The 123,987-nt window shown below is 45.2% G+C and overlaps 1 protein-coding gene and 1 non-coding gene across 4 annotated transcripts; both read right to left on the bottom strand.

Annotated features, from left to right (window-relative positions):
* Positions 1–2,993: 2,993 nt before the first annotated feature.
* On the bottom strand, positions 2,994–116,011 carry LOC122694758 (protoheme IX farnesyltransferase, mitochondrial). 3 transcript variants are annotated; one of them, XM_043903897.1, is made up of 8 exons: positions 115,527–116,011; positions 107,593–107,726; positions 105,529–105,850; positions 89,372–89,496; positions 30,648–30,718; positions 16,863–17,095; positions 15,512–15,599; positions 2,994–4,845 (listed from the first exon to the last, which is right to left on the bottom strand). In XM_043903897.1, the coding sequence occupies exons 2-8, from the start codon at positions 107,593–107,595 to the stop codon at positions 4,311–4,313; spliced, it is 1,377 nt and encodes a 458-aa protein (XP_043759832.1). In that variant the 5' UTR covers positions 107,596–107,726; positions 115,527–116,011; the 3' UTR covers positions 2,994–4,310. The 3 variants fall into 3 exon arrangements, with proteins under 3 accessions (XP_043759832.1, XP_043759831.1, XP_043759833.1); XM_043903896.1 differs by lacking the exon at positions 115,527–116,011 and adding an exon at positions 112,443–112,633; XM_043903898.1 differs by lacking the exons at positions 15,512–15,599; positions 115,527–116,011 and adding an exon at positions 112,443–112,633.
* LOC122695776 lies at positions 89,182–89,288 on the bottom strand. Its single transcript, XR_006341530.1, has one exon. It is a non-coding gene; the product is annotated as a U6 spliceosomal RNA (small nuclear RNA).
* Positions 116,012–123,987: the final 7,976 nt, after the last annotated feature.

The raw sequence follows: 123,987 nt of genomic DNA, 5'->3' as shown, positions 1-123,987 counted from the left end.
CTGGGCCGAGAATCACTTGAGATACTGGAGAAAGTGCTGTGGAGATGACGGCCCTGCCTCCACAGGGCTTGTGCTCTACAGAGACAGATAATGAACTAGTCATGAGATAAATACAGAGATGGACACAGAGTGTCTTACAGCCATTTCAGTGAGGCTAGGGGGTGATCCAGAGGGAGGGGTGGGAGAGGAGTCCAGGAAGAGGGAACGAGAGGCTTCCAGCATTTGAGAATTGTGGAGAAATGGGCAGGATGGTGTGGGGGGTGTGGGGGTGGGGGTGGCAGGGGGGAGATGGTTCTAAGATCAGAGCGGGGAGCAGGGCTAGATCATGCAGGGCCTCATAGGCCCTATAGAGATTCTGCATTTTATTCATGGAGTGAAGAGAAGCCCTCGGGGGATGGAGAACAGGGGCCGTGTTGTGATCTGCCCGGAACCTTGGCAGGATCACAATGGCTGCTACGTGGACGACTCAGCAGTGGGGACAAGGGAGAGAGAAATTACAAGGCCATGAGGGGGGCAGTGGAGGAAGTGAGGGGAGGTCAGACATGAAGAATGTTTACAGGGGGCTCAAGCTGTGGCTGGACGCTGGGCCCCCTAGATGTCCTGTAATGCGCACAGTGGGGACCAGCAACAGTGACGGAACCTGAACTAGGAAGCAAGTGTCAGAGGTTCTTTGATCCAGAACACCTCTTTGCCTCTTACGTTTGGTTGGAAATTGTAATCTGTCCAGCATGAGGTCAATTATGCGTGGGTTTTTAACAAAAAAGAAGCAAGAAGGGCCTTCCCTCATGGTTCAGTGGTTAGAACTCTGCATTTCTACTGCAAAGGGGCGTGTGTTGGATCCCTGGTTGGGTAACTAAGATCCTGCGAGGAGCGAGGCCAAAAAAAAATAGAAGCAAAAGTATACTGCTCCCACTTAACTTTTCCTCTAGGCAGTTTATAAACTTATTTAAAATGTTTGACAGTTGATGGGAGAAGACCAAAAGCATGTGTGGCAAAGCTGAAGGCAATCGCTGGGCCCTGTTTGTCTTCCACTTGCTTTGCATTTAGCTGCCTGTTGGTTGTCACCATCGATCCTACAAGACGGATGGAGAAAGTGTGCCCTTGACAGATGAGGTGCATTGTGGGGGATCGCTAGCTGGCCAATCATGGCAGAGAAAAGACCAAGGCAGCAGCACTCTGACCTACTTCTTAAGTCAAGTGCATTCTCTTGGGCTCTGAGCATGTTGTTAGAAAGGTCAAGTGGGCGTTTCCCCAAACCCTTTCTCCCCTGAGTTCCTCCTGTGGGCAGTTACAAGGGTCCTACTGAGTGTGTCCAGAAGGGGTGGGTGGGTGTCAGAGGACAGAGTCTCCAGCTCTAACTAAACTCAGAGGTGTGAGTCTCCCATCACACTGGAGTCAGCAAGCAGAACAAGCTCTGCTCAGGTCCTGGCATTGCATGGGGCACAGGAGTGCTGTGTTTGTGTGCATGCTCAGTTATGCCTGACTCTTTGCGACCCCATGGACTGCAGCCCACCAGCTCCTCTGTCTATGGGATTTTCCAGGGAAGAATATTGGAGTGGGCTGACATTTCCTACCAGGGGATTTTCCCAACCCAGGGATGGAACCTGTATCTCTTATGACTCCTGCATTACAGGCAGATTTCTTACCACTGCGCTACCTGGGAAGCCCTGAGTCCCAAGCTATTTTCTTAGCAAAACAAACAGCAGATGAGGATGGATTGACAGAAAAATAAACTGTCAGAGGGAAATTCAACTCCATAGATCCTCAGAGCAAAGCAGTCTCCAACAGCCTTGTATTTTTCCTCCAGCATCAGGGCCTGGGGCACTCAAAATGTATTTAAAGTGCAGTGAAGATACTTGTATTGGGCAAGACGCATCCCATTTTTCTGTTTGAAAAGACAAACCAACTGTGGGAACAGGCAGCCTCACTGTGGGCCCACCGAGAGGGACCTTGGGTAAAATTAGGTTTCATTCATAATGGATACAGTATTTTTACTAAAAGGAAGCTGGTACAATTTTCCGAGTCAGAAGGAATATTGTGTTGAGTCGTGTTTTTTAAAAAGCTAAATAGGGAATTGGAACGACCCTTTTCCTTGTCATTAGTTTGCTGTATTATGAAATTACCCAAGTTCAAGTGCAATCCTGTGTGGAAGCTCAGGCTCCTGCTCCTGCCTGCGTGGCCCCTCTACCCTTGCAGCCCGGGGGCCTGATGGCCTTACGGCTGAGTGACACTCACGTCCAGACCGTGCGTCCCAGGCTGGGCTCCCGACATGGGCAGGGAAACGCTGGGGTGAGCAAACTCAGACCTTCCTGTCTTTAGCCTTGAGTCTCAGGAGACCCTCTGCATGTGGTTGTGCCGCCCCAGCATGGACGGCAGGCTTACCCAGAGACCTGCCGGGAGGATGCTCGGGTTCCAGGGCTTCATCTGCCTGGCAAGAGCTGGCGGTCAGCGGTCAGCGGTCAGGGCCAGTACCCCTGGCTCTGCAGGTGAAGCCCCAGGATGTCCAGAGGCCTGGATGAGCGAGCAGTGGTCTGGGCTCTTGGGAGCATGAATTCCACATTCCCGTGAGGACCAGGGGACAGGGTTTGGGAAGGTGGTCCTCGGAGGGTGGCCCTAGGGAGGTGTGAGAGTGACGAGGGCGGGGAGGTGAGGGGTTCGCGTGGAAGGTTCTCTCTCGTCCTGGGGTCTGAGCGCCCAGGGGCAGGGGCCCTGTTCGTTGTGCAGACCATGCAGCGGGAACTGTATATTCTGAGCAGGAGAACAACAGGTCAGGAGGTCAGGGAGGCCCCCAGGCCCACTTCCAGGGCAATGGAAGGGAGACTGGGTGACTCTGAGCAGAGAGTGGGGGGCAGGGGGCTTCCCTCAGGTACGCCGGCTGCTCCTTTCCACCCCTGCGCCTGCTGGTCCCATAGCCGCTCGTGACAGCCAGGCAAGTGTCACCCGTTCTGCCAGGAGCCGCAGACGGAGTGGAATGACGCCACACACACTGCGGCTCGCGGTGCAGGTTTATTGCAGCAGAGAGAACCCACTCGCCTCACAGATCTGCGGGCTGGGGACCGCCAGCCAGACGCGACTTTGTCAGTTTCCAAAGCGCGACCTGAACACAGCCGAGTAAGTGCAGTCGAAAATCAGATGCTACCTCCAATCGCTTTGGGCAGTTTTCAGAGAAGGGACATGTTGCCAGGGTTGTTTGAATGTGGCTTAAACTCCCAAATAAATTCCTCCCAGGGCAGCAGTGCCCCAGAGACAGAGTAACTAAAACATCCTGTTAAGCTTCAAGGTCTTAGGGCAAATGGGACATCAGGTAACTGGATAATGAGGCAGATTTGGGGGGCTGGGGGAACCGCTGGTGTCAGAGGCCACCCCTGCCTGAAGGGACCTATGCACCCCCTGGGAGGAGGGGACAGAAGCATCCCCACCAGAGGTCTGGCTCTTGCTTCTGGCTCTCCAAGCCGCTGGCTGTGTGGAGGCTAATTTCTGAGTCCTGAAGATAGCAGGGTGGAAATGTGTTTTTCACCGAAGGAACAAGGAAAGCTGTGAGGGCTGGCTGGCCCAGCTCAGCCCCTTGACTTCCCTTCTCACTGGGCCCTGGGCCCAGCTGATGCCTGCAGCAGTGGTTGAAGAAGGAGAGGTGGGTCAGAGCTGGAGGGGCTTCTGGCTTTAAGTCTAGTATGCCCCTTCTAGAAAGAACGGCTCTGACACCACCTGTGTGGTACAGTGGATGTCAAAGATGCCCTCGGTTCCCTGGAGTTTCTGAAATGCTGCTACCTAACAGGATGGGGACAAGGGCCAGTCTGAGATTCCCAGGCAACCGTTTGAATCCTCCCTGAGAAGGTGGGCAGCAGCCAGTACTTGGTGTTCTATTAGCATTTGAGGGGGCATGAGGCTGAGAATGTGTGGGGCAGAGGGAGCTGGGCCCGGCTCATTCACAGAAGTGGGGCTGCGGCCGGCAGCTGCATTTACTCTGACGCAGCCTGTGAGGGACCAGAGGCCACGGAACCACAGATATCAGCGTGCGAGTGAGTACCTTGTCTGGCCTCCCCAGCCGGCAGGTGGGGAGCTCCGAGAAGCAAGGTGAACCTGCACTTCGACCTGAGGGAGAAGACGAACCAAGTGATGGTCGGAGGAAGGCCTCTGTAACAACCCTTAAAGGAAAACAAGCAAACAAACAAAAAACCCATCCTCTCCTTGTGTCAATCTACAGAGCCACCCCGATTCTCATTTGGGGAACATTTTGGATATCACCATGAAAAAAGTTGTCCAGTGGTCACTAAGCACCAAATTATTTTACAGCCTCGTTTCAAACGCAGCTATTTTGCTCCTGGTGCTTTGGAATAACCAAAATATTTCTCGCCTAACAGCAGAGTGGAAAAAAAAAAAAAACCCGAAAACCCTGCGCGTCTCCCTGGACGTCTTCTGCTTTTCCCAGAGTGGGCGGCCGTCAGCTCCGCGGCGCCCCCGCGCCCTCCTCCCCGACCCGCCGCTTGCAGGTGAGCATCAGCAGTAGGAGCAGCGGCAGGTGCCAGAGGCTGCAGAAGAACAGCTTCCGGGAGCTCTTCCGGTCTGCGTCCCGGTAGAACCGGAAGCCGAGGTAGGAGATGTACAGGTTGATGGGCAGGGCGATGACTGGGAAGGTCCAGGTGGTGACGTCCAGGGCGGGCGCGGCAGCGCACATGGCGAGCAGTGCCAGGCAGTGGCGCAGGGCGACGCGCCGGCACAGGGCCGGGTGGGTGACGGACATCATGCAGTAGCCGCCCCGGGAGTAGTCCTCGCGGAGACCCCAGCTCAGCGCGTTGAAGTGAGGGAACTGCCAGGAGTAGAGGATTCCTCCCAGAAGACAGGCCCCTGCATGGAGGGGGAGGCGGGGGAGACGGGGAAGCAAGACAGGCTGTCGTCAGAGGTTTACACAAGCATCCCTTCCGCACCCCCGACGGCGGCGGCCCAGCCTGAGCGCTGCGCCCCCTCCCACCGCTTCCCCAGCCTCACCCAGGTCCTCTGCTCTGAGGCCGAGATGGAGATGGAGGAGACGGGCTGGGGCGCTGAATCCTCTCCTGCATCCCACGTCCTCACCGCTGGGGCGGGAGGCTGGGCACCTGGGTTCCCACGGGGCTGAGCACCTGCGGCTCCTGCCCGCACCCCCCCCCCCATCCCCCGCCCTCCACGTGCTCACACCACGACAAGGAAGGACACGTTTAAGGGCAGCACTGTCCCGGTGAGAACGCTGGGCTGTGCTCTGCTTCCCACAGCTGGCCTGCGAGTGAGGGGCTTGGGTGAGAGGCGGAAGGACCCTCCTGGCAGCTCCCTACTGGGCACCACCAACAGAACCGGAGTGCCGTGGGCAGCCCGGGAGATGCGGGGGTGGGCACCACAGACGGGGCGCAGGGGTACACGGTCCTCACTGCCGGGCAGTCACCTGCCTGTCATCTGCAGTTTTTTAGGACAGGTGAACACCTGAGCATCTCTTCTCTGGAGCTGGGTCTTCCCTAAAACACCCTGGGGTGAAGGCTACCAGTTACTGAGCACCCCCTACTAACAGACACTCTGTCACCTGACTTAATGTGACTGCAGGACTTTAGGTAGATTTTATAATACTCATGATGGCTCTCAGGTGGCTCAGAATCTGCCTGCAATGTGGGAGACCGGGGTTCAATCCCTGGGTTGGGAAGATCTCCTGGAGAAGGAAATGGCCACCCACTGCAGGATTCTTGACTGGGAAATCCCATGGACAGAAGTGCCTGGTGGACTACAGTGCACGGAGTCACACAAGTTGGACACTTGCTACTAAAATAACACATAATCCTCATGAAGCAAACAAATCAGACGATGCTAAGTTCCCTAACAAGAGGTGAAGGAGGAACTCAGCAGGAGCCTGTCTGATTTTCACCCTGGTTCCCCCGATACACTGGGACCGCGTCTCCCGAGGGGGCTGCAGCCACTCCTTGGAAGACAGTTCAGGTTCATTCCTCCTCTCCGCACACAGGACGTGTTCCCCGAGTGCCTACTAAGAGGCCAGCATGGTCTGGGCAGCCTGTCAAGTCCCCCCGTCCATTCTGACTCTATCTTAACTAGCACATACACATCTCAGTTCATGCGAACACTCTCCAATGTGAACAGTAAAAGCAGCAGCTTCTCTTTGCGGAATCTGCTGGCAAAGAAAGGATGGTGCCTGCCACCCACTGGGGACGACCCTGGATGCCAGAGAGGCAGCGGCCAGCAAGGAGTCCAGCGGGTGGGGAGCGCGCAATGCAGTGACCCTGACGGCTGCGACTCAGAGAATCAAACAGGGCGACCTGGGAGTGACTGCTCAGGGAAGAGATTCCCAAAGGTGACGGAGAGCCGCGGCCAGCTCCACTGTCCCGCGGAGTGGCCCAGTGTGTCTGGGGCGACGTGAAGGCTGCGGTCAGGCTGTGTGTGTGTGTGTGTGTGTGTGTGTGTAGACAGCGTGTGAGGGCAGAGCCCCCAGTGTGTGTGTGTAGACAGCGTGTGAGGGCAGAGCCCCCAGTGTCAGGGGTGTGTGTGTGTGTGTGTGTGTGTGTGCGTGCGCGCGCGGGCTGTGTGTGTGTGTGTGTGTGTGTGTGTAGACAGCGTGTGAGGGCAGAGCCCCCAGTGTGTGTGTGTAGACAGCGTGTGAGGGCAGAGCCCCCAGTGTGTGTGTGTAGACAGCGTGTGAGGGCAGAGCCCCCAGTGTCAGGGGTGTGTGTGTGTGTGTGTGCGCGCGCGACGTGAAGGCTGCGGTCAGGGTGTGTGTGTGTGTGTGTGTGTGTGTGTGTGTGTGTGTGTGTACAGGCCCGTGTGTGTGTGTGTGTGTGTGTGGCGAGGTGAAGGCTGCGGTCAGGCTGTGTGTGTGTGTGTGTGTGTACAGGCCCGTGTGTGTGTGTGTGTGTGTAGACAGCATGTGAGGGCAGAGCCCCCAGTGCAGGGGTCATCAGGGACAGGTGACGGGGGCAGACACTGATGCCTTTCCTGCAGGCGGGGAACACCCACAGTTCTTGGTGGAGACGTGGAGGTTCTCTTGGAGGCTGTCTTAAGTTTGCCCATCAGACATCTGTCCCGTGAAGACGTGGCAGCTTGTCCACAGGCCCCGTGGAGAGGAAACATCCGGGTTCTCATGCTCCTGGCACTTCCTATGGGCAGGGCTGCCCTCACCTCACAGATAAGAAGGATTAATCAACTTGCCTGAGGCTCTTCTGCACCCCTGGCACCTTCTCCTACAAAGTTGTTGCCAAACAGCGACTGACACTGGTGGCAGGGTACTCTGCCTGGTGGTCGGGCTTCCCAGGGGGCACTAGTGGTAAAGAACCCACCTGCCAATGCAGGAGACATAAGAGATGTGGGTTCAATCACCGGGTTGGGAAGATCCCCTGGAGGAGGGCAGGGCAACCCACTCCAGTATTCTTGCTTGGAGAATCTCATGGACAGAGGAGCCTGGTGGGTTACAGTCCCTGGGGTCGCAAAGAGTCAGACACGGCTAAAGAGACTTAGAACCCACGCGTGCCTGGTGGTCATCAGAATGTTGGCCACACTTGGGAGGAGAGGAAGGCTTGTTGGACAAGGAAGACTTGTCTGTTTATTAAGATAAGAGTGCTGGTGCCTTTAAAAAAAGTTTGTCCTCCTACAACCACACAGACGATATTCTTCTTGACAGTGAGCACCCTCAGGGAATTAGCCGAGACAGAAGGCAAGGGTGGACCACCCAGGTACAAGTGAAGTAGAAAACAGGGCGACAGAAGGCCCGCTTCTCCCTTGTGGTCTGATGACAAACTAGAGCCGTCTCCGGATGTCAGAGGGACCAGCACGGAGGAGGCAGTGTGACTGGTTCTTGGGGCACTGGCCACTGGGAGGCTCTGAGCACAGCGCCAGCCCAAGGGGACCAACAGGACCAAGTTGTGTCCCCTGGGGACCAGCATCGCGATCATGTAGAGGTGGGGGAGGGGACAGGTAAGCCAGGGCTCAGGAGCCGTGCTGCTCTTGAAATGGCCGAGAAAGAGCCAGTGCAGCTGGGAAACCAGGCTGGAAACGGTGGAAACATTAGGCTCCCACGTGGAGTCTCGCTTGTCTTTTTCGAAAGCCCTCTTTTTTCGTGTGCCAGCCGGAGTCTTCTGTTTTGCTCAATACACATTTTCAGTTATGCTTCTCCTTAAAATAACATAATTAAAAAAAAATCATTTTCCTAAGAGTAGCATGCTGCTTCCTCCGGGGGGAGGAAATTGGGGTAGGGGTGTTTGGCTCCTGTCACAAATGAAAAGAGCTTTAGAAATCACAGCTTAGCCTTAATGGATTGTAATCACACGTCCCCACCCCCGCACAGTTCTCCTCCACCGGCTGCAGCGGCCTCAGCTCCTATGAAAGATGTGAAACAAATGACTGTCTCCATCGAGATAAGGCGGGCGAGCACAGGAAGCCTGGAATTAGTCCGGGGGCCTTGGGGGAACCCACCTTCCTTGTGGGGGAAACATAAAGCCCTCAGTTTCCTGACTGGAAGGCCTCTGCTCACGCTTGCCCCCACAGAGCAGTCAGCTTGTATTGGGCCTGTGTTCTGTGACAACAGATGTTGACTGCACACCCACTATAGGGTAGGCTTGGTCTGCCCTCGAGGCCCTCTTTCTGCTAGAGTCTGCCCAAGGACAGAGACAACACACGAGGCACAGCCCGGGGGATGTCACCTTCAGTCAGGGCTTGAGGACAGCTCACAGGAGCAAGACCTCAGTCGGCTCTGGGGAGGTCAGGGAGGGCTTCCTGGAAGAGGTGATATGTGACCTGAGATCTGAAGATGGTCTCTTTGAGTTTCAGTCCGTTCATACAAGCCATGTGTGTCCTTCTTTTCGATGTATGTCCTCATTTTCCTGCCTCGCTGCAGAATCTTCATATCTACTGGGTTTAATCGCATCCAGGAGGCAAGCCTGCTTCTTTTGTTTTAATCAAATATCTGTGGGTCGATGAATATGCAGAACACGGCAGTCTGTGATGGTTGCCGCAACTGTGCCTATGACTTTCCAGAGGATAGGTGAGGATGGACGACTCCACGATCCTGTTTGCAGGCAATTCCGGAGAAGGTCCGGGGGTCGGGGGCCTTCCTTCCTTCCCTCATCACACACAGAGAACACGGGAGCTCGCCGACTATGCTGTGTGCACGGACGTGAGGAGAACTCCTAACTCCCGGCCCCTCCCTGATTAGGGGGGCACCTAGGTGAGCAAGGCCAGCCAGAGTCTTCCCAGCCACTCCTGGAAAGTACTCTCAAAGCCTCTCTCAGCCACCCCCACACCGCCCTGACGAGCGGAGAGCCCCACCCTGCGCTCGGGCCCGTAGCATGAGGCACTCCTGTCGTTTTGGGGAAACCGAGTCAAGGTGATCCCCGCCTAATTCCCGACACAGGGGAGATGAGACGCTCCAAGCTAGAGCTCCAGCTCTGTCGGAACTCTTCCAGAAACTAATCCCTTCGGAATGGACTTCAGTGGTTTCAGCTCGCTCGCTCTCTCTGCTGCCCTGTGGGCTCACATTCAGCCCTTCCCATTCCGACCCCAGCCACTCGCTGCCAGCCGCTGTCCACGCAGGGCCTTGAAAAGGAGGAAGAGACGCGGCCCCAGCCTGTGCTGGGCTCGGGGTCCTCCCTCCCCGGACAATGGGCTCCCTCCCCACGCAGCCCCCACCCCTTGGGAGCTTCGGGGTGATGAGCTCATGTAAACTGGGGGCTGGCTGAGGGGTGGGCTTGGCCAAGCCTGAAGCTTCACGGCCAGCGATTTCAAAGCCTTGTTTCCGAGGGTGAACACGAAGGCGCCTGGGGAGACCAATCAGCCTCTCCTGCGTGAAGAGCATCCAGGACGCGGCAGAAGGTGCACGGCGACACAGGGAAGGTGAAAAGTCCCCTGGAAATAGGAAACGGGGTCGGAATGGCCGCCTGCCCTTGAAGGTTCTCTGGAAGGGACGGAGCGGGATAGACAGGCAAGGCAAGGAGGGGGAGATGCTCACCCTTTCCCCCCACCCCGTCATGGTCCCCGCCCGCCATCCACGAGCAGCCCCTTGAAGTTTTGTTTGAAGCGAAGTCGAAAGCAGAGGCAGCACAGAGCCCTGAGTCCCAGGAAGTCAGGGCTTCCCTCCTCCCTTCCCGGTCCCTGGGGTTTCCTCACCTGCTCCCCACGCCTCAGCTCACACTCGAAGGTCTGTGCTTTTATCACACAAACACGAATCTGTTTGCTGAACAGAACTGACTCTGTACTCCGGGCCGGGCGGCATCCACCAAGGCCCAGCTCCTGTGATCCTGACCAGCTATGTGACCCAGGGGTGACAAGGCCAGACGCTGTGTACCCAACGGTCACCAGTTACACTGCTGACCTCCGGCTCGCGGTGGGTTTCTCATCCCTTCCTGCTTAGGAGTTTGTTCTTTCAGCTTTGAAGAGAACAGAGCTCTAAGTATTGTTTGGTTTGCTAATATTCCCGTAGTGTTCCCTGTTCACCCTGTCTTTAGAAATGTCATCTATCTTAATCAGTCTAGTGCTCTAAGGCCAGGTATGGAAAAATCTCACACGAAAGGAGCTTATTTGTTTTCTAGTCTGATTTCGAAGCGAGGCAGCATTTTAAAGAGAATCTTCAAAAGTGTTTGGGTTAAATGCCTGGTACTTATAAGCCCTCAATAAATATCTGTGGAATGAATGAGTGAATGAATTCTGTCCTACCTTCTCACCCTGGAATGAAGGAGGTAAATAAGGTGAGACAGTATCTAACATTTTGTAGTTTACCAGCAGAGGCTAAAAATCCTCATTCCTTTTTGTTTCTAGAACCATCCATCTGTCGACTGTCACTTCCTGATAAGAGCTTGTTCCTGAGTCCTCATTTGTACCTGCAAGTTGGCTGACATAATTAATGTCGACCACACAACATCGGAATTACAGACCAAAGGCGAGTCGCAAGCCTCTACGAGCCAGTCACCAGACCCATCCCATAAACTCCCAAGACCTGGGACTTACGCAGACTTAGGGAAATGACAAAACAGAATCTGAGCCTTTTAAGACATGGGGGGGGGCAATGGGAAGAGAGGTGGCTTTGGTGTGGAGGAGGCGGAGGGGAGGGCAGGGACTTTAGCCTGAAGCCCCTGAGATAAATAGACAGTCTCCGGAGGTAAACACTGTCGAGAGGCTAATGCGTGTGGCTCCAGAGCCAGAGTGTCTGCTGTCGGGCCCTTACCCACGGTCCCCACCCCCCGACCCTCCCTACGGCCCGCAGGTCACCACTCTCCTCGCTGGCCACTGCCGGCAGAGTCACACACCTCGGACAGCGAGCTGGCTGTGCTAGGGGCCGGTCCTCTTACTCAATCTTCCTGAGTTTTAGGTGGTAAGCATTTTTAATATTTTCTGCTAACAGCAGTGAAGCCAAAAAAAAAACAAAGCAGCAAAGTCATTGGGCAGGTGGGAAGAAGGGTCTCAGAGGGGAATGGACACAGGAAAAACCCCTTGTCATGGTCACCTTTATTGACACAAAAGAGTGTTTTCAGGCTGAGCCCTGGCCGGGGCTGGCCCCCTAAAACCAAAATTCCCCTGGGAGAGAAGAGCCACCTGTTTACCGTTCTTTGTGCAGCTGCAGAACAGCGGACACCAAGAACACCTACCGTTTGTTTAGCTTTTACAATATCCACCCATTAATCTGTTTGTCTTCACCCTCCACCTGGCCCCTCAGTCCTGCCTCACAATCACCGCTTCCTCCCTGGGCTGGATTCCCAAGGGGCGGGTCAGCACGGGCACCCTCACCACTGGGGCATCGAGGCCACCACCGGGAGAAGTTCTCTCTCACGTGTGATAAAACAAACCAGACAGCAATGATGCCATCGTGGGGAAAAGAAGCCAGAGCCCCGGGCTGTCCTCACGCTTATCTCATATCTTCACTGGAGGCCAGACAGAAGGCCCTTCAGCGCTTGGGGCCATGAGGTCTTGATCGCCCCATGGCCACCACAAAACCACAGAAAGATCCAGATGCTAAGAAGGGGGAAGGGTAATTCCAAACATGGGATTTCTTTACTCCGTCAGCCGTCTGCGAAGCACTCAGTTTTCTGCAGCTACTTAATCTGGTATCTTTCCTCCCAATGGGGTGGCCAGTTCCTTCGAGGCAGGACCTTCAAGGTGAGGCTTGGGGATCCTCATCGCACATGGCCCCCAGCTGTGGCCCCTCACTTGTGACCACTGTCCACCAAGCCCCAAGAAAGGGCTTTAGCATAGGTCTGCCTGGTCAGGGGCAGTGTCTATAGAGTGCCGGGGCTGGAGTGTGAAGCCCTAGCTGACCAGCTGGGGCAGGTGAGCCGGAGTGGGGAGGGCACGGATGACGTTCCCATGTAGGCACTCATGCCTCCCAGCCCCCGTGCACGCGCTCTCTCTTCTTCTTGGAAAGCACTTCCCCTCTTCAAGTAAATGGGCCGTGACTTATCTCAGAAGTCACTTGGCTCCAAAGTCTTCGTGGCAGCCTTGGGGGGCCAATTAAAGGGAACCCAGAGGCCCCGCTAACGCTCTCTGCTCAGTAATCGCCTGCCTGCCTGTCCCTCAAGATGCTGAGACAGGAGGAGTCCGTGGGAACTGGACTGGGTTTCGGTGACTGCATCTCTCAGGGCCCCGCATGGAGTCGGTTGAGGGGACAGTTCAGCAGGGGGTGAGCCCAGCAGAGGGTACTCTGTGACCACCTAGCCCCTCTCCGCAAATGCCGCCCCCACTCCCCACAACCCCCGGCAGCAAGTTCAGCAGAGATTTCTAAACACTTCTGTCCTCACGGCTGCTCCACGGTGATCAGTCTTCGGAGGTTTAAAGACAAGAAGGGTTGGAGATACCACAGAAGAATTTTTTTTCCCTTCAGAAGGGCTCCTTCAAACAAACACGACCCCTAAGATAAGAACCCAGAAGAGATATGACCACCTCGGTGGATAACAGAAATGACCCTGATACCGCATCAGTGACAGGACCATCTGCCATGCCCTCAGTCCAAATCTCTTAGTGTTTCCAGGGCATTCTAGCAGTGAGAATGCTCTCTGGTTCTGTCTGTTCAGACTGGCTGTTCTCAAATGTGGTCCCTGGATCAGGGGCATGAGCATCACGTGGGAACTTGTTAGAAATGCAGGTTCCCAGGCCCCATCCCAGACCTACTGAAGCAAAGCTCTGGGGGCAGGGCCCAGGAACCTGAGTTTTAATAAGCCCTCCATCCAGGGACACTGATATGCACTGAAGTTTGAGAACCATCATTTTGGACTCTAGCTGGTGACTTCCCTGTTAGAAAATGCAGTTCTAGAAGGTGACAAAACTATATAAAATGCTAGCCAACTTAGTCCCTGAAGTCCCAGGAATACAAATCTTTCGACTGTATTCTCTCAGATTCTGCCTTATTGTTTGTGTGTCATGTCCTCCTGTTCTCACAGCTGATGCTCAGAGATACTTGTCGATCGATATCTGGTGGCTGACTTCGGAATATGTTAATTTTTCCATCTCTAAAATGGAAGGTACTTATTCACTGATTATTTCATTTATCCAATTCATTCAAAGATTTATGGCTTAGCTTGAGTTGGCTCTGCCTATCAAATCAATATTTTGAAACTCTTGAAGCAATCTGCAGCATGACGTGAAGTAGTATTACTCTTTTTGTATAAATCTGATAAGGCTTTTTGTTTTAGTCACCAAGTTGTCTGACTCTTTGTGACCCCATGGACTGTAGCCCTCCAGGCTCCTCTGTTCATGGGCTTTCCCAGGCAAGAATACTGGAGTGGGTTGCCATTTCCTTCTCCAGGGGATCGTCCTGACCCAGGGGTCACACCCATGTCTTTTGCATTGGCAGGTGGGTTCTTTACCACTGAGCCATCTGGGAAAGCCCGACGGCACTTTAGGTGTATGATTTGATCTGTGGTGGATTAGGATTCTGGGGGCAGTAAACCATGCCACTGCTGTGTTCCCCTCAGTGCATTTTAGAGATCTACGGCGAAGGGATGTAACAGAAGTCAGTCTCAAAGGCCACAGAAGGACCTTGCGTGTGTGGTTACACAGCCTGTTAGGCTGCTCTGCGCTACACCAGGGTCAGTCCAGGCAGTCAAAGGCTTGTTGCTTAGGGTTGAACGTGCATTCTTGGGCTGTGGTCTAAACAAAGCACAGCCTGGCCTGAGCTGCTCTGTGTGAATGAGTCTGTACACAAATGATGAGATCTGGATTGCAGAAACAACTATAATTCAAATTCAAGGGAAAAAAAAATTATTTTAAATATGACTCTAGCCGTTTAGCCAGACCGAGACTGTGGCTGAACAAGGGCTCTGCCTGGACATGCGTCCTAAGTGAGAGGACCTGAACAGCGCTTGCTCTCTGGCCTCCAGGGACGCGGCTCAAGCCAACATGTCCCAGGGCCCAAGCTCCTCGCAGGAAACTGCTGGGACAATGACGGGGCCTCCAACCTTCAGCGGGAACCTGGGTCCTTGGATCCTGCACGGAGAGCTGGCCGAGTTCTTCACGGCCCAAGACTGACTGCTGTCGCATCCCTCCAGAGGTGACCTGACCCTAGGGCTGTCACACTTGGTCCTGACCCTGGCCCTGGCTGGGATTCCCTAGACAGAAAAGGCAGTTTGGGGTGCCTTGCTCCTTGTGCCAGGTTTGAGGAAACTGAATAGGACCCAGGGCCGTGTCCACCAGATGGGCGGTGGCCTGGTGTAGGCGTCCACGTGTTGGGGCAGCAGGACCCAGGTGGGAACGGAGTACGTGGGGGAGGCAGAGCCGGGGAGCCACTTGCTTGCTTTCAAATGTCTGAGCATCACTGGAAAGGCTTGGAGGGGAGGGGCGGGAGAGGCTAGTTCGGTCAAGGTTGGGGCTTCAGGCAGAGCCGAGCAGCAGGAATCTGACCAGGAGGTGCCCAGATGTGCACTTAAAAGTTTACAATTGAAGATGGGGGGAGAAGCTCACATGTCATCCAATCCAGGGATGCCAGACCTGTGCCCTCCCCTCCCTCTTCCCTCACCCAAGACAGAGGTCACTATTGGACCCTGTTAGTGACCTGGTTTTTTCAGTAGTCATGTACAGATGTGAGAGCTGGACCATAAAGAAGGCTGAGTGCTAAAGAATTGATGCTTTCGAACTGTGGCACTGGAGAAAACTCTTGAGACAGCAAGGAGATCAAACCAGTCAATCCTAAAGGAAATCAACCCTGAATAACCACTGGAAGGACTAATGCTGAAGCCGAAGCTTCCAATACTTTGGCCACTTGATGTGAAGAGACGACTCATTGGAAGAGACCCTGATGCTGGGAAAGATTGAGGGCAAAAGAAGAAGCGGGCAACAGGATGAGATGGTATGGGGTTGCAAAGAGTCGGACATGACTTAGCGACTGAACAACAACAATGGACCCCAATGCTCTTCCCTACTAAGCCAGTAGACATCTCCCTATCTGCAAAGCCACAGCCAAGTCACAACTAAGAATTGCTCAGAGTCTGCAGATGAATGAAATCTTATGACCTTCTTTCATCTGCACTAATACACCAACTTTATGAATGAGGAAGACTTAACAACTCACTGAGTCTTCACAACAGCTCCGGGAGAGACGGGCTGTGAAAGCCTCGTGTGGGAGGTGAGGAGATGGCCGCCTGAGGTGAGGTTCTGTTCTGAAGGGCAAAAGCTAAGCGGGGAAGGGGGCGCCTGGGTTCCAAACCCAGGCCCCCTCCCCCAGGGCCACTGTTGCCTCCCACTCGCAAGAGACTCTGGTTTCAGGTTCGTCACAGAACAGACCGGCAAGTACACGTTAGGATATTATATTTGCAGATTCGTGAGACTCCGCCATTACAGGATATTAAAGCCTCTCTAAGAGACCATCCAGTGAAGGTGTCCTGGCCTTTGTGAGCTCGCCAGGATGGAGTGTAAGGGCTTTTATGAAAGTCTCAGGGATGTGGCTTCTGGGGCAACGGTTTATGGTCACCAGCCTTCTGATCGCTCATTTGAAAAATATGTACTTACACAGACGGCAAGAAACCTCACCACTTCCTTCCTAAGTGTCGGTCAGGAACACTAATTACTTGACTAATTAGACTGTGAAACTTCCCTTACAGATGGTAAGAAGGACCTATTTTCACCCCACAAATTTAGCTGTGAGTGACATCCCAGCCAAAAACCTGGAGGAGCGTTTCAATGGTTTTATTGTAGACAGCATGAACAATTTAAGCAAATCATATAAAAATAAATTAGAAACTAATGAAAATAGTCTGTCCTCTCTGAAGAGGGGGAAATGACCTGGTTCTGGGGGAGGCAGGAACCTGCTGACGGGGCTGCGTCTGCTGAGCCAGGCAGGCGGGGGCCCAACCCCGACACCTCCTCGGGATGTGGGCCGACCCTCCGCAGACAGGCCTCACTTGGCTCCTGACTTTCAGGCACTTCCTTCTCTTTCTATGTGTCGTCCTGTTCCCTCCCAGCCGCTCCCTATGCAGAGAGCGTCTGCTCACCCAGCGGCCAGGCCGCACGGTCGCCCTGCAGTTCCACATTCAGTGTTTCCAACAGCCACATTCGTGCTCTTGCCAAAGGACCGCTGCTGTTGTTCAGCTGGTACGTCCTCTCCGACTCTTTGCGACCCCATGGACTGTAGCCCACCAGGATCCTCTGTCCATGGGATTCTCCAGGCAAAAATACTGGAGTGGGCTGCTATTTCCTCCTCCAGATTCAGGGAGCAAACCCATGTCTCCTGCATTGGCAGGTGGATTCTTTACCATTGAGCCACTGGGGAAGCCCCTGGCAAAGCACTAGCACAGAATAAAACGTCTACAAGTACCGCAGCCCAGGGAAGGAAGCGGGCTCTGACTCGCGGTGGCCGCCCCTGGAAGCTGGCGCGGGGGGCACCCACGCCCTGGGCCTGTGGAGAAAGAGGCTGAAATACTCACCAGCATCCAGGCTGCCCGTGGCCGCGGTCCAGCCCATGACGGGGGGGATGGCCCCCACGACCGCCCCCACCCACGTGTTGGTGATGCTGACCCTCTTGAGCGGGGTGTAGCAGCAGGTGTATAGGAAAATGTTGAAGAGGCCCAGGGCGCCCGTGAGCGGGTTCACGCCCCAGGTCAGCAGGGCGACTCCGGGAACCGCACAGCATGTGGCGAAGGACACGGCGAGCAGCGGGCTGGAAGAGAGAGCAGAGAACACAACGCTGTCAGGGGTCAGCTCCGGGCGGCCAGTGTGCAGGTCAGAGCCGAGCAGGGGCGATCGGGCCCGGGGCGGAGAGTGGGCTGGGGGCAGCGCTGGCCTGGCCTCAGCCTGGGCCCAGGACATCCTCTGGATGTCATTTAACACGAGGAGGGACTTGCCTGCCAGAGTGCGGCTGCTCCTCCTGTATTTGCCAATTGGGGCTCACAAAGTGAGGAGGGTGGAGGCCTGCGAACCCTGAGTTTGAAGGGAGGCCCTGCCCCACCCCTCCCTGGCCAGGATTGTCCCGACCCCGCCACGCTCATCTGGGCAGGAGCGATGACGGCCCCCTCCTCCCCGGACTGAGCAGAGGGCCGCCCGATACGTGCCTGTTCTGCACATGGTTAGGCTGCGCAGCTGGTGGGAAGCAAGTGGTTGCGACGGATGAACCCCTCGGAGCTCAGAATTTAAGATCTGGCCACAACCAGCATCTTACTTCTGGCAGAGTTCTCCCCATTTATTTACCCTTTGTTTAAAAACACCACCCAGTTAGCAATAATGGGTAAGACTAGCGTGTCTGAGTGCACCTCTGTGTAATAAATTACAGGCTTGACATGGCACCAGCTCCATGCAGCGAGGAGACTGTCTGCAGTGACAGCACTTCCTGGGCCGGAGCGCAGTTTATAGACACGGGACTTTCAAAAGAGGTGGCACAAGGCTGTACGTCAAATAAACATCTACAGCGTAAAGATGACCGCAAGCCTGGTCCTCATCAGAGCCTGCTTTCTGAAGTGGACTTTGTGTGGCATCTTGTGAAAGGCTTTGTGGGAGCCTGGATGAACTGGGTCCACCAGTACCTGCCTGTCCTCATTCTCCCTGAAGCAATCTAAGCAGGTGCTCGAGCCTGCTTCCCCGAGGAGAAGCCACAGTTCACTCCCGGCCCCAGCATGTGCCCACGGGGACCCGGGAGTCACCAGTGCGCAGCTCCGAGGGTCTCTGGTTTTGGCAAGGCCATCAGGGCGAGGGCGGCCGTCTGTCCCCTGCAGGCATGGCCTATGCCTGGGACACTGCCCGCCTGCCTCTCAAGGAACAAGACAAGCTGGGGGTGGGGCAGGAGGGCAGCAGAGCCCACCTGCCGGAGACCAGGGGTGCCGAGGTGCTGACATGTGAAGGGGGTAGGACCCTCGCAGAGTCCTGGCTCCCACGCCAACCTGGGGAGCAGCACTGACCCCTCTCTCCCAGGCTACGACTGCTTGGGCCTGCAGGTGGAACTCAATGAAATGGGAGTCTTGATGGAAAGAGAGAACACCCGAGGGGTATGCTGTTGTCCTGGCAACAGTGATGGAGACCCTCTAACCACACCCGAGACTTGGTGCGTGTTCAACCTGAGGGAATCGCCATCCCCTTCCCCCAACCTCCTTCGCATCTCGCATCTGTGATGCCCCCTAGGGGCCGCTCGAGCTGCCCTGTCCCCCCTCCATCCCTCCCACCCAAAGACCCAGAGCTGGGGCTCCTCCAGGGCTCATCCCTTCCTGACCCTCAGAGTGATGGTGGCAGCTCCTCTCCTGCCTTCTCAGACTCCGGCCCTTCAAGAGACAGCTTTCGCTCTCCTGTAAGAGTGACAGATGCCCTCATCTCAACTTCTTCCCCCCATTTTCTCTCTCACTTTTCAAGGTAGACTCTCCAGTTTTGCTCTTGTGTAATCCCCTCCCTGGTCCGGCTTTTCCCTTCTGCCTCCACGGCTACTGCGCGCCTGCATCCTCACCTCAGTGGCCTTGTTCACCTTCCCCCAAGGTTCCAGCCATCCTCTCCGAGCCCCAGCCTGCCCACAGAGCGACTGTGCCCGCTGTTGTACCTGCTGGTCCCTCCCTCTCCTGCTGCACACCCTCTGGTCCCGACACCATGGAGCTGGACTCCCGAGTGTTCCTGTTGGGCAGGAAACACAGTCTTCCAGAGGCAAGGGGAGGGGGCTGCCTGGGGTCACTTCTCACTCTGCTCTAGAAAGAAGACCCGAGATGGCTGAAAAGCAGGGCAAGCATTATATCTGCTCTTCTTTCAATCAGGTAGTTTATAGCTTATAAGAAAGATATTTTTTTCCTCTATGACACTCTAAAAAGCTAGTTTTATTTTGGGTGGGAGAAAAATGTGGCTCATAAACATTTTTATTTTTCCTGAGTTGGACCTTGTGTAAAAAAAAAACAAAAAACAAAAAAACTGTTCACTCCTTCTTCAAGGGCTCTGGAAGCCCATCAATTCAAAGGTATTAGTGTTATGAAAACCCACTCCAGTGTTCTTGCCTGGAGAATCCCAGGGATGGGGGAGCCTGGTGGGCTGCCGTCTATGGGGTCTCACAGAGTCGGACACGACTGAAGCGACTCAGCAGCAGCAGCAGCAGCAGTGTTATGAAAAGACCTTTCACAAAGGCACATTTGAATTTAATTGATTGGGATAGGTGATTTTACCCAGAAGTTTAGTTTCTGACCCTTGTCAGAATCACAGAGAATCATGAGGTTCAAGCTTGTGTTTAAATTTGTGCTCAGGGGCACAGATGAAAACCGGGGAGGCTGGCAAGACACGTAAACAAGAATGAGGATATTTACCCAGGAAGCCATGACCATTCTCGGCACCTGGATCCTTGGGGGACCCACTTCCTGCTGGTCCAAGGAGCCGGGGTTGGCTCATGTTGTGGGCCAAGGTGCTCCAGTGGCTAATTCTGTGAAGTTTATTTTCCTGTGGTTCACTTTTCATAAGCATATATGTTTATCAACAGAGAGGTGGATAAAGAAGATGCTTTATACACACACACACACACACAAACACAATGGAATATTACTCAGCCATAAAGGAGAATAAAAGAATACCACTTGCAGCAACATCGATGGACTTAGAGATTATTTTACTAAGTGAGGTAAGTCAGACAGAGAAAGATAAATACCACACAATACCACGTACACGTGGAATCTTAAAAAAAAAATGATACAGACAAACTTATTTACAAAACAGAAATAGAGTTACAGAGGTAGAAAACAAACTTAGGGTCACCAGGGGGTGGAGGGGGAGGGATAAACGGGGAGAACGGGACTGACATGTTCACACTACTGTATGTAAGCTGGGTAACCAATAAGAACCTACTGAGCAGCACAGGGAATTCTCCTCAGGGCTCTGTAACGGCCTCTATGGGAAGAGAACCTTAAAAAAGAGTGAGTATGTGTATATGCATAACTGATTCACTTTGCAGTAAACCTGACACTAACACAACATTACAGACCAACTATACTCCAATTAAAACTTTAAAAAAATCAAATAAAAAGTATGTATTCTCACCCTACATTTGAGAAGGGGGGGGGGCGGTAAAAACCATGTTATAAAAGTAACATACATTCACTTCAGAACATTTAGAACTAAACCTAGAAAATCACACAAAATATTCTAAATTAGCTATTCAAAGAAACATGTTGGTTTATATCTTTCTAGCTTTTTTCCCAATGATATGTCTACTTTAAAAACAACTGAGAACACAGTGAACTGTGGCTTTATTATTCTATTTTCAATATGTCTTAATAATTTCCCTATGCCATTAAGAATTACTGTATATCATTATTATTAATGGGGCTTCCCTGATAGCTCAGATGGTAAAGAATCCGCCTGCAGTGTAGGATACCTGCAATGTAGGGTCAGGAAGATCCACTGGAGAAGGGATAGGCTAACCACTCCAGTATTCTTGGGCTGCTCCTGTGGCTCAGCTGGTAAAGAATCCTCCTGCAATTATCCTTAATAGCTACATGGCCTATTTGGTGGGCAGGCCGTGATAAATTCAATCAGTATGTCCACTTAGTATTTTTCCATTGTTTTAATTAGAAATAATGTTGGGATTGGGATGAGTATGTTACAGACAGGTCAGTGTTTACAGCTCTGATTATGATAAATTCTGAGACTAGGTTCCCAGGTCACTGGGGCAGATGATGTGCTCATTTTTAGGGGTTTTGACTTGTACCCCAGCCTGTACTCGAGAGTTTATACTCTTTACCTCCCTCCCAGCGGTGTATGAGAAAGTCTATTCCCAGGATCCGTATCAACACTGGACGTGAGATTCAAAACAAAACAAAACAACACAACAAACTCAAACAAGTTCGCTGAGACAGTCTTATCCCCATTTTACAGATAAAAACAGATTCAGAACCAGGACCTGTAACTCACATTTCCTTATGGGCTCATTCATGTACCCTGGGGGTTCCCCTCTAACCAGTAAGTGGGGGACACTGGTCTAATGCCACTTACTGATCACTGCTGGGGTCTGCTGGGGTCTTTTGGCTGGTGGCCTTTGGCTCGGAGCAGCCTCCTGTGGACTCACAGTTCCTTTAGTTCACACCACTGCATACGTAGCCTAACTTCCTACTGCGTCCCCTGAGATGGAAATGACTGGGAGGCACAAATTATTTTCATAAAAAGGGACAGACTTGGGATGTAATACACTGTGCAAGACAGACATGGTCTTCATCCTAGGGGTGATTATCCTGGGGTGGGAGACAGTAAGATAGGCAGGACAACCGAGTGGGGAGCAAGCCGCCAGGGAGCAGGAACCCAGTTCTGGGGTAGCAGGGGTTTGGGGTGGACACAGGAGGTTCAGGGACTTTTAAGCTAAGCCTGGATGGACAGATGGGGGGCAGGGAAAGGGTGGGGAAGCGTGTTTCAGGGGTGGGAGGGGTCAGAGAGCATAGGTTGTGGAGGCCATGGGGAGGCCTCTGGGCAGAAGTCCTTTCTGCTGCTTAAATTGAGGAAGAAAAGGGTCTGACCTGCTTCTGAGAAGGAGCCCTCTGCCTGCCAGGGGGGACACCATTCACTTCCCTCTCAGAAGAAGTCCATGTTAGGTGCTTTTTTTGAGGAAAGTGACTTGCCATCACCCCACTATACAATTTTTATCACACGCTCACTTGAGAGAGGGCTTCCTATGGCTCAGATGGTAAAGAATCTGCCTAAAATGCAGGAGACTCGGGTTTGATTCCTGGGTCAGGAAGATCCCCTGGAGGAGGGCATGGCAACCCACTCTGGTATTCTTACCTGGAGAATCCATGGACAGAGAGCCTGGCGGGCTATGGGGTTGCAGAGTCGGACACAACTGATTGACTAAACAACAACAAACAACAGCCTGTAATCTACCCTCCAGTTCAGTTCAGTTCAGTTCAGTTCAGTCGCTTCCGACTCTTTGCGACCCCATGAATTGCAGCACGCCAGGCCTCCCTGTCCATCACCAACTCCCGGAGTTTACTCAAACTCATGTCCATCGAGTCGGTGATGCCATCCAGCCATCTCATCCCGTCGGCCCCTTCTCCTCCTGCCCCCAATCCCTCCCAGCATCAGGGTCTTTTCCAATGAATCAACTCTTTGCATGAGGTGGCTAAAGTACTGGAGTTTCAGCTTCAGCATCAGTCCTTCCAATGAACACCCAGACTGATCTCCTTTAGGATGGACTGGTTGGACGCCCCCAAACCCACGTGGAGAGAAGGAGGGTGGCAGGGAGTGGGCCCCGCTTCTGCCCAGTGGTCTTGGGTAGACTGACACCAGGGCTGTCTCTTTCAAGGCTTCTTTTTCTTTGACTTTTTTTTTTCCTGGACAATTTTGTTACGTTTTATATACCTTACAAGTTAAAGGAAGCCTTGTTTGAAATAAGGCAGAATAAAGGAGTTAAATAAAAGAAAAGTGAGAGTTTTGGTTAGAGTCTTTGTTTACAGTGAAAATACATTAGTGAAAGAAGCAAAGGGCCCTTTTTGAGACTGGAAACAGGAAGAGGAGGAGCAAGAATAGAGAAAATAAATCAAGTGGGGTGTCTGGGTTATTTTTTAAAAATTCTGATTTACCATGAAATCTTTAAATATCATGGTGATACTAAAGTTGCTTAAGTTTAGCTGTTTTAATAAAGACATCTGTTTTTGATATAGAGAAAGATTAAAAAAGTATGATCATGTCTCAACTTGGTTACACACAACTATGGTTTTCTGCCTTACTCTCATAAAATATGCTCAGAGCCAAATCTCAAAGACTTGAAGAGAAATTTTGTAAAACACCGATTTCTTGTTATTTTAGGTCAGTTATTTATCATACTCTTTCTCTTAATCATACTGCTCAGCCCTTGACCAAAAGACCCACCTCCTCTCCCCATTCCTATGGGTTCTGGTAAGTACCCTGAACCTGGAGAAGGACACCCTCTGCCCCGTTATTTCTCCTTTTATCACTTATTCTTCATTCAAAATTTTTGTTTACATTTTTATCACTCTTTTTTGCTCCACTCATCATTTAATTTCCTTAGCAGTTCATCTCCACTTCAAGTGCTACTCTGAGGCCTGATTTTGAGACCTAAGACTGGAAGGAAGGTTAATAAAGAAGCTTCCTTGGGTTTCCCTGGGCTGGGGGTGACCCCAGAGAAAGAGGGCCTAGAGAATGTCAATTCTTAATTATAAATTATAAAGGTATGATGGAGTGAAACATGTTTCTAAAGATAACAATTATAACCGAAGAATATTTCTATCTCCGATTATAACTTTAAATCAAGAATTTTATTTTATTATAGCAAATCACAAAAATATAAATCAAAGCCAGGAAAAACTAGGTTGATCACAAGCAAAACATTTTTTTAAAATGTGCTCTTACAAATCTACCACAGTAGCTGTAATGGCTTTCATTGAGAACCGAGGAATTAATATGTCTGTGAGTGGATACTGCTGAAACGAATTTATGAAGGAGAGATCGTAAAAGCAGGTGAATGGGCGTGATGACATTGCGAACATTTCTAATTGTCAATAAAACAGGAAAAACAAAAGTACAAGTAAGGAAAATAGCATTACTCGATGGATGGGGAACAGAGGTGGGAAAAGGACCAGCAATTTTCTTGAACTAAAAAAAAAAAATTCTTTCATATCCGTTTACTCATTCATGCAAATAGATTCACGGCTCATGCTGAGGGTGAAATGATGGTTCATTTCCAAACTCACATCCAAAACTGAATTACATTTTAAATGGAGAGACCTTTCTACTGAGCACCAGTGTGAGGTCTTTCTACTCGGGCGTTTCCTGCCCAAGGCCACCACGGAAAAGAAACTAATAGATCCGAGGGGGGGGGGGAAATTTGCTAACACGTTTCTATGAATTATTTATTCTTCCCATAAAATCTAGTACTTCTTTGTTTACTAAACACCAACCTTTAGTAGCTCTATCAAAGTCTAATTTTCTATAGAAATTAGGAACAAATGAGAATAGACAAGCTTTAATTTGATACCTACTTATTCCACTTAAACACAATTTAAATTGCCTGACTTTTAAATGAGTTACTGGAGAAATGTGGCCTTTCTGTTTAAGTAATGTGTCAGAGAGGTCTATGAAATGTTATATAAAATCAAGAAGGTGTTATATTCTAAGCAGTTCTGCAGATAATTGGTTTACACAAAAACTAATCTCATACTGCTTGGTCATTTTTCCAGAATAAATGATTTTTAAATTATAAAATAAAATTCCCTTTCTTCAAAAACAAAAGAAAACTCAAAAGTGTAATCAAACCAAGCCAATTTAACTTTAATTTCCTGAATAAATCCCACATTTGAGCTTTGACCTGAGTTTTTTTGGGGGAAGTCTCCACAAATAACTGTTTTGAAAAGAGGTGCTCTTACAAATCTACCACATTAGCTGTGATGGGTTTCATTGAGAACCGAGGAATTAATATCTCTGTAAGTGGATACTGCTGAATTGAATTTATGAAGGGAAAGATCATAAAGGCAGGTGAACGGGTGAGATAGGGATCCTGGATCTTCCAGGGATCTGGGAGTGACAGAGGAATTCAGAAGGTGGTCCCTCCTCTCACAGGTGTGAGATTGGACCACTACCCTGGAAACCTGGTTTTCATGGACAGAAATGAACAATAGGAATCTTCTCCTTAAGAATTCCAGAACCTTGGTGCAAACTGCACATTCTTTTTTAATTGGAGTGTACTTGCTTTACAATGCTATGTTAGCTTCTGCTGAACAACAGTGTAAATCAGCTGTATGTACACATATATCCCCTCCCTCTTACACCTCCTCCCCATCCCTCCCCCTGCCCCACCCCTCCAGGTCATCACAGAGCGCCAAGCTCAGCTCCCAGCACTATACGGTAGCTTCCAGCTAGCCATCTATTTCACACGTGGTACTGTATATATGTCAATGCTATTACCTCATTCGTACCCTCCCTCTCCTTCCCCCACTGTGTCCACAGCCCCTTCTCTATGCCCGTGTCTCTCTTCCTGCCCTGCAGATAGGTTCATCAGTACCATTTCCCTAGACTCTGTATAAATACATAGGTTAATGTATGATGCTTGTTTTTCTCTTTCTGACTCACTTTATTCTGTATGACAGACTCTAGGACCACCCACGTCTCTACAAACGGCCCAATTTCACTTCTTTTTATGGCCGAGTAGTATTCCATCGTATATACGTACCACACCTTTATCCATTCATCCATTGATGGACATTGTACCATTCATCTTTATATGCCCTGTGTCTAAGGCTGGGGCCCAAAATGTTGGCTGAAACAAACCCTTACAAATCAGGCAAGACAGAGAATGCGATCTTAAAATGACTGATCCCATAACATCAATCAAGGGGAGTAGCATTTGATGATGGCAAATTGTTTCACATTGTCTCATTTGAAAGGAAATGGCAACCGGCTCCAGTGTTCTTGCCTGGAGAATCCCATGGACAGAGAAGCCCGGCAGCTACAGTGCCTGGGGTTGCAAAGAGTTAGACACAACTGAAGTGACTTAACAGCACATTTGAAAAAAGAGGAAGTGAAGTGACAGGAGGTTAGACCAAATGACTCCAGGTCATTAATAAAGGTGTTTGCTCCTATGACGTATTTCTCACGTGACTGCAAGGGATTGGTTGTGTAACTGTGATGTGATAGTTAACCCTTTATATTCATGGTTCTTAGAATATTGTAGGTATTTTCTGGTTGTAAACAGGGGCCTGGGGGCCAAAGGGTCTCCCATGCCCAGGACTGCTGTCAACAAATATTCACAACTCACGATGCTTCCAAAAAGTCATGAATGCCTTCTTCCTTCTTATGACAATGAGTGAAAGAGAGAGAGAGGTTAACATTGAGGAGACACTCGTGTCTCTCTCATTCACCCACTGTGATGACTCTGAATGATATGAAAACAGACTTTCTTCTGCCTGTTCTTCCTACTATGGTTTGGCAAGATGGAATGATTTTATTTTAAGGACAAAGTTCTGGACATTAGCACCGCTGTTCTTAAAGTTGAGACCAAATCTGTTGTTTCTGCCACTTTTAATGACTGGTGAACACTAAAGAAAAAGAAATTTCTACACTTATAAAATGTTTATGCTCTTATTACATTTGCAGTATATACACACCGAGAGACTAATCATAACCACCCGGACCCTGCAGAGCTTCACCCGGGCCAGTACGTGTCTACTAGACCAGCGTGACAGGGGGATGAATAACATTCCCAGGTCCCCTGCAGCCTGCTAAATGTTTACATTTGCTTAAGTGCTTACTGGTAAAACCTTCAGTAAATGTGAAAAATGTCTCCTGTAAATCCCTATAATACTTTGGCTAAACCTCGTTCTTTAAGTTAATAATGCCAACTAAACAATCCATTCATTTCACTTCGAAAACTCAATCTTCATCACTCATTTCACAACCAGGTATGGGCTGCCCCTAATTCCGAGTGTTTTAATTTATCCCCTCGAAGAATAACCTTCCTCTCTGCTCTTATCACTCCATCTCTCTGCTCACAGCCCACACCTAAAGCTTACAAGTTCTGGATCACTCTCGTTGGATCCATTAAGTTGGGAAAAGTAACTCTGACATGTATTCTTTCCCTGTCAACGTGAGGGAGCTGGAAAATGGATAATTCAAAGGAGACGGAATGAAAATAACCGAGAAGGCCCAGCCCATGTCTGATTTCTTCAGGGAGCTTTCACTGCCCAGCTGGTCTTTATCTGAGTCTTCCCTTTCTGACCTCTCAGAGAACTTCTCGTTTGTACCAATTCATTCCATTTCCCTCGATCCATGTTTATGGGCTGCCCCATCTCATCTGCTAAGCATTTTATGCATTTGGCATAATTTCTCCACCCAGATTCGATGCCTTTTGAGCACGATTTAACAATAAAACTGACAGTGCCAGTTCCATTCTAGGTAATCAATACATTCTTATTGAATTGAATTAAACAAGGGAATTATTTAATTCTAAAATATAGAGAAACATTTGGTCTTGACATCCTTAAGATTAATTTTAGTTAGGAGAGACCAGGAAAAAAAGGTTATTACTTAGAAAAAAAAATACACAAGCTATATATATATCTTAGAAATATGAGTCTGCAGGACTTCAAGTAAGAGAAAGATGTATATCTCTGTTCTGCCTGAAAACTAACAGGAGAGTGAAGAGAAGACAGAAAACCCCAACTAGAACCAGGAGATGCACCTACAGAAGAGTGGCCAGGTCCAGGAGGCATGCACCTAACATCACCCCTCAGAACGTCTGCCCGAGGCTCTGACTATGAATCAGAGAAGGACTGGGACGTGCAGAGCATTTTCTGAGTTGGGGAGTGGACCCCAGTTGGAAGGCAATCAAGCAGAATCAGGGCCAAGGGCCCTGCTGGAAAAAGCAGGCTGCTGGAAAAAGCAGCCATGTAGGAGTGGCCTGGGTGCTACCCCCCAACAACCCCCCACCCATGCTTAACTGTCCCCCACACCTTGCCCTCAGCCCTGGGCACTGGACCAGGGCTTGGCCAGCAAACCTCTCACCGGGCCTTGGACCTGACACAGAGGACTTGGCCGGCAGGCCTGGGGGTCAAGGCCAAGGTTCCCAGTTTGATGATGAGTCAATTTAAGTGGAAACAGGGTTTGAAGGGGCTTCCCAGGTGGCACTAGTGGTAAGGAACCTGCCTGCCAATGCAGGAGACATAGAAGACGAGGGTTTGACCCCTGGGTCAGGAAGATCCCCTGGAGGAGGGCATGGCAACCCACTCCAGTATTCCTGCCAGGAGAATCCCATGGACAGAGGAGCCTGGTGGGCTACAGTCTATAGGGTCGCACAGAGTCGGACACAACTAAAGCGACTTAGCACACACGGTTGGGGTTTGAAGACCCAACACGCAGAGAGGAACGAGGTGGAAGTAAACAGTAGCCTGGACACGGGGGTGGAAGGGATGAGGGGACCACGCCTTCTAGAAGACCAGCAGTAAAAAGAGGAGAAGAGAAGAAAAACCAGATGGAGCAGCTGACTGAACAGGCTCTTCTCTGTGACAGAAGGACTGCTCATCCAGATATAAAGTCAGAGGGGAAGGAACCAGTGGGGCAGTGGGGCTGGCAGAGGCGCTTGGAGGCCCAGGGAGGCTGAGCCGAGGACCCTCACTCTGCAAGCTGCTCTTCAGACCCTGAGCTTGGGGATCAGAAGGCAGAAACGGGGTTGCCAGCTGCCAAAAACAGGTATCAGATTCTGGCAGTGATAACCTGCGGTGGACAACACCTGGTCCCATCCTCCCGGAAGAAACAAGGGCTGTCTGAGAAGGAGCATCCGAGGACATGTACTCTGGACCACGCCTCATCCTCCGACCCCTCGCCTCTGCCACTCAAAAACAACGGAGTCCACTTTATCCAGTTAGGAGAGCTTCATCACACGGAAGGTGTTCAGGGACACTGGACACGTGTGTGACAGGTAAGCAGCAGGAAGGAAGGATGATACTCGTGAGGATGTAAAACAGAAGGACAGGAGGCTTGGAGCGTCAAACTCCGTCTTGATTTTGCCCTGGACAAGTTCCGCTCCCCCCACATTATCCCCCTTCCCCCGGCGTCATCCAGGCTCCAGAGCCCTGGTCCCCTGGGCATAGCCTTGGCCATGCTGACGCTCAGCCTCAGGGGCACAGATGCGGGGGTGTGGGCCCCAGTTAACAGAGGTCAGGTCTGCGGGGAGGAGCTGATCCTGGGGGGATGAGCGCCATCCTGACCCTGGAGCTCCTCTCTCCAGATGTCCTCAGACGCAGACGCCAAGCTCTCTACCAAATGCACCGAGACTCCAGTCCAGCCTCGGGCCTCAGGAATGCTTCCTCAGTGATCTGGAGGACACTGTACTCAAGTTCATCAGGTGGCCCCCGAGCCATTAAAGACTCTGATAGATAATTCTGCCACAGAGGCCTGGAGCCAGAGTAAAAAGCAGAGGGCCTCGGGGTCAAGTGTTTCCACAGGAAACTGAACCAGTCACCTGCAATTACTGCTCTCCAGACGAGACCACCAGAGGAACTCACAACCGGCCCTGCGAGAGTGAGGAGGGATTCGTACATGTCATCTTAATATAAAAATGCCTCTTCCCTCTGCTAAAGACAGAAGAAGCAGTCTTTTCCCAAATAGTTAACGCTTTTTTTTTTTAACCTTAAAAATTTTAGACACTCAGAATTGGCATTTTATGTAGGTAACCGACAGATAGTTAAAAGAGCTGTCCTCTGTATTCTCCTTGGGAAAACGAAGCAAAGAATAATGCAATGTCATGGATGTTTATGGCCATGAAATGGCATTTTAGCTGTAAAGATTTTTTTTCCCTTTGATTCTCAAAAATGTTAGAGAAATTTTTTGTGGCCTAAGATGTAAAGGGTGTGCTTTTACTATAACTACTTCAAAACTAGCCAGTTACCTCAATGTGCCTTGTTTATCAAGTATGTATTCAGTGTCAGCTTTTCCAATATCTGAAGTGTCAGAGACAAACAGTAGCTCAGTAAAAAGCAAGGCGAGAGCACGAAGTCTGGCGAACAAAGCCCCAGGATGACTTTCTCAAGACGCTGCAAGCTGCAGAACACTCAGCCCATGCAGGTCAGCCCTAACGTGGAAGTGGATTCCGCTCAGAGTCATCCTTCATGATCCCCTGAAGTCACCATAAAGGACACGCAGGCTTATGTATGTACAGTTCTGGGAAACGATGACTAGGTCCACTGAAGTTTGAGGGTGGCTGAGTTAAATTAAGAGGGAACAAAAGAAAAGTCTGTATTTACAGGGCTGGGCCCTCAGAGCATCTGCCTCCAAGACAACTCTGCAGAGGTGAGAGGTGGAGATCTGAGAGGGTTCTATGTCGGGGGCGAGGGGGTGGACGCCCTTCAGTCTTCACGCTGATGACACAGGCGTGGACTCTGGCTGTGCTAATGAGACCAGGGGCGGGGGCGGGGGCGGGGGCGGGGGTGGGGAGCGGCAGTGCTCTTCTCTCTTCATTACTCAAGGCAAAATACAGCGGAAAGGGGACTTCCCTGGTGGTCCAGTGGTGAAGAATCTGCCTTGCAATGCAGGGGACCAGGCTCCATCCCTGGTTGGGGACCTAAGGTCCCACACGCTGTGCACTCACTAAGCCCACATGCCACCGTTAGAGTCAGACCACTGCAACGAAAGATCCCACAGGATACAACCAAGACCTGATGCAGCCACGTAAATACATACTTTTAAAAAATACAGGGAAATGATCTGGGACGGACGCTCAATGGAACGATTTGTAACATGGAAGAGACACACATTCAAGATTTTACCTGATCTGTCCACGAACCAGAGGTCTGTTCTTTGTCCTGTTCATGTTTGAATCAAACGGAACCTCAAAAAACTGCAAAAAGATTGAAAAAAAAATTAAATACAGCATGAAATAGTTATTTTCTTTCTGCTTTAGTTCTACAGTTTTTTTCCACAGCAAATTTTGTTTTAATTTTGATACTGCAAATACTCTTGGTACTCTTGAGAGAAAAATTCTCTGTCGGGAACATGCAATACTTTGAAAACCATAGGTTAGGTACATGGTTGCGTTCTTCAAAGCCTCTGTTTCAGGTTTAAAGCATTAGTGCCATACATGATTTCAGAATCTTTCACGCATCCTGAAGACTGAATCAACCAAGAATCAGCTGACCTGGGAAAACGGGCTGCTGGAGTCGAAGGCCAGGAAATATTAATAAGAAGTCAGACGGGGCTGTATACGAGCATTTAATCATCTCCCATTCTCCTACCACTGAATAAATGTCAATAGCATTTACTCTCACATTTCAGTATTGAAGTTACAAAGGCTAGGGAGACCATGACTCAGCTGTACATCCATTCATGTGCTGAATACTGGGGTTGTTTCCACGTTTTGCCTATTAATACTAGAGTCGGTTGCCACTCCCTTCTCCAGGGGATCTTCCCGACCCAGGGATCGAACCTGTGTCTCCTGCTTGGCAGGCGGATTCTTTACCACTGGGCCACCAGGGAAGCCCCCCATTTCCTACCACTGAATATATGTTAATAGTATTTACTCTTGTGCTATAGGATGACAGTGACAGAGAACCAAGGGATATTGTGACTCAGCTGGAAGAGAAATGAACATGCCCTAGAGATGAATAAAGGGGCTTTGCCTCCTCTTTCAAGGAGTCCGTCAGTGACTTGTTGGTTGTAAGGGGGAGAATTTCATCCTGTTCACTAACGTAATTTTTTGCCACCACCTTATCTGGAAACACGACTGAAGGGTGTGCCGAGCGCCAGGCCGACCAGCGCGAGCCCTGATGTTCAGTGCCGTGTCTGTTCAGCTCCCCGGGAGCGAGGCCGCCCAGACGCCCCCTCCTCCCAGCTCTGGCTCTGGGGCACCTGCACAAGCACCTGGAAGTTGGGGATGCAGAAGCGGCCATGTTTACACCTGCAAAATTGGCGTGAGGTCAGGCATGACTGTGGCTACACACAGTAGCTGGGACCCGTCGGCTTGCACTGCTGGCCCTGAGGGACACTGGGCCCGCAGCTGCCCCGGCTCCTGCTGCACCTCCCCGGGCTGCAGCCCACACCCGAGCTCGTCCATGTCTCGTGACCTCGGGCCACGTCTGTGTGCTGCTCCATGGCCAAGTGCGCCGCTCTCCTGCATGCCATCTGCATCATCAAAGGTGCAGGTATGAAAGCAGTGGGTAACGGACACGGTGGTCCAGTTTGCTCTCCTACATTTAGGATCCTCCTGCGGATTCTGGGTCACTCCTGCCTGCTCTTTTCTGCCTTCCCCAGGCCCAGCACCAGACACAAGGCCTGCATCACACCCAGGGTTGCACCAGCCCACGGCATCCTTACCAGGGATCTGCACCAGGCCTAACCCCTATGGTAGACCCTCGTATCGCTCACAGTGGTTCTCGCATCCTGATCAAACCTTAACTGATACAGACCTCTTCTCTACAACTTTCAACAGGGCCACTGTTTAAATAAGTAGTTAATGGTGGGTCAGTGGCAAAGAATCTACCTGCCATGCAGGAGTTGTGGGTTTGATCCCTGGGTTGGGAAGATCCCCTTGGAGAAGGGAATGGCTACCCATTCCAGTATTCTTGCCAGGGGAATCCCATGGACAGAGGAGCCTGGCGGGCTATAGCCCATGGGGTCGCAAAGAGTTGGACACAACTGAGCTACTAAACAACAACACAACAAAACTGTTCAATATGTCCACCTTATCTACGATCTCAATGACAGGCTTCCTAAGACGTGTGAATTTATCATCCTTAATGTCAAAGAGAGCTATACAAATAGGCACTCAATAAATGACATAGTAAATAAACCATCTCTGAAAATAAATCTATTTGTAGAGTGAGTTACACTTTGAAATGATTTATAAGTGTTAAAAAATTCTTTGCCTGTGAGAGTCTATATTCCCTACTGAAGGAGTTCAAGTTACACACGTTCCGTCTGCTCACCTTCCCTCCCTCCCTCAGTATTCAAACACATTCTGTAAGTATTTCTAATAATCTTTCCTTCATGACCTATTAATTTGATTTCACAGGACTAATGAGGATTCCAATTACAAATCATGTTATTTAAAAGTGGGTAAGGTGTTATCCAATATAACACAGAAACTCTTGTGTAAATAACTTTCTTGGCAGTTCTCGAGTGTCTGTGCGCACGCACCCACACACACACTCAGTTCAGGAATTCTACTGAATTATTTCATCTGGATGAAAAAGAGATGTTATTGTTTCTATGTTCCTGGCAAGTCAGCCATCCAGAGATGGGAACTGAGGTCTAGAACGCAGCAACTGAACCCCAGGATGCCACAACTTGGCACCAGCTTCTGACTCTCACGGATGCTGAAATGTATCAGGACAAGCAACATCTGGGTAGCAACAGCAGCTAACCAAGACCTTCGGGTCCTTTCAGGGAGGGATTAACAAGTCCTCCCAGCACCACGGGATCAGAGCTCATTATGCTGCTTCTCATGCGTTTTCTGTAATGCCTTTCAGTTAGGTTCACGGCTTTGGTCTGGCTTCGAAGCCATGTTCCCAGAACATAAAGCAGTGTATCTTCAGGTGAGACATTTAAGCATTTTAGAACATAGAGCTGGCTTCATCTACTCACATTTTGTTCCCCCTGTGCTTTATCATCTTTTCATAATGTAATTATCATTTCAGTTGGTAAAACTCCTACAACTGATGTTGAAAATAAAATATCAATGCAGTCTTACCAGCCCTTAGAACATACTGTTCACTGGTTTTTTTTATGCATCCTCCCTGCTTTGAACAATGCCGGCAGTGGTTCGCTGCTTCAGGGAATGCACGTGGACAACCGCTCAGCCCAGGCCCACCATCTCAGGCCCCTCCTGTGAAGGCTCCGGTCATTAGGTCTCAGATGGCCATGTCACCCCGTGCTTTACCCCATACCTAGACACAGTAGCTGGTTTACTGAGCGGGTATCTCATTCAAACAGTCTCTGCTTGGGGATTTAATAAACCAAAAGCCCAGGAAAGTATGTCCTCCCTCCTCCTGGGTTGCCTGTGGCCATGCAGCAGGATAAGTGGAAATGGAGGAGAGGTCCCACATTGACACCTTGGATCTATTACCTCCAAGGCTCCATCTCCACCTTTTCTAGCCTTGTGTGCATGCATGTTAAGTTGCTCATTCCTGTCCAACTCTTTGTGACTCTATGGACTATAGCCCGCCAGGCTCCTCTGCCTATGGGCTTTCCCAGGCAAGAATACTGGAGTGGGTTGCCAAGCTCTCCTCCAGGGGATCTCTAGCTTAAGCCAACCCAATATGGGTCTATCCCTTTAATTCCAATGTCCCAACAGAGGACTGTAAGGACGTCAAACATGAGGGCAGTTGCATTGTCCAGGAGGGAATGATATGTGCTTTTTCCTCAGCAAACAACTTCTTTTCCGCTTATGTTCATTTCCAAAATAAGTTTTTGTCCCAGTCTCTTTCTCTTATAAAAACCCATCAACCTTTTGGAACTCCTTTCATCAAAAATCTCCCCTCTTACCCAGGGTCCCAACCCAACCATCCACTTTCCCATCTCTCAGATGCTCTTTCCCCATTTCCTGCCCTCCACTATCCCAGGAGCTGTTCTACGAGGCAGACTCTTGGGGTTGCAAATGGCAGAAACACAACTGAAACCAGCTCAGAGAAAATCGGGCCTTTATGTCCTGCAACGGGGCTGTGCCTGCTTTAGGAATTTCTGAGTCTGGCGCCACATGTACCGCCGTGATTCTGGCTCTATCTCTCGAGTCTCCTCTGGGTGCTCCGGCGTGCAGAGGTCTTCCAGGAAGCAAAATGGCCCTGGCAGCCCTAGAAGCTCAAGCTCCTAGTGACCTCAGCAGAAAAGTTCATTTCCTGACAGCTCCAAAACAGAAGTCCAGAACCACCATGGCCATGAATTCCAGGGACGAGGGGGTGATGTGACCACAGGGAGGGAGCAGGTGGAGAGACACAAAGACACAGTACCCCGCTCAAATGACGCGGATTGCCTTCTCCAAGGCAAATTCTATCCCCAGAAGAAAACAGGAAGACGGCAGACAGACAGATGCAGTGAAATTATCTCTAACTCACTGTGAAGCTAATAGCCCCAAATCATTTCATTTCACACATCATGCCTGTAAAATAACTTGCCCACATTCATCCTAGTTTAAGACTGAGAAGCATTAATCAATAGAAATGTAATAAATAATTTATATTAATCTTGTCTCAGAATCAGTTTGTGAATCAATAGTTCTATCTGTTTAATAGAGTGGTAAATGGATCATTTTTTCTTCCTCATAGCCACATGTAGATACGAGTCACTATTATACCGACAGATAAATATTTATTAGATGCCTAACATGGGCTTCTCTGGTTAGCTCAGTGGTAAAGAATCTGCCTGCAGTGCAGGAGATGAGGTTTTGATCTCTGGGTCGGGAAGACGCCCTGGAGGAGATGGCAACCAGCTCCAGTAATCTTGCTTGGGAAATCCCATGGTCAGAGAAGCCTGGCTGGCAGGCTACCGTCTACGAGGTTGCAAAGAGTCGGACACGACTGAGTGATTAAACAACAACAAACATGAGATCCTCACTTTTCTATTATAACCATGCTTTTTACATTAGTTCAGTTCAGTCGCTCAGTCGTGTCTGACTCTTTGCGACGCCATGAATCGCAGCACGCCAGGTCTCCCTGTCCATTACCAACTCCTGGAGTTTACTCAAACTCATGTCCATCGAGTCAGTGATGCCATCCAGCCATCTCATCCTCTATCGTCCCCTTCTCCTCCTGCCCCCAATCCCTCCCAGCATCAGGGTCTTTTCCAATGAGTCAACTCTTCGCATGAGGTGGCCAAAGTATTGGAGTTTCAACTTCAGCATCAGTCCTTCCAATGAACACCCAGGACTGATCTCCTTTAGGATGGACTGGTTTGATCTCCTTGCATTAGTAGATAATTATTATTACTCCAAAGAGATGATGCTCTGATATAAAATATACCTATTAACCCTTCTAACAGATAATTACATACTTAAGATACTACTGAATTTTTGTGAGCTAAAATGAAACAGGCACCAAAAGTGGGGAGAAATAGAACTCGGCCCATGTGATGAATTTCCTATTCCCACTCTGATTAATTATATGTTACGCAAAAAGTAGACATATTCTAGAGCTGTCCTTAAGTCAGGCTAGGGAAATATTAACTTTGATAACGAGGTGCAACGTTTTTCTTTCTCTATGTGAAATAACGGGGGCGACATTCTTCTAAAGACCCAAAAGAAAAACAAACGCATGAACCTTGTCAGGGTTTGTTTTTCCATCCATCTTCTCAAAGCTGTCAACAAGTGTCAACGGCCCAAAGCCTCCCAGGTCCAAGATAATGTCTCAGACCAAGTTAAAAGGGATGTTAAATAAATAAAGTCCTGGGAGGGGCACCTTATCCAGCAGGGTCTCATACTACTGCTTGCAGCCCACAAGTCAGTTAAGATATGCACTCAGCCTGGCTCGCTGGTTGGTACCAGTGTCCCACTGCCAATACCAAGAACCAACAGACTAAGTGGGACTCACTGTTGCCATGGATTCTTCCCCACGAGGTATCTGAAATTAGGTGCGTGCGTTCACACATGGTGACTGGGGCAAAGTTCTCCTCCAAATCTGCTACTCAAGTCATCACTCATTAAGCTGTGTTTTAAGGCTTCACCCCAAAAGGTCACATAACACCTATTAGAACCCTAAATGACCACATCCTGTGAGTAAAAGAAAACTCAAAAAATCACACCGGTTTTGAGGAGCTTCAGAAATGGTGTTCTAGGTCAACCCTTTCCCCTACCAGAGGGCTCTCAATTTATAACACTGCTTTCTGAAAAAAAAAAAAAAAGATGGAAGGAAAGTACACTGAAATATTTACAACTCGGTGGAGAGGATGGAGGGGTGACTACTCTTTCTGTATCTTACAGCTGTCTGTAAAGACCAGATATTTTCTTCCTAGGGGGAAAAAAAGTAATAAAAGTTTTTACCTACATGAGACTAATACAAAACTTGAACAGACTCTCTTTAGATTAACCAATAAGGAATTACCAAATGTATCCAGTATAAAGCTCATATTAGTGGAGCCTTAGCCAATTAGAACCTTGTTCCCCCCAGAAAGAACCACATGGTGAAAAGTGGATCCTAAATATTTCCCAGGGACCCCCATTTCCCCATGCTCTGTGTCACTTCTTTCATTCAGGCAACTATTTTATCATTTGGCCAAGATTACAACGCCTCCCAACACTTCCTGCCTGCAGTACTGACCATTACCCTCCCCCCTCCTCCCATCAACTTCTCACACAATAGTCAACGCCATCTTTCCAGGTACAGACCTGATCGTTCTAGCTCCCAGTACAGAACTCTCCATGGCTCCCTGCTGCCCAGGGAGTCAGGTCCAGCACTCGCACGTGGCACGGAAAGCCCTTCACAGACGCTCTGGCCCCTTTACCTCCCCCACCCTTCTCTTCTCTTCCCCTGACATGCTCTGCTCTCCGGGCCTGAACCTCTTGTCGGGTCCTCGGTTTGCTGTCAGTTCTTCCACAGTCTCCCACGCTTCTCTGCAGGGGCCCATCGTTGTCGCCATCCGTCATCAGCTCAGGACTTGGGGCAGGGGTCTGCCCTTCGTTCTAGTGTTCTGTGTGGACCTCAGCGGGGGAGCCCTGCCCAACAACCACCCACAGGACCATAAGGATCACTACAAGTTCACAGTCACCAGCATCAAAGGGGCTTGTAACACTCACTCCCGGGCCATCCCCTTTGACCTCTCTCGCCCACTGGCTCTGCTCCTCTCCACAGAGTTGGTTTTTAGTCTGGTTCGCTCTTAACCCTCCCCATGGACAGAGGAGACGCGCTGGCTGCAGTCCAGAGGGTTGAATAGAGTTGGACACGAGTGAAGTGACTTGGCAGGATGCATTCTCAACCCACATGCAACCTCTGCCTTCCCTCTACCTGGGCGGATGACCCCATTCCCTCCCACCTCCCAGAACACCTATCCACGTGTCAGCCCTTTCCCTATAGCACATCAGGTCTGCGTCTTTCAGCTGCATTGTTCCTATCCATACCTCAACGTGCTTCATTTCCTCCAACCCTGCATATCTCCTGACATCATCAGCTGATGTGAGCACAAGGTGAGCATTTGGAAACGAAAGGAAATGGTCTCTAACACGACGTGAAGTCTGGGGCCCTCATCTTAGCCCCAGCATGATTAGTAGCAGGAGGTGTCCGTGGCAAGGTTAAGAACCCTCCAGAAATCTCCCAATAAGCTCCAAGGAATTTCTATTCTAACAGCTGTCAAAGACTATAATCCTATCTTTGCAGAAACCATTTTTAAAACAGTTAATTCTGATGCCCAGCTTTGAAGAACAATAAATAAATAAATGCATAAATGTCCACTAAAGGAGACTAATGTGAACAGACTAAATCGCAAATATTTTCTTGAAGCCCACCTTTGAACTCGGACTTCACAGACTAAAAAAAAACCTTTCCTCGACTAGTGATACTTCATCCTAATCTTCATCCTACTCTAATGAGGACACAAGACTAGCAAGTTAATAAATTCTTGCGGATTCCTCCACAACTATTAAAAAAAAAAGGCATGTTCACTGAAACCATTAATGCTGATAATATGACAACAGTCTGACCTCTGAAATAGTCCTCTAAAATACTATACAGAGTTTAAATGCCACCCAGAGCATAGAAGATGAACATTTTAAAAGGCATTTCACTTACTTAAATAAGTAAAATCACCTTTGTCTATAGAGGAATCCACAGCAGAAGAATGATGATACTCGACAATAAAAGGTGGTATCACAAGTTGAGCAATAAAACTGGCCAATCTGCAAAGGCTCAGATGCTGCCGTAATAACATCTGGTCCCAGCGGGGTCGAGGGGTGGGAGCCAGAGAAATCATTAAGCCATCTGAGACGCTCCAAACAAAGAAACTGTAAAATTCTGAACTATAAAGCGGAGGAAATATACTTAATCCCTGTGGGGGTGCAGTATGTATTTCAACTGGGCGCTCCCTTCTGCAGTGAGGACACAGCGATACGCCCAAACCTGGAGTGACACAGAATCTCAACTGGCTGGATGTGGCCCGGAGCCAGCCCGCGCCAGCACCCGGGCACCTGTTGGTTTAATCATCGCATTACTCCAGACACCCAAGGCGGGTGGGGGTGCGGAGAGGAGGAGGCCAGGGGAATGGGGAAAAATAGGTCTCATTCATTTTGCCTATCAGAGAATGTATACCTTAAAAAAAAAAAAAGTTTCATGTGCTTTCTGTAAATGTTCAATAACGTGTTAGAAGATTAACACATTTCTTCTAAGATTACGGTTTATTTTTCTGAACTTCAGATCCTAGAGGGTGCAAAGGGAGATGCTTGTGAGTAAGCAACTGCCTTACTTGCTATATTATCTTAAGCAAAGTGACTTGAAACTCTCTTGAATGGCCCTGTTTCCTTCTGTCACTGAGATTCTACAATGGGGGTACAATTACAGTTGCATTTCAACTTTAATAAAATTTCTCTGCTGCCCATTTTCCCGGATAATTCTCAAATAGTCTCCTGCCAATTAGCTAAAATTATTTTAAAATAAGCTTTTGAAAGTCTTTGTTGAAAGCAGGTGTGTTACAAAATGTGCTTCTTTAGGAGCTTAAGTGAAAGAGAAAAAAAAAACTGAGATGGTGAATAAAAACAATGACTATTACATCAAAATAGTAATAGAGATAAAATACCTGTATCAAAAAATAAAATAGCACAAAAAACATACTGGGGCATTTTCAAAGCCTTAAGAAGGGAATACAGGTGTTATATGTATAAGTTGTCACTAAGTGGAACCCTTTAGACAGCTTTTCACAATCTTTTCTCTTCTCTATTCCCACTGCTTTTCTTTCAGTCTGATGACTGGACATGCCTCAATTCTGCGTCTGATATATTCAGAATATATATCTCAGCATAGACTTGGGCCTATGGTTCCTTTGCTGAAAGATAGGAAACGGCTGAAAATCCTTTTGGTAGGGCAAGACACCTGTCATGCACAAGGATGGGATATTGGGTAACTTCCCAGGACCCTCAAAAGTTGAAGTATATATAACTTCTTTCCTGAGAAGCTGAACAAATGCTAGTGATGCAACATGGTTTCCATTTTCTGAGAGCAGAACACGTGCACTGAAATAACACAGTGGTTGATCCACAGGAGAAAAGTTTTCCATCTGTACACAGAATACCTTCAGCCCTCCTGTTAAAAGCAGACTAGGAATACATGTTTCCTTTTCTAAGCTATGTGAATAAAAATTCCAGATTACTCAGAGTTTCTAGGAAGAAAATGTAGAATAGAGTTCTGAAGTTCATTTTGAGTTTTTCAATGAAAACTTTTTAAAAGTTTTAACTTAATTAAACACAGCATATAGAGAACTTAAATATGCCTAACTTTTCTGTTAAATACTAATGTAACCCCAGAAAGCGGGCAAACATTTAGAAATGCCCGTAAATTACAGTAGTTGACTAGTGTCCGTGAATTTATTAGTATGATTATGCATCTTAGATGAATGGAGAAGCCACTTATCGGCCATCAAATTCCAATACTTAAAGAACTGTAACTGATGACATGTCTATGTATTTTCTGTTTGTACTACTGCCTCAGAGGCAATTCTTACAAGATCGGGAATATACATGCTTCTCTATGTTTGCACAACTATCTGTGTGACGTGGCAATCTAGTTTTCTAAGAGCATTAATGTCTTAATGAAACACTTATTAAGAAAAGGTTTTGACTTTAATGACCACCTTTCTTCTTTCCAGTTTCTTTTTAAATACACTCTTGTGGGAGGGCTTCCTAGTGGTAAAGTGGTAAAGAACCTGCCTCCCATTGCAGGAGATGTAACAGACACGGGTTCGATCCCTGGGTCTGGAAGATCCCCTGGAAGAGGGCATGGCAACCCACTCCAGTATTCTTGCCTGGGAAATCCCATGGATAGAAAAGCCTGGTGGGCTACCATCCACAGAGTTGCAGAGTCAGACATGACTGAAGGGACTTGGCACAGTACGTGGGAGGGCAGGTTTTCTAAGAGATGGGTGTCCTTCCCTCTTTAACGTTGGGATGGGGGACAGTAGCAGAAGAAAGCCTCCATGTGGCGATGGGTACAATAGCAAATGACAAGGTGTTGGCACCAGGCAAATGCTAACCAGTACCCGGGGTCACATTGTACACAGAAAACACATAAGGACTTCTTTGAATGCACAGTCAATCAGAGATTTTACTTTAGAAATACCAAATGGACCACAATTCTATATTTTAAAAAATCTTCCATACTGCTTCTCGCCTGTGAAGTACTGAAATCCTACATTTATGAGCCAGGATAGAATATTAATAGTAAGTAACAACAACGACGACCATCCCCTCAAAATCCACAACAAATGGAAAAGTAAACAAACCCTTTATAATTAAATCTGTAATGATAAAAAATCAATGTTAGATAATAAGTGTCTTTATAAAAAACAGTCTGCCAAATTACCTAACCATTAAGACATTTATTTTAGTTTATCAGTTGACAGTGACTTTTATTCCTCAATGAGACGTGACTAACATACTTCTCATTCTTTAAAAAGAAGTCTTTACAGGGATAATACAAATTAACAAGACAAGTCATTCTTGGAAGAAAGGGCTGGGATTTTGTCAACTGATCTTTAACAGATAAATCAGCACTATGACTTACAATTAGGCTTAAAGCTCCTAGACACTATCTGCATATGAATTCTTGAAAGAATGTATGAGGAACAGATAGAAAGCAGAATCTAGTTTATACTAACATATTTTTCAAAATGATAGCTCTTATAATTAAATATATTTGAGACATCATTTTATTTATCATACTGACAAACATTTTTAATTTTTAAAGATTAAAATAAATTCTATTAGAAGTTTATTTTTTTAAAGAAAATTACCATCACAAATCAAGATTTTGAAAGCTATGCAACCAAGAGATCAGATGTAATACTGCAATTAAATGAACAGGCTGGCTGAAGGTTAATGGCCACACACATTACATAATACTGAATAATCTAAATCTTGTACTGCTTCATAACATGTCAATGAAATTACTATTAAGAATATAAAATGCTTCAAATTAAAACAAAAACAAACAGGAACATGAAAATAAGAATATATTATTTCAATATCACTTACAAAAGAAAAAGAAAACATTCTTATGAAGGGCAGTAAAGAAACTCGAAACTGAATGAGTTTAGTTCATTTTTAAATAAATTCCACTTCTGAAACAACATATTAAGGAAATGATCTAGAAGTAGAGGAGAAAACTACATGATGAAAATTTAAATGGTTCCTAGTGGCCCAATGGTTAAGAATCCACCTCCCAATGCAGGGGGGCACTGGTTCAATCCCTGTTCAGAGAACTAAGATCCCAGATGCCACGGGGTAACTAAGCCCGAGAGCTGCAACATAAGATGTCACAACTAGGACCCGATGCAGCCAAAATAAGTAAATAATAAATAAATATTTTTAAAAAGTTAAGTGTCTGCTGCAGTTGCTTCTAACAGATAAATACTGGAAGAGAACTAAAGAAATGGTTAAAATGTGGTAAGACAACTTTATGGACTATCAGGCAGTCATTAAAAATGATAATTAAGACTCTAATAGTCCAGAAAAATGCTTCAAACACTAACAATGCAGTTTATAATTTGTCCAGAAATGCTGGGTCTATGGGTTTTTGCTCCGTTTTCCAAATTTTGTTTTTATTATAATAATAAGAAAAATAATAAGCACAGAGAATAAACTATATGGATGCATGTGGCTACATTTAAAAAGATTTGCAGATGGTCTGGGAATATTTTTTAAAAATTAAATGTCATGTTACATTTTCCCAACCACATTGAATCTTTTAGGTTTTCCAAAACACATTAGATACGTAGAAGTTTCATCACAAATGCTTTTGAAGGTTAGTTTGAGGGAGAAAGTCTTTATAAACATGGCAGGTCAAACAAACTTCGAGAAGAAGCTCCTTTTAGAAAAGGTTTCTTCACTTTTAAGAACTCTCCTTTAAATTATATTTTCCATAGCTTTATTTGTTTATTCATGGCTGTAGCTTGCTAAGGTCATATTTCTCAGAATTTTTAATTTTTACTTTTACAGCATATTCTAATTTGCTCAAGAATTTACAGACACTAAGACCAGCAAGCTAGGACTACAAGCCGAAACCCTTTCCAATACTAAATATTAGAGGCGACAGAGGGATTCTTCTAGGTGTCAACAGAAAGCCTCCTGTGTGCACACCTGCAGTTTCCCACTTTGAGCTGTGATGCTGAGGAACAAAGTAACTAAGCCTGTAATCACTATGTAATTTATTTTACTTTCAAAAAAAACCACTGTCTTGTTTAGATACTACAAAAATAGATAGGTAATTCCATTTGAAACATTCTTAAAATTTGTTATGAAAGAAATAATTGACAGGTCCTGGCTAATCTTGTGAGGGTTCATTCAAATGTTAACTTCTCATAATAACCAGTCACAACCCGAGGCAGGTGAAAACCTAGAGTCGGTTTCATAACCAAATGAATGTAACGGACAAGCAAACACAGAACAGCAATGGGAGAGTGCCTTCTTGACACTGATAAGGCTAAAGCAATACACTGACTTACTCTGAACGAATCGGGAATGACGTCCCATTAGTGGCTGTCACTCACAGCGGGTTTACTATTTTCACGCCTGGGCTCAGCGGTTTGTGCATTGACTTATCCCATCCCCCATCCTCCCCATCTTCTTTTTAAACTATTTTTTTAAAAATCATGGATTGTTTTTGAAGTCTTGATTAATCGAACACATACCCCCTGCATTGGAAGGTGAAGTCTTAACCACTGAACCGCCAGGGAAATCCCAAGCCTTACCTCTGTTAGGTAAGTATTATCATTGTGTTCCTTTGAAAGATGAGGTAACTGAGGCCCAGACAAGGAATTAACCAAGGTTGTAAGGCTTGGATTTGAAACCGGGCAAGCTGAGTCCCTGAGCTCAATCACGGTCCTACATGCCATCCGGCACTGGAGGCCTGAGCATGAGACACCCCGGGGATGAGGAGGGTCTGAGGTGCTGGGAGACAGAGACCCTGGCTCCAGATCAAACGCTAAGTTGTGTCCGACTCTTTGCGACTCCAAGAACTGAAGCATGCCAGGCTTCCCTGTCCTTCACCATCTCCCGGAGTTTGCTCAAACTCATGTCCATTGAGTTGGTGATACCATCCAACCCTAAGATCCTTAATTTATAATTCAATAAGAGGCAGCACGGTAAGATTCACAGAAATGCAGATAATAACTGCCGAAAGTCAGGTTCAAGGGGAGGAGAGACTCTGAGTCTCAAGACCGGTATGTCCAAAATTTGGCCCACCAGGACTGGGGTACAAGTTTCCTGAGAACTTTTAGCAAAAGTTTACATTGAAAATATTGTATAATATCACTTATAAGTGCAATCAAGAAAAATAGAACAAATGAACTTATGTGCAAAGCAGAAACAGAGATCCAGACGTAGAGAACAAATGTATGGATACCAAGGGGCAAGGGGGGAGGTGAGATGGATTGAGAGACTGGGGTTGATACTATCGATATCTATGCATTAAATATTTACATTCTCGATACTATGCATTAAATAGGTAACTAGTGAGAACATACTGTATAGCCCAGGGAACTCTACCGAATATTCTGCAGTGATCTAAGTGGGAAGGAAATCCAAAGAGAGGAGATACATTTATGCGTGTAGCTGCTTCACTCAGCTGTACCCAAAAACTAACGCAACACTGTAAAGCAATTATGCTCCAAAAAATTCTTCCTAAAAGTCTATGTTTAATTGTCCAGCTACTGCTGAAGAATGGTCGGGCTAACCCTTCACAAGTAAGAAATGAGGACCTAAAGTAACATTTCTTGTCCCCAATATGGCAGTTATCGTTAGGGGTATAACAGAATAATCTGGAGAATACGTTTCAAATGATCTTATTCTTTTCAAAAAGAACCAAAGATATGCTCACTTGCAGTGGAATCAGTTATAAATTATTGGACACAATTCCAATATCCAACAACGTGGGCTTAGTTCATGCAAATTTTGCTTTATTTATAAAACAGTCAACATACAAAATTGATAAAACAGTAACATACAAAATTGACAAAAACCTTTTAAAAGCAAATAATATTTAGTAACATGGGAAGTTTATGATTTGGTATTAAGAGAAAAAATAAAATTATGACATGCCATATATAGTATAATGCCTGTGTATATGTGTTCAAAAAGATTAAACAAGAGCTATAAACTGATATATACTCCTTTCTAAAGTAATGCTCAAAATTCTCCAAGCCAGGCTTCAAGAGTATGTGAACGGTGAACTTCCAGATGTTCAAACTGGTTTTAGAAAAGGCAGAGGAATCAGAGATCAAATTGTCAACATCCATTGGATCCTCAAAAAAGCAAGAGAGTTCCAGAAAAACATCTATTTCTGCTTTATTGACTATGCCAAAGCCTTTGACTGTGTGGGTCATCACAAACTATGAAAAATTCTTAGAGATGGGAATACCAGACCACCTGACCTGCTTCTTGAGAAATCTGTATGCAGGTCAGGAAGCAACAGTTACAGCTGGACATGGAAAAACAGACTGGTTCCAAATAGGGAAAGGAGTACGTCAAGGCTGTATATTGTCACCCTGCTTATTTAACTTAAATGCAGAGTACATCATGAGAAACACTGGGCTGGAGGAAGCACAAGCTGGAATCAAGATTGCCGGGAGAAATATCAATAACCTCAGATATGCAGATGACACCACCCTTATGGCAGAAAGTGAAGAGGAACTAAAGAGCCTCTTGATGAAAGTGAAAGAGGAGAGTGAAAAAGTTGGCTTAAAGCTCAACATTCAGAAAACTAAGATCATGGCATCTGGTCCTATCACTTCATGGCAAATAGACAAGAAAACAGTGAGAGATTTTATTTTGGGGGGCTCCAAAATCACTGCAGATGGTGACTGCAGCCGTGAAATTAAAAGACACTTACTCCTTGGAAGGAAAGTTATGACCAACCTAGACAGCACATTAAAAAGCAGAGACATTACTTTGCCAATAAAGGTCTGTCTAGTCAAAACTATGGTTTTTCTAGTAGTCATGTATGGATGTGAGAGTTGGACTATAAAGAAAGCTGAGCACCAATGAATTGATGGTTTTGAACTGAGGTATTGGAGAAGACTCTTGAGAGTACCTTGGACTTCAAGGAGATCCAACCAGTCTATCCTAAAGGAAATCAGTCCTGAATATTCATTGGAAGGACTAATGCTGAAGCTGAAACTCCAACACTTTGGCCACCTTAAGCGAAGAACTGACTCATTTGAAAAGACCCTAATACTGGGAAAGATTGAAGTCAGGAGGAGGAGGGGATGACAAAGGATGAGACGGTTGGATGGTATCACCGACTCAATGGACATGAGTTTGAGCAAATTCCAGGAGTTGGTGATGGACAGGGAGGCCTGGCATGCTGCAGCCTATGGGGTTGCAAAGAGTTAGACATGACTGAGCGACTGAATGGAACTGAAAGGAAATTTTATTCATGTGTGTCCCTTTAATGGTCATCACTGTATGAAATACTTGAAAGAACTGAAATTAGAGAATTGTGATTTAGTTTATTTTAATGTAGTAAAGGGCTTCCCTGGTGGCTCAAGAGTAAAGAAACCGTCTGTGATGCAGGAGATTTGGCAGGAGCTGTGGGTTCGATTCCTGGGTCGGGAAGATCCCCTAGAGAAGAAAACGGCAACTCACTCCAGTATTCTTGCCTGGAAAATCCCATGGACAGCTCATGGAGTCACAAAAGAGTGGGACATGACTTAGCGGCTAAACAATAAAGTAGTACAATTGCTAGATTGCAGAAATATGTTAAAAAAATGTGTCGAATGTCTTGGAATTAAAGAGCTCTGATAAAAATCACAAAACTGTAGGTCTGCATGGAGTGAAAAAAAAAACAAACCCAGAAATATAAGCAATTTATTTAAGAACATGCTGATGAATCTAGACATAAACTGCACTCCTCAGATGAAAATAGTGGTGATTTCCCAATATCCGACTGAAAAATCCCCACTCCGCCCCACTGCCCAGAATGTCAGGACTTAAATCCCCCTGTCCTCGGACACCCAGAGCATGGCCTTTCCAGTCTACGTTAATGCTATTTAGTTTTTCCTGCATTCACTCATTTATTTTAAAGTGATTTGCTTTAGAAAGCTCTCATAGTCTATAGATAAGCATGCATCAGACTCCTAATCACACTCTTAACACTATCCTTAAGATTGTCTGTATTAAAACATTAAATATATGGTAACTCTTGCAGGGAGAATTATTTTTATTCTCCTTATCTTTGCTCAACATTTTAAAAGAAGTGTTAATTGTTTACTTTTGCTTTGTATATATTCATTTCCAGAAGGAAAATTACTAGGTTAGAAGCTATAAATACTTTCGGATCTGCCACTCAGACATATATGTATTGTGTTCACTCTAAGAATCCAATATTTGTTTTATAATACTCACAAACTTCCCATGTCATTAAGTGTTATTTGGAGATGTTGACATCTATGATATTCATAGTACGCCATTATATGGATAAAACATAATTTAACTGAGTCCATTTTGTATGTTGAAATCATGTCCAACAGATTTTAATACATATCATATCTGCAGGTATCTTGATAATTTACTTTAAAACATTTCTAGAAATAGACTTTCTTGGTTGAAGAGAATATACATTTTTAACTATTTTAAACTACCAAAATTTCCCTCCAGAAAGACTGTCCCAATTTACATTCTCCACAGCACTGAGAGGGCCTGTCTTCCAGTGTTCTCACTAACATTATGTCAAACAATTCTTAAAAAAAGAGAAAAACAAAACAAAACAAAAGCATATTTACCTGTTTAGTTGTTTATCACCACATGTGGCTTCTCACTGATTTTAAAAAAATTTCAACATAGGATATAAACTAAACTTTACCACTTTATAAAAAGGCTTAAGTTAATAAAGCACTGATTGTGAAAATGAAGCCATCAGTACCTGCAAATATCTGTATGAACAGGCTACAGTCATGCATGTTTTTCTCTGTCTTCTTTCACTATAATTAATTCCTAAATTAATTCCTAACATTGTGAGTCAAGGTAGACATCTTGTTCTGCTAACCTCATAAATACGATAATTAAAAAAAAAAAAAACAACACCCTGGCAAAGTCTGTGTTTTGAAGGAGGAGATTCACTCTAAGTTTTGACATGCACATATCAAGAAAACAAGTAAGTACAGCAGTCGAACAACCAAAGATTCAACTGGGCTTTAGGGTGAGACATTTTCTGAAAATATCAGTATACAGTTGCAGCCAAGACAACTGCAAAAAAGAGGGTGAAGCAGATTGGTAATGCATGAAAGCAAATCTAGACATTTGGGTTAACAGCAAGAGAAACGTCTAGAAAGATGTCTACATAATTACCCAGTCTTTCCTTGAAAGGACGCTTATTACTCAAAGGTCAAGTGAGTAAGTCACACCTCATTTTTCTGTCATATCTGAAAAAGAAACTGCTGCACACAAATTAATTTTCTAGATTAACAGAGCAATTTTCTATTTTGAATAGCCAAATGTTTGTAAAATTAAAGTCAAATTTTGATGGAAATGTTTCTAAAATTTCTATTTCTGAGCTTTCAAAACTATTTATTTCTGACATTGTTTGCAGTAACTGAGGGTGCCTGCCTTTATAGATTGCTCTAATTCCTCAGCTTTTAAAAATATATCACCTTTGTTTTCCTTTTTTGTTTAACACCAGCGTTTTCTTCTTCTTTATCCTCATCTCTAACCCTTAACTTACTACTTTTAATTTTCTGTCCTTACTTAAAAACACACAAAAAAGACTAGAAGGGAAAGAAAAAAAAAAACCAACCAACCAACCAAACTACTTGATTATTATATTTTATATACTTGATTAAATGCAATTATCAAAGGCAGAGCATTTAAGGTAGTTCTCAATCTCTGTTCCAACCTCTTTTGTTTACTGTGCAAATCCCAAACATTTCTAAGTTTAAAAAAGATTTTAATCAGAGGTGTGACTGACTTGCAGTCCTGAAATCTAAAAGTTTCAATGTGGCTGAAATGGGTGAAGGTGGTCAAAAGGTACAAACGTCCAGTAAAGAAATAAATCCTGGGGATCTGATATACAACAAAGTGACTATAATAAGACTGTGTTGTATATTTAACAGTTGCTAAGAGAATAGATCTTAAAAATTCTTTTCACAAGGAAAACAAATCTAAAACTGTAGGGTCATCATTTTGTAATATATATAAATATCAAATCCTTATATTGTACACATGAAACTAATATAATGTTACATGTCAATTATATCTCAGCTTTATAAGAAATCTAAAAATTCCAATAGGTTAAGTAGTAAGATGATGAGAAACAGTAATTCCAAATTTGGACAGAACTCTGAAAAATGAAGATGATGTTCTTTATATACATTTAGAGAAAAGTATAAATATTCTATTGCTTCTACAATATAACGCTAGAGAGCCTTCATGTCTAATACAGCATTTTTTCAAAGTGCAGTTCAGGGGCCATGTCCATGGGAATCCTCTGCGATGCTTAATTACAAACGCAGAGCCTTAGGCCCCACCCTGACCTTCTAAAACAGAAGAACATCTAGGAGTGGGCACAGGAGTCTGCCTTCTCCGTCAGCTCTGCAGGTGATTCTTTATATCCATAAAACCTGAAAATTACTAATCTAGCGTCTAAAACCAGTGGTGTGCTTGCCACATGCCGATACGTTTTTGTTCCCAACGAAACAGCTGCATGAGCTCCAAAGCAACTTTTATCATTACAGTAACGGTTAGTTGCCAAAATTATTCAAAGATTTCAACTTAATATAATCTGCATGTTCCTCTGATTTAAAAAAAAAAAAGAAAAACCAAAATAAAATGTGTCAACAGAACCAATGAACTAAACTGCAGGAAAAAAAGGAGGATTTCACGTAAACTTATCTAAAGAGTCACCTCTTAACAAATGAACGGCTTTACGGTATGGATCTCTGTGCCCACAACGTAGGAACAGACATCTCATCATATATATATTTTAAAGATAATTTTTATATGCATAGCTATGCACAGCTGCTCTTTATTCAGAATGAAAGGAAAAAATAGTGCTATAATTTGGCTGTGTGCACCAAAAAGCATTCTGAAAACAAAGGCGAGTGGGTACCCTGACTCTGATGTTGTGATGGTTTTACAAGACACCACTATGGAGGGGAACCCGGTGGAGTGTATCTGAGACCTCTCTGTATCATTTCTCACAACTGCATGTGAGTCTATGATGACTTCAAGGTAAAGAGTTTAATTTAAAAACAAACAAATCAACCAACCTCCAAGGGCATTTAATTTAGCCAAGAACTATCACTTTGAAAGCTGTACTTTCTGCCTCTGAAGTTAAGTGGCATTGCTGGGTTTTTCAGCCCTTATTAAGCCAGTTGATTTTCAAAATTCTCTCCAAAACTGTGCTACACCACACATATTCCTTGGGAGCAGGTTTAATTTCTTTTTTATGTGCTTGCAATCCCTTTTTAAAGGTGAAAACATCTGTGTCCCACATACAAAGCAAAATTAGGCTTCCTACAGAGTCATTCTGTGCTCTGAAACCCTATCTGACAAATGCGATGCTTTTCATCTCCCAATATGAGTAACCACTAAGGTAATTCTAAGACCCAGTTAATTTTTTCCAGAAAACAGACAGTTTCTAACACACAAGTTGTTTACTAAAGCAAACAGAGACTGTAACTTTGTATTTTTATCTCGGTTTTCTTTAAGAATTCGTTAACAAGCATGTAAGCATATCATCAATAATATTCCAGAAGGTCAAAAGTGTCAGCGACGACTGGATGAAATGTGAAAAACTATACTCTTTAAAGATCTAGATGGAATGGATTGTGAAGAATCATTGCTTTTCCCTTCAGACATTAACATCTGTTGAATTTGAAGACATTATGTAGTCTGTATCATGAAGTCTTTTAATTACAAGTAAATGAAAAATTATTGTTAATATTTACAATTTAACACTGATTCAGAGAACCGTGGTGAACACCAAGGTTCCTCTCTGTAAAAGTTAGTCATTCAGTATCTACATCATGTTTTACAAAAAGAAAATATTTCTATGTGGTAACACAGAGCCTCACTTATGCCCTCCAAATACAATGTAGACCAAAACTTCATGAATTAAGATTTTATTAGAATTAATGGAAAATCTGAATTACAGACAATTTTTTTAAAAAAAGGATGTTTCCTTCCTTGATTTCAACTATGATGAAAGTTTCATGAATTTAAACTTTACTTAATTAGTCATTCCCATCATCCATCCTGGAATCAGGGTGAAACTGATATTCATGTAGAAAAATCTTTCATTCTATAGAATACCATTTTAAATAATATTTGGTATTGGTAGTGACAACAGGCATTTAAAATACTTGATACCAACTGTTTAAGTGTCTTCAAATATATTAATATTTTGTCAAGTACTCTGTATTACACATCAAGTAAAATTACAGACCATTTTTATTAATTCAATGAATCACACCATTAGCTGTGATAAGGGCATACAAACAAAGACACAGTACCCATACTCAAAGATGACTCCTAATTAAAAGAAGCTCTTCAAGCACTTTACTACTCTGATTTAATTTGAAAAATAATATTGGATTTCTTCAGAAATATTCCATAATTGAGGCTTTCACAAATCTAGTTAGTACAAATTAGTACAATTTTAACTGTAGCTGCAATAATACAGATTAATGGATAACCAGAGGTTCCCTCAAAACTTCCTTTAATGTATGTCACAGAAGTAATTTATTAACAATTCACTTATTTAGTTCTAAATAGGCATTTCTAAAATACTTCCAGTTATTTTAAAAAATACATTCAACAAACTAGTTATGACATCTTTGATTTTTTATTTTCATGGAAAGTACAAAAGTAACCTGTAGCCTGATCCAACTAGATGGATACAAAGTCTACTTACTAAAATACAAAGTTTTAAAGTTTTATTCTATCATTTCTAATTAAGAAACCTAGTGAATAAATGGTTTATTTTTAATAAGTTCCTGGGAAATTCTAGGATAGTTTTTCAAATTCACATTCACCCAAGCTTCACCTGGTTCCTCTGGAAAGAATTTTACAAGCACCACACATTGCCTCAACAGAGGGGGAAGCTACAGGAGTTACCACACTACACATTTTTAACTTAAAAAGTACATAATACTGTAAAGTAATTATCCCCCAATTAAAAATAAATAAATTAAAAAAAAGAAAACTGGCTTTTCCCATGGTTGGCACTGCAGTCTAATCAACTAGCCTGCAAGAGGCTGAGAGGAGATTACATAAAAGGAAAGAGAAAACATGGGAATTTATTAGTCTTTCTGTTTGTCCTTTGTATTTGCTTCACTGCTATTTCTTTTTTTTTCCCACTTTGCCTGATTATCTTCACTACACAAAAAAATTTTAAGTTACATTTTTTTATTTATCAAAATCAAGAATAAGATGGAATTTCTTGACTTCTCTTTATCTAAAACAAGGGATTTGCTAGGTTAGATTCCACAGTCCTCTCTCCTTCCATTTTTTAATCTGTTTAATATAAGATGGTAGCTAAAAGTACAAATAAAACTATATTTGAGGATTATTTTTAACATATCTTTTCTTCCCATAATAATTTATTCATTGTAATATTTACAAAATTTAGATAATCTTTTTTAGTTTTTCAATTAAGAATATTACGAAGATACATAAAAAATAATATTATGAAGAATTAAGTAAATTTATATTTATTTCCAGCTTAAAAAAAAGTTCAACAAAATCTCCAGTTGACTGAATTGTACTGCTTTGTTTAGGAACTAAATTTAAAATGAACTAAGCTCAAAATAAGAATGATTAAAAAGTTCTAATGACACAATTCTTTCAACATTAGATTATTAAATGTCTATAGTAACAGTGCATAATTTTTACCTATTATCTAAAGATTTCTTATTCTATGATTTAGCATCAACATAAGCAGAGAATAAGTAAAAATAACCAGGATTATTCTTTGATATAGTTTCTTAAGGCAACAAAAATTTTTTTTCCTTCTCAAGTGACTTAATAGGTTAGAGGTTAAATTAAGTGAAAATGGCAACACTTTATCAAAAAACTATCCTACAATAGGCCAAAATAATTGTAAGATGGAAAACAATACAAAAAATTTATTTTTTAAGATCAGGAGAACATTATGGATGGAAAATTAAAAAAGAAAAACAAAACTATTATGCTCATATACCGTGACGACCATTCATTAAATTGCTTATAAACCCAAAGTAAGAGAAAGCAGGGAATCAAGTATAAAGGATCATACCTCCACGTTGTTTAAAACTGATACATCAGTTGCTTTAACTTCAGATAAAACTTTCTCAGGTGAATAGTCTGACCATCTACACTTATCCTCCCTCGGAATTTAAAATAACAAAAGCACAGAACCTGGTTTCATACAAGTATCTTAGGCACAAGTGATCGCGCAGCTGTGGAAATCTACGTCTCAAATATCAAAAATTCCTGATATAATAAAATGGTGTAAACTTAAACCACCCATTTCTAATCCAATTACTTTATCTCCTCATCTCATCTGCAATGATTTCATTATGTTTGGATAAAGAATGATGTGGCATTTTGTTCGTGTTTAAATTCTACCGCAGGATGGAGGAATATTATGGAAAAGGAAACCCAGACAAAAGCAGGCTTAAGCATTTTAAACATATATACAATAGATGAAGATGTACAGATCCTTAAGGAAATGTCTAGTTAGAAGGAAGTCGTAAACAACTCATTGGTTATTCATTTTATCATTTAATCCCCCAAATTTTTTTTGGCTAGAAAACCCTCTGAATGAAAGGGACTCTGTCAACAAGCTTGACTTTGGTTTCAGAATCTCCTTTGTAATCACTCTCCCCGCTGATGAACGTCAGCACTGCAACTTACAAAGCAGCGTTCTTCACCGCACCAAGTCTGTCTAAACACCTCTGTGCATTTACTGCTGTCACATGATGACAATGCTGTATAATCATTCTCAGGGAAAAACCTGTTTCATAATTTTTTTAATATCACTGCTTTCTGAATTACTGCCATTCAAGTATTTGAAATGGAATGCCATCTGTGCCCCTGGCTCCATCCAGCATATCTGATGGTACAATGTGATCACCTGGTCACATTCAGCGGCCTTAACTCCCTGGGAAAAGCTGGGTCCAGAAGAGAGCCCCTTCCCAGGGGTAGAGACTTAAGTTTCCCTGAGGAAAATGAGCTGTGAATTGGAGCTTCCCTCTCCTACTCCCTTGATTTTTTACTAAGGGGTCCCGCCAGACATGGAGGCAGTTTTAACGTCTCCCTAGGTTCTTAAGGGGGCTTTCCAGGTGGCTCAGCGGTAAAGAACCCGCCTGCTAGTGCGGGAGACTCGGGCTCGACTCCTGTGTTGGGAAGATCCCCTGGAGAAGGAAATGGCAGCCCACTCCAGGATTCTTGCCTGGAGAATCCCATGGACAGAGGAGCATGGCGGGCTACAGCCCATTGGGTCACAAAGAGTCAGACTCGACTGAACGACTAAACCACAACAAAGGGGCCCAAGAAAGGAGGAAAGTCAGAGACAGAGAAGTTCCTCTGGGTGTAAGAAATCAGCCGGGGAACAGAGAGGAAACAAGCTAAGACAGGGCTTTCTGTGTCTCCTCAAACTGTCTCCTGGGCTCTGTAACAGGACCATACCTGGCACTCCAAGCTGCTGCAGGGTTAGCTAAGGAAGTGTGTAGTTACAGCATCTTCGCCTGGCCTATGCTGTGTGCTTATTTATCCTCACCCTAAACTCGGCATTCAACAGTTTTTTTAGTTTGAATCAACCTATTCTCACGGAACGTGTGAAATTTTTCAGCCTCAAAGATGTATTAATAAATTACCTTTAAGTGGCGTTTCACAGCTTACATAATGTTTTCACGTACATTATTTCACTTGGAAGTGCTTTTGCACACACACGTTTTTACAAACCTTAGGCAAAATGAAGACGGTAGGTCTGTACCATTTTTCGTGTCTGTGTGTCGTATCCTGCTTGGTTGCTTCTAGATTTTCTCTTGGGCTAAGATTTAACTGCATAAAACGCAGGTCCTTTTTGCTATAAAGACTTGTGGATGCCAAGTTTTCAACCACAACATGTCAGTGATACATCGTGGGGGCAATTCAAAATATCTAACCACCAATACAGCATGGACCTGGGGCCCATTTCATGAGCCTGGGGCCAATCCAAAGGGATGCTGCCCCCCGCCCCCCCCACTCTCAGGTTTCAGGTCCAGGGAGTCCTGGGTTGGTGGGGATGGGTTGGGGAGAGGCTGCCTTATTTACCAACCCATAGGTTAACAGCCAGTGTCTGCCAACTAGCAGCCTTGCACACAAGGTTTTTATCCCTATGTTTAAAGTGGACCGTTTGGCTCTATGGTAACCAATGGGTCCTGAGAACTCATTCTTCTAATTTCACACACGGCCTTTGACACCTTGCTGTCCCTTCTTATACATTATACAGATTTTTCTATTGGCTGCACCAAGAGGCATGCGGGATCAGAGTTCCCTGACCGGGGATCGAACCCGTGCCCCCTGCATTGGGAGCTCAGAGTCTTAACCCCTGGACCACCAAGGACGTCTGTGCACGTTATACATGTCTGATGCCCCCAAAATGGTCTTCTGTGATATAAACCCTAACTTTTGTACATCAGCTGACAAATAAAATATCTGAGCTGTTACCAAGTGTGGTTTTCTACCTTCTCGCATTTGACTTTGGTTATACTGCTGTTTTTGTCTCAACAGTAGTATTAGGTTTTTACTACTAAAGGTACTTAAATATTTATCGAGTCTTCTCGCATATTTACCAAGTGAGTGAGTGTGTGTGCATGTGTATGGAAAGCATAGGTACTTTCCTAGTGATCAGAGAAACTTTTTTTTTTTTTGACCGCAGCGTGTGGTATGCGATTTTAGTTCCCCAAGCACAGGGTCCACCAGCCCACCCAGGGAAATCCCCAGAGAAACTTTAAAGGAAAATCTGTGCCTAAAACTTGCACCCTTTGGCTTCTATTTATTGGATTAAGCTGAGAGAAGGTGTATTTAACTGGGAGGAAGATGTTTAAAATTTTAAGATGGGAGATGGCTGAGACAGTGAGGACCACAGAGACGATGGCCAAGAAAACAAGTGTGATGATGAGGACGACGACCAAGGAGGAAGTTCTAAAACCAACAGACCTCACGTAATTCTTAGACAAAAATTCTACAGCGTAGACGTTAAAGGCCTCAGTTTCTATGTGAGAAAACTGGGGTTTCATGGGTAGAGACATATCAACACCCTTATTAAGTGGAGCTGGCCTTTGATTCTAGGCCTGTTCTGCTCCCAAACTTGTGACCTTCACCAGTATATGATTACATGGGCTTTTGTCTATTAAAAACAAGGTGCTCATTGCAGAGGCAGTGATTGGGCTTCAAATCTTCCAATCACTGATGAGCATTACTGAGATTTTATCTTAAAAGAGGTAAAATTACTCAATAACAAGAATATAATAGTGTCTTGACTTGTAATAACATTTTACAATTATGGGAACCATGTTTTCCCAGAAAAGTAAAAGTGAAAGTGTTAGTCGCTCAGTTGTGTCCGACTCTCTGTGACCCCACGGACTGCAGCCCACCAGGCTCCTCTGTCCATGGGATTCTCCAGGCAAGAATACTTGGGTTGCCATTTCCTTCTCCAGGGGCTCTTCCCGACCCAGGAATTGAACCTGAGTCGCCTACATTGGCAGGTGGGTTCTTTACCACTGAGCCACCTGGGGAGCCTGTTTCCCCAGGAGGGAGGAATTATTCTGAGGGAGGTACAACACATTCATTCACAGGATACTTATTTCTTCAGTGCAATTTAACAGAGGAGTAAAAACTCTCCACTTATGTCCAGAGGATTTTACTTCCTTGACTTCTGTTGGAACACCTGAGTGGCAAGGGCTGACCTCAGTATGTCCGCTCCACTCCCCCAGGAGAAGAGGAGATGCGAGAAGATGCCAGGCTCACAGGTGTGCACACCTGGGACTAAGGAGTATCACAAGCAAATTTATGTGGGCTTCTCAATATGCGACTACAGGATTTCCTATACAAGTCGATCCTCAGGCTGAAAAAGGAGCAGGAGGCATCTTTATTTTTTAATAAATAAAAACAAAGCCACTGATCCTATTTGGCTCTATTTCACCCAGAGTCATCCTGACCTCTTGCTAAAACACTTCTGCAAAAGTGGACTTTCCTGCAGATGTGCTTTTCACGTAAGGAAGTTTGTTTTTGTTGAGCACCAATAGCCTGCATCTTCACCTCTTTTGCTAAAGGGGCACGTGGCTTACAGCACAATGAAGAAAATGATTGAGGTGATTACGAGTGGTTTTCTCAAAGGGCCTGGAAGAAACAGGGTAAAGGCAAACAAAAATATAGCAGGCTGAAAGAAGCTGGTTTACCCAGATAAGCCTAAAATAAAAATAGCTCTCCTACATAACCACAAAGAGTAAGATCCTGGCCAAGATTATAAAGGATGCAAATACCACAGGAAGTTTTAAGCTGATTCAGACAGTATGTGTATAACTAGAAATCAAACAACGGGATTCAGGTAGGAGAAACTGGGAACTTGAATAAATAGTTCTTCGTGGCAAGGGGTTCATCGGCTGAGGAAAGGTTACATTATTTATACAATGATGCAGAAAAACAAAGTACTATTTCATCAAAGGGAAGAAATTTCATTTGTGCAAACTAAAACTGAAGCCTGATGTGCCTGGCTGTATCTTAAATCTACAGAAAAAGATTTATTTTTACTAATGCAAAACGGGTGCTTAAAAGAAAATAAATGTAGAAATAGAGATTTTAGAAATGCACCTTGGGATACACTCTTCTTAAAGCTGAACACTCTTGTTTGGGTTCTGCACTCCTGCCCTAACTCAGTCCAGCTGTACAATCATAAATCCATCCGTAATGTACTGAACTGACCCCTCTCAACGCACCCTGCCCGCCTCCTCCAAGAACCTTTTTATTTAATTATCTAAATATTTGAGGTGAGAGCATTTTTACAAGAATTCACGCATGCAAAAAAAAAAAAAAAAGAAAAATTAGAGAATCCCCAAATAGGCACACCCTATTTGGAGAATTCATAATTTGTATCATAAGTCACTCAATTTTGATGGTTTATTCTCACCAAAAGAATATTTGTGAAGTTATTTCTGTCCAGAAATATAAAACAGTATAAGAAGTATAATAAGCATGAATAATAATCAAGTCACAGCTGAAACAAAGATAGCTGACACTTAGTGTTTTTTATTCATGACTGCAGGAAAAGCTTTTTGTCAAATGAGCATTTTCTCTTGTAAGTATATGACAAACTAAAGGAAAAAAAGATTACAGCTGAAAATGCCAATGCTCAAAACTATAGCATTAAAATGTAGATGAAACAACACTAATTTATAACCCTTTTGTGTTTTAAAACCTACTCATAAGCATATGGTAATTTTTCATATCTTTTTTTAATTAAAAATTCAGTTAAGTGAAATTGCTTATTAAACTATGAGAGGTATCAAAAAGAGTAAAATTAAACAGAAAATGTTTACACTGTAAAAAAAAAAAAAGATAAATCAGATTTATATACAGCATCTGCAACAAATTTGAGGTACTGGCTAGGGCTTTAAGGTTCCATGCTATAATTTAAAAACCACACACTCACACAAAGATTTGAATTACTATTAAAAATGCAACTTTTGAACAAATTAAAAATACTTCTGAAGGTGGTGCTAACTTTGATGTGGCCCTGTTACCAGACTGTTTTGGTACCTGAGGGCAAAAGAGTAACTTCTCAGTAGCATCTAATTAATAGAACAATACCTAAGTGTGCAAGAAAAAAAAAATACTCTTTAAGTACAGAATATTAATAATTTAAACATAGGGCAAAATGCATAAATTCTCAGTGAAGCACACTCACACACATAACATATTTATTTAATAGAACTCACTAGCTCAAATAACTAGTTCTTAGTCTGGACCTATCTGAATATAAGAAGTACAATGTTATTTACCGCATTTGAACTTTTCTTCAATAATCTTAAAACTTCCTCTAGGGAGAGAGTTTTTAAAGTGAGCCTGGCTTTTTTAATTTATAAATGTTAAGGCTTTACATTAGAATATATCTTATCTCTCCCTCTTCACCATCAGTATGTAAAAACATCAGAAAACTGAGGGAAGAATAATAAATAGCTGAAATATGCTTATTATGGCAGAGTTGTAGCCGATCCCATTCGAAGGTCTCAGTGGTATAACTTTACTACCAGGAAAGTAGATACAGGAACAGTCTTCAGAAAATAAGTTACTCAAAACATTAAACTCACAAAAACATATACCTACAGTAGAGAAGTTGATTTAATAGTACAAAGCAAATAGCTTAAATTCATACATTGCTCCATAATCTACTTTAAAAATGAACTCTCTTTAAAAGAACTGAAGTTAATTCAAAACTTATACTGTAGTCTTGGTCAAATTAAACTATTTTCTTTCAAGATTATATTTCAAAGATTTAAATACAAAGCCTGGGACTTTCAGTCCTCTGCACCAGACATAGGATTCTATCATTTAAGGAAAGATGAATTACAGTTATTAACAATCTAGTTCTTCTAAAGTTAAAAACAAGTTAGAAACCAAACCAATATGATTTAGCATATTTCAGTTAATGCCCATACTGAATAATACTTAAATATTTCCTTGCAATTTTAAACATTAACTAATCAAACATCACAGGGAGCAAAAAATATATAGATTTTAATACTGCAAGAGCGTGAGAGAATTAAACACTAAGTTACCAAAGGAATATTATCAAGTTCACCTCACTGAATTATACCCTAGTGCACATCCCATCCAACAACCCCCAGCCCCCTACAAACACTTTCATAATAGTGAGCTCAATAAAGATGATTTTCATAAAAAAAAAAACAAAAACAGAACTGTAACCACTGTCACCATTAAACACACTTGGCTCAGTTAAATGGCTTAAAAAATGTATACCAATAAAAGTATAGAATGCCCTATTAACATTTAAACACATCTGTATAAAGTCTGAAAGTTGCAAAAAGAAAAAGATTTACTTTCAGTTAATTAGTTGTGGTAACAGGATGTTTATTAAAGCTGGATTTATTTTTTTAAAAATATACACTACACATCTTCAAAACGGGGAAGAGGATTATAGAAATCAAAAACTTCTAAAAGTGTGTTTGAATGCCTAATTCAAGAGTTTATACACTGAACCTTTTATTCAATGGGCCCACTAAAGGAATTTAAATTAGTGAGACCCAAATGGCTTAAGTTTAAATGGATATTGATGGAGAAGTAAACATTTGGCTACGTTTTAAAAGAAAGATAAAATGGTAAAGTGCCTTCAAGCTAAACATATTTAAAATAATAAATAGAAAGTAATGAAAGATGCATCCTTATAAGGAATGAGGGGCGGGAAAAAAAAAAAAAAACCCCAGTGATGAATCAACACAAGTACCCCCTTATTAATCTTGGTGTTTTGTTGGGAGCATTTTTCTAATTGACACTGAATTAGCATTTACTATCCCAGAGAGGGCTCTCCGTGGTGAACACTTTAATGGAGGCTGTCTGATGGCTTTGGCTCATATTAGAGGTGTAACAAAATAGATTTAGCGCCCGGCGCTGGCCGTGGTGGTAGGCCCGGCCCCGGGAACGGCCCCCTCCTCACCCGCAGGCCTGTGAGTGGAGGCCTGCCCTCGACTCACACATCGGGTCTCCTAAAACAATGTGTTAATTATGCATTCGCCGTGAGTTCAGACACTGTGCTTAATATGATTAGTGCTGCTGTCTACCCGACTTAAGGGCTGACGTGTATTTGCAAGGCTGAGAGTGAATTGGATGCCTTCGACTACCCAGAACATTCGCTGTGAAGTCTTCTCAGGGGCTGGACAATGGACGTGGAGGCGCACAGCCCTCGGCTCCCGAGGCCTGGTTCAGCTCTTCAAAGTCTAGGCATTTCCCTTTGTAATCCCAGCTCCAGTTTGTTTTCCTCCCCAAAGAGCTGCGTTTCATCGTCTGGCTCTGGACGCTGGCCTCTGAACACGTTTTAAATTTTACAATGTGGTTTTTGGTATGGAAGTAAAACTTTATTTTTCAATAGCCCGAATGTTTTTCTTTCAATGAACCTCCTTGGTCCAAGGCTAATTTGGCAAAGAATGACTTGAACGCTGTGAGAATCACCAATGAGCACCTAAAAGCCCACTCTCGACGGTTTCAGGAACCTTATTACATTTTTATTAATAAGATGACAACGTGGTACCAGAAGGGCACGCTGTCACCTTCCATCAGCCGCAGGAGCAGAACCTGCTATTTTCAGCGTGTGTTGAAAACTATGGCCCCCGTGAAACGTTTCAACTGGAGGTGACAGGATAAAAACATTCCTGGAGCTATTTTACCAATGTGCATTCATCAGTGACAACCTGTGTAAATACATTTAAAGATGAAGTTCACGTTTCATTGTTCACATTTCAGGGGGGAAGAAACCCAACCAGCGTCTCATAAATCAATTTGTCACCTGCTTTTACTGGCCATTTTCTATTGGGTTTCAAACCAAAGTGAAAACTGATAACGCAGTAGGAGAAAGAATGAGACTGAAACAATTCTACACGAAAAGGAACATTTCTAAAATTGGGGAACACTTGTTTCACGTATAACTTATACACTGGTTCTGATTCAACATTAAACAACAACAACAAAAAATCCCTGGTGTTTGCCACATGCACAGAATGAAAACCCAACCCTCAGAGGGCTGCTAAGAGTGAGAGTGGAGATTCCACTTTGGACAGTGCAGAAAGAGGTGGGCCGGGGAGCCGAGGAGCACCTGCAGCAGGCAGGGTGCCGGGCCCTGGGCCCCGACGGACACGTCCCCTCTGCATGTAATGCCCACAAGTAATCATCTAACCACGGGTGCCACGAGATGAATCACCATCCTAAGTATCAAGAGGCCCATTAACAAATTACATGTGTGACATGGACCACAGGGACCAACGGCTACCAACAAAGGCCAGCGGGCCAGGCGGCAACACCTCCAAGCTCATGTTCTGAGAGAAGTGAGAAAAAAATAGTCAACTCTAGATCAATTCATGGTAATCCTCCGTTCATGGAAATCAGGGGGGGGGAAACTACTGCTGGATTCTTAGAAGAAGGCGCACTTCACTGAAACTTTCCCCCACTGCTCCATCCTTGATGGAGTGGGACTGATGTGTAATAAACACTAAATACCAGCCTCTCTAAAGGGGCTGCCCCCAATTCACAAAGTCTATGCCAAGTTCAAGAGATGAAGCAGCTCTTTCTACAGCTAGCATGGAGCTGTCCAAGTCTAACAGAGTGGCCACTCTGCAGTATTTGATGCAACAACTGACCTATTTATAACAGAAAACCGGATTTATTCTTTAGAGACCCACTGTGGCAGCAGCATGAGAGAGAGAGATGTGAAACCAACCCCATGCAATCAACTGTAACCGCTGTAAACACTGGATCTGCTTTTCAGTAACACAAGGCAAGTTGGGTTTCACAGCTGGGTACCACTGACGTGGGCAACGAGAAAAGAGGAGAAGAGGGAAAAGCACTTGACAAGGAAGGGCCAATGGTCCACGTCTGCACGTCGTATGATTTGACTTAAAAACAGACTGATGAGAGATCCTTAAAGGGCTCTGCATACACACTGCAGGTACCTGCTGTTCGCAGGCTGGTGCCCCTCCTCACCCCCGTGAGCATGAGAACGCTGCTCTCTGCATAGCACGCCCTGCTCCCACCGTCTCACATTGCCTAACTTGGAGGAGAGTGGATTTCTTCCTCAACTTCACAGTTTCTTTGGGATACACGATTTGCATTAGCATGTCATACCAAATAGACCACAGAAATAACATTCACATTCTCTATTGAATGCCTTTCCTTATAAACTGCCTTCCTAGTTTTATGATAGGTATAAAATTTTTCTTTTTAATCAGACAAATTAGTTTCGTATGTCTCCATCCTTTTCCGGGCTACTTTATCCACTCCGGGAAAAAAGGCCTGAGTTCTGAGAAAAGCTTTCATTTTCACAGCTTGTGCATCAATAATATGACCTATGTGAGTCCATTTCTAGACTCCAACAGTCTTAAGAAAATTATTGTGTTGAGGCTGCTGAGAAGAGAGTTACAATTGGGGAAATTCAGATTCATGATGAAGGATTTTGAGTCTGCAGCTTAGAGAAAAGCTCTGAAACCGTTGCCTCCCCAGACCAAATGTTCACTGCACGCACTGTGAACAGGTGGACAGGTGCTGTGACGGGGGAAACTAGAAGGCCAAGTTTGGGCTCTGGTGCCTCCGGCACGATGAGCTCAACTCTGAGTCTCAGGATCCCAAGCTGTGCTCCTGCTCAGCCCCCTTCCCTGCACCTGGTGGTGTGTGGGGGAGACCAAAGATGGGCTCAGGAGACAGCTCTGTGCACAGTGAGGGGCCCCCCGAAGAGCCAGGCAGTGCTCGCCCGTGGCCCTCTCTCCATCCACATCCTCTCCAGATGCTGGATGGGCTTGGCTTCTGCGCTCAAGACCTACTTGCAGCAGGAAGGCTGCCTAGGGGCAGCTCCCCCAAAGGCAAGTGCTGGAAACATTAGCTCAACTTCTTAGGGTTCGGGGAGGATTTAGCTGGTTTCTGGCAGATGCATACTTAATTCAACATGGTTTACTGAATCAATGGTATGCTGGTCAGTAGACCGTCCAGCACTTGGTTTTCGTGATGATTGAGAGGCTGAGTCTCAGCCACCCTGGTCACTTGGCAGGACTTCCTTCAGTTGGCCAAGGGCATCTTTCTTCCTCAGAGCATCGTGATAGTCACTGACACCAACCAAGATTGCAGTCAGCCCTGAGCCTAGAAGACCTCCGACTACAGGAAGAGAGTGGAAAGCAGACAGATGGGGCAAGGCTTCTGGTCCTCACATAGAAATCCCAGAGGAGCAGGGCAGATCCAGAGACCACTGCTGGTGAAGGGGCGGCAAGACTCTTGGACCAGGTGTCCCAGGTGTTGAGGTTTGGTCAAAGCTAAGTCTGGAAATCTGGTGGGTGAGTCAGGGTCGAGAGAGGGCTCTGAACTCAGTCAAAACTGGAAGGACTTCCAGTTCTGTCATTTGGCCAAGTGATCTGGGGCAAATCACTTAACTTCTCCGAGCATCTGCTCTTTTTTTAAATTTTCTACTTTAACTTGGAATTGAACCCGAGTCCTCTGCATTGAAGAGCAGATTCTTAACTACCAGACCACCAGGGAAATTCCTGAGTATCCATTTTCTCATCTGCCTAGTGGTGAAAACAAGACTTGGCTTACAGGGTTGCTATGAAGATAAAATCAGATGATGGACATAAAGTGCTTGGTGACCTAAAGTGATGCTATTATTAGCATCATTATGATCATGGTTATTTGTGGAGCAACAAGCTGAAGTCGGAGGAAGCAGTGAGTCACCTGGAGGCCTGGCAGGCCACAAGTAGAGCAAAAAAATATACATATTTAAATTATATATCTGAATATATATTTATTTAAAACATAACCTACTTGACGAGGAAGAAGGAGTCACAAGAACTTAGGGGTGGAGGTACACCTGGGCGGGCACAGGGGCAGAATCAGGGTGACCCCTGGCCTGAGGCATATGGCATTCAAACTTCTCCAGTGGGGACAGGAACCAACCCTCAAAATCAATCTAGTAACAGATTAGAGAGGGGTTCCCAGGTGGCTCAGTGGTAAAGAATCCTCCTGCGATGCAGGAGACACAGGTTCGATCCATGAAGTCAAAAAGACCTCCTGGAGAAGGAAATGGCAACCCCCTCCAGAATTCAGGCCTGTGAAATCCCATGGACAGAGGAATCTGGTGGCTACAGTCTGTGGGATCGCAAAGAGTTGGACAGGACTGAGCGACTAAACAACATCAGAAGCAACTCAGATGGAAGATGAAAGCAGATTACTGGGAACACACCCGAACAGACAGAATTGTGTGGAATGCGAAAAGGGGCAGCATCCAGCAGTTAAATGTTAGCCCCGTATTTACAGCTCTAATAATGGCAAGGTTCTTAGAGGGAGGTGAGCTTTCATAACAGTTCATGGATACCCACAGGCACAATCCCCCTTAGAGAAGCAGGCCTCCTACCATCTCCCTCACTGCTCCCTCGTCAAATTGGACACCTGACAATAAAAAACATCTACAGAAAGAAAAATCATCCAAAACGAAGGATGCCAGCCAACCAGGTTCATTTCCCACTGATATGACCCACTCTTATCAAATCAGCAACTAACAAGTTCGTGGTCCCCCAACCACCACACTGGAGCGTCAAATAAGTAAGAATGCATAAGAAATGATCTTCAGGCAACCAAATGTGCCTAAAATTAGCACAGCCTAATTTTAACATTTTCAAAATTTCCATGAAAACAGAAGTTACGGGATTAACTACTTAAAGAGATTCAAAGAGAAAGTTTGGCGTCTCTTAGAAGAAAAAACTTTTTCCCCCAATTTTATGAAAAGGCATTGTTGATCGTTCCCTCACCATAAAAAAGTCCAGGAAAAATGTTTCCTCTCATCACAGTCTTAAAAATTGTATTAAACATCATTTTTAAAATGTTAAGCAAAGAAACTATGATAAAACTATGACAAACTATGAAAAGTGGGGGAGTAAGGACTCGGAGACATCACAGATGGCAGCTACCGATGGGCTCCGTGGGATGATGGCGACTTCACGTTGGAGGCTGCCAGAGCTCGCTGAAGGTTCTCAGCCCCACGTGTCCCTGGAGGAAGGGGACTCTGGTCACAGCGCGGTGGTTGCCACCCAGGCCGGCATGGGTGCTTGCTAGCACAAAGCTTGGCGTGAACTAATTTCTCAGAATGAAGGCCCCTTTTTCCCTCAAATCCATTTCCTCGTCCGCATTATCACCATCACCTCAGAGGCTCCTGTTTCCTAAGTCACTGGGGCCGTGGTGACAATACCCTAACTGGCTCCTCGCCTCAAGGCTCTTCCCAGTCTGTGACTCTGCTACTGAAGCAGACCCAACTGAAGACTGTGACACTTGATGGCCTGGCTCTGGTCTGCGACCAGCAACTCCCCTTCTGTCTGCTGCCGTCAGAGGCCCCCCCGCTTCGTATGGCCCAGTCACGTCTGTGTGATGCCTGGGCTCAGATTACTTCTTCCAGCTGGATCCATCCTCTCCTCAGCCTCAAATCCTGCACACTCTACTAAGCTAAACCTCTAGAAGCCTGAGACCATCTTTCTTCTGAGACATCCTATGCAACTTTACTTCTCTTATTTATTTTCTACCTTCAACCCAAGTTACCTGTGTGTATCTACTTCCTGGGCTTCCAAGGTGGCGCTAGCGGTAAAGAATCCACCTGCCAGAGCAGGAGACGCAGGTCCGATCCCTGGGTCAGGAAAATCCCCTGGAGAAGGGCATGGCAACTCACTCCAGTATTCTTGCCTGGAGAATCCCTGGAAAGAGGAGCCTGGGGGGCTATAGTCCATGTGGTCACAAAGAGTCAGACATGACTGAAGCGACTAAGCATGCATGCACAGGCATATCTATGTCCCACTAGGCTGCAAGAGCAGACATAATGTTCCATTTGCCCGTCTCCAATGCCAGCACATGATACAGGCAGATGCCATTATTACCATCTGCATTTTACCAGCGACCGACATCAATATATACAAGACAAAAGGGCTGAAAACAAGTCGAACACGTGAACCAGTTGCTTCCATAAAGGTATGAACGACAAACTTACATAAAATATGGGAAGTGGGACCCGGAGATACCAGCCGGGGGCAGATGAAGAGCCCCAAACAGCAGAGTTGGTGAGAAGGGGAGACAACCCACGGTGGCAAATCACTACACCTGCAGTTTCAAGTGGAACCCTGCACAGCCCACAGCAGGGCGGATCTGGGCTGCAGAGACCTGTTAGCTGAGCGCGGAATAAACAGGGGAAATACCAGCGGGGCCGCTGGAACCTGCCCACACGAACAGTGGAAACAGTACCAAGAGGTGGTAGAATGTATGTTCGAAAAAAAATCCTACCAGTAATAACAAAAGTAGCCTTTGGACACCGTTTGCTTTTTACTCTCATACGTAAAAGAAGACACGACAACATACTTGAATGGGGGAAAAAAGCTGCTTGAGTACAGGCAGATGTAGAGAGAAAAATGGAAAAAATGGGGCTTGATTATTTGACTGTACTGGGTCTTAGTTGTGGCATGTGGGATCTAGTTCCCTAACCAGGGACTGAACCTGGTCCCCCTGCATTGGGAGCACAAAGTCTTAGCCACTGGACCACCAGGGAAGTTCTGGGACTTGATTTTAAAGAAACTGAAAATCTAAGAACTGACTGAGAAAACTTAGGAATGAACGTTAAAAAAAGGGAAAAGTTCTAAAGTTTAGAAATTATATTTACTAAGAATATAAAGTGTAAGCAAACAGGAAAAGAAAAAAAAACAACCCTGTGTTTTCTTTTGATTCTTCTATGTGCTTTTCTCCCCTGTATCTTAAACTTTCTGGAGCTGGGATCCATCTGCACGTTGGTTGGTCTAGCTAATGCTGTTTCATGTTATATCCATACCTTCCTGCCCTTAGTTGCTAAGCTGTGTCCGATTCTTTGTGACCCCATGGACTGTAGCCCACCAGGCTCCTCTGTCCATGGAATTCTCCAGACAAGAATACTGGAGTGGGTTGCCATGCCCTCCTCCAGGGAATCTTCCCGACCCCAAGATAAAACCTGGGTTTCCTGCACTGTAGGCAGATTAGCAAACAGTCTTAGGAGCTGGGATATGCTTTTGGATATGAAGACTGAATAGTGCAAAAATGCCTTTTCCACAAATAAATTCGCACATACAATGCAGTTCTAATGAAAACCCCATTTCTTAAAAATACTTCAAAACAATGATTCTCAACTTCATCTGAAATAATAAACTGATGAGAAGCACCCAAAGAAAGTCTTGAAAAAAGAATTGCCCTGCAAGAGAGTTGCCCCTGACCCCACAGATATCAAAATACATTACAAAGATAAACTTCTTTAAAGGGTGTGGTTTTGGAAACAGCAGAAGAAACAGATTAGTGCAATAGAAATAAATCCAAATAAAATAGAATGGTAGCTATTTTAAGACTGGCAGTTCAAAGTGATCCCTGGAAGGACAAACTAACAATTTAAAACCATATTAAGTTAAATCACCACCTCATAACCTTTTTTATTTTTTTAAGATAGAAGGCCCTTCTAGTTAGCCTTCCCAAGGGAGACACCATCACAAAATGACAGATTTGAATATTTAAAAATGTAAGGCTTCCCTATACTCCAAGATAACAAATAAATGTAAATAAAGGGCAATGTCAAGGACAGTTCTGGAAAAATATCTGCAACAAATCATTACACATACCAAAGGCCTTTACATGTCATTTGAAAAGAAAATGTCTTCATGCTAAAATAGACAAAAGACATGACAGGACAACCTTGGCCATTGACAAACGAGAAAGTACAATGACTAATAAATACTTGTAATTAACACATTACAAATGTAAGACTGGTTTCCTTTTCTTAAGCCCTAAGATGCTTCCCTGATAGCTCAGTTGGTAAAGAATCTGCCTGCAATGCAGGAGACCCCAGTTCGACCCTTGGGTTGGGAAGATCCCCTGGAGAAGGGAAAGGCTACCCACTCCAGTATTCTGGCCTGGAGAATTACATGGACTATACAGTCCATGGGGTCGCAAAGAGTCAGACACAACTGAGCGACTTTCACTTTCATTTTTTTCAAGATAAGTAAGTTGAGAAAAGTGTGTTGGTTGATGTGAAGAAACTGAACTTGGGGGCAGAAGGTGGGATGCTCACCAGGGCCTGGGGGGCGGAGGGTGGTCCCTGGCAAGCTTGGAGCAGAGGATGGCTGATCTCACTCAGGTTTTAGGTCACCCTGGGACGTCAGGGGCTTCCCAGGTGGCTCAGCAGTAAAGAATCTGACTGTAATGCAGGAACCGCAGGAGCCTCGGGTTCGATCCCTGGGTTAGGAAGACACCCTGGAGTAGGAAATGGCAACCCATTCCAATACTCTTGCCTGGAGAATCCCATGGACAGAGGAGCCTGGCGGGCTACAGTCCATGGGGGTCACAAAGAGTCAGACATTACTGAGCACTGGAATGTTGTGCTGACAACAGGCTGGACAAGCAGCAAACCCCAGTGAGAGGTTATGCATAACCCAGGCAAGTCATACCTCAGCCACTCCTCAACTTCTACAGCTGTGTGTGTGTGTGTGTGTGTGTGTGTGTGTGTGTACAATTAGCATAATGTCCTCTGTGTGTGTGTGTGTGTGTGTGTACAGTTAGCATAATGTCCTCTGTGTGTGTGTGTGTGTGTGTGTACAATTAGCATAATGTCCTCTGTGTGTGTGTGTGTGTGTGTGTGTGTGTGTGTGTGTGCATGCGCATGCGCACACACACAATCAGCATAATGTCCTGACGGACAGAACCTGGGGTCTGAGAGAAAACCAGGGACCATGGATGACTTCCGTCTCCAGCGTGTGTGTGTGTGTGTGTGTGTGTGTGTGTGTGTGTGTGCGTGCGCGCACACACAATCAGCATAATGTCCTGACGGACAGAACCTGGGGTCTGAGAGAAAACCAGGGACCGTGGATGACTTCCGTCTCCAGCGTGTGTGTGTGTGTGTGTGCGTGCGCGCACACACAATCAGCATAATGTCCTGACGGACAGAACCTGGGGTCTGAGAGAAAACCAGGGACCGTGGATGACTTCCGTCTCCAGCGTGTGTGTGTGTGTGTGTGTGTGTGTGCGTGCGCGCGCACACACACAATCAGCATAATGTCCTGACGGACAGAACCTGGGGTCTGAGAGGAAACCAGGGACCGTGGATGACTTCCGTCTCCAGCGTGTGTGTGTGTGTGTGCGTGCGCGCACACACAATCAGCATAATGTCCTGACGGACAGAACCTGGGGTCTGAGAGGAAACCAGGGACCGTGGATGACTTCCGTCTCCAGCGTGTGTGTGTGTGTGTGTGTGTGTGTGTGTGCGTGCGCGCGCACACACACAATCAGCATAATGTCCTGACGGACAGAACCTGGGGTCTGAGAGGAAACCAGGGACCGTGGATGACTTCCGTCTCCAGCGTGTGTGTGTGTGTGTGCGTGCACGCACACACAATCAGCATAATGTCCTGACGGACAGAACCTGGGGTCTGAGAGGAAACCAGGGACCGTGGATGACTTCCGTCTCCGGCCTGAGCAACCATCAGTTGGACTGACAGCAGCTGAGATGGGGAGTCCGAGCAGGTTTCTGGGGAAAAACCAGAAGCTGTGTTTTAGAAGTTGCCTTTCTGTTGGCATCTCACAGAAATCCAAGCGGAACTGCTGAGCGGGCAGCAGGATATGTGAAGAGTCTGGGCTTTTATATTTTTTAATCTAATTTTTCCCTCTGGTAAAGAAGTTTTTTTCTTTCTTTTTTGGCTGCACCGGGTCTCTGTTGCAATGCATGGATTTCTCTAGTTGTGGCGTGTGTGCTGAGCTGCCCCACAGCATGTGGGGACTTAGTCCCCCAGACCAGGATAGAACCCCCGTGTGTATTAAAGGCTGAGAGTGAACTGGATGCCTTCAACTACCCAGAACATTTGCTGTGAATTCTGCATTGCAAGGCGGATTCTTCACCACTGGACAGCCAGGGAAGTCCCCACGAAGTTTCTATGAGGAAATGCATCAGTGGACTAGGTTTTCACTAATAGCTACTTGCTGTAAGCACAGAGAACACGTAATTCATGACCTCCAAATCATTTTGTAATACCAACTGGTGAAGAACAACTTTAAAAGCCTTCGAATGACAAAGATGCAAGGAATAAACACTCTCTTTAGTGTTGTGTGAGAAAACCTACTGTGCTATTAGAAATAACTTTTACATCATCATTAACTTAAGCTTGATTCTATCTGCCCCTGCAGTATTACTCAATTTTAATATAACTTGTTTTATCACAATCTTAATGCTAACCCTTTCAAAGATGACTAATAAGTTTCTGAGACAATCTGTACAAACAATAGGATTATACTCTTCTCTACCTTGTAAAATGTGATTTTTTTAACTAACAGCTGCCATGAGGTTAGAATAACAAATACCCAGGGCAACAATGTTGACTTAGGCCCCTTTGACCACTGAGCTACCTGATCATTTGCCAGCTCATTTTCTCATTCAACAGCCTTCAGTGACTGCTGGGCGCCAGGGATTAAGATGAATAAAAAATGTCCTTACAGCCAAAAAGGGGGCTCAAAGGCTAGGGAACATTCGGATGTGTAAAACATAACATGTAACCTAAAAAATGGTGTCACAGAAAGCAAGGAGGAATTATAAGATGAGAGTAGAAGGCATCAAAACCCAGAAGAGGTTAAATGAAATCCTAACACAAAAGTTTATGGAAAACATGGGCTAATCGAATACTGATTAAAATGATCTTACCGGTGGAAATCTGCTCTGTGACTCCGGGAACACACAGTGGGGCTCTGTGACAATCCAGAGGCGTGGGAAGGGGTGGGAGGAGGGAGGGAGGCTCAAGAGGGACGGGTCATATGTACACCTATGGCTGAGTCATGGTGATGTGCGGCGGAAACCAACACAAAATTGTAAAGCAATTATCTTCCATTAAAAGTAAAATGACGAAAAGAAAACAAACAAGAGATTGGGGAAAAATAAAAAATGATGAAACAAGAGATTGGAAAAAATGATTTTAGTGTAAAAGGTTAATTATATTGATAATATGGGAATATTTTTGTGCTACCACATACTAATCTCTAATGGCTTAAGAAAAACCATTTAAGGTGTTTTCTAGCAAGTCACTAAGAATTATATATGTTTATGACTGTGATTCTTCCATCAAACTACTTAACTCTTGACGTACTCCTCAAACATCTAGAGTGGATCTCTTTTGAATTCAATAAACAAGGAGCCCATTAGACTGAGATATCTCTAATATCTCAGCAGCATGCATGCCCAAAACAGAACCTAAGCCTGTAAATGTCTCAAGGTGAAGGATTCAATACCTAAGAACAGCCAATCACAAACAGCCAGCCAGGTTCCCAAATTAGGTGATCCCTGCAGCCACAGCCAATCAGACCATTTCCTGATTTTACTGGCTTCTGTCTGTGCAAAGTCTCTCCTCCGTTCTTGCTTAGTGGTTAGCATCACTAACCACTTCTGGTTTGATGTCGCCCAACTTGCATGAATTTTTGCTCAAATAAACTTAAAATATTGAAGACACCCCATTTTACCTTTTAACAACTCTTTCACAGAGAATGACAGCGTCAATGTCATTTGCTGGCAGCCTCAGACACTTTGTAGTAAAAACATCAATGGCACATCCAGAGACAAGTCTTTGATCAATGAACTACTAATGAATGCTGCGTTCTTTACTCTTACACTCTCCTATGCAGACATTCAGAAAGCAAATCCAGAATTCTACGTTTGATGACTGTTTAGATTTCAATTTGACAGAAGTGATAAAAGTAAGGAGGCAAACAGGCATGACAAAGCAAGTAAGAATGACATGTTTATATTGATTTGCTTTTCTCTTCTTGTGAAAGGAACAGAGTAATTAACTGGCTAATTCGAGTGATTTTGTTAAAAGTTCATGCAAATTGTTTAAAACTACGCTTAGAAAAGAATGAAGATACTTAGAGTATCATACTTCATCTGCAGGTGGACATTTGTGGGGGAGAAAAATGGGCTAATCATGGAAAGGCTGATTAAGACATGTGGATCACTATTTAAATATTTAAGCCAAGAAACGTTCTAATATGGAACGGCACGAAATGTAAATTAACACAGTATCTGGTCTTTTAATTTGACAGCTGTTTGACAACTGCAAAATGGAAAATTGACCTCAGACAACTGCAAATAAATGAGAGACGATTAAGGTAAAGAATTTCACATGGAATGATACAATATCCATTGTAGTAACTTCTCACAGGGGGATAGATAAATGTAGGCTGGAATTTTTATTGTCTTTGAAGGTGCTGGTGCTCAACGGACTTAAATTTCATAGAATGCTGTGTGGTACTCTCTTACAATTAATGGCACTTTCTGAAACATAACGCCACCACCACCATTGGTGGAGAAATAATTGTAAACACATTTGAAATTTCCAATTTGAAAAATTTCAAACTGTTTCTTGAAGCAATTTTCAGCTGACCTTCCTCCACTCTACCTTCTGGATGCTAAAGCAGTACCACACTCCCTTTTTTTAAATTAAAAATAATGAGCTCTTCTATGGTACAGTTTGAGAAGACACATGTGTTCAAGAAAGCCAGGCACTTCATCTCCAAGCTAAGATTCAGTGGTGGCTCAGCAGTAAAGAATCTGCCTGCCAATGGGTTTGATCCCTGGGTCAAGAAGATCCCCTGGAGAAGGAAATGGCAACCCACTGCAGTGGGGATATCCGATGGGCAGAGGAGCCTGGCAGGCTACAAACAGTCCATTGGGTCTCAAAAGAATCGAACATGATTTAGTGACTAAACAACAACAAAAGATTCAGTGGCTTCATTTTATCTAACCTACTGAGATATTTTATCCTTCGCTTTTCTTGGCATGATGAAAATAAGGGGAGAAAAGTACACGCCACCATTTAGCTGTGAAGAATTCTATTTTCAGAAGGCAGACTTTTTTTTCTTCTTCTTAAAAAAAAAAAGTGTTGATAAATGATAATATACAAATTGTTACGTCCTATTTCAAAGGCCAGACTTGGGGGTGACCAAAGAATTTCCTTGAATGTTCAGGGAAAATTCAATCCACTGGCAGGTTTTGTCTGGTCTACATGGAATTTTAAAAAAAAAAAAAAAATGAGCCAACATTTCACATTGAAAGCTCAGGAAATTTCCCAGAAAACCCAAGTGTCTACTGAAAACAAGACGGAGGTTCTAGCTGCATGGGTTCTGCTCTGATTTGGGCTGAACGTAGCAGCTGCTCCCTCATCCAGGCACTCGCCTTCCAGGTCATCAAGGCCACCAGGCAGCCTGACGGGGAGTAAAATGTGGGAGGAGAAGAGTCCAAAGCATCTGACTCTGAAATTGGAAAAAATTGCTGAGGGTAACTGAGATGGGTTCCCTGCAATCACAGAACAGCTTTAAGAAAAAATCCCTCACCTCTGAGGCACATCTCTACTCACTTTCCAGTAAGACTGCTTCCTACAAACACCATTAAAAGTCCTAGGAACTAGCCAGCCTATTGCGAAGGGGGTTGCCCAGCCAGATCTGTGCCCAGGAAGTCCCTCCTCAGGCCCAGATGCCATCCACAAGAAGACACAGGTGAGTGCTGAGGGCAAGCACAGGCTTCCAGCATCACCCCTGATCGCCTTCCTCTGTGTGTCCTGAACGCCTTAACCGCTCACCACAGTTGTAAGTTTACGTTTATCCGTGTCATTTAAAAAATGTTGTTTTTTTTTTTTTTTTAATTTGGCTGCTCTGGGTCTTAGTCGCGGCACATAGGGTCTTCAATCTTGCTGCAGTATGCAGGATCTTAGTTCCCTGACCAGCGAGCGATGGAACCTGGGACCCTGCATTGGGAGTGTGGAGTCTTAGCCATTGGACCACCCGGAAAGTCTCTGTGTCATTTTTTGACATCAGTTCTCTCGCCAAACAGCAAACAACATTCATCACCGACTTATTCACATGCTGAGCTCCTACGATGTGTCAGCCAATTTTTAAGGATAAAAAAACCAAGGCTCTGTTCCCGTGGTGCCGACATTACAAGTGGGGGAAACAGACAAGGAGCCAAAGGACTCATCACAGGAGGGGAGAGGAGTGCGGAGGGCGGGCGTGCCCCTTACCGAAGCAGAAGCTGGAACGAAGCCTGGACACCTGTGAGGAGGTGGTGGGTGCGGGAACCTGCAGGACTCCTGGGCAGGAGACTTCCTCAGGGGTAGGGGATGGTGGCAAAAAGCTGCGTGGCTGGAGCAGGGTGAGCAACGCTGCCAGGGAGAGGAGGGCAACTCTTAGAGGGTACCTGGGGTTTTACTCTGAGTTGATCCATCACCCGTCTCTGACAGAACTTCCTTCTGTTTGCCCAAGACGTTTATCTTTCCTTCACAGAAAACACTCTGGATGTTCACGCCACTCCTAGCCCACAGACTGCAGCCCCTCCACTGTCCTCAAGTCCAGGCTGCTCTCCCCTACCCCGACTCCTTCACTCTCGTCTGATGCCAACCGCCAGCTTCCGGTATCAGCTCCATATTCTCCTTCTGTCTCCTGCTGCCTCTACCCATTTCTACCCAGAATATGCAACCCTCCCCCCGCAAAAAAAGCCCAAACTGAATGATCATTTCTTTGACAAGACCTGCTCCTCCTTCTGTGTTCCCCATCTCACTAGATGGCACTCTATCCACCATCCCACCTCTGCTGCTGCTGCTAAGTCGCTTCAGTCATGTCCGACTCTGTGCGACCCAATAGACGGCAGCCCACCAGGCTCCCCGATCCCCGGGATTCTCCAGGCAAGAACACTGGAGTGGGTTGCCATTTCCTTCTCCACCTCTACCCAGTATTTATTTTTTCCAGTGGTCATGTACAGATGTGAGAGTTGGCCCATAAAGAAGGCTGAGCGCTGAAGAATTGATGCTTTTGAATTGTGATGCTAGAGAAGACGCCTGAGAGTCCCTTGGACAGCAAGATCAAACCAGTCAATCCTAAAGGACATCAACCCTGAATATCCAACGGAAGGAAAGGACTGATGCTGAAGCTGAAACTCCAATATTTTGGCCACCTGATGAAAAACATGACTGAGCAACTACATTTTTACTTTTTTCTTTTCGGCACTAGGACACTGAATTAAGGATCAACTCCTCTAACTTGATATCTCTCCTAATGGCGCCCTTTCAGGCTCTCATGGTCTCTGCTTCCTATCTGAATGGGTTTGTCCTCAAGCTTTGCTTCACAGAACGGCTAAATCAATTTTTTATAGAAAGAAAATCTGCCTACCGTCTTTCCTCATTCAATAAATTCCTATTAATAAGAATAGTAGAGTGGGTTATTCCCTTCTCCAGGGGATCTTCCCAACCCAGGGATCAAACCCAGGTCTCCCGCGCTGTAGGTGGCTTCTTTACTATCTAAACCACCAGCGACGCCCAATAAAAAGTAATGATAAATAACATCAATTGTCTACTTTCTAAGTAGCAGGCCCTCCTCTAAGAACCAAGTATGTTGTCCAACTTTCTCAGCAGCCTCCTCTTTTGAGAAGGTTAGGTGCCCAAGTCACAGGCAGACACAGAGCTGGCACACCAGCCTGGGCAGCGAGCCTGGGCTCTGCCCTCAGTCTACTGACCTCTCTGAGCACCTCTCTTGCGCCAGATAAACAGACAAGGGCCCTGCCCTCACGGAGCTTACAATCAATCAATCAGACGCATCTTACAAACCGTGAAGAGCACCGTGAAGGGACGCTGCGGGCGTGAGGCAGGTCAGGGATCAGGGAACGGGTGGGGCCCGCTGCCACTGCACCGCCTGGCCCTCCGTTCACCGCAGTCCTCCCCTCTGCCTGGTGGTGTTTCCTTGTTAAAATATCTATTGCCATCTTTCGCTTTTCCACGTAGACTCCGAGAGAGAATCGACCTTCCTGTCAGCCCAGCACAGGACACAGGCGCCCAGGGGGCGTCTGCCGTGTGGCTGGCACTTGAGCTGCGATCCCTGCGGTGGAAGGAGGTGGGGGCTGGAGAGGGACCGGACCACACAGCGTCCGGGGGTCAAAGCTAGCACTTTCTTCTCTACCCTCTCAAGAGCTTGAGAGCCAGCACGGGTGTGATGGCTTTATGACCACCCACCAGTGGTTGCCCAGCACCTACAGGGGAGTCTGGGTGCTTGATGACCCCCCCTCCAAAGTCCTGCAGTGGAACCTCACAGCATCCTCCCCACCCCATGTCTCAGGCTTCTGCTGTGCTGTGATGGACACGCATCCTCTGGCTGACATTTCACGTCTCTGGGTCTTTATTCATGACCTTCTCACTGCCTAGAAAGGTCTCCCCTCATAGCATCTACTGAGTAAGTGCCCACTTGACCTTCAGAGGCTCTGGCCCCTTCTCCAGGAGGCTCTCCTGACCTCTAGAGGCTGAAATGACCATTCTCGACCCCTCCCTTGAACACCTACAGCACGGCCCGAATTCTAGCCCTGTGTAGAGCTAGTGTGCTGTATTGTTTCACTGCACTTATTTATACAACTGCCTTCCTCTGCCACACTGGGGACTGCTTTTTGATCACTCGTGAAGGCAGTCGATACACGTGTGAGGATCCTTCCTGAAAATAACTTTTAAGAAGAGATGGCCACACTGAATGAGCATTTCCTACTACCTAAAGAACTTCTTTCCACCAGGCAGGGGAACATCAAGGGGATTTCAACAGCCTACCCCCCCTTGATAATTCTGACTTGAACTAAGCAGAATAAACAAAATTCTGTGCAAGTGAAAACTAGTTCAGTCGCATATTCCTGACTTTCAAAGGCATTAAAGCAAAGTCTTGAAGCCTAAATGTTCACCGAGCACTTAGGGAAAGGGTCATTTTTTAATACAAGCTGGACTGTACTTAAGCCAGCATGGCTAAACATCTCTCTGCTAAAAAACTTAGGAACTGTTTTTCTTCTTCTGTGAAAACATGTCAGACTTTGAAATGAAGGCCTGTCTAATTGTTCCAGGTTAACCACATGCTTATTTAAATAAGCTATTTTGCCATTCAGTCATTTATTCAAGAGTAAGTGAAAAGCAAGGAGGTAGGGGTAGAACCCATGCTCAGTCCCTTACTAATACAAGTGTCCCTTACTAATACCCTAATTTACCAAACCCCTGAATATTTTTTATAAGAATTGATAATCTGGATTTAAGATACTTTTATATTCTTAACACCCGATGTTTTGGTTAATCCCCATTATTTTAAATTAGGAGTTGACAGCATTAACTTTGGAAGAGAAATCTTTATTCACATATCTTCAGAAAGCTGTTTAAGGTAATTATACACAGCACTGTTTAATCCTTCTTATTAGTTCACCTAATAACAGTAATATGAACAACTGCAATTTTCTAGATCATCAGCCATAGTTTTGCTAAAAGCAACACCAGACTAACATAATTTTTACTCAGATACATTAATGAAGATATTAGGATGTTACACTAGACTTTCATTTCAGCATTAATTTCCTTTTTTATGAGCTAACAGGTAAACATCCTCCAGGATTAAAGGAATCTCATTGGAATAAAAGCATATTATCTTAGCACTGTAAGGTTACACAGTATATTTTAAGGTACAAAGATACTCTATGTTACAAGTATACGTAAATCTTATTAACTACTAAATTTTCTCTTTTGTTTCATCCTATCTTTACGTTCCATCACTCAGATCCTTCAAAATGTCTTTGTTCCCCCTTGTGATTGCTGCTTCCGGGAGAAATCTGGCATAGCATCTAAAGGAAACGCCAGCGCAAGGTTTTCCTTAAGATTAATCACACAGGTAAGCAATTTCCCCTTCTTGCCAAACAGTATTTTCTAAAACTTCTTAGAAAATCGATAAGACAGGGCTGGGTGGTCGTGGCAATGTGAATTTTAGGATTTACTTTAATCACTTACACACACATTTAAAAGGTCTGATAGCTTGCCTAAAGCAGTATGGAGCTCCTTTACTGGTTAGAAATACCAGGAGACAAAGGATTCTCAGAAGTCGGTCTATTTTCAAGAGCACAAGTCTCACAGACCTGTTCCACTGTCCACTGCCAACACCCTGATTCCTCTTCAAGAGTCTGGGAGTTTGGTACAGAATTCAGAACCATCAAAAGACTCCAATTCTAAAGTACAAATACTAAAACATTCACTTTTTTTCATGTGTTAAACTTTAAAAGCAGTGACTAAGGCAAAGAGAGTTATGCGATGGTCTCCCAGGGTCAGTCTACATGGTCAGGTTCGACATCAGTGTCATCAATGAAGAGTCCATCTAACCTAGAAAACAGCAGGGTCAGGGGGGAGGGGGGTCTGTGGTTCAGAGCAGAGAACAGAAAAGGTGACAGGATTCAGAACAAGCTACTAGGAAAGGCAAAACATAACTGAAGATTTGGGGGAAAGAAAGATAATTTGGGAAGAAACTCAACTTGACCCCTGCCGGCTGGTGAGATGGAGCCAGCCAGGGAGGAAGCAGGTTTTTATCTCCCAAATCACAGTCAAGCATGACCCACTACTCAGAGATGCAGCCATGAAGCCCAGCTCCAGAAACCCAGATTAGCCTCACTTCTGCAATCTCCATGACAGTCTCAAATATCTGCTTTTTTGATTTATCAACCTTTTTTCACCAATAGTACAAGTGTTAGTCGCTCAGTCATGTCTGCCTCTTTGTAACCTCATGGACTGTATCCCACCAGATTGCTCTGTCCATGGAATTTTCCAGGTAAGAATACTGGAGTGGGTTGCCATTCCATTCTCCAGGGGATCTTCCTGACCCAGGGATCAAAGGCAGGTCTCCTGAATTGCAGGCAGATTTTTCACCATCTGAGTCACCAGGGAAACCCAATATTTTTCACCAATACTTTTTAGATTTACTGGAACTGGCGACACAACTCCACAGGCCTCTGAAATGGCAGAGCACGGATGACACCTTCTGAGCCTAAGTCACCACATGTTCAAACACTGTGGGCAGGTATTACACACTAGGAATAAATAAATACACATATTCTCACACACACACATACACATTATAGTTTGCAAGGCTAACCCAGGGCTCTCAGGGCACTGAGGAAAACACACACGTCTCCTTGCCATTCTCTATACTATGACCCTAACTGGAGATAAATGGATGGTAACCAGATTCTCAAAGTGGGCCCAAAACAGGCCAAACTTTTATATTAACAATAATCACAACAGCTAACATTAACGGAGCACTTGGCTTTCACAGAGATAAGTGCCTCAAATCCTCCCATCCCACTAGAGACGGAGATGTCACCAGCCCATGAAGGTCCCCTCGCCTCGGGGCTCCACGGTGAGAATGCCAGCAGTCACCTGAGCAAAGGTGACTTGTTCAGTGGTAATGGCCCTCATCTGAGTGGTGCTGAGACTAAAACATTCCAAGTGAGAGGAGGAAGCAGCGAGCTGGGGGTCACATCCACAAATTCTGCTCTCAACCCCACCAGGTTCAGGCGTGTGATCAACGACACAGCTAAGTGTCACTTCATTTTTCTACAACAAAATGGGATGGTGCCACTGCACGGCCAGTTAATGCGGCACGTAAATCACAAACACCGTTGATGCACGTGTGTTCAGACTACTGTCGTCTCTACATCTGCAGGCAGAGCTTCACCTGGAGGTATTTAGGTTAGGAATTCCAGTGCCAAACTCACTCAACTCGGCTGGATCATTCTGGAGCAGAGAATCAAATGTAATTTAGGAACTATTTGGGATTTCATATATATAAATGCAGGAAAAGAGACTCGGCATTGAACATGCGTTTTCTTTCTGATGTTGCTCAGTAATGCTCATCATTTGCCTTCTATGAAAAACACATTTAGCTGGAGACTCCCATGTGCTACTCAGAGACCCTGCAGACCCAACCTAGTGCAGTAGCTAATCCGGGTTGTCTGAATGAGCCACAAGTTGTGGATTTCAGAGGTCTTGGAGGCAATGCAAGTCGCCTACCAGTTAAAACATCAAAGTCCAATGAGTCACAACATTTGGGAGAAAAATACATTTCTCGTATATTGATTTTCCTTATACACACGATGTTCTATAAATCACATCGCCGGTGCTCGCTGACATCAGTCAGACTCGCCCAGGATACAACACCGGGTTCCCTAACCACTTCTGTCCACCATGGAAGATGAAAGTCAGTTCCTATTGCTTAAGGAGGACTGCAGAGTCAAAACAAAAGAAACATCAGAGAAAGCGAAAATGGAGAGAGACGCTTTAGATATTAATCTCGTATTCGCTGGGAAAACAGGAAAATCTTTATCTGTCTCCCCTTTTGCAGTTTAAAAGCCTGTGGATTTTCTTCTGCCCTGCCCACCCTATAATTCAGAGCTCTTTATCCAAAGCTCTTCCTTTTTACCTTATTTCAACCGTGAAAAGTCTCTCAAGTATTGTCAGTATCAAACAAAAAACACGTCTCTTCTTGACCCCATTTCATTCACACCTCTTGATCTCTTTCATTTCCTTTTATAAAAATTCTTCAACATCCACAGATACACCAGACCCCAAAGATAACAGAGCCTTATCGCCTTTACCTTTCTAATTATAACCTACCCCTCAGATCTGAAACTTGACTTACATTTTGGGCCTTTCTTGTAATTTTCTCCAAAATAATGTCTCAGAGAACATCAATAGTTCTTCTTAGAGCTAAGTCTAGGTTATGCATTCATTTGTCATCCATTTGATCTTTCAAAAGAGTCAGTTTCTGAAATCCTATAAACCTAGATTTAAACAAACCCTAGCTAATACAAGTGAAATGCTTAGAACATGACTTGGCATCTGACAAGTGTGAAATAAGTATCAGCTGTGACTATTGTTTTGATGGAAACTTCCTGCTACTTCCCTTCACTTCCCCCGTAAATATTCCTTTTTTCCAATATGACCTCCTGGGCAATTTCACCCTGTTGGCCCACTCTCTGCTGTGGGAAGAGGGGATGGTTGCTCAAGATCAGGGACTCCTACTTACTGGAGTTAAGCATCCCCCCGCAACAACACAAGTGCCTGTAACCACAGCTGGAAAGTGACTGGGAGCACGGTCACGTGGACGAAGGGACACTGCGCTTTCACAGACAGGAGAAGATGACCCGCAGGTTGAAGGCAGGAGGAGGCCAACCTCCGCTCAGTAGGAGGAAGACATTTCTAATCACCAGGTTGCCCACCGATAGAGCCAGGTACTCTGGGTTCCATCCCTGGGTCGGGAAGATCCCCTGGAGAAGGGAATGGCTACCCACTCCAGTATTCTTGCCTGGAAATCTTATGGACAGAGGAGCAGGGTGGGCTACAGTCCATGGGGTCACAAAGAGTCAGACACAACTGAGAACTAATGCACCCCGCAAGCAAGTGACAACTGTAGTAATTGATCTCTGCCAGGGACACTGTAAGAACTAAAGAATTCATCAGACTTCTTGAACAGTTTACTGATGGCAGAGTAGTAAGGGAGGGAAATACTCTTTGTCTGATTTGAAGGTGCTCACACCCAGCACCACAACTGGCGTGACAGTAGGTCCAACAGGTGCCTACAGAGAGGGTGAACATGAGGCAAGCCAGGCGGTCTGGGTCTAGTTGGTGCACTTGAGAGGAGAAAAGCCAGTGCCTGAGCCCCGATCTTTTGAGACGAAGATGCTTTTAGCACAGCTCATTTGTAGTGAAGGGCTTCCCTTGTGGCTCAGCTGGTAAAAAATCTGCCTGAAATGCAGGAGACCTGGGTTCAAAATTCCTGGGTTGGGAAGATCCGCTGGAGAAGGGATAGGCTACCCACTCCAGTATTCATGGGCTTCCCTTGTGGCTCAGCTGGTAAAGAATCCGCCTGCAATGCGGGAGACCTGGGTTTAATCCCTGGGTTGGGAAGATCCCCTGAAGAAGGGAAAGGCTACCCACTCCAGTATTCTGGCCTGGAGAATTTCATGGACATGGGGTCGCAAAGAGTCAGACATGACTGAGCGACTTTCACTTTCACTTATTTAGTGAAAGAGGTGAAGTGTGGGTGGGCTATGAATAGAGAGACTGGTGATTTCCTGTCTGAATTGGAACACTTAAGAGTCAAAAGGGGCATGAAGAGTTACTACACGAGGAACAGCAGCACGAACCAGGCCGTGTGGTCAACCTGGCCATCAGCGGGCAGTCACTCCAGAGGAAATGTGAGCCAGACTGCCCGAGGCCGAAACCATAGCCGGCATCTCAAGTAAAATCAGAAGGAAAAAATAATCAAGCGGCGGTTCTCATCAGAGGAACTGTGGTTCCCAAGGAACACTTGGGAAAGTCTGAAGACATTTTCATTTGTCACACTAGGCGGGGTCGGTGCCAACAGCACCCTGTTGAAAAAGATAGGGACACTGGGAAACACCCCCCGATGCCGAGGACCGTTTTCTAGCCCAACCGTCAGGAGTGCCGAGACTCAGAATTCCTCTATTAAAAATTATAAGATCTGACTGAGCTAACATATGAAACATCTGCACTTCAAAAAAAAAAAAAAAACCCCAAAACTGCAGAACATATTCAAACCCTACAGGACAAAAGTTAATCCAGTCTACAGACAGCAAGACCTCTTGAACAAAGGCACATGTCCAACAGCAAAATGGGCGAACACTGACAAACAGAAACAGCAAATAAGCATTTAAAAAGTCTCCCGACCAAAAAATCCCAACTCTACCTCCTGAGTAATCAGAACACTTTGAATTAAAAGGGCAACATCTAAAGACACCTGTAAACCAGCATAGATTTTAGTGTCAGTGATGCGCAGTCCCATGGCACCAAATGGAAGTATAAGCAGATTAAAGCAAACAAAACAAGACCTTCAGGAAGAAATTTAGCTGCACTTAAAACGCACATCGTTTTAATTTTTAACTTTCTTTTAGTTAAATCACACAGTTTCAGCAATCTATCTAAAGAAATAGTGAAGGACGGGGTTCAAAGATTCAGCTACAAGAATTTCAGTTCAGGATTATTTATCTGGGCAAAAACTGAAAATCCCTAAAATGTCAGACAAGGAGAAACTGATTAAACAAATCATGGTACATCTACAGAAGACTCATAAAATCATGCTATGAGGCAAATGCTGACATGGAAAGACGTTCGTGATATACTACTTAAAGGAAAAAATATATAGACACTATGCATATTACATAAACCATTTCTGTGAGATATTAATATATGCCTGAAGGTATGTGTGTGAAAAAGGCCTATACAGCAATAACATAAATCAAAATGTTAAGCAGTGGATCTCTTTGGTGCTGGGCTACAGGCCACAAGGGCAGGGCTTGTTGCCTTTTCTCTACTGTGACTCTAACACAGAACAGTGCCAAGCACAAGTGAAACACAAAATTTAAAATGTCATTTTTGCTTATTTATAGTTTCTTACAGATTCTGCAATAAATGCTTAATTTGCATAATAGTTCCTTCCTTCCTGTGACTTATTTTTCACATTCATAAAGCAATGGTATTTATTTAACATTTTTACTTACAATGATTCAACTTTTTTACTGGGATATAACGGCACAATAATTTTTTCAATGTTGCTTTTAAAAAATATTAATTCGATGGTAAAACAAAATGTTTAACAATAGAAATGGAAATAATGCCACCTATCCCACAGGGTTGTAAGGTTTAAATAATAATTCGTGTAAATACACTCTGTAAACGCTAAAGCACTGCATGAATGTTAGAAATTAATTATTCTGCTAAAATAATACATTTCAGAGTTAAACCATTTTCACGCATGCTTTGGCTGGTAGCCTTCCTCCCAGCAATTTTACTTCCAGTATTTTGTCCTCTAACAACAAAGGTGTGTGTGGCATTACTTGTAGGAGCAAAAAGTTAAAACGGTAGAGAATTGGCTCAGAAAGTTGTGGCACAGCCGTGAAATGAAACAATACGTCATTATTAAAATTCAACCTGTATATATGTACTTATTGACATACACTCTTGATCTTTATTAAAAAATTCATGTATGTGTAACATAAGTAAAATAATCCCACTTCAGTTCAGTCGCTTAGTCGTGGCCGACTCTTTGCGACCCCATGGACCGCAGCACGCCAGGCCTCCCTGTCTATCACCAACACCCGGAGCTTACCCAAACTCATGTCCATTGAGTCAGTGATGCCATCCAGCTGTCTCATCCTCTGTTGTCCCCTTCTCCTCCCGCCTTCAATCTTTCCCAGCCTTTTCAGATGAGTCAGCTCTTCGCATCAGGTGGCCAAGGTACTGAAATTTCAGCTTCAACATCAGTCCTTCCAATGAACACCCAGGACTGATTTCCTTTAGGACGGACTGGTTGGATCTCCTTGCAGTCCAAGGGACTCTCAAAAGTCTCTCCAACACCACAGTTCAAAAGCATCAATTCATTGGTGCTCAGCTTTCTTTATAGTCCAACTCTCACCTCCATACCTGATTACTGGAAAAACCATAGCTTTGAGTAGACAGATCTTTGTTGGCAAAGTAATGTCTCTGCTTTTTAATATGCTGTCTAGGTTGGTCATAACTTTCCTTCCAAGGAGTAAGTGTCTTTTAATTTCATGGCTGCAGTCACCATCTGCAGTGATTTTGGAGCTCAGAAAAATAAAGTCAGCCACTGTTTCCCCATCTATTTGCCATGAAGTGGTGGGAGCAGATGCCATGATCTTAGTGTTCTGAATGTTGAGCTTTAAGCCAACTTTTTCACTCTCCTCTTTCACTTTCATCAAGAGGCTCTTTAGTTCTTCTTCACTTTCTGCCATAAGGGTGGTGTCATCTGCATATCTGAGGTTATTGATATTTCTCCCGGCAATCTTGATTCCAGCTTGTGCTTCCTCCAGCCCAGTGTTTCTCATGATGTACTCTGCATATAAGTTAAATAAGCTGGGTGACAATATACAGCCTTGATGTACTCCTTTCCCTATTTGGAACCAGTCTGTTGTTCCATGTCCAGCTGTAACTGTTGCTTCCTGACCTGCATACAGATTTCTCAAGAGGCAGGTCAGGTGGTCTGGTATTCCCACCTCTTTAAGAATTTTCCACAGTTTATTGTGATCCACATAGTCAAAGGCTTTGGCATAGTCCATAAAGCAGAAATAGGTGTTTTTCTGAAACTCTCTTGCTTTTTCGACGATCTAGCAGATGTTGGCAATTTGATCTCTGGTTCCTCTGCCTTTTCTAAAACCAGCTTGAACATCTGGAAGTTCACGGTTCACGTATTGCTGAAGCCTGGCTTGGAGAATTTTGAGCATTACTTTACTAGCGTGTGAGATTAGTGCAATTATGATCCCACTGACAGCTTATTAAAACAGTATCTGTCATGTCAAGCAATCAAAATGGTTGTGATGATAATTTTCTTGATAATTTTTATCTTTCAATTTGTTAATCCATTCTACTTGAGCTCACTCAGTTTTTTCCTTTTGGCCTCTGTTTTTTCAAGAGTAGATCAGTCAAGGCCATCTATAACATTTTATTTTCCAGTCGCTGAATTTTATGGATTGTTTTCATCCCTGGAAGGCACTCCCACTCTCAAGCTGCCCTATGGCTTTAAATGAAGCATGTGTATGGTTTACAAAACATGGGTGTAATTGCTTTTTACATTTTCATGTTAGTGGTTTCTTACATATACATGTATCTCTTTATGCATTAGTCAGGACTTCATAAATCAGAAGCTAAATCTCAATTTCCCTCCTTAAAAGAAAGGTTAAGAACTGCTTTCCAAAGCTTTATGTTTCCTACTTTTACACAGAGAGATCACAGAAGTAGGGTATAAAGAAGAAACACTCAGAACTAAATGAATAACAGCAATGAGAAGTATTTAAAGAAACATGAAATGTTACTTGAATCCCTCTATAAATGTGACAGGGGACATTTTCTCCCCACAGAACTCTATCAGAAGCTGGAGACTGGTCCTGCACACCAACCACACTTCTGCATTTTTTTAGTGGGATGCCAGCTCCTTTAAAAAAGCAGGAAGTTCTTCCTTTTCAACTGTTTCTTTCTCTGCCTGCTTTCAAAAGCTCATGCAAATCCTTGTGGCATTATGCTTTTGATGCTAAAGAAAAGCATTGATGAAAATGTCTTCGCATTCCTTTAATTTTATGAGACTGCTTAACAACACTAGTATTAAAATATTCCCAACGTTATCTAGAAAATACCATCATCTGAGAAGCTAACTGACACTGTAATAAGGATGAAATCTGACGATGGAAATCAGTGTGATTTTTTTAAGTATTACAAGGCTTCTGAATGAAATCAGAGCCCAAGACAAGTGGAGAGAAGCAATATGTATCAACACGAGAGGATGAGGAAAGTATTTGTGGGCCCAACAGCCCTGACTGAGGGTGGATGCCATGCCCAACACTGCTGAGGCCTGTGGGGGGGTATGAGAAAGTTCTAGAAGAAGAGCAGGACAGTTGTATGTGTGAGAGGCAGGCTGGGCTAGGACACTAGCCTGAGGAGGAGGCAGGACAAGGCTCTTGGCATTTGTCATCACAGAAAGAATCCCCCCATGGAGGCTGTGGCTTCCCCAGCAGTTTAAAACCTACAGAACCCAACTCAGCCCCTGGAGAAAACACACTTCCTACCAACTGTGAAATAACATGGCCATCTAAATGCATTTTAACTTAAAATATTTCTAAAACCTTGGTTTATGTTCAGCTTCCATAATAAACTTATGCCTAACGTAAATCATTTTACTTTATTTCCTCCAGATATTTCTTTGCTACAACTGAATGGTTTTACTCCATCATGAATCTTTGACCACCTTTTTATTCCTTTTTGTGGTGGTGGGGTAGGGGGGACAGGCAGCTCCAACTCAAGGCCAGTCTGTATTTTTTTTAAAAGACTTTTTGATGTAGATCTTTTTTTTTTTTTTTGGATGATGTAGATCATTTTTAAAGTGTTTACTGACTCTATTACATCTGTTTTATGTTTTGGTTTTTGGGCCCCAAGGCATGTGGGATGTTAGCTCCCTGACCAGGGATCGAACTCGTACCCCCTGTCTTGGAAGGCAAAGTCCTAACCACTGGACTGCCAGGGAAGTCCCCCACTGCATCATCTTTTATAATATCTAGGAACCAGTTGATGTTTATGAGCTTGTGTGGCTATTTTCTGAGTCTCCACACTTTTGTTCGAAGCCTCTATTTAAAATCTATATAAGTGGAACAGGAGACAGCAATTGATATTATCAAGGATAAACAGAGCTCTTCAATTTTTCAAAACGAGCCTGAAAACCGGAATGCTTCCCTGGCTTAATCTTATGACCCAGATTTATAACTACTGCATACATACAAGTGATAATTTAAAAAATATTTTGAAAAATAGACCCACAAATAGTCACATAAACCCAATTTGCTCATACTGCTTTTTATTCAAATCGTCATTAAAAACGTGTTCATTGTGAAACCATCATCAATCTCTTGGCTGGGGAACATGGGAGGGTGCAACAGGAAGAGAAGGCTTGTGGTTTACAGGAGGGGCGGGGCGGGGGGCGGGTAGGGTTGCTTGAACCTCCTGTAGCGCTATCGGAACAGAAAATTAAGTTTATTTGAAATGGATTGACCCCTCTCCAAGCAGCTGATAACACGTGGTAAAAGCACACTGATTCTAGGTATTCCCGAATGAAAAGGCTCCTGCTCTGCAGACTACCAGCCCATGCATCCACTTGGCCAAGCTGTTTTCCTGCTGGTAACTTCAATTCCTGTTTTAAAACCGTGCCAATTCCTCTTGGGTGTTCTGGTGAGAAGAATGACTTTCTTTACATTTTAGCCAAGACTTTTCCACCACAATATCTTATGAGAAAGCCACAAGGCTGGGGCACACACTGCAGTGACCAGGCTGGGGAGGGGGCGGGGCAGGGGGGGGAGGCATTTTAGAGAATTATTTTGACATTTAAAATAATAGGGAGGGGAAGAAGCATTAAAAATAATGTGCTAATTAATTTTTTGATATATTATATTCTGATTCCACAGGCCAAGTTTACGGAGGACTGAATTAAAGAATTTTTTTTTAAAGGTGGATGTGGCTTGTTTAAAATACACTGTTTTGCATAGCGGAGGTTTTAAAATGCAAACGAGTCAGACCAAAGGAAGAACAACACATCATAATGTAAGCTTGGGGGAATGTGCCTGAAGTGGGAAAGAGGAGAGTCTGACAGCTCTGAAGCGCTTTTTAAAAAATAAAGTATTTTAATTGAATTGAATTAATTAGTTTATTCTTTTGGCTGTGCCATGTGGCAAGCGGGATCTTAGTTCCCCAAGCAGGGATCGAACCTGCACCCGGTGAATTGGGAGCACAGAGTCCTAACCCCTGGACTGTCAGGGAAGTCCCTCTAAAACACGTTCCAACCCCAAACCCTGGTCACTTGAGAAAGATACTCTATTGCTCTCGCTTCTGAATATACCTGAAAACCTTTCACCCAAAAAGGAAAAGACAGACTGGTTCTGGGCCCCAGACCTTGCAGGATACACAGTGTTCCAGGCTCACAGGACCTTCCCAGCTATGGGTGTGATTTGGGAGGGTTCTTTTTCTTTTTTTTTTTTTTTTTTTTAAAATATGGAACGCTTCACGAATCTGCGTGTCATCCTTGCGCAGGGGCCATGCTAATCTTCTCTGTATCGTTCCAACTCTAGTATATGTGCTGCCGAAGCGAGCACTCTTTTTCTTTTTAAATGCCACAATATGACAATCTCAGGAGAAGCGACAATAGCCTGAGCCAGCTGAAAGGTGCTGCACTGACCTGATTGATGGAGTTGGCAGCGCAGGAAGCCAGGCCTGTTCCAACAAACGTAAGCAGGAAGCAGGACCAGTCGAAAGGCACTGGAGCCAGGGCGAAGCCGGCCGAGGTGGTGCTGACGACCAGGGCTGCGAGACAGAAACAGAGGAGGGGTTGTCACCAGGCAGGGCGGGGGTCCCGGCCTCGCAGGCCCGCCTCCAGGCCGACCAATCCCCATGACAACAGCGCGGCCTGCAGGCCGACCTTTCATCGGAAAATTAAGCTTTACAGAACACCACTCCGATGATAAAAACTCTATTACAGAAAAATGCCATTACACTCAAGAGTAAAAACTAAGATGGGTGTTTCAGATCCAGTCAGTCACTTATTCATTCAACGCTCACTCACTGCGGACCTAGTCCACAATCAGTACCGTGCTGGACGTCAGGCCTCGTGCTGAGCAGGTTAGGCTCTATTCTGCCTCGAGGTCCTTGTACTTTTTATTCTCTCTGTCTCTTCCCATGGCTGGATCCTCCTCATCTTCCAGGTCCTGTCTTACAGATCATGTCTTAGGGAGAACTGCCCCATCATCTCATGAGCAGGAAGCCCTCTAGGCTGACAGCGCCCCTGCGCTTCCTTTCTGGCGCTTGTCACTCTCTGGCTTCCGCCTGGAATATAAGCTCCATGGAGGCAGGCGCCCTGACTGTCTAGCTTGCTGCCTCTTTCGGGGATCCCACTTCGCCAGGCAAGGAGGAGTATTTACTGGGGGCCGAGGAGGCAGGGTGGTGGCTGTCAGACTGCAGAATGGCAAGTTGAGGAGTCTGCACTCATCTGGTCGAGAAGCCATCTATCACTGGCTGTTTAACCGGTAGCAGTGGGCACCCTGACTTACAAAACACAGAGGGACCATCTGAGAGGCTCGACTATCAATCCACGGGGAACGAGGGCAGCACCATGGGGAACCAGACACACAGAAGGATGACTTTCTCAGTATACCGTCAGCAAAATCTAGAGTTACCAATATAAAAAATAACCTTAGATCTTTCCAAAACTCCAGGTTGACATTCTGCATTCTGCTTTGTAAATAGGTTTAAAAAATCAATTACCATCATGGTGGAAAAGACAGTACTATAATCAGTGAAATGTCAAACTAAAAATACTTTAAAAAGAAAATTCACTTTTTTTGAAATCAAAAAGGGTATGTAGTTGCCCAAAACCAATGGTTTTTCTTTTTATTTGCCCCCAGAGCTTGACTGGGTGATGAGCAATAAACACAGAACATCGAATTTTTGACTAATGGGTCAATTCTTGAGCTGAGAAGAGACAGCAAGTAGTTTGCAAAAAAACTGACAGAGAGAAAAGGACAATGCTTTAGTAAGACTTAACAATGATTAAATCTACAAAATGGAAATACTGCCTCATTTAAAAATACACAAATTGTAAATAGCAACATAGATAAAAAAATGACAGGGGCCATTATTACTAGAGAGGAAGAAATCTGAATTTTGTAACACATTTCCAAAAAAGATCAAAAGCTAACAAAGAATGTATTTTCACTTCATCAAAGCAATTAAAGAAAGAGAAAGGGAAAGAAAATTGATAAATTGTAAAATTGACCGAAGCAATATTCTCGCACAGCACTGCCATGACGGTAATTAAACTTTTCATTGATTTCCGGGGGATTCATTACATGGAATCATTTTGCAACACCAGGATCTCATTAAAAGTGAATGTAATATAGTCTTTCATTAATAACACTGGAAATTATATTTTATTTGGTAATCTCGTATTCTGTCTCTTCACAAATAAACAGAAAATCAATGTGGCCGATGAAGCTTGACCCGTCCAGTAGAGGCCCAGGAGTGCTGTCCTGTAGTCCCGGGGCAGGGGGGATTCCGGAGACCCAAGGAAGAGGGATACCCCCACTCGGATGAACTCCCCCAGAGCAACCCCGCTCGTGGGTGGGTGTCTACCCCACACAGACTCCGCAGGCACCTGGGGAGATGCGGGGTGAGAAGTCAGCCCGGACGCCCAGCACAGGGCAGCCCTGCCCTCTACTCTGCTCGGAACCGACACCGGCTCTGACATTAAGACTGGCCGCACCGCCTCCTCCCACTGGCCAGCATCACTGACGAGGAGCCGCCAGATATGGTCTCTGTTCTACCTGCCTCCTCTGGGAGAAGCTCTTATGTTCTCTATAACTAAAAAAAAAAAAATATTTTTTTAATTTCACACAGTCACAAGCAGGCACGCCCTGGCTGGCCCAGAAGAAAGCAAACCTCCGTGAAGTGGGCAGCCTGGGGGCCATGTGGTAGAGAAGCCCAGGCGGCCCCCAGGAGCAGGGCAGTCCAGGGACCTCAGTCCCAGAGACGCACAGAGACGGCCTCTGCCAACAACCGTGGGCCCAGAAGTGGCCCTGCGCCCCACGTGAGAAGCAAGGCCCCGACCCACACAGTGACTTCAGCCTGGAGGGACCCTGAGCAGGAACCGGCCAGGTCGTGCCTGGACTTCTGACCTTCAGAAACTATGAAATAATAGCTTTGTGCTGTATTAACCTGCAAAGCTTCGGCTCACCTGTTCTGCAGTAAGAGAAAAACTAATAATACTGTAAGGAGGGTGGCATTTGAGGAAGCCGAGACTTGAGGACACAGAGGACAGGCTGGAGTGGAGGGAAGATCGCTCAGGGACCAGGGAGAGGCCTGCAGGGCCCCAGGGAAGGGACAAGGGCCTAACGGCGCAGATGGAGGTAGAGCAAATCAGCTGGAGGCACAGGCCTTCAACAGGGAATAAACCTAAGTGATTACAGCTAAACAAAAGGAGCCAAACAATTCAGGAACTCAGAGAACAAAAGGACCGAAAAAGGTCAAAGGGAACTTGGGGTCAGCTAGCCTAATCTCTGTCCTGATGGAGGGATGGACGCTTCACCAGGGGAAGCCTCCTGTGGGACGGGTCTCAAGTCTCTCTGTCCCTCTGTTCCAGACCAAGTCAAGACACACCCAGCTCTGGGTGTAACTCCTATCTCTGGAGCAACACTGCACAACCTTCAGGCATGCAAAGGCCACCACCCCCAGCCCCTGTCTCTCCAGGCACAGCATCCACAGGGACCAGCTGCATGGGACCTCCACGCTCCTGTCCACACCGAGTGACACCTTTCAGAGACGCACTAGTTTCTACCACAACAAAAGCACTCAGGCCAGTGCCTGGCAAATCCTCGGGGCCTAAAAAGTGGTGCTCTTGGTAACTGGTAAAATGTGGTTCGAGATGATCTATTTTTCCAGCCACCATGCTTAGCCTTAGTGTTTCAAAGCTGTGCCTTAAGGAACTTCGACAAGCAACAAAACACTTCACACAAGCTCCACGTGCCCCAGTTTTATAACCTCCAGGGGAGGGACCACAGCTCAGTCCTTAATAACTGTGGACTAACTATGATGATGACAAAAACAAAACATACATTTGGGAAGCACTCTGCAATGCCAAAGTGCTTTTACATTTATTTAAACCCCGGAAACACTGCACTTCAAAGCAGGGTGTGGATACTTCAGGGTTATGGGAAGAAAACATGAGAACTTTCATTCATAGTTCACTTTTTAACTCTTTCTTCTAAAACACATATTTTGCACATCATAAAATGAATACAATACATTGGGGTGAGAGCACATGAATTTTATTTACAAGTAACTATACATTTTTGTTACATATGGCATTTATATACAACAGCATAAATACTTTATAAATATATGCACATGCACTTAAAATTTTTTTACTGATAAAATACACGACTAACAAACTTTGGAGAGGCCTGCTCTAAAATAAGCAGCAAGGCAAGCACTGGTGGGTAGCATGTCCGATTTTATACGTGGAGATCCAGGAGCCAGCCAAGGGCGGTGAACTCAACCCTCGGCTTGACCAAGGGTCATGTGAGTTACACATGATATGTGGCTCTCTGCTATATGGGTTATACTGTAACAAGTCCTGCAAAGAAAGACATGTTCAGAATAAAATTCCACTGAAGGAAGTGAAGACCAGCTGTGCTCAGCTGGTCAGTCGTGTCCAACACTTTGTGACCCTATGGACTGTAGCCCGCCAGGCTCCTCTGTCCATGGGATTCTCCAGGCAATACTGGAGTGGGTTGCTATTCTCTTCTCCAGGAGATCTTCCCGAGCCAGGGATCTAACCTGTTTCTCCTGCACTGGCAGGCGGGTTCTTTACCACTGAGCCATCTGAGCAAACACACATACACACCACCCAGCTGATCACATCACCACCAGCAGGCCAGCTGTGCTTTCAGGACATCCTTGCACATGAGCCATGATGCTCCTGCAGCAGAGATCCTAAGGGGAATGGCCACAAGTCCCCGAGCAGGGAGCCCACACTGAGGGGAGAAGTTCCCCTCGCCCCACCCACTGGGCACATGCCCCTGCTTCTGCACCTAGGGGGCTCTGTCCCTGCAGACGGCGGCTCTGTGGGTCCTGGCGCCCCAGCTCTAGCTCACGGTCTGCTTCCTGGGCAGCAAGCAACCGCTGAAAGGTTTTCCCTTTTCCAGTACGCAAGAGGGTTTCTTGAAGCAGTGGCTTAATCAAGAATGATTTTTCTTTTTTTTTTTTTTGATAAAGGCTCAATCCTTTGAGAACTGCTGGTCTCTGAGCACAAGCATAATGAAGGTGCTCATGCACCTTCTGAGATCATCCATTAAAAAGAACTTTATCTCTTTTCTGAGATCATCCATTAAAAATAACTATAAAGATGATATTAAAAAACTGGTCATCTACATTCTGCTTCATCTCTCTCTTTCATTGCCTCGCTATTTTTCAGCTCTGGCCCCAAAAAGAATTAGAGTGAAAAACAAAACTCCAATAAATCAATTCAGATAATTATCAACTCTGAAAAAAGATCTGCTTGAAAGATGGAAACCGCTGACTGAATGAGAGCTTGAGATTCTCTGCAGATTTCAAATTATCCTTGTGGTCTATTATCTCATTATCCTTGAGAGCAGGGACTACGCAATATTACAACCCAAGTCCTACAGACCTGAGGTGTATTCTCTTCAAATCTCTTTTATGTACAAAGCAGCCAGACAACAGACAGTTAATGAATTTGTGTGTGGCTTTGTTCACCGGTGGCTCCAAGCAATGGAATGTTTTCGTTAACGGATCTCAAAGTTCAAAACTATACAACTTAATTAAAAGGCGGGAGTTAGGTCTTTTCTGATTTTCAAACGAACATGTATTTTTTACTTGATAGCTGTACTTATGACTTCTTCCTCTCTTTTCATTTCTGTTAACACCATAAGCTTCAAATGACTCAATTTCTAATTTAAGTGAGCCTCGTAGGCTTCACGGCTTGGCTGTGTTCCGTGAACCTTCTGACAATTCTGTTACCCACAGACGTATGGAGGAAGGTGGTAATTCTTATGCTTATTGTTCTGTTCAGATGAAAAGTCAATTGATGAGAGACAGGGTACTTTTCTCCTCAGCTACATTAAACACATCAATCAGAGAGTAACTGACTACAAACCGTGACCACGTCAGGTTAAAAGATAAAGACTTCTAATGGAGATTTTTAATAACATAGCTGCAAAACTAGGAACTTGCAGGGCCTTCCAGTTTTCCTCTTTATTTTTTTCATACTCAGTGACCAGAGGTGGTCTTAAAAACCCAGGACCACACTGAAACTCCTAACTTCAAATTTACCGAGCATCACTATTAGCAAAATGAAGCACTAAGTTCAGTCCCCAGGAAATTTGCCAGGGAGCACTTGGTTTGCATCCACGGCATTCAGAGGAAGGAAATGAAAGAGCTATCGGGTCTATATAAAAAAACACATCCAGAAAAGCTGTTTGCATCCAAGTTAATTAGGCAACACGGAGTGAGAACCTAAGATTGTTCTTTCAATCACAGTTTTTCCTTGAACCATCGAAGCTTTTCTACTTTGTCATCCTATTTTTAGTTTTCCTTTTCAACAAAAAAACATTTCTTCTCAGTATATTCAATAACCAACACTTCATGATCTTTGCAATTAACTAAAAAAAGTTTCCATAAAACTGATGCTTATTAAACTTTTAAAAAGTAAAAACAGTCCTTTTGACAAATCAGTTTGGCAAGAAGAAAGAGTTAGTGGAGCAGTTTTTGCTAAAATAATGAAGATTTTTCTCAGTTTCATATCAATGACAACAGGTGAAGGTGACGTGAAAAGCAGACAGAAATATGAAACACAGTGGCCCAAAGTCACCTGTTGCAGGTACAATACTTTACAGCTGCCACTAAATATTCATTGGAAGGACTGATGCTGAAGCCGAAGCTCCAATACGTTGGCCACCTGAAGCGAAGAGCCGACTCATTGGAAAAGACCCTGATGCTGGGAAAGATTGAGGGCAGGTGGAGAAGGGGGAGACGAGAGGATGAGATGGTTGGATGGCATCACCAACTCAGTGGACATGAATTTGAGCTAACTCTGGGAGATGGTGGAGGACAGAGGACCCTGGCATGCCATGGTTCATGGGGTTGCAGAGAGTTGGATACAACTTAGCGACTGAACAACAACAAAGTATTCAATTGTTACATCACAGGAAAATGATTATATGTACTTAAAAAGCTAAGCTGTTTTAAATTCTACAAATTTTCGCAAGAGAGTTCATTACAGCTTTTTTCCCCCATAAGCTTCTATTTTTTGGGCATCTATTATGTGCATGGCAGGAGTGAGGCCCTGGGAATGAAACAAGCCAAGGAGATGGATGTGGTCCCTGCCTCGTGGTGCCCACAGGCTGGTGGAGATTCAGACAAGCCAACAGGCACAACAACACAGTGCAAAAACATGTCAGAGGGTGAACTTCTGGACGCTGTGACAGATAAGGCTCCCGACCTAGACACCTGCTCAAACTGAGGTCAAAGGTGAAGATGAAGGATGAGGAGGAGCTGGCCTGGGAATGCGGAGGAGGGTTAGGTGTGAGTGCTAGAGGCAGAAGAAACAGTGACACAGGGCCACGGGGTGAGGGAGCACCAGATGGCCTGCCCACCTCCTCTGAAGAGAGTACCACCCATGTGAACACAGATAAAAAAACATGCCTTGTGTTTTAACAAAACACTGCTATGTTAGCACTCCTCTTTTCATTCTTAACCTCCAAATTTACCATCCCCTGCTTAAGATATAAAAAAAAATAATGCTACTATGCGAAAACTTTTTAGCACTTAAAGAGATAACCTGGCAGCATTCTTTTAAATTCACTTCTGTAAGTTTCTTATTCCTTAACCTTACTAAGTGAGAATATGCTACCATATTTCACTTTGAACTAGAAACTAAGCCCTAGAGGACACCCCAGAATGATAATCAGGCACCTGCAGGGCTGGGGAGCCATCGTCCGGTCCCCTCCAGAGATGCAGCTAACACAGCCGCCAGGGAGAGGGGAGGCCTGCATGTGTTCAGAACCTAAGAGAACTCCCCGGGTCCACAGTGATGCGGCTGGCCGCTGACAGGAGCTGGGGCAGGGAGAAGAGACAGGCAGAGACGAGAAAAGGCAATGAGCTGTGAGAATCCAGATAAACCAAGAGTTCCCACTTGATGAAAACCAAATCTCTATTTTTGTTTGAAATGGGGAGCAAGGTGGTTTGCCGAAAATGAAGCCGAGGTGGTGGAGAGGGTGTTGAGTGAGTTCTCTGGACAACAGTTTCTCAGAGTAGGTTCTGGGGACCATGCCAACCAGGGCCCTTTGCTAAAATACAGATTCCTAGGCCCCCGTCCCAGACCTAGTGTGAAAGAGTTTATGGAGACGAGGCACAGGAATCTGCATTTTAACAAGCACTCCAAGAAGCTCGGACCACACGTGGCGATTCAGAACCACTAAAAGGAGTGGAGTTCTCCAGGCTGATAATGGAATCTGGGGCAAAGAAGATGCCTTAACAGGATGCCAGGCCCTCAGTGACTTCTAAGTGTAACAAAGGAGGGAAAGGGGGCCGCCTGGCTCGCTTCTTTGTTCTGGTGAAGTTTCGCCATCAACCTGAACTACTCAGTGTAGTCTTGGGCCAGCTGGTCTTCCTCCATGGCACAGTCCAGTGCAGACAATTCCCAGCACACAGGAGGAGTCTCAAACAGGTACCTGATGATCAAGACGGCAGGGGAAGACTGCCGACAGACAGGCCCACACCCACAACCACCCCTGGGAAAGTATATGTCGAGGCAGCAAAGCAGCTTTATTTAAACACGTGGCACGGGAAGCGCGTGTGTGGTGTGGTCCCACAGCAGATCTAGAGATGCAGTTCTACTGTCTTTGGAAAACTGGGGGTGGAAAGCCGGGCAGCCCACATCCTCTTCCTGGGAGGGGATGTGCTGCATAAAAAGACGGCCTGGTGGGCGCTGTGAGGACATAGGGAAGCTGGCTACAGGCAGCTTTGACCAGGCTGAACTTAGATGCTCTGGTTTTTTATAAATGACAGAGGTATTTTTTACCACATCCCTTTTAGCTGGAGAAGCCATGCTCGCTGTACAGCCCTGGGCAGTGAAATGTAAGGAGATACTCCTATCAGAACCTTCCCCTCTCAAGTGAAAAGCCTGCCCTGGCTTGCTCGATCTTAATTCCTGGAACAGGGATTGAACCCGCACCCTTGGCAGTGAAAGCACAGAATCCTAGCCACTGGACCACCAGCGAATTCCCTAAAAAGGCCAAGTCTTGTTAAGGAGGTTTCTGCCTTTCCACATCATCCCCTTTCTTCATTCTTTCTGCCTGGAATACATGATTACGGGGGAGTGGCAGCCACCTTGTGGTCCTGAGGACAAAAGCTAATGATGACAGAGCAAAGAGCAGGGGCCAACCATGTTAACAAAATCCCTGAGCACTAGCTCTCAACTCCTAATCTCAGACTCCTTGATACAGGAGAGTATGTAAACCCTTCATCGGCTTAAGTCACTGTTCTTCAAGTTTTCAATTACATGCAGCTGAGCCCATTCTCAACTCATAGCTTTTTCTCCTTCTCTTCATAAAAGTTGTCAATGCATTTTTGAGGATGATTATCATCCTCATGAAATTTAGCTCTACATTCCTCTAGCATCTACCACCCATCTTATACTTAAAATCAATCCAATTAATCTTGGGCTCTTTCTCTGGTAGCTCAGCTGGGAAAGAATCAATCTCAAACTGCATTTAAAGCAATGACATCATCAGAAAACAGAATAGCCCAGATAAAAATAGTTTTCATCTAACTTGGAACACTGGCTGAAGCATCTACATGGCCCACTCCCACCAGAAACCAACTGAAATGATGGAATAAAAATGAAAATTAAGAGAAAAACCCTACATCAGCAATAAATTAGGTAAAGAGTGGATACTAAAACCCTCAAGAAATGTTTGTTAAATACAGTGCAGATGAGATGAAACTGAAGACAGATGCTGAGGGATGACTTGTGCCTTTCACTATTTGAATAGCAGAAAATGACCAAGTGGTGAGAAAATGGATGTGTGTGTGTGCTGAGTTGCTTCAGCTGTGTCCGACTCTTTGTGACCCTATGGACTGTAGGCCAGCGGGCTCCTCTGTCCATGGGATTCTCCAGGCAAGGACACTGGAGTGGGTTGCTGTGCCCTTTGCCAGGGGATCTTCCCGACCCAGGGATTGAACCTGAGTCTCTTATGCCTCCTGCATTGATAGGTGGGTCCTTTACCACTAATGCTGGCTGGGAGGGGAATAAAGGCTATCTGAGGGGATGCTGTCTTTCTGGCTGCTGTGGACGGTAAGGAGTGAGGAGCAGAGGCCAGGATGAACCGTGGTGACCTGGACCCACTTTATCCAACAGCAGGACTGTGCTGGGGCTGGAAGAGAGAGGATGCAGAGCCTTCCTTGATGTCGTTCTCACCAAGACGAGGCGGAGATGACCCAAAGGACCTCAACCCGACGGGCAGGCCCCCACCCACACGGCCCCCCACAGCGGGTACGCCTGGCAGGGGCGCTGGAGAAAACGCTGAATGCAGACACCCTGTGTGCTGAGAGTGGAGGCAGGCCATGAGAGAAACCAGACTTGGGAAGCAGGGCGCTGGCACGGTGGTTTCAAAACCACACTGGAAAAACCGCTTTAGAGCAGAAGTTCCCTTGCTGGTAGCTCCCCCTGCATCTCCTTCAGGCCACAGGAATGTTTTACCAGTAACAGACTGACAGTCTCCGTCCTCGAGCTGAAAACACAAAAGAGGCACCCGGGGATGCCACGTCACACAGGGAGGGGTGTTCCCATGCGCTTTTGTATCTTCACAAAACACCACTGATTAAAAGGAAAGGCCACCAAAAACAGTGGCACAAAAAGATATTCACAGAATTAGGATTTTTTCTTTAACTGTAGAAAACATTTACATTATGATCTTATTTTCGTTTAAAAAGCAAAAGTATTTGAATGGCATGTATAGAAAAACATTCTGTTTGTGCGTGTTAGTCGTTCAGTTGTATCCGACTCTTTGCGAAACCCATGGGCTGTAGCCCGCCAGGTTCCTCTGTCCATGGGATTGATTCTCCATGCAAGAATACTGGAGTGGGTAGCCATTCCCTTCTCCAGGAGACCTTTCCAACCCAGGGGTCGAACCCAGGTCTCCTGAGCCACCAGGGAAGCCCCAGAAAAACATTCTAGAATACACCAAAAATCATCAAAACAGGTATCACTTGGATGATTATATTTAGAATTATAAGGAGAGTCCCATCCTTCCCATTTTGGCTTCTCTGTATTTTCTATTTGTTCTAAAAGTAAAGCTCAGTAATGAAAATACTGCCTTAACATTTATCAAGCATACAAATAATAAGGTAATTATTTAAAAATATGTATTAAAATTTAAGAAACTATAATACAATAATTTTAGGAAAATATGAAAAATCCTTTATGCAGTATCTGAGAGCTGATAATTACAGTACATTGACCTTTAAAAACTATAAGCAACCTAAAATAAAACTGCATCCTCTATTCTTAGGGTTTTTATTTTTTTTCCTTTTAATAAAAAGCAGCATTTTAGGTTCTGGAGAAAGAAGTCCAAAAACTGGCAGGCTACAGTTCACATCAGTTCTGTCAACAGCCTAATCTATTGGCTTCAATAACAAACTATTTTAATGTTCTGGTTTCAGAAAAAAACGTGCTGCAGCTTTTCAGCACAGACATTATTCAGGAAAAAATTTCTGCTTTTTATTGACCCATATTAAGTGTTAACTTGGTTGAGTCACCAAAGTGTCTTATGATCCTAATCCAAATAAAATTTCTTCACCCCAGTGTGGTCCTTGCAACAAACTCCAAAAACATATTGTAAATAGCTCAGCTGGCAAGAGAAACTCAAGGGAGACACACTATAACTTCTTTATAAACTCAGTCTTACTTCCTTTCATAGGAAAAAAACAAATCTTTAAACGGCATTAGCTCCTGCAGACTTTGGCCCAGATCCTGGTATAAATGCAAAAGCCCCATCCTGCTGCTATTCTGCTGTCCTACAAATGAATGGGACACACGGTCACCACGTGGCTTTTCCTTAGTCTACAGCTTATTATCCTCGGTGTGTTACAGCGAGGCAAAGGAAGAAAGACAGGTTCTAGCAAAGTGATCGCTGCCTCCCAGGTATTTCTGCCTTGGCTATCATGAGCTATAAATGAATTGCCCAAGACGTAAAGAGTCCAAAAGAAACCAATTGATAAACATCAGGGATTTTCTTTAAAAAAAAAAAAAAAAATCCTGCTGACTCCAAGACATGTATGAATTCAAGTCATAAAATAAACAGGGCAGTAAGAGGTCAAATAAGAGAGTTGGGGTCACTCGAAGGGTGTTGCCTCTTTAAATGGAATAAACAGAAGGAAATGACTTGAATTCAATTAGCTCATCCAGAAACCGGGGGCAGGGAATATATAAAATGATACGAGAGACGTTTACTGCCGGGACTTTTCCATCTGTGGCTGCAGGGGAGGCTGCTCCCCGACCCACGTGTGCATCTCACCCCTGTACACCTCTCCTGTGTGGTCCAGACCCCATCCCCGCTCACCCCCCCACCGCCCGAAGCTGCCCCATGCCAATCCCGGCCAGGGTTGCTCAGGCTTTCACGGGAAGGAGGCGGCGAGCCCCCCACGCCCACCAGACCACGGGGGTCTGGGCCGGCCCTCTGCCAGCGCGGCGCCTCCCTCACTTTCCCGAAGGGTGGCCCAGGACCACCTGCATGCGATCATCTGCACCTGTGCCAAGGTGCAGAGCTCTGGGTCCCGTCCCCGGGCTCCGGGATCTGATCCCTGGGGATGGTGTCCAGGAAGCATCATGGGAACACACACATGTGCCATGCGTGCTTCTCAGCAGACTGATGAATCAACACACACCCTACATGCAGCACAACCGCCGCTAAAAGAGCAATTTAGTCATGGCTGGAGATTTCAGACCATGTTCTAAGGATGAAGCCCTGCTTGGATTCACAACACTCTAAAGGTACAGAACAGAAAAAGCAATATAACAGCTGACACGAAAGGAAGGAAGATGCTCCCCGCTAGCCCCCCAAATTGATCCTAAACCAACTGGCACCCTTTCCTGTACACCCTTAAAGAACTAAGCATTATGAAAACAAACTTTAAGACGTCATTTTAAATTAAATATTTAAAAGTACCTCATTTGAAACTCTAAGAAGAAGAAACACAGATAATTAGTTCCTGATTTAGCAGCCTGTCAATGCTGACTTCCTAACTGCCAGATAAAACAACTCCATGGCCAGGCTTCTTAGGAGACCTCTAGCATCTAAGTGTTGATCACTTCCTTTATGGGCCCTTTCCATGATGAAGCCCTCTCCTGTTTCCCTTCCTCTGACCACATATTCCCCTGCAGGCCCCATTACACACTCTGCCCAGTCCTTAAAAGCAGACTGGCCCCAAAGTCTTGTCCTTGGCTTTCTGCTCTGGCCACTTTACACCTGACCTGCCCACCACCATGGCTTCAGGTCAACCCTGTGCTGAAGACCCCAGGCTCTTCCCGCCTGGGGGTCCCACCCTTCCCAGCTAGCGCTCCCTGGGCAACTCCAATTCCGTGTGTCCAGTGCTGCGCTCCCCTCACACCTGGTTCTTCTCCCTTCAGTATTGCCATTCTTAAGTCTCAACACAACCATCCATCCAGTCTTCCAAGCAGAGGGCTGGAAGTTCTCCAAGGGCAGAGCAGCAAACTCAAGGGCCTGCAAGTTACATCACCTGGGTGATGAATTTATTTTTTATTTAAGAAATGAGTGTATAGGTTTTAACATGGTCGATTCTATGCAGTTTCCAGATGTCATTCCATTTAACACTCAGTACAGCCCTAGGAAGTAAGTTATCATTACTAATCCCACTTTATAGATGGGTAAACTGAGGCACAGACGTATGGAACTTGCTCAAGGTGACTGAACTAGTAAGAGCAATGACTTGAGAGCAGGGACTCTGGCCCAGAGGTCACTACACTCACTTTCCAGGCCATGACTTTTCTGAGGCAATGACTCAAGTCTGCCGAGGTAGTGTGCCACGAGCACAGAGCCAACAGCTATGGCTATGTTCCAACAAAACTTTTTTTACAAAAAGAGGCAAGCCTCGATCAACAGTGCTATCACCAGTTTCTCAATCACCCCTACACCTTAGAGTGAAATACCTTTGATATGGTCCCCAAACCTTAAAAGAATATAGTAAAAATGCAGAAGTGCCTGAAAAAAACACAAGTGAAGGCTTCTATAACCTCAGGGTGGTGAAAATATTTCTAAGCATTAAAAAAACTAGTAAGGCTTAATACATGAAAGTTAAAAATTCCAGTGGGGCAAAATAAAACAGAACAAAGCATCACCAAGTAAACATCATAAACAGGAAAAGCAAAATGTGACAGAAATATTTTCATGCATATGATGGATGAAATGCTGATGTTCTTTATTGACTGCCAAGAGCAGGCCAGAGCAGGACTAAGGAAAACCCTTGAAAGGATCTGACTGGATATGGGGGCAGACTGGTCCCCAAGGAGGCAGGAGGACGGAGCACAGTGGGGAGGAGGGACCTGCCCAGCTGCTAGGACAGGGGTGGGAATGGGAGACAGGGGAAAGGGAAGAAGCCTTTTTCTGGGGAGGAGCTTAATCATTCCAGGTTACCACGTTCCTTTAAACTCGCACAGAGTCCAGGCAGGAGGCACCGTGAAGGGAAGGTACTCTTGAGTGGGTTATGAGTAGATGAGAAAAGTCAGTACAGCAGGAAGATGGGACAGAGAGGGTAGTTAGAACCAAATGCCTCAGGGGTTCTGGACCTCAGCCTGCGGAGAGGGGGTGCGGAACCTCGCAGGGCTAACAGAGGAGGTGAGACTGGAGATGATGCTCTCAATGGAGAGCAAAGAATTAAGCCTGACTCCAGGGTTTCCCGTCTGGGGGAAGTGAAGAATGCTGGTATTACTGACAGAAGTGGGGTGATAAGAGAAGTAATGTGCCGGGCGGGAGGGAGATACTACAGTGCACATAGAGAAAGATGGTCCTGCTGCTGGGGGAACTCGCTTCCAACACCTGCAGACAGAGCAGTCTCATCTTGGGGGTGACATCCTTACGATCCTATCTGGGGTCATTCTTAACATGTCAACACATGGCTCGCACACTGCTTGTGTAAGTGACACAAGGTAACTTCTGCGGGAATGTGATGCCGGCTCAGCCATCGTGAGACAGAGACCGCACCTGCGATCAGGCTCACTGTTAGTTACACTGTGCAGGTCTCACTGTGATTCCTCTGCTCCTTTGTCAAATTCCTGTGTCTATCTGTCATCCCCCCAAAAAGACTCACAGTGAGCTTGGTGGCTGAGGAAGAGGTCATCTCTTTACCTCCTTCTACCCTGAATTTCAGGCTCAACTCTCTTGAAAAACAAACAAGCACTACTTTCTCCCTGATTTTTCTCTACTCCGAAAATGTTCTGTCTCATCTGTTCCTTTCCCAATTCTGCCTGAGTAACATTACTGACCACTTTCTGTCCGCGAAGAATAACGTAGTTTTACTGTATTAGCCACCCATTCCCCACCTGTAATCTTCACCTTCTTCTCATCCAAGGGCTTCTCTGGTGGCTCTGGCAATAAAGAATCACCTGCAATGCAGGAGACGCAGGTTTGATCCCTGGATCAGGAAGATCCCTGGAGAAGGGAAATGGCAACCCACTCCAGTATTCCTGCCTGGGAACTCCCATGGACAGAGGAGCCTGGTGGGCTGTAGTCCATGGGGTCGCAGAGTCAGAGACGACTGAGCGATTGAACCACCGCCATTCTTACCCAAGAAGGAAAGGACAGACCAGGCGTTCAGTCTGCAGGGTGGGCCAGAGCATCCTTCTAACAGGATTAGCACAGAATAAGCCATTCTGAGGCTGAGCTATGAGATGAGGTGACAATAAAGCTCGGCCAGACTCCCAGGGTGGCTGTAACAACCAAACGATGTGACTCATGGGTTAATACCCAAGCAGATACAGTAAAATTTGGTGCAGTCTGCTAAGTTTCGGCAAAAACATCCGGTACCAAACCTCTTTGCAGAGAAGCAATCTACATCTCTGGGTACGTGGGACAATCCCAGAGGCCCTATGAGAAGCAACCACAGCAGTGAGCTGGGGGTCCCAGCGCCTGTGGGTTCACGGCCCATCAAGCCCAGCAACGCAGCCCTTCTTGGTTTCAGAACTGAATTGGGATGCATTCTCTTACTGCGTCTTTACAGGACAGCAGGTGTAAACACACAAAACACAAGGAAACAAACAGGACAGACATTCCGTTTAACTGCAAGTAAAAGAGAGACTCTTTTTAGGACAATGTTTTGTTGTTGTTTAGTCTCTCAGTTGTGTCTGACTTTTTTGCGACCCCATGAACTGTAGCCCACCAGGCTCCTCTGTCCACAGGAATTCTCCAGGCAAGAATGCTGGGGGCGGGTTGCCATTCCCTTCTCCAGGGGATCCACTGCATCCAGGGATTGAACCCAGGTTTCCTGCACTGGCAGGCATATTCTCTACCACTGAGCCACCAAGGAAGCCCACAATATATTCAGGGTAATACTATTTACAATTCTGCATAAACAAAATTCCAAAAATTTGATTTCAAATCCCAATTAAGTTGAAGAGAGGAAAAAATACTAAAAGAGGACCCGCAGTTTAAAATATTCCTTTGGGGGCAGTAATAAAATTAGTAGTTTGTTTAACTAAAAGAAGAATTTCAAGTAAGATTGATGAGACCAAAAGAAATCCCCAAGTACCTGTGAGTTTGATTTTGGACAGCCGGGCCAGGATTCCTGGCAGATCATCCGCACGCAGTTTCATCTCTTTCCACTGCTTCTCCTCTTTCGTCTCTCTCCCCAGAGCTACAGAGCCCTCAGTTACTGAGGCGGGTTCTAGTCCTATCAATGCTTTTTCACTTGGCTTTCTGGACAGAGGCAGGCTGGGGGGTACAAGAGGTCTCATCTCGCATATTTCGGCTTTGGCCTCATCCAAGGAAGTTTTTTCAAGGAAAGGAGATTCTGCTGGTTCTGGCTTCGGTTTTATTTGCTGCTTGAGGCTTCTGTTTAGTTGTGTGACATACTGAATTAAAAAAAAAAAAGTACACATAACTTATGAAACTGCAACCCAAAATGCTCTTAAGTGGCTGTTCAGTAACACTTTACATCAGTCCGACTTCTACAGTACTTAGAAAGATTTTCCTGCACCTTTATAAATACTTGCTGAAATAACTCCTATTAGAGTATGTTACGTGGGGGTCACTCTACTAAGAGATGGAGAGGACAATTAACTGGTTTTCAGATTCCATGACTTAGAAAAAATCCTAGGGGTTTAAGTTCCCTGAAAGAAAGATAAATTGATTTCTTACTCATCTCCCCCAGGATTTGCCCCAACATAGACTCAGAAGTTGCAGGTTTAAAATTCCAAATACAGTGCAAATGTTTTCTAGACTCAAAAGCCCAAGTCAACCTGCTGACTTTCCTTGTTGCCCAGCGAGCAGTGCAGAGAGAGGCTCCAAGGGGGCCACAACTCAGGGCTCAGGACCATCAGGGCAGTGGGAGTGTGGACAGAATTGGGCTGAAGACTCAGAAAACCTCTGTTATTTACTAGCAAAAAGGAGTAACTGTGGCTAACATCCATGAGGCACTTTACAGTTTTAAACAACATATACCATTAGAGTTTATAGGAGAAATATCTCATTCAGTCTTCTCAAAAATTGTGAAAGAAGACAGATCGTTACTAGTATCTTGTGCTTTAATTTTCAAATGAGGAAACCAAGGCTTGGAAACAATCTGACAGAGCCAAGAATAGAAAACTAGTTAGTTACAGATGCTCCTAGGACTAAAGCCCTTTCCTGATAACTAGCTAAGTGACTTTTTCCAATTACATTGCGAAGGCTTGAAATTACATACACTTGTCTGAGGAAGGAGTTACAAACTCAGGAATGAATTCAGAGTTCTGTTTACATAAAAAAAAAGCATCCTATGTATTTGAGTTTGTCTTCTAAATATCCATTATCCTCCATCCCCAACTTTACAAGTCTGATTATTATTGGAAACTAAAATCTCTCATCAAAATGAGTTTTATTAAGTTAAAAGATTTTAAAAGCTAAAATGGACATTGTAAGGTTAAAAAAAAAGATAAAAGAAATGTCAAATAGGGTTTCAGATTATGAATTTGCTATTCTTTCATGCACTGAAATTATGAGTTTTTAGCTGTGGTTTTTTCATTCTGCAATACTTTATGATCTGAGAAAGCAGCAAATGTAAGTTACCATGCTGACGACAACATGGAGTCAACCTGGTCCAAGGTCTACAAACAGATTGAGCTACATTATGAATGCCCACTGTAAAATGCCCAGAAAATCACAAGAACTCAATTTGTTTGAATCTGTTCAGAAGTGCATGTTTGACTCTCACTGCTGATGTAAGATAACAGGGAGGTCCTACTCTTGAAGCAATTATTTCTGTATTACTGATATATTCACAGAACTTTAAAGAATATAAAAAGATGAATTATAACAGTTCAGCTTTTCCTAACTGTGGCCTACTCAAAACATGCCAGCAGCTTTCCATCTTCTCCAGACTTAATCAATAAGGTCGAGATCATACTTTAAAACTCAAGACACCAGAGTTATTCTGGTTTCAGTTAAGCATAATCAAAACAAGGGATTAACGTTGTGGAAAAACTTAAGAGGGCAGGAAATAAAAGTCTTTTTCATAGAGTACTTGTTGCAGCTCTTCTGACAACAGGAATTTCTGAAATCCCCTCGTACAGGGAAAGTGAAGGCAGAGAGCCCAGTGAACATGGTCTTCCGAACCTACCATACGCCGGAGGAAGTTAAAGTGTTGAAATGTGACCCACTGCTGATTGACATTCCTGAGAAGATGCAGGAACCTCCGAGGGGACTCCCGCGCAGCTCTTCTTTCTAGATACCAGATGCATCCTCCTCCCCAGCCTATCAAAGAAAGAGGAAAAAAATTAAAACAGCCATTACGTCTTACCAAGCGATGTGTGGACCTACCCAGAAGCAGAGCCAGCAACATGGTGGGCAGTGCATGTGCGATGGATCAGAACTCGGAAATGATCTGATCCAGACTCATGAATGAACGGTTATCAGTTGGCCCTGCTCACTGTCCGAGTATAATTCTCCAGCAGAGTTAGGGAACTTGTTCATCTCAGGATCATTAGAAGTGAAAATGTTAGTCACTCAGTCATGTCCAACTCTTTGTGACCCCATGAACTGTAGCTTGCCAAGCTCCTCTGTCCAAGGGATTCTCCAGGCAAGAATACTGGAGTGGGTAGCCATTCTCTTCTCTAGGGAATCTTTCTGACCCAGGGATTAAACCTAGCTCTCCTGCATTGCAGGCAGATTCTTCACTGTCTGAGCCAGCAGGGAAGCCCTCAGGATAATTATGCTTTTATTACATCAAACGTTGAAATGACCAAACCATCAGTCTCTTAGAGAATAAAATGTAAAACAATCAGCTTGGTCACTTTCTAAAGAGGATAAAATGAGAAGCCCAATTTTTCTCAATAAGTAAAGTGAGTGAGTAAAGTGAGTGAAGTCGCTCAGCCATGTCCGACTCTTTGCGACCCCATGGACTGTAACCCACCAGGCTTCTCCGTCCATGGGATTCTCCAGGCAAGAATACTGGAGCAGGTTGCCATTTCCTCCTCCAGGTAATAAAAGTAAACCGGAAGATAAATTTCAGATTAATATTTTGGCCATATTGGGTAAGTCAACTAAAAGACAGAGGGAACTGCTCTCACTAAAGTATGACTCTATCAAAGCTGGTTAGGAAAAAGCTATTTTCGGTGTATCCAAATGTGGCTTTTAGTCATTCATCTCTAAACCTTCTCTCAAATATCAACAGACCCAATGCTTCTGTGTAAAGCCCCATCCTGGGAAAGCCTCCAACAGGAACACAGCATAGACAGCCACCCCCCGCCTCCCCCCCCCCCCCGCCAACCATCCCTTCTTTTAAGTCTTTTCTCCTGTGACTTCCGTGACCCTAAGGAGTCCTGGTTCTCAGCCACCCATCACTTCTCCAGTCCTGAAACCCTAGGGTAATTTTTAATCTTCAAGCCATTTCTAGAGTTGCTATGCCTGTTTCCATCTGCTGAGGATCTCCACGTGGATGGCTTGTAATATGTCTCTCAGAACACTTTAGTCTCACCCTTATCTCTACTCTGTCCTCTACTGCAGATAAAACCATCGCCTACTTGAGATTCCAAGACCACCTTGAACTCTTCCTTCATCACCTAATAACCATCAGCTCCAGTCAACTCGGAAATACTGGTCAAATCTGTCCACTTCTTTCCCTGCCGCTGAGAGATACAGACCCTTATCATCTCACACTTGGATACTGTAGAGTTCTGGGATACAAACCACTCATCCTGACTTTGGTTAACTTCTTTCCTCTCCAATCCCAGTCCCACAGGACCAGAGGGTTTCTTTCTGAAGCCCAGAATACACATCATTTGCCCAAACACGTACATGTGACTCACTGCCCTGCCCCCACGATTTCAGTTTGTTCATCTTTGTCTATGCATCTCCTTGCTTGCACCGTCCTGTTTCCACTCTGCCTGTCAAATGTCAAAGTTTCTTTCAAGCACTCTATCATTTTATACTCTTTTTTTGTAGCACTTCTTAATGCAGACTGTTTCTACATCATTTTTTTTTTTTTTAGTTCATTGAAAGCGGGGACTCTGTCCTGACCTCTGCTACAACAGCAAGCAGACTATCTTCCATATAAGAATGAGATGAGGGCTGATGACTGGGTCGCCCACATCGCTCACCTGGACAGGGGGTTAGGAGATCTATCACAACCCTATGGTAACCACGGCAATTATCTTAGACTGGAGATAAGTCCCCTCTTCACTGAAATCATATCCTCAGCACTCAGGTAAATACGACATGCTTATTTTCCACATCCGTGAATACATGGTGTCTGTATACATGTATAGGAAAGAACAGTAGTGTTGAAATCAGTCCACTGATTGAAATTTCCTTTGAATTTAGTCCTCTGATAGTCTATCTTTTTTTTGATGGTATATATTTTTCCTTTCTTGCCTTGACATTGTTCTTTGGGATAATAGGATTTCAATATTAAAAGATTATGACAAGAATACACCAAGTTTTATCATTCTATGCCTTAATTTCAAAACCAGTTGCGAGTTCCACTGGTCCAATGAGAAATGTATGTTCCTGGGAGGAAAAGAACCATCTTGGAAAATCTCTCTAGAGATTGTGTGGATTAAAAATTAGACTTTATGGAAACAAAATCAGCTTGGAAACAGCATTTTTATATGATGAAAACACTTCATTTAGTCAAAACAATCAGTGTCCAGAAATTTAAAGACATTTTGGCCACGTGTCAAGAAATATAGGTTTGAAGATACATGGCTTATAACAAATGCATTAAAAATCTGGACACAAACGATCACATCCATTATCCACCATCAACACTGAGCCAAGATTGTAGGGCTTTAAAAATGAAGTGCGCGGATATGAGACAGAAAGGTTCTGAAAGTTTTCAATGGCTATAAAACACTGCTAAGCTTTGGAAGAACAGTCGGGCATGACCAAACCCAGGAGGGCATGTAGACACCTGATACAGTCCCAGTGTACCTTTCTGCCCGCTTCCCACCGTGCAGCTTCCATGCCAAGCGCTTAGAGTAATCTTCCAAGTGTATCATAGCAGGCTGCACAGACCACTTAATAGCAGATCTTTTGGTGATCTTTTGGTTCATAGCTTCAAGGAAGCCAAGCTGTCTATTAATTCCTCCCACACCAGCATCAAAAAGACAGATCGAGCAACAAGCCATTTGAACCATAAGCAGCCCACTTCCTGAACTGGGGAATTGTGAGTAGTGCGGTAGATCTATCCTATAGGAAGCTGAAAATACAGAAATGAAAGCAGAAAAGCACCCATCTTGAGCAATGCATGCTGGGAAAAAACCTCCCTACAGACGAGATAATTCCAGCACTAAGAATGGATGAGCTCTCTGAGAATGACTATCTAAGGTCAGTATCGAACACTCACAGTCAGGGATGGGAGAAGGTCTGAGACTGACGTCTAGGGTCAGAATCGTACATTCACAGTGAGGGATGGGAGAAGGTAACAAATTCAAAAAGAACCACAGACCTTTCAAATAAAATGTTTCATTGTAGAAAATTCCAATCATATGCAACAGCAGAAGAATTCAATGAGCCCCCATTACTGATCCCCCAGGTTCAACAATGCTCAAATCTTGGCCAATCTTGTTTTCATCATCTATACACACTCCCACTTCTCACCCTCCTCGCGACCTTTGAACCAGAAGAGACCTTTGAGAGCATCTAGCTGAACAGCCCCAGTTTATAGACGAGTAAACTCAATTCCAGATAATACAGTTGCTATGCCCTGAGATCACACAGTCAAAAGAGACACACAGAATAACAATATTAGGAGAAAAGAAGAGAAAGGAATTTCAGAGTAATTGTGATCAACATTGCCAGATGGGAATCCCTGAAGGTCCAGTGTTTAGGACTCCATTCTTTTACTGCCATGGGCCTCAGTTTGATCCCTGGTTGGGCAACTAAGACCCCATAAGTCCTGTGGCTCAGCCAATAAAAAAAGTTTCTGGAATTTCCAAAGGGAGTCCATCTCGAATATGGACAACCAGTGACACATTTCTCACACATCAGTTATCACCCTAAACTACTGGGGACAAAAGAATGCCCAACCTCCACTTTAATGTCTCCATCAGGACAAATTCATTCATTCATAAATAATTACTCAGCACCAACAATGCACACAGGGTATTGTTTCAGACACTGGGGACACAGAGATGAACCAGAGAGAAGCCATCCCAGCCTTTACAAGATTCAATCTTGCAGTTGGGAGAAACACATAGTAAATCGGTTATATGTAAGCAATCAAAGGCTTTTCTAACCATGATGAAGGAAACGGGGTGATGTGATAAGAGAGGGGCGGGGTTCTACCTAGATAGTGTGCTCAGGACTCTCTTAACAGGAAACATTTGAGCTGAGACCCAGGCAAAAGGCAAGAAATCACATCTACATTAAACATGTAATTGTGACAGGTTCTTGGCCTGGTGGGATTATATCAGGGACCACACTAATGGTAGAAAGACAAAAGCCTGGGGGGCGGGGGATGGTTATGGCCCGCAGTCCGAGGTGATCACCGTTTTTATTATTGTCATCATGACCCTTTATATTGGAACAAGGCTTCCGGGTTGGGGGGGGGTGTGGGGGCGGGGAAGCAAAGCACTTGCCAGGTCCTCACAAGTGCAACGTACAAGTAACTTACACATCGCTAGAACCTAAGGCCTTGAGAAGCCGAGAGGCTCGGGGAGCCCCCAGGTTCCTCTGTCCTGAGCCTCCAGCCTCTGAAAACTGAAAGAAGCACCAGACATCGCGTCCCCTACCCACCTCCGGGGGCTAGGAGATGGACGCGGTGTGCGGACCACCGGAACCCCCATGCAAGACTAGGCCCTAGCTCCGAGGCCCCTTCACTTCAGGCCGCCCCGAAGGTCACTTCCCTCACCGATGCCCCAGCCGACCTCACCAAGGGCTCCCAAGGTTGCAGACAGGCGGACCACGGTGTAGCACGTGGCAACGAGAAGAGAATTCCCCCAAATCCGTGCCCGAGGTGGGGTGCAGTACCTGTCAGGAGGCGTGAGGAGAGAGTATGCGGGGATGCGGCCATCACGCAAGAATCCAGCCGCCCCCTGGGAGCCCCGTGTCCTCTCTCCTCACCGGCTGCTGGGCGCCGCCATCTTCCTTCCCCGCCCCACTGTGGGAAGAGTGACGCGTCCGGTTCGTCACTTCCGGCGGGCACGAGGCGGAAGCGGAGAGCTGCGGCTGGGGTTGGGGAGACTGCAGAACAGAGGGGAGCGCCCTGGGCAGAGGGGCCGGGATCTGAGGTGCTTTCGTGGGGGCGCGAGGTACCCGGGGGTGACAGAAGCTTCCGAGGAAAGGCTGCGCGCGACGGCGAGCCCCCGCCTCCTGCCCCGAGGCCGGCATCCCTGGCGGGACCCGAGAGGCCTAGTGCTGGGCTGGGCCGGCCGGGGGCTGCTCGCGGGCCGCTTGCAGTTACCTCCTGGTCCTTCTGGACTGCCAGCAGGAAATGGTTCTGGGGACGGTGCCTCCACCTTCCCGCGCCGTCAGTTACAGCGTTACCATAGTCGCCGTTAAAACGGGAAACGATGAACTCGGGCTCATGGGCCCCGAGCCACCCCGAGGAATCGTCTCAGCGTCTCGGGATAAGGAAGGTGCGTGCAGAGTTTAAGATTTCGGGCTCTGGAGTGACCTCTATATCCCTGGCTGCACCTTCTGGCCTTCTGACTGTTAAACAAATGTCCCAAGTTCCCTGAACCTCGGCTTTGTCGCTGCACGACGCAGATCCTAATAGTATATATTATTTAGGATGGTTGAGAGAATTAAATGTTGTCTCTGTGGTAGGTAGCCAGCCGGAAGCCTGCCATGGCTAAGAACTAAGTTAGCATCTGTGCCCTGGTTAGGAAGGCAGTGGTCAGCAGCTCTCGCTTCGTCTGGTTTTGGAGTTGGATTTCTGCAAGTAACAGTGCACCGAAGGAAAGAGATTCAGTTTCTGAAAGAGGAGCGAGAAATAGGTAACTTGGTTCTAGGAGGGTAGTTTCTCTGTCTTCATTGATAAGGTTGTAGGTGGCCGGAACTCTTTCAAAGCCTTGATGAGCTTACTACAATAGATAAAGACCTAGCTTTCTGTAGACAAAATCCTAACCTAAAATGCAGGATACACTCAGTTGACACAGAGCTATCTTTCTAGAAGCAAGAGATATCAAAGCCTAAGGATATGAATAGAGTTTTTCCAAAGAAAATACACAAGTGGCCAGTAAGTACACGAGAAGATGGTGTACATCATTAGCAGTAAGAGAAATATGATGTAAAATCTCCTTTAGATATCACTTCATGCTCCCTGAGGTGGCTCCAGTCAAAAGTACAGATAAGAGATAACACCGAAGTGAGAGCGTGGGGAAACTGGAAGCCCAGTATGCCACGGATGGGAATGGAGAATGGTGGAGCTGTCTTTGAAAACAGTCTGGCAGGTTTTCAGAAAGTTAAGGGACTGTCACATGACTCAGCTATTCCACTCCTAAATGGAGAAATGAAGACATATTAACTCACCAATAAAATAGGTGGTGACAAGACAGGCCTTGTTTGCTTCTTGTTTGAGGGAGGCCTCCTGCTTAGAAAGGGGCCCCTGGAAAAGGTGGATGCTCAGGTCCTTCGGGAGCTGGGCTCCCTGTAGGAGGCCGGGGGAGGCTCTGCTCACGGCCTCAGGGCTCCTGGGCGGGGTGGGGGTGTGGGTGTGTGGGTTTGTGTGTGTGTTCAGGGCCTCAATGTGATGATAAGCAGTGGCTTCACCTGCCCTCTCTGGAGGCTTAGTAAAGTTGACTGTTGCCACAGTGGGCAGCTCTAGTGTTGGGAACTGAGGATATTTCAGGACCTTTTCTTTGCCTGTGGCTTCACGGCAATGCCCTAAGTCAAGTCAGGTCAGAGATGGAAATCGTACCAGTATAATTTAACGTAGAGTTGAACACATACAGAATTGTTACCCAGGTCATAGAAAGGGCGAAAAAAGAACTCTTAAGTGTCACCCAGGTAGTAGCTTCCGGAAGCGCTCCAGCCTCTGTGCCTGGGGGACGGGAACGAGTTCCGGATTATCACAGTATAGAAACCAAGAGGAACTGCTGCTCTACCAGTGCTCTGGTCTCAATGCGGGAACTTCAGGTGTTAGGAAAGCTGCATGTGGCTTCTGCCACGGCTAATGGGGTGAAGGAGCAGCAGAGGGAGGCTCCCTGAAGCCACATGTGGGAGGAAGGAAGGAGCCCGGGAGCCCCTCCCCTCCATCCTCAGGCATCACTCCCTTCTTGGCAGAGCAGAGCAGTGGGCATGGCGAGCCTGTTACTTTGGTTTGCAGACTCCCGATGATAGCACCACAGGCCCAGGATCAGGGTAAGTTTGGAGCCAGGACAGAGAAGCTCTGTGAGTTCTGAGGTGAACAGCTGTTTCTGGTGTACCGGTTGTTGCTACTTAGTCGCTAAGTTGTGTCGGACTTGTGACCCCATGCAGGCTCCTGTGTCCATGAGATTTCCCAGGCGAGGATTCTGGAGTAGGTTGCCATTTCCTTCTCCAGGGCATCTTCCCTTCCTAGGGATAACCCATGTCTCCTGCATTGGCAGGCGGGTTCTTTACTGCTGAGCCACCTGGGAAGTCTATACAAATCCACCTCCTCCAAGTTCGAATAACCTAGATTGGCTCCTCGTTTCATTTAATTCCTCCAAGGTGACCAGTAGGGATCCTGGTGCAAGGTCACTCCAGTCAGACATTACCCCTCAGCTGTGACCTTTTCCAGCTCTCCACCCCAGGGCTGATTCTATCCAGGAGCTTGGGGATATCAGAAGTGGAAAAGAGAAGTTCAGGAATGCAGGAAAAGGAAACAGCAGCAGGGGAATGCACTAGAGTTAACTCCGTTCCCTGCTGTGGCCTTCCACCTCTTTAATCAGCAGACTCTGAGTTTCAGGGAAGCAGTACGGGCAGCCCAGGAGATAAGTCACGAGTGCCTCCCTCCAGTCCGCCGGAAAATCTCAGTCATACTTGCCTTGAGTTTCTGACAGCCAGGGAGGCCCTGTGACCCAGTTCTGGTCCCAGAGAGAGAAAGAGAAAGCTCTCGCTCGGGCAGGGTGGCTGGGAATAATCTCTTACCGATGAAGCTGGGCGTGCGTGGGGCAGGGCTCTGGGCCTTCCCCCTGCCTTTCCTCCCCAGGAAGCAGGGCTGAAAGTGAGATTCCCTGCACTGAGGCAGCCTCGCAGTTGTGAAGTGATGAAACAAGCTGCTGAGGGAGGCGGGGTGGGAAAAAAGAGAGCCCAGGTTCTGGATGAAATTGCTCGGGCACCACTGGAGCTTGAGTCTGCAGACTTGGCTGCAAGTCGACTGTTCTGCTCAAGTCGCTTCCTGGGTTTCCCATTCATTGCATCCCAGATGATATAGTCACCAGTGGGACCCGGGAGCCAAGGGTCCTGCCCCAGAGCTTGGTGAGGAAGATGATGTGGAGAAACAGCCTAGATTGTTCCAGATGGCTGAGACACATATCACGTCTCAGAAAAGTATCACAGACTCAGTAGGGTGGCTGTTTCCCCTAGGATGTCAGTCCTCAGTGGTTTCAATGACACGCAAATAAAAGAGGCAATTTTGTGCAAACTGGCTTCCCGTCTTGTTTCTTGGCTGTTGAATGTGTGCCCAGTTCCTTTGCTGATGTCAGAATGTCCACATCAGGAAAGCATTCCTTTCCGGGTTTCCTCCTGCTCAGAATCTTGAAGCCTGGTGAAGAAAACGGTAAGATGTTCCAAGTGTCGCAGGGAACAAATCCTGTTAGGCACTACTGGTTGGGAAAATCCTAACGCATAAAGAGCATCCATAAGCACATAGGTTTTTGTTAGCTACCAGGAGCTCTTAAAAACTGTTCTCACATGTTCTGGTAAGTGACCTGTTGACGTTAAACTGGAGAATAACAAGGTACAAGGACATTCGCTAAAATATAAATAAGAAGGATCCCAGAAAGGTTATTCTCAGAAAAAAAAAAATTAGCAAGCTACTAGGAAAACATAAACAATTACATCTTTTCTAAAGTTAGTTACTAGTTCTCATCTATGGACCTTCTTTCCCCCTACATTTGTACCTTTAAAACAATAGCAAAAGATGAAGATGTTGATTTTTTTGAAGTATTGATGCATGTTTGCAAAAGTACACCATTTCTTTAGCACTTACTCTGTATTACCTTCCTCAACATGACATTTACCTTTCACAGGAACCCAGATCTGTGTCATCTCATTTTCAGAAGATAAGCTTGAGATCTTAAAAGATTTTAAAAGAAATAATTTTTCCAAGTTCACATAGCTAGAAAGTATGTACCACAACTAGAACTTAAACCTGCCTGATTTCCAAGGCATGTGTTCTTAATCCTAATTCTGGGCTGTCTCCCATATTTTATGTATTATAGAGTCCTCATTATCTGGCCTTTTCCCTACTAGTCGAGTTTCACATTTCATCAAACAAGTGAAGTTATTGAAGTCTAGCCCCCAAAAATTATTCGATTTTGCATTTTCTGACTCGGGTTCAATTTCCTCTGACCTCAGTTTCTGTGTTTATAGAACAGGAATACCAATACCGGGTCCACCACATCAATTCTGTTGCGCTTTCCAAACTTAATGACAGTTCATGTCTGGACACCTTCAAATAAAGCTCATTCCAGAGACCTGCTGAATCAAAAACCTTTGAGGGTGGGCCTGGACATCCACAGTTAAGCAAAATGACTTTATTGTTATTTTAAAAATCACATAAGCTTTGTATAAAAATGTCAAGAGTACAGAAAGAGAAAGTAAGACTTCTCAGGAGAAGGGGCCCTCAAGGAGGGTGGTGGTGATGCTGGTCAGGGTGGTGGTTGTAGTGATGATGAAGATGATAACACCACAGACAACCCCTCTTAGGTTCTTCCCGTGTCCCAGAATTTACATACCTTGTCTCATCTAATAACATTTTACCTTTTTTGCAACAATCTTGCAGCTAACACAGGATTATGCACATTTATACATTGGAGCTCACAGTCTGAGAAATCTGTTGGTACTAGGACTACCATGACAAAGTACCACAAACTGGTGGTTAATACAGCAGTTGTGTACCATCCCCCAGTTATGAAGGCTGAAAGTCTGAAATCAAGGTGTCAGCAGGGCCATGCTCCGACTGAAGCCTCTCTGGAGCATCCTTCCTGCCTCTGTCTTCACCTGGTGATCTTCCTTCTGTGTGTCTGTCTTCACGAGGCATTCTTGGCTCTGTGTGGGTCTCTGTCCACATTTCCCTCTTATAAGGACATGAGTCTAATTGGATGAGGGCCCACCCTAATGACCTCATCCTGATTTGATTATATTTGCAAAGATCCTATTTCCAAAGAAGGTGACACTCCTAGGTCGTGGGGTACAGGACTTCAGCATATCTTTCTGGGGGACACAGTTCAACCCATAACACTTAAGGATACAATGGGTGCAGGGCTAGATTTGAACTTGGGTGATGGCAGAATCTAGCCCTGTGGCCACCAGCCACCACATATCCCGTCTGGAGGAGGTCTGGAGGAGGCACTCAGAACATTTTGCCTCAAGCAGGAGGAGAAGTGATAAGTGGGGAGAAAATTCTTGCAACCATTTAGTAACAATTTATTTACAAGAGCACAAAGCTTCAGGCAAGTCTCAGACACTTCCTCTGTAACAGTTAGATGCCAAGTGACTCCACACAGCATTTTGAGGGGGGAAATCTTATGAGCTAAGACCCTTATACCCAGCAATTTGTCTTCCAGTGGACCAAGCAGGCATTTTCAAGAAATTCTAGGGCACAGAAAATATTCCATGTGTTGAAAAACTATTTGAAGATACATTCCAGTGGTTCAGAGGGTTTGGGATTATATAGACTAGGAAAAAAATCTCAAAAATAATTTAGAAACCAACATAGGGATTGCCAGCTTTTAACTTCATAAAGGCATTTATAACAAATCAAACTACCATCTCGTGTCCACATAATGGCTTCATAAAAAATTGACCATTTTAATGCCAAAATATTAAAAAGGGTATAATCTGATAGCTACTTCAATGGAATAGTTTAGCTTTATGAAAAAAATATTTGTATTTAATATATTTTACCCCAGAGGAGTGAAGAACTTATTTCTGAAGATAAGATCTCACCCACGAATGGGTGTTTGAGAATCAGGACGTCACGGGAGCGAACATAAAGAAGGACAAGTGAAAGTGGGTTCTGGCTAGTGCTCAGGATTCTTGCCACTGGGGGGAAAATATGGTTTGAAACTGACCATAATCATTTCCATCTCCTAAGGAAAATTGCAATGGGAAAGTAAATCTTCGCAGTGCTACTCCCTTCCACATACAGAGAGCAGCGAGGAGGAGATAGCTGGTTCCCTCGGCTGACATCTGGATTTCCACTCAATCTTTTTCAAGCTCTTGTGAAAACAGCCATGAAAGGATCACTGGTTTAAAATAATGATCTGCATTCGCCCATTTAATGACTTCTCCCTCCCCAATCCTCTGTAAAAGAACACATCTGCCTTTCAAATTGAGGGTCTGCCCATTTGGCTATCATTTCTGCAAATTCGAGTCCAGGTGAGAAAAGAGCCCATCAATCTGCGATTCATAGCACGTGAAGGGCGAAACTCACGCATGGAGAAAGGAGGAGCCGCCAAGCAAAATTCTACCAGGACCTCCCTCCCCAAGCCAAGAGCCAGAGGGGCCGGGAGCCAGGACAAACAGAACCTGGAAGCCAGCATATCAGGTACAGACAGAGAGGCTGCTTCAAGGGTTCAGTCGCATTTACACTTGGAATGAGCTCCTGGTCTAAGGAAAGAAGGCCAGCCGTGAAGCTGGCTTCAAACTGAGGAAATGGGTCTGAGTCGGGAAATACTGCCCTGGAGTGTTGCCCAAGACCCTCGCTGAGTATGAGCTGGAATGACAGTCAGATATGGAGGCTTCCAGGCACCGCGGTGACATTCCCACCCTGTCTGTGTTCCCTTCCTCACCTTCAGGCAAGTGGACCTCCTAGCTGGTACAAAGTAATCTGGTGATGAATCAAAGCATGATTTCCCGGAACTTTCCTGGTGGTCCAGTGGCTAAGACTCCACACTCGCCATGCGGGGTGGGGGGTGGGGGGGCCTGGGTTAGATCCCGGGTCAGGGAACTAGATCCCATACGCAGGCTGCAACTAAAGGTCCTGCATGCTGCAATGAAGACGGAAGATCCTGTGTGCCACAACTGAGACCCGGGGGCAGCCAAGTAAATAAGTGTCGGTCGCTCAGTTGTGTCTGACTCTGTGACTGTATGGACTGTAGCCCTCCAGGCTCCTCTGTCCATGGGATTTCCCAGGCAAGAATACTGGAGTGGGTTGCCATGCCCTTCTCCAGAAGGTCTTCCTAACCCAGAGATTGAACCTGGGTCTCTTATGTCTCCTGCATCGGCAGGAGGGCTCTTTACCCACGGAGCCATCTGAAAAGCCCTTACCTTGTATTATGCATTTTAGATAATCTAGAAATGATTTAAAGTGTACGGGAGGATGTGCATAGGTCCTATGGAAATACTACACCATTTTATATAAGGGACTTGAGCATCCATTGACTTTAGAAAAGAGAGGTTCTGGAATCAATCTCCAGGAATACTGACGACTGCACTCTCTCTGGAGGATAGTTTGTTAAATGTCTCAATAAGTTCCTACTGGGTAGTCTACTTCTAGGAATTTATCCTGAGGAAGTAATAATACATTTGTAGAAATAATTGTTTATTAAAATCATCATCCAATCTCAGTTTCAGGAGCAAAAGTTTGAAAAGTTCCAGTAATAATTCTTGGTAAATAACCAACATGTCTTGACTGAATAAGTTGTTTTAAGTCCATGTGCACAGAGATTGTAAATACGGTTGTAAAGGTTGTTTATAGGCACTAAAATATTCATAGGCTATATCTGAATGAATAAAGCAAGCTACCTACAGCATGTTCCTGTTTTAATTTCAGGGAGTTTATATATGCCCTAAAATTTCTAGAAACATTTGTTCAAAATGAGCAGCAGTCATCTCTGGCTCATAGAATTAAGACAATCTAAAATCTTTTTTAATTCCCTGTATTTAAAAAATACATATAATTAAGGCAATCTAAAATCTTCTTTTTAATTCTCTGTATTTAAAAAATACATATATTCTGCAACAAGTGTTTGTTTTGTTGTTCAGTTGCTCAGCCATGTGTCTGACTCTTAGAGGCCCCATGGACTGCAGCATGACAGGCTCCCCTGTCCTTCACTATCTCCCAGAGTTTGCTCAAATTCGTGTCCATTAAATATGTATCACTGAAAAAATGGAGAAGGTGAAGGGAAAAAAAAAATAGTGAGACTCCCGGAGTGGCCACTGCTAGACTCTGACGTGTGGATCAAAAATGAATGCCTGTTCTGCCCTCATGGCTGCCTGAAAACACACACATATTTCAGAGCTGGCCGCATACTTTGTGGTAGCTTTTTATTCCAAGGGCTGAAGTCTGCAGACAAGCTCAGCCAAGTACAGCGTGTGCCCCCTCGGGTGGTTTTTGGAGCTCGGCAGGGCTGAGGAACACTCTCTCTTTTACCTCTGGAGGAGTCCGTCCAGGGCGCTGAGGTGTTGACAGAATCTGTGCTGGGAACAATGTTTATTTATATCTGCATGCCATCATTCACAGCTAAATCGAGGGCTTTCTCCTAATTTGCTCACAGTTTGCAAACATTTGCAGTTCTCCCCGCTGGTGATCCCTGTTTGGGTTTGGCTGGGCTTGAGCAAACGGAGAGGAGCTGAGACGCTGAGTGGGGCTGAGTGTTGTGCTTACATGATCCGCGTTGGAGACATGAAGGTCTCCAGACTCCTGCTTTGTACCTTGAGGACTTACATCTGTCCTGCTTTTGCTTTTGTTGTTGTTGTTTAGTTGTTCAGTTGTGTCTGACTCTTGCGACTCCATGGACTGAAGCCCACCAAGGTCCTCTGTGCGTGGAATTTTCCAGGCAAGAATACTGGAGTGGGTTGCCATTTCCTCCTCCAGGGGATCTTCCCGACCCAGGAGTCGAACCCACATCACCTGTGTTGACAGGAGGATTCTTTACCACTGAGCAATGAGGGGAAGCACTGCTCTTGCTAGAAGAAGTTTCTAACTGTGTGACTTTATGTGTGTGTGTGTGTGTGTGGCCAGTTCAGTGAGGGGACCCTTTGTAATGTCCCAGGTAGGGATGAGCTATTTATATCCATTGAATGTCTTTATAGAACATGAACATTCCTATACCCCTCAGTTTATTATGAAAATTTTCAAATATTTGAAAAGCAGAGCGATCTGACCCTACCCAAAGAGGGGCAGGTGTAACTGCTTCAGCAACCATCAGCGCACAGCCAATCTTATTCTCTTTCTAGTCCCACCACTCTCCCATCCCAACTACTAGACACCACAATGACTGCAGCTGTGGAGTTCAAGTTAGAAGCTACAGAACTGTGAATTGTGGGGTGAGAGAGAATAAAGCGAAAGATGAGGGAGCCAGACAGACCTGACCTGAAGCAGACTTGACCATGACAGTTTCCTGCCTGGTCGGTCTTAGGCCACTTAACCTTTCTGATCTTCATCTGTGAAATGGGAACAGTACACAACTTACAGAGCAACTAAATACATTAAACACGTGGTCCAGTTAAAGTACCAAGCACCATTCTCTGTGTCTAGCAGGTCCTCAGTTGTCATTTTATTACTGTTTCTCTTCTATCTAGAGCAAAGAAAGAGAAAACCTAAAGCAGAGAAAGTCCTCCGTAACATCAGAATTGTCAAACAGGCTGATAAATAACCGTTGCCCATTTGCTGAGGTCGTTACTCATATTCCTGAGTGCAGGGTGGGAGAACTAAGAAAGCAAAAGCAAAACATTTCTGATTTAAAATAGATTATGCTATTATCTGAGTTGGATACTTTAGATTCCAGGGTACATGTTTGAATCTGTGCATCTACAAGATGTACATCTTTGTGAAAGAGAAATTTTAATGATGTGTATTTTTTCTTGTTTTTTACTTGTAAATCAGAAAGGTTCTTTTGCATACCAGAGGCTTTTTGAGAAGTATTTACTTTTATTTATTTATGTATTTATTTGGCTGCACTGGGTCTTAGTTGTGGCATGCAGTATCTTTTAGTTGGCACATGTGGGCTCTGATTCCCTGACCAGGAATTGAACCCGGGCCCCCTGCACTGGGAGAACAGAGTCTTAGCCACTGGACCACCAGAGATGTCCCCAGAGGTTTTTAAGCACAGAAAACAGAAGAAGAAAATCCATACTAGAAAAAAAAAGTGTGTCTCAGTTAGGAAATAACTTCTCAGGACTTTTCCATGACTGTCCCCTTCAAATTATAACTAGGGCAAATTTGGTGCAAATGATGGACTTGAAGAGAGTTTAGAAAAAGAACCAAATAGGAAAACTACTGTATTAAACAAATTTTTTGATTCATTACTTCCAACCATTGCTTTATAGAGAAGGTAGCTGGACACCTTTATTTACCATGCCTGCATTTATTTACTGGGCTGTTGCTTGTAAAATGGGTCAAATGTCCTGTTTTGTTTTAATTTTGTCGTATTCCATTTGAACTGAAACTAATTTGTTCCTTAAAAACAAGAAGATGAACACACTGAACTTAGGTACCTTAAGGTGTTTTAAAAATTCACAGAAAAATCGTATTTAATACTGATTATTATTTTATCAAGAAATTATGAAATATTTATATTGTTAGAAAACTTTGTCCAAAGTATACGACTTCGGTATATATCCATTATTGAGTGTCAGGAAAGCTTGAATTTGCTTAAGAACTCCTTCAAGGTTGTTGTTGAGAATTCTGCCATTAAAAAAAAAACAAAAGACAAACCAAAACCTCCACCTTTCTTTTTTAATAAAGCACTTCATTTGCCAAGTTAAGAAATACGGAAATATGCACTTACTGCTGACTTAAAGGACTTCGCAGGTGGCCCAGTGGTAAAGAATCCACCGACCAGTGCAGGAGATGCGGATTGGATCCGAGAGTCAGGAAGATCCCCTGAAGAAGGAAGTGGCAACCCACTCCCGCATCCTTGCCTAGGAATTCCCATGGACAGAGGAACCTGGTGGGCTGCAGTCCACAGGGCCACAAAAGAGTCAGACATGACTGAGCGACCAAATAACAATAACAAGCTTTCATGGTGTTAGAAATCTGTCTCAAAAGGAAGTAACGGTACACAGCAGAAAGTATAGCAGGTATGTGTCTCAAGCCACAGAGACAGGCAAGCAAGAAATGTTATCTTTCTTTGGTGTATTTTACGCCTTTTTTTTTTTTTTCATAACCACTTATCTCCTAATCCAAGCTTCTATTCTACCAAGATTGGGGTAGCTTAGCCAATTGTGGATTCACTGCCCTTTTTTCATAGTGACTTAAAGAAAAAGTTCAACGAGTTCTAGAACTCCAGGACAAGAACTCACAGTGCGCACAGAAGGCCTCTGACCTCTCTGGGTGGGCTTCCTTGGAACCTCCACGCCCTGCCCCTTGCTGCTGCTGTTTAGTCGCTGGTCGTGTCCGACTCTTTGCAACTCCAGGAACTGTGGCCCGCCAGGCTCC

The sequence above is a fragment of the Cervus elaphus genome, chromosome 5 (genome assembly GCF_910594005.1).
Source record: "Cervus elaphus chromosome 5, mCerEla1.1, whole genome shotgun sequence".
NCBI lineage: Eukaryota > Metazoa > Chordata > Mammalia > Artiodactyla > Cervidae > Cervus > Cervus elaphus.
This window is presented reverse-complemented; position numbering and strand designations above follow the sequence as displayed.

Excerpts from the sequence above, each read along its gene's own strand:
- LOC122694758 (XM_043903896.1), bottom strand. The coding sequence starts at position 112,485 with ATGGCCGCATCCCCGCATACTCTCTCCTCACGCCTCCTGACAG. Across the intron at positions 89,497-105,528 it reads GTCCAAAATCAAACTCACAG|CCCTGGTCGTCAGCACCACC; the intron begins GTACTTGGGGAT and ends TCTGTCTCGCAG. Across the intron at positions 15,600-16,862 it reads CACGGGCAGCCTGGATGCTG|AACAGAACCTCACCTCAGGC; the intron begins GTGAGTATTTCA and ends TTTGCCCTTCAG.